Source organism: Cynocephalus volans, chromosome 2 (genome assembly GCF_027409185.1).
Source record: "Cynocephalus volans isolate mCynVol1 chromosome 2, mCynVol1.pri, whole genome shotgun sequence".
Taxonomy (NCBI): domain Eukaryota; kingdom Metazoa; phylum Chordata; class Mammalia; order Dermoptera; family Cynocephalidae; genus Cynocephalus; species Cynocephalus volans.
The window spans coordinates 87420695-87564873 of record NC_084461.1 but is presented as its reverse complement, the minus strand read 5'-3'; the positions used below and the strand labels follow the sequence as shown (position 1 = coordinate 87564873).

Below are 144179 nucleotides of genomic sequence, written 5' to 3'. Positions count from 1 at the left end.
AAAATATGTGCATAGGTAATGAGTTTCTTGACAAAAAGTTGCTTCTTACAAACTAACAGAGGACTTCCGCTTCTAGGTAGGTTTTACTTCTCTTCTAGACAAAACATATTTTCAGACAACAGTTAACACAGGACTGTGAGATAAGAAAAATAAAACTGGTATCTGTCTGAAAGGGACATTTTAGCCAAAGTACAGCCATTCTTTTGGAGTAGGTAGGACCAGGTGGAAAATTCCTACTAGACATTAAGTGAGAACAATGCTTACACAAGATGAATCGTAGCTTGCTAAACTCAAAATTCCCCTCTTTTGAGTTGCAGACATTCCAGGGACTTTCCGAGAAGTTGATAATAATCAGCTTCTTGAAGTCAGTGACAGAATTACAAGACTGACCACAAGACTGAAATTGCTTGGACATGAAACTGTGCCACTAGAGGGATCCCTTCTTAGTTTTCTTTTCCATCTTATACTCATTTATTTAGATTCTACATGCTTAAGTATTAAGAGATAAAACTAAGCCTCTGTCCTGTTTCTCCTGATCAGCTTTTGTGAATAGAGACATTCTGAAGAAAGGCCAAGCTGATTACTAACCTATACTCTTGCTTAAGGAAGATTGCATTAGGCATGCACATTAGTCAAGGGTCCAAGTCAGGAATTTTAGTTTTGCAGTGATGCTTGGCTAAGTTTTCCCCCAGCAAATAATGACTCTGGCCTTGAGGAGACATTAAGAGCTTGAAGCTAACCAACTGGTTACAGACTCCATGACACCAAGAATCCTGCCCATTATAAGACTCTGACATCAGACTCAGACCATCTGCTAATTCCATGACTAACTGTCCTGTTCTGCAAGCCTGCAAGCCCTTTGTTCACAATCCTGCTTCTTTTTAAATCCCAGTCCAGGTATCTGAAGGCAAGGTGACTTTAACCTGGTCATCTCCCAGATGCCAGTTATCTGAATAAAGCTTCCAGTCCTTGCACTATACTTCCTTGATTCTATCCCCCCACCCTCAAAGCTAAGTACTTTATTTAGTGATTAGTAATATTTTGGTTCAGCTGTGCAGTCATACTAAGTGAAACAAGTGAAATAAAGAAGCAGAATCTTGTGCTTTTTGTGTTAAACACAGTACATAACCAGCACTCTCCAGGTAGTCAAAGGTACTTGAGTTGTGTCCATTTGCACAAGCTTCTAAAACACTCCTTTGAAAAATATCACCCATTATGTTTCTTTAAATTATGAAAAATACTAAAATGTCTCCTAATTCATCTGTAATTTTATATCTTAATTATTTTTGAATAACCTATAAAATATTCTTAAAGCCCTCATATCACATTTCGTATTTTCATTTGAAAACAATACAAAGACCTTATGTGAACATTACAGAGAGTAGATGATGCTAGAATAATACCAACTAGGCCTATTTTCATTAATCATACATTCAAATGTGTGCTTTCACACTTTGTATATGAATGTATCTCATAGCAATATGAAAACATTCAGGTAAGTGCTACTGAACATTATGTGCAATCATGTGATCATTCATGAACATTTACATGAATTTTTCATTGCCCATCCAAATAAATGCCACATTGAGCATTCAATATGTTTGAATGTGGAGTCTCTCATACACAAAAAAATACTCTTTCTTCAAACCATAATATTATACATTAATGTACTGTGGAGCTTTTAAATATTGTATTAGAGTGTAATTCTGCACATATCGTCTTTGGGAATTTGTGCTATGAGCCATGTGATATTCTCATACAGTGGTGCCTGAATCAATGGGCCTGAGCTTTATTATCCCACTGGAAAAAAACAGTAGAGCAGAGGTGCTTGCCACTTATATGACTGCCTCTTATTTTCATTGTTTTATTTAGGCAGTAAATCTCAGTGGCATTAAAGGTGATCTGAAAGTTAAATATTTTAAAAGATTTACAAAATTAACAATGGGCTGCTTCAAACAGCAAGGTGAACAAAATCCATCTAAAACTGTAAGCAGCAGTTTATTTTCTTTACTTCTTTTTATTTTCCTTTAGGCATCCAAGAATTAATAAAATAGCCCTATTTTTCTGAAGTCTACAGATACATTAGATTAGCTGAACTTAGCATTTGGAAGAGGTATCAGGAATGAGCTGTCTTTTTGCTATAAAATTCTTCAAAGCAATTTATTGTAATTCTCATAGAAATGTGAAATAACAAAACTCTAGCATGTATCACTTAAAATAGCCATCACATATGCCAACATTAATGACAGGAGAGAATAAACATAAGGAAATCTGAAGCAACATTCTTGCTAGTCCCAGAAGTTACAGTAGAAACGAGGAAAAAAGACTCTAACATCCTTACAAATGTAAAATCAAGAGGGAGTGACCAACATAATTTCATTTGCAATAACTTTCTGTAACAAATAATATGATATGCCACCCAGACTCTCCCTGCAGGACTGAGAAACTTATTCACCTTTTGGGAACGTCAACAGCTAAGTCTCTCTCTAGAAATGGCTCTTAGCTAAAGAGAATATCTGTGCTCAGGTCATAACCCTTCCCACAGTGGAAACCTACCCATTGCCAATATGAGAGTGTAAAGTCATGGCTCCCTGATCTCAAGGCAAGACAACTATGAAGGGCCATCCCAGCTCCAGTGCTTCCTATGAAACTACATGAGGCCATCCTTGTAACTGCACTGAAGTTCAACTTCTTCCTCTGCCCAAATCTAGTGCCTTTACTTCTAAAAGATGTTAATATTGGGGACACCGCCCAACACACTTTCCACATGCAAATCTGCATTTCAGACTCTGTTTTCCAGGGATCCTGACTTAAGAAAATTGTCATGGGGCTTTAGTTTGGGATCTTTATGTTGATTCTCCTGCCAGCTGCCTGGCAAGGAGGACACCATCATTGGCAGCAGGTGGAGCACCGCAGTTATAGCAGTGCAATTGTTAGAACTCACACCTCTAGTGAACTGGGATGGTATTCTCATACAAATGAATGCACTCACAGGTTCAGTAGTTCAGGTTTTTGAATTAGTTAGGAGGACATTGAACTAGATTTTCTTACTGAGTGATACTGATGCATCAGAAAAGACCAATAAAAGGTTGTGGGTGACTAATCACAATAGAGGTAAAGTGTAAAATTTGGAGGACCCCTTGGCCACTTATAAATAGACTTGTATCTTCTAAAGATGGAGGACAAGAAAAAAGCTGAGAATCAGGCCCAGAAAACAATTATAATTATCATATTGTAATTATAATAGTAGCAGGAAACTTTCTAGAGAAGGTTGAATTCTCAGTCTTTCCAACAAAAACTATATCAATGCTAATTATAGGTTCCCGGTTGGAAAAGATTGGGACTCTGAGTCATAAATTGGGGACATTTGGATTGATGAACTAAAAACATTAACCCCAGATCCCCTGAATACACTGGACTTGAAGAAGATGCCCATTCCTCTTTCATAAAGACTAGCATGCTCCCATTGCTTAAAAATGATCCTGTAATTTCTGCCTCACAAGACATTACAGACACTCTTCAGCATCTGAACCCAGCTCCCCTTTTGGCCTCCAGGCTGGGGAAGTGCTAGGCAAGCTAAGGAAATAAAAGACTATGCCCCAATGGCATCTGAGGACACCTCACAATAAACTTCTAGTGAGTTCTTCAGGACCTAGTCAATGTACACTGGAAGGAGCTGAGAGAATATAATAGGTCTAGATCCTGAGGGTCCTGTATCAAAGAAGGTAAAACATAAATACCAATAAACTGAGTAGTCCTTATTAAATCTCATGTTCTTCTTCTTTAATAAAGGATTTGACACCCTGACAAAGACCTCAGTAAACAGCGTTAATACAGTGATTGAGCTCTTTTTGGAAGCTTGGAGGAAGTGATAGCCAATAGTAAGCAAAGTAAAAATGCCAAAACTACCATGGCAGACAAGGTAAAAAGAAATTTAAAATTTACAAAAGTGGCCAAGTTACTGGACATAGTATGTAAGGCCAGAAAACCTACCATTTAACCATGTTTTGAGGGACAGCCTGGAAGACACCTCATTTACCAAAGCAGTAAGTGATGCACAGGTGAGAAAAATAGCATCGTCCTTGAGAAACTCAATGGTACCTTCCCTCTATTGGTAGGACTTACGGAAAAAGATTTTGTTACAGAACTGGGTCCCCTGACGGCAAGATGGATGATAGAATCTTGAAAATATAGAGGCCAAAGTAGCATCTAGCCCTCTGAGGCAAGAAGGGTGCAACTGCCATAGCAAATGATGAAGTGGGAGTGGCTGCCATGAGCCCTGACTCTCAGAGAGTTATAGAGGTGGATGTCTTAGTTGTGGAGGAGGTGCCTTAGTCTTGGAGGAGTTGCCTTAGCTGTGGAGGTGGATGCCTTAGTTGTGGAGGAGGTGCCTTAGGATGGGCAGCTGGCAAAGGTATTTCTCTATAAGCATCATCAAAAAAAAATTAAGGGTAGATAGTCAGTAGGCTGACAGCAGCTTCTTTGATAAAATATTATGATTTTTGGACCAGTTTCTGAACTTGAGGCAGTTTTTTCCATTCCTGAAGCCTATTGAGAGAAAGAAAGGAAGAGACAGGAGGGGATGGAGGGAGGGAAAAAGGGAGATAACATCTCCCACACATAGGAATATTACCGTGAATCATTTACAGACTGACATGCATGGCTGCTATGTTTGAGTAGAGCCAGACCAGGAAAGTGTTCTTCGGTAGATAGAAGGTAGAAAAAGTAGAAACCACACAAACCTGGCCAACCCTATTTTGTCAGATTTCTTGTATTTGATAGTAGTGCTAGGTGTCTATAATTAACAATAACTTATTGTATATTTTCAAATGGCTAGAAGAGAGGAGTACAAATGTTCTCATAACAAAGAAATGATAAATATTTGTGGTAATGGATGTGCTAATTAACATCATTTGATCATCACACAGTGTACATGTTGCTTTGCATTGCTTCGCCCCCCATGGATTTGTCACCCCACTTCCGCTGGGTGACAGAGATACAAAGGATTACTCAAAGCCCATCTCTACTGAGCAGTGAGAGGCCCTGAAGTGGTTAATCTCCTGGAACCCTCAAGAGAGAGGCATTCCTTCCTTGGGAAATTAATGCCAAATTGGGGTTCTCTTCCTGCATTTATTTTCCAGACCAGGAAGTTACAGGAAGAGAACAAAGGTGGGGTTATAGTTTAACAATATAGGCTGGTAACTTTCAGTGAAACAAGCCAGATGACATTCCAGTAAGGCAATTAAGTGGTCCTATCAACAACAGTTTGATTTTAGCAAACATTCCTTCTTTACAGCACTTTCTCAGTATCTTTACACAACAATCAGTAACAAGTCTGTCTTTGAGCCAACCTGCTATGTCACAATTCTTATCTTGCAACAGAGACTTATACCCTGAGGGAAATTTCCTGTCCTTGCAAGGTCAATATTTGAAACTGCAAGGCTTTGGAAAACCAGACCCTGTGGAGTACATATGCTTTATAGTATATTCCACATGTATATATGTATCTAAATATTACTCTGTACCCCATAAATATGTACAATTATTATGTATCAATTACAAAATAAAATAAAATAAAATAACCACACACACAAAAACTGTATACTCCAACTTTAAGCCACGATGGAGTACGTGGTACCAGAATCACCTTCCCAAAGTAAATAAGAATGAAATTAGTCAAAATATATAAAGCAATTATATTTAGGCACTGCAAGCAGGTAGAAAAGAGTTGTTGTGGTAACCATGAGAATGATCTTCTCAGATCTCCTGCTGTAGGGAATTTAATTGACTGACAGTCCCAGCTGCTGCACTAAGAGTCCACTACCATGTCCACACTGAGGTCCACAAGCTCACAAGCTCCTCCCAGCAAATGACTCCATCTCCACTGCAAGAAAAAAGATTTACCAGGCAACACTGGCTCAAGCACTACTCATTATCCTGATCAAAATTTTGTTAGAACTGTGCTTCAGCCTGAGACTTCCTATGAAATTCTCCATCTTTCCTTTTCTCCCTCATTGGGTTTCCCTTATTTCCCATGTCTTTTCTTCTTTTTCCTTCATGAGATTTTTTTCCCCCAATAAGTATCTTGTTTACCTAATCTTATCTTGATGTCTGCCTTCAGACAATATGAAATAATGCAAATAATACCAAGGTTAGTCTGAAAATACAGGTGGTAAAATCAAGATATGGAACGGTCTCACTCACTACCCAGAAGACAAAAAAGATGCAATCCTGAGTGGAAGGTGGGACCCTGGTTTAAGTTGTGGCCCACCTCCTAAATATTTCCCTAGTTGTAACCCAGAAAAATTTCCCAGTGGAAGAGAATATCTTTGCTGGTGCGATGATACTCATATTAGAAAGATATAGGAGGCAGAGAGGAATACATTCAGATTCATGTGACCCACTTGGACACCTGCTATTTTCCTCTAATATAATTGTGAATAGACACATGCAACACCTAAGAAGATTATGATTACCAAAGAGTCAGAACTCTCATGAATAAGGCTTGGGTCACCCCACTAGGTAAGCTACCAAGCCCTGCAGAGGTGACAGCTGAGGATAAGAGGAGGAGGGAGAGGATGACTACAGGGCATGGCCCCATGATAAACAGCAGTGACGGGGGCTATGTTTGTCCAATCAACCACCCTCTTCTAAGTTTCTCCTCAGAAAGAAAGGCACTTGGGAATAATGGAAGAGCTGCTTCTTGAACACATGTGTTAAAGGACATCTGGCAGGTGCAGGGGGAAGAGGGCTCAGAGGGTGGAAATGCCATGGCAAAGCCATGAAAAAGTACAACTCAGATGTCCTGCTGCAGAAAGCATAAACGATAGAGGCCCCATGTGCTACACTTTGAATCTACTGCTCCATTCCTACCAATGCCACACTTTTTATGGGCTATTACCAACTAATGACTTGTTATGGCAGAAGTACTAATGTCCTCTGACGGGCAACTTTATCTTGAAGATTCCCCATATGCTTGAATAAAACTCTCATAGAATTGTACTAACAACTCAGATTGCATTTTCTACAGAACCCCTCTTTCTTCCCTCCACGTTCACGGGGTAAGATTTGCTTAACAGTCTGATGGTTTTCCCCATTTCCTCTGGCTGCCTTGTTTTTCATAGTCACTTTCTACAATACATCTTTTGCGTGCTTAATCCTGTCTTGGTTTCTGCTTTTCAGAGGAAATGAATGAACACATAAATGTACCTTAAGAGGAAAGAAATGCTTGAGGTGAACTTCTAAATTCTAAAATTTAGTGTTCACACTAAATTCTAAATGCAATACACCTTCTGGATTGAAATACAGAAAGTTAGAGGCCAAACAGAATACAGTTTTCTGAACTGCAGAGCAGATATTGAAGTTTTGGTGCCGTGAATAGGCTGGATTTGCAGAACAAGTAACAGAAAATATAGTAATATACAGGGCAGTACCTTCAGAATTCTGTGTCTGGGTCCCCACACATCATTGATTAAGAGCAAAGCTGCACATGTTCAGGGAGCCTTAACGAGAACTAACAGACAGCAATAGCTGCAAGGTGAGAGCTAGTGGAGACCCTGGAGGTCATGTGAGGATATTTGATTTTGAAGTTAATACATAGCCAAGACTTTCTGTAATGTATTATTTTTATTTATCTGCAATGGCCAACATACAATTTTTAAAAAAGGCATAAGAACCTGTGTTCCACAACCAAAAGAAGAAGAAAAAAATAAAAGAAGAAAAGAGTACATGAATATGATAAAGGTATCACACAGAAAGTTGTGCATGATGAAAATGAGCAGATGGATACTCTCAGTAGTGATTAAAAAAAAAAAAACTATAAAAGTGAACCAAATGGAAATTAAAACTGCAAAGTACAATATCTGAAATGAACATTTTACTGTGAAAGCTTAATGGAAAGCTACACACAGCATGAAGAAGTGTTAGTGAACTTGAACACAGTCCAGTGTAAATTATCAAATGTAAAACACAGAGAAAAAAATGTTGGGGGGTGAGGAAAAGGTTCAATAACCAATGTTAAAATGCCAGCTGGTATACTACATATTATTGGAGTTTCGTAGAAAAGGAAGGAAAAAATGGGTTAGAAAAAGAGTTTAAAAATGAAGGCCCAAAACTTTCCCAAACTTTTTGAAAAATATTGTCTTACTGATCCAGGAAGATCATCGAGCAACTCCTAGACACACGATAACCAGACTTTTGAAAAATAAAAATAAGAAAATAAATATTGAGGAAAGCTTATCCAAAGGAATAAATTTATGAATCATAGCTGCCTTCACATAAAAAAATGAAAAATAAAAAAGGAGACATAAATACAATGAAACGAAATCTTTAAAGTGCTAGAACAAGAAAACTAATACTATCTACTCAGTGTATTATATCAAGAAAAAATATTTTTCAAAAAGTAGGGTATAATGAAGAACATGTTGCCAACAGATCTACATTGCTAAAGGAAGTATTTCAGGTAGCAGAAAAATGATGCCACATGGAAGTTTAGAGCTGCACAAGTAATAAAGAACCCCCCCCAAATGGTGAAGATAAAGGTAAATGTAAACAAATAATTTTATTTTGTATCATTTTAAATTGTTAAAAAGTGAACGAACTGTTTGAAACAAAAGCAATAACATTATATGGTGGAGTTTATAATATGTACAAAGAGAAAATATATAACAGCAAAGCACAGAGGTAATAAGTGAAATGATATGCTTGCAATTTACATATATTTACATGAAGTTTCATAATAATTGTTTTAAGTTAAGAATGAGTATTCAAACACACACAGATATCAGTCTATAAAAATAATAAATAAAAACATATCTAAATATATACAGGAAATTAAATAAAATGAAAAATAATTATTGGACTAATCCAAAATAGAGTAGGACAAGCAGGAAAGAAAGAAAAAAAAACAACAAAAAAAAGTCAACTAGAAAAGTAGTATTAAATTAGTATACCTAAACCAAAATGTATTAATAATTACATAAATATGAAAATTAATTAAATAATTGAAATTAAACAGACTAAAAATGTTAAATAAACCAAAATTTCAATTAAAATAAAAAAATTTATAAGATCTGATTTTTAAAAATCAAGCTCAATTAAATGCTGTCAAAAAATTCTCCTTAAATAGAAAGGCAAAGGTAAGTGAAAAATAAAAGAAGAAAAAAGGAATACTATGTAATCATAAGAAGAATGCCAGTATCATACAGATCAAACTCCAAGAAAAGGAATATTACCAGAGATTAAAAGAAACCTTTCATAGTAAGAAAGAAACAATTCAGTAGGAAGACATAATGATACTACATATTTATGTACCTAATTATTGACCTATAAAAACATATGAAACAAAACCTGGCAGATATATTTTTATCCACAGCACATACATGTGGGTTTGTGTCCTGAGTATTAGTTTTTCAATGATTTACCTATCTTTCTATATTGTATAGGGATCAGTGTCACCTTTCAGTGGTAGATCTTATTTTTGCTGCTAATTTTGTTCTGTCTTCTCTTCCTAGTAAGGCGTTTATCTTGACTCATTTATTGACATGTGGCATGCAGGGTCCTTCTGAAGGCAGTACTCCATTGCTGTCCCATTCGCTTGGGGCATGGCCACATTATAAGTTTTAGCTGATGGAATTTGAGAAAGCATAACATACAGAAACATCTGAGAAGGAAAATACTTTGGGTGCATTAAAACGTTCTGCAAGTTCTCTTGCTGATGTCCCAGATGAGGACTGCTCCTGGAGACTGAGAAGACAAGCAGAGCAGAACCACAGAAGTTGATCCACAGCCACTGATATCTATGATGAACAGGAAATCAATGTGTGTTATTGTAACCCACTGTGATTTGGGGGCTTGTTATTAATATAACCAACTAATAAAATTCGTATACTAGATTAGGAAATAATCAAAATGAAACATTTTAGTAACAAATTTGAATTTCAAACTTTTCAAACTTGAGTCTGTTTTAGATGATGTGCCAAGACTGGAAAATACAGTGTTTAAACAAATACAAGGAATCATTAGAAATACAGAAATGCAAGGATCATTAGAGACAACTATAAACAACTATATGCCAACAAAATTTGAAAATCTGGAGGAAATGGATAAACTTCTGGATGCATACAAACTACCAAAACTGAGCCAAGAAGATACAGAATATCTGAACAGACTAATAACAATAAAAGAGATTGAAGCTGTTATCAGAAGGCTCCCAACAAAGAGAAGCCCAGGACTGGACAGGTTCACTGCAGAGTTCTCCCAAACCTTCAGAGAGAAACTGATACTGATTCTCTACAAACTGTTCCAAAAGATTGAAACAGAGGCCATTCTCCCAAACTCATTCAATGAGGCAAACATCACCCTGATACCAAAACCAGACAAAGATGCATCAAAAATAGAAAACTACAGGCCAATATCCTTGATGAATATAGATGCAAAAATCCTTAATAAAATACTAGCTAACAGAATACAGCAACACATATACAAAATTATATACCATGATCAAGCGAGATTCATCCCAGGGATGCAAGGTTGGTTCAACATATGCAAATCAATAAATGTGATACACCACATCAACAAAACCAAACACAAGGACCATATGATCATCCCTATAGATGCTGAAAAAGCATTTGATAAAATTCAACTCTTGGTCATGATAAAGACTCTATACAAGTTAGGTATTAGACAAACAGGAATCAGACAAGGGGCCCACTCTCACCACTCCTATTCCACACCATGTTGGAAGTACTAGCCAGGGCAATCAGAGAAGAGAAGCAAAGAAAGGGCATCCAGATTGGAAAGGATGAAGTCAAGCTGTCCCTTTTTGTGGATGATATGATCCTAGATATTGAACAGCCTAAAGCCTCTATAAAAATAAACTCCTAGAGTTGATAAATGATTTCAGCAAAGTTGCAGGAAACAAAATCAATGCACAAAAATCAGTAGCATGTCTATACTCCACCAGTGAACATGCAGAAAAAGAAATCAGGAAAGCTAGCCCATTTACAATAACCACAAAAATAAAATAAAATAAAATAAAATAAAATAAAATAAAATAAAATAAAATAAAATAAAATACTTAAGAATAAAGCTGACCAAGGATGTGGGAAATCTCTATGATGAGAACTACAAACCACTGTTGAGAGAAATTAAAGAGGACACAGAAGATGGAAAGATAACCCATGCTCTTGGATTGGAAGAATTAACATTGTGAAAATGTCCATATTACCCAAAGTGATCTACAGATTCAATGCAATCCTCATCAAAATTCCAATGACTTTTTTTTTTATGATATGGAAAAAGCTATCTGGATATTTATATGGAACAACAAAAGACCACACATAACCAAAGCAATTCTGAGCAAAAAAAATAAATAAAGCTGGAGGCATAACACTACCTGACATTAAACTATATTACAAGGCTATAATGACCAAAACAGCATAGTACTGGCATAAAAATAGACAAATGGATCAGTGGAATAAAATAGAGAACCCAGAAATAAATTCATATGCCTACAGCCATCTGATCTTTGACAAAGGCAGCAAATCTACATACTGGGGAAGAGACTGCCTTTTCAACAAGTGGTGCTGGGAAAACTGGATACTTATATGTAGGAGAATGAAACTAGACCCATACCTTTCACCATATACCAAAATCAACTCAAAATGGATTAAGGAATTAAATATATATCCTGAAACAATAAAACTCCTTAAAGAAAACATAGAGGAAACACTCCAGGAAGTAGGAGTGGGTACAGAATTCATGAATAGGACCCAAAAAGCACAGGCAACTAAAGGTAAAATAAACAAATGGGATTATATCAAACTAAAAAGCTTCTGTACAGCAAAAGAAACAATCAGCAGAGTAAAAAAACAACCAACAGAGTGGGAGAAAATATTTGCAAAATATACATCTGACAAAGGATTAATATCCAGAATATACAAGGAACTCAAACAATTTTACAATTAAAAAATAACAAAAACATATAACCCAATTTAAAAATGGGCAAAGGAGCTGAATAGGCATTTCTCAAAGGAAGATATGTGAATGGCCAACAGACACATGAAAAAATGCTCAACTTCACTCAGCATCTGGGAAATGCAACTCAAGACAACTTTGAGATACCATCTCACTCCAGTTAGGATGGTTAACATCCAAAAGACTGAGAATGATAAGTGCTGGAGAGGTTGCAGAGAAAAAGGTACTCTAATACACCATTGGTGGGGCTGCAAGAAGGTGCAGCCTTTACGGAAAATGGTATGGAGGTTCCTCAAACAATTCCAGATAGATCTACCATATGACCCAGCTATTCCACTATGGGGAATATACCCAGAGGAATGGAAATCATCATGTCGAAGGCATACCTGTACTCCAATGTTTATCGCAGCTCTATGTACAATAGCCAAGAGTTGGAACCAGCCCAAATGTCCATCATCAGATTAGTGTAAAAGGAAACTGTGTTATATCTACACGATGGAATGCTACTTTGCTATAAAAAAGAACAAAATACTACCATTCACAACAACATGGATAGACTTAGAGAAAATTATATTAAGTGAAACAAGTCAGGCACAGAAAGAGAAATAGCATATATTCTCACTTGTTTGTGGGAGCTAAAAATAAATAAATAAACTCACAAACAAATAAAGGGTGTGTGGGGGAAGAAGACAGAATAACCACAAAAATTCCTTGCCTTGAATTATTTAAGACAAGTGAACAGATATGATGTGTGGGGGAGGGGGAGTGGAGAGGAATGGTTAAAGGGGCATGAAAATCAACTACAATGTATATTGAGAAGCAAAAATAAAATAAAATAAAGTTGTTTAAAATTCACTTTAATAAAAAGTAAGAAAACAATACTCTGCAATCCAAAATTACTAAAATGCATGATTTCTTTGCCTTTTGGTTGCAATAATTAAGATTAAGTAACTAGTCTTCTCATCACTTAATAATCATTCCTGAACATTTGAGCAGAGTTCTCTCCATCTCCAGCAAACCCTGACAAGAGAAGGCTGTTTTTCTTTGACATGTCTTCTAAGTTATGGCCAGGAATAGAAAAGATATTCTTTTTGATTCCACACTGCATATGCTAAATATCTATCCATCTCCTTTGGAGATTATGCCATCCGTGGTATTTCTCTCTACCATCTCTCATGCTTTCATCTGCAGGTCACCTAATCACACTCAGAAATTAAATTCATGTGTAATCCATATTTACTCCTATCATCATTCATACTTAGCTAAAATAATCGTATAAATGAGCCATCCAAAGCCCTAGTTTATCTCTGCCTCTTACTTCCTTACCTCTAGCAACATTTTGTTTCACCTCGATTTAGTATTGCATTTCCATTGAAATATTCTTGCACCATCAGTAGTTTATTTTCCTCAGACATCCAAGGTGCAAGAATCTCATTCACTGAGTATTGTCTCTCATCTTTTCAGCTTAATTTCCCTGGTAGCCCCTTAAAATTGACATTTCATTCCATGGAGCTGTAGACTTTCCTACTGCTGTATCAATCCCTATTTTTTCTCTCCTTTTTACCATCTTAGATTTGGTGATTCAACTTTATCATCATGAGTTTTTAAGTACTTTCAACCCTGGTTTTCTCTCCATTTGTTATACTTGTGTGGCAAAAATCTTAACATTGATTAAGCTCAAATATATAAATTCTCTGTGTTTAAAACTTGTATAACTGAATTCAACTGGAAATAGTCATATAACCATACTGACATGTCTCTCATTAAATTCATGGGATCTAGCCTCAAATAGACAAGCAGTGCTGCCTAAAAATAATGGTACACATCCTAAATAAGTTTGCTTTTTTGGAATTTGATGTAAATATTTCAGAAATTTGATTTCAACAAATTCCTTCTGATATGCTCTTCTATCTTTCTTAATTTATTATGTTGAATAAAATGGCTTCCATTGTATTCTTTGTTTTCTGTCCTTTCTGTCCTTTCTGATCTAGTGGATCAAAATGTTCCACTTCTTGATCTTTGGGCTTGCTGTTCTTTCAGAATGCAATTCTCTTGGAAGTTTCTGTCCATGGATGGCTTCCTCTTATTCTGCAGGTCTCAATTCAAATGTCACTTCTTCAGAAAGCTCTTGCCTGACAATTCTATTCAAAGAACTCCTTTATTTCTCTTGATTGTCCTGTTGATTCCTTCACAGCACTAATCACAATATGTGATTACCTTCATTTTTTTTTTTTCTTTTATCAAATTTTTCTACATCTAGAAATTAAGGTTCTCATGAAGAGGACATTTGTTGGTATTATATTCTTCTATATCCTCAGTGCCTAGTATAATATCTGGTAAACAGTATGCACTGAGAAATACTTTTTGATTAAGGAATAAAGGAATACCATATACAAATCACTTGGTAAAACTTTTGTTGTTTTTTATCTGTAATGTGAGAGGGTGAAAATACATGATTTCCAAAATCTCCATTGCAATTCTACTCCCCTCTGTAACTCCTTGACTACAGGTTGTGAATAAATGTACTATGGGAACAGGTGGGTAACTAAATCAACTGGTAGTTTGAAGTGTCTGCCTGGGCTTGTTCTGTCATTTGTCATGAGAGAATTGCTTACACGATGCTAGTTGTGATGCTTTCTGTAGGTGACTGCATCTTCAAAGTGATCTCAGCATCTATGACCAAGAATCAGCAGCTGCCCAAATACCTGTGTTCCCCATGGTAGAAATATGAAGGGTGTCTGTAATACTGAGAAAACATATTCAAAATCTTTATGGGTTCCAGATTAGTCTCCACCAGAGTTTTACACATAAGAAATGTTATGATAATCCATTCATTCCTAAGAACTCACTGTAAAATTTATTCCTCTATCAAAACATGATAAGTGGACAAATCCATTCTACTTTTTTCTTCATATCCCCATTTAAGACATGTGGTCAAAAGTAAGCAGTTCGACCTTTAGGTTGTATAATAGTTATGAAAAAAAAAAATACCAATATTTTGAATCTTCCTGGTAGAATTGTAAAATGTATTCTTTTGCGTTTATCTAATGACAGGTTTACAATCACAACTAATATAGGCTGTCATAATTTGAATATACTGTGATATTTGTGAGCAAGATGTGTTTAGCCTATGGATAGCATAGGTATTGACATAAAGTTTTCTGGTGAAATGTAGGGAATTATAATTATAATAATGCAGAAGACAGATCAATTATTAATATTATATTGGGTAGGCACAGGTCAGATGTGAATTAGATTCATTATTTTTCTATTATTCCCATAGGCTCCTGTCAATGAGTATATCTATATCATTCCCCCAGAGCAAATTTTTTCTGTTGATGAGTTAGGAATCTCTAGACTTGGCATCCAAACTTTTAGCTAGTAAGAAGTTTATTTAGTTATTTGCTCAACTATTCACTTTAGAAAAGACCAAATTACTAAAATTTTAACCTATTAAACAAGTGAGTCATAAAGTTTTTATCCCCTAATAGAATTATTTACATTAAGAAGTGCAAACATAAATTCATGCAGGGACCAAGTAGATAAAATCAATGAATGAAAATTCTGGAATAAACAGAAATTATGGAGAACATAAGATGACACACCTGCTATCCAACTCTACCTATTTATTATTCTTAACATAGATGAATCTGGTATTAATATATCTTATGATATATTTGAAAAGAAATTTGAAGTACTAGCAACTAATCTCTCTCTCTCTCTCTCTCTCTCTCTCTCTCTCTCTCTGTGTGTGTGTGTGTGTGTGTGTGTGTGTGTGTGTGTGTAATTTCAATCCACTTTTCAGAAAAGCAAAAGTCTTCTGCAGGCTATATCCATCATTAGTCTAACACTGATAATGACCTTAGTATTATTTTTTTAAGTCTTCAAATAATAAGCATTAAAAGATGATTTAAGAGGCCATCTCCTTCACAAAATTCAATTTACATAGAACCGCTCCATGTAATAATATGTACATTAAAGCAATATTTTCCAGAGATACTTATTGTTTACTATTAGAACTATAAATGCAGTTACATAGATGTGTATATCTCAAAAGAGATAGATTTATCCAAATAACTTTTTAGCCTTGAACAATTTATACTATTATTTCTTCTTTTGCTTTTAATACAATGGTTTGAAAATAGTATAAAAAGAGAGAGGGTTACACTAAAGAAGAAATTCAGTGGGTAATTGGATTGGGCAATGTCAGAAAAAGAAAGATCCTAAGAGAGATGAAAAAAGTTGGCTAAACCAGATACAAGAGATAATTTTGGAAAGTTCACAAAGACTGAAGAAATTGCAACCCCAAACAATAAACTCTCTAAAGATGGTGACACAGAAAATTGCCTAGTAAATGAACACTATTCTATAAGAGAGAAGCAGGTTGGAGGAATATTTAGCCTGATGTTTAATTTCTTCCTACCAGACAGTTCCCCTTATCACATCTGATCTGAGAAACACAGCAAAGAGAGAACACAAAAAAGAAAAGCTATGGCTAATAAGTAGTAAGGTAAGACATCTGGGACTTCCCACAACATGTGCAAGATAGTATTTCTGTTTATTTTTAACATTTCAGGGATCTGGGCAGTTAGAAATAGAACAGTAAGAATTAGGACTAGAGAACTAAAGGAGATAAGGGTTTAAAAGTAAATAAAATGTGGACTGTGAGCAGTTGAAGTGCCTATTAAAAATTGTGTAATATTTGGGGGGCCGGCCTGTGGCTCACTCGGGAGAGTGTGGTGCTGATAACACCAAGGCCACGGGTTCGGATCCCATATAGGGATGGCCGGTTTGCTCACTGGGTGAGCTTGGTGCTGACAACACCAAGTCAAGGGTTAAGATCCCCTTACCGGTCATCTTTTAAAAAAAAAAAAAAAAAAAAAAAAAAAAAAAAAAATTGTGTAATATTTGACCAGCAGTATTTAAAAGGTTTCTCTCAAAGGACATTCCAAAGGGTTATTACAAAATGAAGAATATTTGACTAATGGTACTTAAGAATTGTTTCTTTTAAGACATTCATGTTTAAGTAGAGATCAGAGTACTAAATGCAAAGGATAATGCTGTCACATGGGTCAAACAATAAGAAAAAACTGAAAATGGCAATGACCATGTTGTCATTCTGGCAACAACCTTGTTGTTCCAGAAACTGTACTAGATTCATAATTATATCTTCCACCTTCAGTCAAGGTCACCCTTCTGTTGTAAGCTTATTATATTTGATTGTTATGGATAAAAAAAATAAGAAGGACAATGAATACACATACAGAAAGAAAAATCTATGAACTTTTTATTAGTATTCATGTGGGTAAAAAACAAATTAATTTAGAAAAATAATTTAAAAACTAAATATTTTCTCCAGAAGAAAATGAAAAGGATAAGTTGCCTAGTGATGAATAACAGAATTTTTCTATTAATATGCTTCTTGCTTTTTCTAATCATTGATTCACAGGTAAAGGCCAAGCACAAATTATCTGTATTGTAAGATCACCAATGAGAACGTCAACCTGCCCATCTATGATGGTTAATTTTATGTGTCAACTTGGCTATGCCATGGTACCCAGACTTGTGGTCAAATACCAGTCTGGATGTTGCTGTTAAAATCTTTTTAAAAATAAAATTAACTTTTAAATCAGTGAACTATAAATAAATCATATTACCTTCCACAATCTGGGTGGACCCCGTCCAATCATTTGATGGCCTTAATTAAAAACAGACTGAAGTTTTTCAAGGAAGAAGGAAATCTGCCTTCAGATTTGAACTGCAACATCAACTTTTCCCGGAGTCCCCAGCCTGCCAGCCTATCCTGCGAATTTGAGATTGCCAGCCTACAAAATCTTGTGGGTTCATTTCTTAAAATAAATCTCCTTTTCTTAAAATAAATATCCTATTGGTTCATTTCTTAAAATAAATATCCTATTGGTTCCTTTTCTTTGGAGAACTCTGAATTATACATCATCTAACATTCCCATTATTAAAAATATCAGGGGTACCAACAACGAACATTTGGAATTTGAAATGAATAACAATATCATTTATCTTAGCACCCAAAACTATAAATTACTTAGGTATAAATCTAACTAAGAGGTACAAAATCTATATAAGTCAAAGTGCAAAGCTCTGATGAAAGAAATCAAGAAGAACTAAATTAACGGAGAGATAGCCCATTTTTATGGATAGAAAGATTCAGTTCTTCTCAACTTAATCTATAGATTCAGTGCAAGCCCAATCAAAATCCCAGCAAGTTATTTTGTGGATATCAACAAACTGATTCCAAGTTTATATGGAGAAGCAAAAGATTCTGAATAGCCAACACAATACTGAAGGAGAAGAACAGAGTAGGAAGACAGATGCTACCCTACTTTAAGATTTATTGTAAAGTTACAGTAATCAAGACAGTGCTATATTGGTGAAAGAATAGACAAATAGGCCAGTGGAACAAAATAGAGAGCCCAGATATATACCCATACAAATATATTCAACTGATCTTTTACAAAGGAGCAAAGGCAATATAATAGAGAAAAAATTCTTTTCAACAAATGGCTCTGGACCATCTGGAAAACCACATGCAAAATAAAAAAGAAATCCAGAAAAAGACTGCAACCTTCTCAAAAAATTAACTGGAAATGGATTATACACCTAACTGTAAAACACGAAAATGATCAAATGCCTAGAAAATAATATATAAAAATATCTAGAACACCTTGGGTTTGGATTTTCAACACAACATCAAAGGCACAATCAATGAAAGAAATAATTGATAAGCTGGACTTCACTAAAATTAAAAACTTTTACTTTGTGAAAGAAACTGTCAAGAAAATAAGAATAAGCTACAGACTAGAAGAAAATATCTTCAAAAGACATAGGCAGTAATGGACTGTTACCCAAAATGTACAAAAAAAATTAAAATTCAGCAGTAAGAAAATGAACAATCTGATTAAAAATCTGAGCAAAAGATCTGAAGAGACACCTTGCCAAAGAAGATAAGCATATGAAAGATTCTGAACATCGTATGTTATTAAGGGATCATAAATTAAAACAACAATGAGATGCCATTGCACACATATTAAGATGGCCAAAATTCTAAACACTGACAACCCCAAATGCTGACATGGACATGGAACAATAGAAACTCTCATTCACAGCTATTGAAAATGTAAAATGGTACAGCCACTTTGGAAGACACTTTCATAGTTTCTTACTCATCTAAACATATTCTCAGTACAATCCAAAAATCTTGTTTCTTGCTATTTACTCAAATAAATGGAAAGGTTTATGTCCACACAAAAGCCTGCATACAGCTTATATTATTGCCAAAACTTGGAAGTAACAAAGATGTCCTTCAGTAAGTAAAGAGGTAAACTGTGAATTGTCTGTACAGTGGAATATTATTAAGACTAAAAAAAAAAAAACACCTTTCAAGAATCTTTTTTTCAAGCCATGAAAAAAACATGGAACATATTATTAAGTCAAAGAAAGCAATCTGAAAAAGCTGTATACTGTATGATTTGAAATATGTTACATTTTGGAAAAGGCAAAATTATGGAGACAGTAAAAAGATTAGTGGTGGCCAGGGACTGGGGTGAGGGAGAGGGGGAAGGAGGCATGAACAGCCAGAGCAAAGAGGGTCTGTAGGTCAATGAAACTATTTTGTACAATACTATTATGGTGGATATATGTCATTTGTCAAAACCCATAGAATGTACAACACCAAGAGTAAAAACCTAATGTAAACTATGGACTGTGCTGATAGTGATATGTTGATGTATGTTCATTGATTGTAAAAAATATAATGCTCTGATGAGGAATATCGATAGTGAGAAAGGCTTTGAGTGTGTGGAGAAGGCAAGGGTATATGGGAACTCCCTGTACTTTCTGCTCTATTTTGCTGTAAACTTAAAACTGCTTTGAAAAACAGTCTATTAAAAAATGTCAGGGGCCATTAAAAACCCAACTAAATATATAAAAACCCATTGCAAGTGTCTGTCCATTTCTTGCCAGCTAAATTTGAAGGCATAGCCAACAATTAAAACATGAATTTACATTAAGTTAAAGGATAAGGTAGCATTTTAAAACCAGCTGCCATTACTTACATTACTTATTTATAGGGTACTATGCGATTGCAGAATTGTGCTGAATAAAGACAGATGCATTCTCTTAATTGAAGAACTTACAGTCCAAAGATAAAATGTAAATTTAGGAACAACTTTATTTGCTCAAGATCATTAAAATGGTCATTCTTTTGGAAGGGGTGATTCCAAAAGATTCATTGTATGGACTAGACTTCTTACCCAATATTTATAGTTCTAGCACTTAATTACCTATTGAGAAGAACCACACTGTCCTCACTTTGTCTTAAGTGGATTTTTTAATTGGTGAATTGTGATGAATGCTTATTTCACGAATCTAACAATATTAAACTAATGACATTAAATTACACTACAAACACTAAATTATTTTGGTATTGGAGAAACCCTTGAGTCTCACCAAACCATTATCAACTATTCAGAATTGTTCACCTTAATAAAAAAGTTTCTATACTTAAATTCACAAGCAGCAGCATTATACAATAGGAGAATACACTTTTTCTCTTCTGAACATTTAAATTTATCTTATGCATTACCATAAGTAGTTCTTAATGTGCTTCAGCTTTGCTGTTGGGTTTGTTTTTATTTTGTTTAGACCAGGTAAATAGTCTCTCTTAATGTAATTTAAAGCTTAATACATAAATTAAACCCACTCTCCTCTTGAAGATTTTCTTTGGAGTTTCTCATTAGAGAAGACAGTTGCACACTATGGAGCAATAGAATATGATGATCACACTGAAAACTATGACCCACCACTGTCCTCACTTTCTGTTCTAACAGTACTGGACTGCTTCAAAGTTCCCTGAAAGCACACACATATTATTTTTCTCTGAAACTGCACATACTCTTTCTATTGCTTGAAAAGCTCTACCCTCCCTCTACCTGGCTTACTCCTTAGTCAGCTTTGAAAACCCCAATCTAGGTGTCCTCTCTACTAGGAAGTTTACCTTTTCCACTCGGAAAGACTTAAACACCCCATCTGCTTCTACCCAGGAGCTTACCCAGAAACCATGTATATATTTCAAACGATGCTTCTAGTTCATAGTGCCATATTTCAAATTATTTACTTTAAAAGTTGTCCCCCTCTGAGTGAGTGAGCTTTGGGTCTGGTCATGCTGTGTTTTATTCACCTCTGTGTTCCATGCTCTAACACATTGCCTGGCCCATGGTAATCCCTCAAGAAATATTTGATGGATTTAACTAAGTGATGTATATTACTCCACTCCCGACAGAGAATGGTGTTTGATTTAACATCCAAAATATGATTGTTTACTGTTTAAAAATCAAATTTTAATCTACAGAATTTAGCATCCTAACCATGCATCCCTGCCCCCCGCTCCCCAGTTCGCTTTTAACTTACATGAGAAACTTTAATTCTTGCAGTTTCTGAGAGTTGAGAAGTCAGTGTAACAGAAATGCATTAATGCAAGAGGGATTTGCTTAGACATCAATAAACTCGAAAGGCTCCCAGAGGGCCACTTGCAGTGTCAATAAAGGCTTATAATTACTTGCTCCTTGGAGCATTTTAAATTTAACCCCTTAGTTAGCTCTACTGCGAAAAACGAAGCTCGAGAACTAGAGATTCCTACTTCCTAAGCCCTAGGCAAGCACTGGCGGGGACCTCAGGCTTTTAAGCAAAGGTGCCAGCTGTTGTCATTATTTTAAACTGTCAGGGGACAAGTAACTCAGAATTCTTCTTCTTGCCCCTAGGGGGTGGACGTGGTGGGGTTCACCATTTTTGGGCGAGCAGACTCATAAACTCCAGCGGCCAAGAGTGGATGACCGCTGGAGCCACAGTGCTCAACCTGAAAGAACAAGGAATTCAATTCGAGAGAGACGCGCGGGTTGGGGGTTGGGGGTTGCCAGAAAGCTTGGGACCGGCGCGAATAGATGGGGGAAATCCTGGCCTCCAGGCACTGTCTCACGCTAGGGGTGCTTCCCGACCTACCGGCCCCATTGTTAAGAGAAATGGCACGACTACGACTGGGGCAGCCAGCATCTCTCCGCTGACGTCAGGGACCAAAGTGGAGAGGTACTCACACTGAAGACTCAAGCACAACTCGAAAAGTGCCCCTGCCACACAGTAAAATAGTAAGGAAAATGCTAGGAGGAAGAAGAGCGTGAAAATCAGACTCTAAATACATATCAGTGAGATCTATGAAAAGGAGACTTGCCCTTTCTCTCGTCTTTCTTTCTTCCTCCCTTCCCTGTTTCGCGAGAGTGTGAGCGTATGTGGATGTACTTGCGTTTAAAAGAGAGGTCCATTGTAGCTGTTTCTCCGCAATGAAGATTGGAGTTTTCTTGACTTCTGCGTGAGGAGATTCCAAATGACCATGACACATGGTCACATAAATATCCATAAAGTTCCTATTGACACCTCTTTCATCACTTGATCCCTGCAGCATCCTGAACCGGAGGCCACCCATTCTGAGTGGGCGCTAGACTGAGCTGTGCAGGGAAAGATAAACGGCCCCCTCCTTCCCCCTTCCTCCCCCGTTTCACTCCACTTCGGAGGACGTGCGTTGGCGGGCGCGCGCGCGTGTGTATGTTTAGCAAAGACGGTTGTAAGAAGCTACCCTTGTTGCACAAACCCACCCCCAGCCTTATCAGAAGCATTCCTCGAGCGGGAGATTCTCTAAGCTGTTTCTCTAATCTGGGCCCTCTTCACTGTGATGCTTGGTTTTCCCAGGTCCAGAGAGCTGACGCTTTGATATTCCAGGAGAGAGAGAGAGAGAGAGTGTGCGTGTGTGTCTGTGTGTCAGTGTGCGCGCGTGTGTGTGTGCGTGTGCGTGTGTGTGTGCGTGTGTGTGTGCGCGCGCGCGCGCGCGCGCTGCGACTATGAGCTTCCTTTCCCAACACGGTGCAGGCAGAGCAGGCGACGTTACTCTTCAAGCAGCGGCCAGCAACGCGAGGCAACAGCAGCCTCCGCCCCCTCAGCTTGGTGATTGGCTGATTTAGCTCATCATTTCCCTGCTAGCAAGAGGGAAGGGCCAGTGACGCCCCCGAACCCAGCTGCAGAAGCGGCCAGCACTTGCAATGCACAAGGTGTCTCAGCTGAAAAGAAACCTGAGCCCTAAGGAGGTGGCGCGGAGCTACAGGGCAAAAAAGGCTGGCGCGAACAGCGCGTAAGGGCGCTGGGCAGCGCTAGAGGACCAGGGGGAGCTCGGCCGCAGAGGACCCTACCTAGCGACCTAATCCTGGGATCCCCGCTCCAATCTCTCCTCGCATTTTACGTATTTCCCCCCCGCGACTATCTCACCAAAACGGAGCCTTTACATCAAGAGAAGGTGCGGGAGCTCGGGCAACCAGGACTTTGCCGGGCACTCAGGATGCGGTCCATCAGGAAGAGGTGGGCGATCTGCACGATAAGTCTGCTCCTGATCTTTTATAAGACAAAAGAAATAGCAAAAACTGAGGAGCACCAGGAGACGCAACTCACTGGGTAAACGCAAAGCTTCATTTCAGGATATAACAAAAAGTCAAGCTATACATGAAATGTGAATATAGATGGTTGGGATAGTATGTGTGTTCGTCTAAGCTTGCGTGTGGTTAGTCTCATGAATTAAATAGCAAAGGCTGTTGTTGAGGTGTGTGTGCTTCTCTGCGCTGTTCCCCCTGAGTTCAACTTGCCCTGTGCGGTGGTGGTGACAGTTGTGTTGGCGCTGGGTGCTCGCACGCCAAAGGAGAAGTCACTGCAGAAGTGTCAACAAAGAACGTGTGCCCTTGTCCTTTTAATCCGTGGGCAGAATTCGAGCGAGACGTCTTTATTTACCAAACGGTTGCCCTTCCTTCTTTCTCTGCCCCTATCACTCTAGGGAGACACGAGAGAAAGCTGGTTTCTTGAATGGTTGAAGTTAAAGTCCCCAAAGCAGGAAATGCATCTATCTCCTCTGTTTCTCTATTTTTTTTTTGGCTTTGGGTACATCTGCTTATGATAATTTGAATTAGAAACTCCGATACCACCAAAGATACTTCCTTATTTGCTTTTCCATGGGCAAAATGCATGGGCGTCATGACTACAGTTTTAGAAAGAAACTGGGTACTGGCTTCACATAAACTATATTTGTGCTATTTCTTTACTTTGTGTAGATGAGCTCAGAATCTCCCCCGCCCTGTTAAGTTCTCTAAATATCATACTTCCTTCCTCCCTCCCTCTGGCCTCAGTGCCTTTGAAGTTTACCCAGGAGGTGGTGCAACTTTGTGTTGCTGACATAGCTTGGATGTTTTCTGAGGATGTGAATCTGGTTGTCAACTCTGTTCAAAGTCCTATTTCGGAAATCCTCTCCCGTCTGGAGGCGTCCGCTGTTGGAAACTCCACACTGGCAGAGCTGCCCGCCTGGATTTTATTTTCTCTGACATTTATTCAAACGGAGAGAAAGCCCTTGCCATTGTGTGTGTGGCATTAGACTGCTAAAACACATACACACTCTTCAACTTCATGCACTCCATTTCTTAATATTTCTGTTCCTCCCTAACTAATGAGCATTTAAGTGAGCAAGACGCAGCTTTATCCTTACAGAAGCTATTGCTATTCTGTAGTAGTACAGTCAAACGGGACTGAAAGGGAATGAAAAGGATAATAAGAAATGGGTCGGATGGTTGTTGTGCGTCGACAAATCAATACACGATCTATTCGGGGGTGAGGTCGTTGACACAGGAGTGGGTGTTTTGAAAATCCAGTCTAGCTCAATTGTCAGAAAAGAAGGACTTTGGGCGGGGTGGTGGGCATCCCCGTCAGACCTGTACTTGCTAGGCAGACAAAGGGGTCCTTAGGAAGATGATGAACGGGCGCGTGGGGGCTTGGATGAGAGGCGGAGGCTGAGGCGTGAGGGTCGAGGTTCTTTGTTCCCTTCCGGGCTGGTGGGTTCTGAAGATAAACCTGAGACCAGACAAAGCGATCAAACCTCGCCCAAACTCTGAAGGTTCAGGCCCTTATCTCGGGACCCTGGAGAGCAGAAGTGGGCGGGGCGAAGGGGAGGGGGGGCGTAAGGTGCTAGTGGGGCGCCAGAGGCTGCCTGCGCGTCCTCTCCGAGCCTTCCTAACCCGCAGGCAGGAAAGAGGAACGCACCCAGAGTACCTCCGGGAGAAAACAGACCCGGGACACTCCACATTTCACGGGCAACATCTCTCGTGAGGCCCTTTCTGAACGCCACCGGCCGATGGCCGCAGTCCAGGGCAGGAAGGAAGAGAAGGCGGGCACCCGCAGGGCGGCTGGGCTAGCCGGGCCGGGCTTTCGCCGCACCCCTTTCAAGCGGAGCTGCTCATTTTGCAGACGTGGGGCAGGCGCTTGAGTCAACCAAACGGGAAGAGAGGTGCGCACCAGGTCTAAACCTCTCCCCGGGCTGCCGGCAGCAAGGGTGCGAGGATGAGTGAGGAGACAGGCGGAAGCCCTCCTGCAGGAATCAGGCCCCCTTCGTTTAAAAAACAGCAAAAACTTTCACTGATCAGTCGGCAACCCGCTCCTCCTTGATTAAAACCCGCACTTGCAGTCCTGTGCGGTGAGGCAGAGAGCAAGCTGCGGGCGCCGCACTTGCACCAGTGCCCCGCAGCGTCCTGCCTGCTGCGGCCGCCCGGCCCTTCCCGAGACCGTGGAGTTGGCGCTGCCAGGAGATGCGAGCACAGCTAAGAGCACAGCTAGTCTCCTGAGCGCTCTTTCCCTTTTCCCCAGGATGAGACGTTCAGTGGAAAAGCTTATGATCCAAGTTGGGGGTTTTGTTTCAATTCCCAAATAGTGCTTCTGGTGGAGGAGTTGACTTTTCAAACTCTTTAATCATCTCATTGACTCTCTTACTACCCAAGCCACTAGAGAGGCCAATTTTTAAATCAGTAAATTCAAGTGGAGGTCTGGCCCGGGAGCCCAGGCCAGTATTCAAAGACGAGGTAACAGAGGCAGTTTCTGGCCTTTGGGGGGCACTGCGTGCCTTGCCGGTGGGCAGTGGTTTCAATGAGGGGCTTTCCCGTAGTGCTTGAATCTTACACCTAAATTCAGATTTAACTTTCCTGCTATCATTTTTACGATAGGCAGGCTGTTCCTTTATCTATTCGACCTTGCCCTCCCCCCTTGACCGGAAGCCCCAACTAGAGTAGACACAGCATAACTCTTCTTGTATACAACAGTGAGCAGGCCTTCCAAGCAGATGAGAAAACTTTCCCACCAACTCTCCGCATTCTCATCCCCAGAGGAATATTAACTGCATCTATTTTTTTTATAAAGAATTATTCCAGAATAAGTTTAGTCATAATTATTGGACACCTAAAATTGATATTTCTTTCCTAGAAAACTTATTAATTGCCTGTTATGATGACTTAGTTATGAAGCTTAACTCAAAATGCATTGAGAGTATTAAGTGGACTATTCTTGACTAACGTTTTTTCGTGATGTTCCTCACAATTGGCCTATGATTTAAACTGGCTGTATGTGCTGTTTGGGGTATGAGTGGAAATGTGTTAAATTAAGGCTACAGTAGATAAAATATGTGGATATGCTCATTTAATGAGATAATGTATTTGAAAGTGTAACATAAACTTTAATGCCTTACAAATACTTGTTTTGATTGTTATTCCTTGAAACTTGCTACACACTATTTTCTTGGTTGATCACATATGGGATTTTAACTTACTTTTCTTGTCATCTAAAGATCTTTTTAAACGGACTATGAACTTTAGGTTTTCTTACTAAATGAGCAACAGTATCAGTTCTGAAACCTATGATAAAATTGACAGTGGAGATAAGCATTCACATTTAGAGTATTATCATTGCAAAGTTACTTCCTGGTTGTTCTAGGGTACAACACACCATTGTAAATCAGGTAATCCAGAATTTGAATTTTATTTCACATATGTCATTAGAAGTTCTAATAAAACCCATGAGCAATAAGTTAAGGTAAAACACCTCATCTTTATTTTTAGTTGTTTAACACTTAGGTAGTAAAAACAGGAAATTACCTGCTGCTTGTATTTGGGCTTAGTTTAATGCACGTTCTTCTCTTTTAAATGACTTTTTAAATTGTATGTTAAGGAGGAAGTGTAACCAAGTCCAAAGGGAACACATTCATTCCAAAGCCAAGTCATGAAGAGTTTCAGTGGGCTTGAATCCAGGGCTTTTGGGACCTAACTTCATGAAGTGAAATTAATCATATTTGTTATGTATTGCAGAACTAATAGAAAAAAATTGTGGTGAAGCCCGGAAACACATTTCACAGAAAAGAAATATTTGTAGATACTAAGTAACATAACAAATTATTATTTCCTGACGCTGGTATCTCATAGATGACCAATTTACTGAATTCTTAGTTCTGTATAAGCAGTAATACTTTGTAATATATTGCTTTATGCTGAGTGATTTCTTTGATGTGTTTATTTGCCCTTTAAAAATACATATTGAATCATCTTGGAGATAGTTCTATGCAAGAAATATTTTCAGTGCGGCTATTCAAAACTTATGTCCAATCTAGAATGAGAAATAGGTGGTGGATGGCAACATCCTTCATGCTTTGCATTCACATAAAGGAAAAGTTTTTTCCAAGACAGAATGCTACCAAGGTCACAATGAAAAATCCCTAGGGACCTATTTAACTTTATTCAAAGAAATTTGCTCAAGATTCTCAGATCACAGTATATGGGCCTTCTCACACATAAATTCCACTGATTATAAGTGTTGTAACTAGTTGCAGCTACTTTCATTCCAAGTTTTTTCCAGTTATAAGAATCTGAAATTTGGCCTATCACCAGTTCAATGAAAACAATTCAAACAGCAGAGTACCATGGTAGCATTTTTTTCATTCAAAACTGATTTAAATTGTTTAAGTCACTTTACAAAAAAAAATCTTGGAGGTTCTGAAAAAGTTCCATACAACTAAGCAATCATAGAAATCATTCTGCCATGTAAAAATGTATCTGTGTCCACATGTTGGTGAAGCAGTCTTCCATAGATTTTAAAAAATGCAAAACCATGCATATTTTTACTTCACTTATGAAAGTTTATTGGTGGTTGAAATAATTATTATGATCATAGCAATCTGTGATTAGAGAAAGAAGATATGGCCCATTATTAATAGGATAAAGATTGGAAAGATCCCATCCCTCCATAGAAATAGAGATAGTTTGTACTGTACTCTTAAAGGCATATCTTCAAATGTGTGAAGATTAACTTCTGTGTATATCCGTATTTTCATTCATCTATGGTTATCATCTTTAGATGTGTAGCATGAAAATTGACGTCTGGGCCACTGAGTAGTAAAGTGCACGCTATGTTTCTTTGCATCCTAAACAACATCTGTTAAATGATTATTATTAGACACGCATAGGCATGCAAATGTATTGTTTTCATTAGTAGGATAATATAAAATATTAATTTTTATAGAGTTTTAAATTTAATGGGGAGTAGCTGCACATGATGCTTTGAGCTGCTTCAAATTTAAACTACATGCTTAAAAAAGAATGCAAACCGAAATACCAAACTATAAGCATCCATTTACAGAATTTATCCAACAGCTGTTACACAGGCAGTGCTTCCATTGATAGTGAGAGGACTGCCTACATAATAAACACAGATTTAGACTTTGTGATTGAATAAACAGTCATGTTACTTTTTAACTGTTTTTGAGATTTTAGAAATTAAAAGGTGGCATGTAAAGAAATAAATGCACATATTGAGAGGGCTGTGGTCTTTGTTGGTATGCCATAACAAGTGGCTTTTTGATTCTCTCAGTTGGGTTTATGTCCATAAAGTACCAAGAAAATAGTCTATTGAACAATGGGTTGGTTCAGTTATAAATGACCTAATGGCATAAATGATAACATGGGTATCTGTCACCATCATCACTACCACCAGCACCCCTGCTTACTAACATGCCACATGATATACTAGACTGATGATATTAGTTGGAGGAGGGTAGCTTATTTTTTTTTGATGTAGTAGAAAATACTAGTAATAATGGCTGCTGAATGAGTTCTGTCCATACTACAGTCTCTGTCTTTCCACCAACAACTCTCAAGAAATTGTTTTATTGCTGAGATGTTTTCAGATCAATGCAATTTTTAAAATTAGTACTTTAATAGTGCTTAATAAATTACTTTCACATACAGAGTACCACTTAATCCTCACAATGTCATTGCATATTAAATAATGTTATGGTAATTTTCGAAGTAAGGTAAGGACACTGTGGCCTACAAAGAGAATATTGCTGGAGAACATAAGGCTAGTAGTCCATAGAATCACAAGCATGCCCAGATCACCTGACATTCCAAACTTTTCTTACTCCAAAACAAAAGCTCTTTCCATTATGTACATATGGCTTTTGTGAAAATAAAATTACTATCTTGGGAGTCACAGTTATACAGATGCAGGAGAATTGATCAAATATCCTGTTTCTGTTGTCTAAATAGCATCAGTGAGGGACTTTTCGAGAACAGAAGTTTTTACTTTTAAAGTTTTATTTTATTTTTAATTGAAAAATAATAATTGTGTATATATATAGAGAGAGTACAATGTGATGTTCTGATATACATATATGTACACACACACACACACACACACACACACACATTGTGGAATGATGAAATCAGGCTAATTAGCATATCCATCACCTAAAATATTAATCAGTTCTTTGTAGCATTTAAAATCCTCTTTTAGCTATTTTGAAATATACACTATATTAGTAATTATAGTCATCATGCTATGCATTAGAACATCAGAACTTATTCCTTCTGCCTAACTGAAACTTTGTACCTGTCGATCAACCTCTTCCTTTCCGCATCCACTTCCTCCCTGCCAGCCTCTGGTAACCACCATTTTACTCTCTACTTCTATGTGTTTATTTTTCTTAAGTTCCACATATAGGTGAAATTACACAATATTGGTCTCTTTGTGCCTGGCTTATTTCATTTAACACATTGTCCTCTAGGTTCATCCATGTCACGAATGACAGAATTTTCTGGTTTTTTAAAGGCCGAATAGTACTCTACTGTGTTCATATACCACACTGTTTTAATCCATTCATTTGCTGATGGACACTTAGATTGTTTCTATATCTTGGCTATTGTGAATAGTGTTGCAATGAACAGGGAGTGCAGACATCTCTTCAGCATACTTTGGGTATATACCCAGAAGTGGGACTGCTGGATTACATGGTAATGATATTTTTAGATTTGATGAGAATTTTTATAAGTACCACAGAGATATTATCTTTATATGAAAATAGTTTCATTTCAAAAATAAGTGTAGATATTTATCCTGTTAAAGTCATATTCACTTAAACATTATCACACTTTTCATCATGCTTACACCTTTCTTTCTAACATGTTAAAAAATTTATATCTGTAACTTTTTCCAAAAAATATAAATCAGATTATGTATTATGCTAAACAAAATGCTTCTTACTTTCACAAAACTGGCATTTATTTTTTATTTTATATTTCAGAGATGGTGAATTGTATTTGAGTCGATCACTTGTCAATACTTCTGATAAAATCACTCGAAAGGCTGGCACCTCAATCTTCCAGCACAATGTAGAAGGTTGGAAAATCAATTCCTCTTTGGTCCTGGAGATAAGGTTAGTTTCCTTAGTATGGCATGATAAATATCACATCATGTTCTTAAATTTGTTGGGCTTCTCAAACTTATATCGAACACTTGATTTATACTTTAACTGTGAATACTTTAATAAAAGAATGAACTGGCTCTGTTTAATGTTGCTCACTGAAGAATGTGAAACAGTAAAACTGAAATTATTATACAGTCAGAAATTTAAGGATGAATACGTGAGTTTTGAATATAATGTTTATATACTAATGGAATAATATATTCGAGAGTACTAATATTTAACATACTTTACCCGATTACTCAGGATGGACATATGTTTTGAGAATTATCTTTAACTTCTTTACTATTGAGTCTTCATTCTGATCTTGAGTTTTTCAACTAGATGAAAATGAAGTCTATCCAACTCCTATTTTGCTAAAACAATATAAATAAATTTGACTTGTGAATATCTATGTGAGTTCATGTTGAAAAAAATGGGATAAAATCAGAAAATAACCTTTTAGAGTATTGGCTTACTGTTTGTAAGACTAGATATTTTAGCTGAAAAAAACCCTTAAAATCAAACTCAATGCCTGCATATCACTATTTCATTTTCTTCTATTATAGTCCTATTACTAGTAAGAAACATAGTCTTTTCTCCTAATTATGGAAAAGCAAGCAGAAAATCTTTTCTATAATTACGTTGTATTGTTGATATATTTGAATTAGAACATTTCAGTAAATCAGAATACTTTAAAAATTCTAGAGAACATGTCCTTTACATAATCAAATCATTGCATTTTTCTATTATTGGTAAAATAGTAATCATTCAATGACTGTATATTAACACACAGATTTTGTAAGAGTAACTTAATGATTGATAGATACTTGCCTGGGTTTCTACCTGCTCACTTCTTGGATTATACATACACATAATGTAGATTATAAGCAACTTCAAGAAAGAGTTTATTGCACTTATCTTTAGAGTATATAAAGCAATTCATAGAATGCATTACAGCAAGGCACTCACTGCGTTTTGAGATTTGCTTGAAAGGATATATGGAAATTTTAAAAAAGATGGGTGTCAGAGAAATGCAGGAATGGTTAGGTTACTTTGTTTTAAAGGTTTGGAAGTGACTGGAAAGGAAAACAGCAATCAATCCATGGCAATGTCAAGTGATGTATGTTTGGTTGCTTTTAGTTTAGGAAGAGTTTTCTATATTTATGGGCCTAGTACAAGAATGAGGAGATGAGTGGAATCTGATGGCAGAGTTCATAAATTGGTATCGTCTGGGTAAAAAGATGGCCAGGAAGCATGATTTATTTCAACTGTATAAGAAAACAAAAACAAAAAACAAAAAAACTTAAAGCCAATTTTAAAAATCAGGATATTTTTAATAAAAGTACAGATTTTCATAAACTCGTTAGAAATTAAAAGATTTGACAACTCTGGGACCTGTATTCTTCCTGAGAACTAGTTTGTTGAAGCTGATGTTAGCCATGATCACTCTAATTTGACATTTTTACACCTGGGGCTCCCTTCTCTCATGGTACCTATCAAGTATCTTCCTCTGTGTCTCATATCCCCATCGCTACATTTGAATTTAGGAACGCTATGAGAGATGAAATAATTATGAAAAAAGAGCTATAGGATGTGTGATGATACGGGGTCATAAAGACACATGTAGTATGGTATAGAATAGAGTAAGGGTTCATTTCTTGGAAGTAGATTGGAAAGAGAGAAATATGGGTGATTAAAAGAAAAGATTTGATTTATAAACAAACAGAAAGAGAACTTTAAAACTGGATGATTTGGCAAGAAGGGAGAGAATTAGGTATTGCTATATAGATCAGGTAAAGTAATAGAAGTAAATTAAGAAATTGTAATAGTTTAATTCATTTACCTAGGCATGAAAAATAATATTCAGATAAGGAAAATCTAATAAGTAAATTACGTACATAAGTATTTTACACTAGTTTAGTTAATATATCTGGTCATGCCTTCCTAATATCTATACAAAATTGAATACTGTGGGTGTGCATGAGGCTACAGATTTACATTTTGCTATTAGTAAGGTGTTCAGTCTAAGGGTGTTAAACATAAATTGACCCAAGAAATTCATTATTGCAACTTTACAAGTTAATGAGTTAATTCACATTTTGGGGAGTAATCTATTTTCAATTATAATAGCTGATTATATGAATTAAATGGTAGTACTATTTTTATATGGTTCTCCTTATCTTTATTCTCCGATAAAGAATTAAACAATAAAACAGTGAGCAAATATTAAATAATATATACAAAGTTGCCACTTCCTTGCAAGAAAGAATAATTTGTAAAATCATTATAGTACAATATGCAGTTCATAAAAAATAATAATTGCCTATAGCATCAATGACTATAAAGTGTTAATCAGCTTGACACCTGCAATAAAAAATTTAGAATATGAAAATGTCTGATTGTTGACTTGGCTTTTTGCAAGTATGTTTTTTCAAAGTCAAATTGGAAACTAATCATGGGGTATTTTAGATAATTATTTTCTTGTTTCTTCCTCACTTCTCTAGCATTTAAGAAGAACCATATTACTTTGTTTCTGTAGGTGGGTATGGGTATATTTTACAAGTGTTTTCAAAATTCTATTTTGAAGTTTTTGATTAAGACATTACAACTAATCGTTTCTTTTTGTTTGTTTGTTTGTTTTTTAAGATGACCGGTAAGGGAATCTTAATCTCTGAGTTGGTGTTGTTAGCACCACGCACTCCCAAGTTAACTATCCGGCAATCCCTATATAGGGATCCAAAACTGTGGCCTTGGTGTTATCAGCACCACACTCTCCCAAGTGAGCCACAGGCTGGCCCAAACTAATCAGTTTTGATCTTACATGATTGAATTATGCTTACGAATACTTCTCATTTAAAAAATCTCATTAAACTTATAATGCTCTTTTGATTTCCTAATAAGTTATTTATGTATTTACATTAAAATGTGAAACAGTTGCTGAAGATACATTTTTTGTTGTTTGCTTACATTTGTAGACATGATTTTCTTTCTTATTACTCATTCCTTCAGCATAATATGACCTCTGCTGCCTTCAGAGAACACCAAAAATTGGTTCATATAGGAGGGTCCTTCAAAAAATTTGTGGAAAAATAGACTTAAAAAACTATGTGAAACATCCCATGAACTTTTTGAAGACCCATCATGTATTCATCAAACAGCTGTATATCTGGGGAGTTGTCTAAGAGAGATGGTTTTATGTATTAGTTCATTGTACTTTGAAAATTCATCAAAATATAAGGAGTTTATGCACTCTACATCTAACTTCACAATTAAAATAATTAGCTTGGTTTAAAATCTTGACTTTATTGGTAATAGTTTGTTCTTTATTATTGTGAGCTAAGAAATGACACATTTAAGACGTATTAGATGTTGTGAATAAATCTGTGAATATTGTACTGAGAGATTATTTGGTCATGTCCAACATTTGTGATTTGACATTTTTTTCCATATTTGGGTTTTCTTTTCTTTATTTCTTTTTTTTTTTTTCTCTCTGTTTTATATGTTGACTAGAAACCCAAAGAAGAGCCCATTCCACATAGATCTATAGAAGTTTAGGAGCTCAGGTACTCCTTAGGTGAACTTAATCACATCATAATTGGTTGGAAACAAATTTTTCTACTCTTAGTATCATGATATATCAAAGTTCTTAAACAGATAAGATGTGGGTTAACTAAAAATAATTGCAAATTTATGTATGCTTACCTGTCAAAAAGAATTTGCTATTGCATGCATAAATGTACTTTAAAAGGTCCACATACGGGCCGAGCCCATGGCGCACTCGGGAGAGTGCGGCGCTGGGAGCACGGCGACGCTCCCGCCGCGGGTTCGGATCCTATATAGGAATGGCCAGTGCACTCACTGGCTGAGTGCCGGTCACGAAAAAAAAACGACAAAAAAAATAAAAAAATAAAAATAAAAATAAAAATAAAAGGTCCACATACTATTCTTAAACTGTCTTCTTAACTTCGATCAGTACAATCAAGTGACCAGTAGAGCTCATCTTGGGTCACAAAGCTTGTTAGTCAAGATTTAAGCCAAGGCTTAACTATAGAACCAAAGTCTTACTATGAAACAAATTTCTTGGTAGAGTATATTTTAATACTAAAAATGCATGCAATCAAAATGCATCTTTGTGATATGATATTTTTCTTTGCTTTAAAATAACAAAATATCATTCATGCAATTTTACCAAATTCTGGACCAAGTGTGTTCTGTCTGATTTTTGTAGGCATGATGAAACATTTGGCATTTCTTAAAGTTTTGATTGTTTGTTTCCTTGCTTTTTGTGAACTGTAGCAACTGAATTGATATAGTGAGTTTTTACTGGAGTCACTGCCTAAAGTTTGCAAAAACTGATTCCTAATGTATGCATCATAACCTAATTTCCTTCTCAAATTGTGGTGAATACCAATTCTAAGATTTTTCACACAATACCTTCTGATATAGTTAGCAATGCCATTTAGGTTAAATTCTAGTTGCTGCAGGACAGTGTGCTTGTTGTTCATAAGAAACTGACAGAGAAGAAAGCATGGCACCTGGTGATAGGTTAGCTATATTTAACGTTTCACGAGTGAAAACAATGTTTAGTAAATGAATTCTCTGGGACTCTGCTGTTGCTATTTCAAGTGATGGGTGAGTTGAAAGGGAAGCTTTAGTTAAAAATTCAGTTGAAAAGTTTCTGTATAGAATCTATTCCTGTCAGTTTAACGGTCTAAACCAATCTTTCACTTTAAGCCAACATTGCCTAACAAAAAATAGTTTTTACGACCAAGAGTTTGAGCTCACTGAAAGTGAAATATATTTTCAGATTCTTTCAGTTATCTTTTACATGAAAACAGTTGCTGAATTTAGGTGTCTGCTTATCTAAGGAGGTTTCAAAAGTTGCATTATGATCACAAAATGACAGTTAAAGGACCTATGAGGGATCTTTTGGTTTTTGTCCTTTTAAGTCACACATGGAAAACACAACCCCCTTCTTTGAATTTCTGGTAATAACTTAGCCACATATTGAAAAAACTTGTACTGGGATAGCCTGAATGTTAAACATTAGCTTTTGCTGATTCATGTTTCCTTAGAGCTCAGATCTTAAATTGGGATTTCTCTCTCTCTCTCTCTAATTTCTGAAGTAATTTTGTTTAGCCTGTTCTAAAAATTAAATTCAGATCAATTATCTTCTGAGCAAAAGCATGTATGTTCTCCTTTGTAATACTTAAAATATTGTTTTAGTTCAATGTACGTACAAGAGTGTTTCATGCTTTCAATGACATTTAGCTAATTGCATTTAAGTATTATTTTTGTGGGGGGTTTTTTTGCACATTTATTGTCTGAACAGTGACTAGACTTAGCAAATCCACAGAGCTTTTTTCATTACATTTGTAATCTAAAAAATGCCTTCAGTCTGCTAGAGGGAAAACAACCTAACATTTCTTTACTGTTTCCAAAAAGTATTAAATACTTAAGTCACAATATTATTCACTTATAGTAATTATTTTCAGTCTTTCTTACATCCTACACCAGTAATATTATCTCAGATAATTTTTCATGCATAGATTTAAGCCCTAAAATAGGAACTATAAGTTTGGTTCAACATAAGGAAAAGAACATACTGAAGTCATTCAAGGTTTCCTCTTTGTCCTTTTTCAATTTAGAAAAGCAAATTCTACACTAACAATTATTCTGAGTTTTGCCCAAAAAACTTTTTTGACATTTTTATATTTTGATTAGTCTATGTGAGTTGGTACTTTTTACTGTTTTGAAAATCACTTTTATTATTTTTACTGCTTCTGTTTAAAAAGAATAAACTACTGTTGAGCCTATAACACAGCATTGGAAGAATATATACTATTTTATCATCTGCACTTAATAAATATTTATCTCATTAAACACTATTTCCATCCAAAAATTAGATATTATGATTACTTTTGAAATTTTGCTCAAGTCTCATAGTCCCCCTTTTTATAGCATTTTTCCTGAAGAGTGAATAAACCAAAGATGTTTAGTTATACTTAGGAATTTAGAAGGCATGTTTTAAAATATTGTTGCTGCTAACTTTCCAAAACCCAGCAAAGGTGTTGTTTTTGAAAAGCTATTAGTTGACAAGCATGTAAGTTTTAACTTTTTTTGACTGAGTAAAAAGTATTTTCCCTTTTGGATTTCTAAGCTAGAGTTTTCTTTCAAATCTGGACCTCTAATCTACTCATTTCAAGCCTGCAAACATACCACTACTTGAGAGCATACATCTTCAAATACATCTGCAGCAACCTATTTAAGTTATATTCAAAGGAAAATAATGACACCGTCTAATTTGATGGTTTAACCACATCCGTGCAATCTTTATTTTAGAGCCAGCTTTGTAGTTTTCACAGGAAATGAGACATTTTTTGTAGAAATACAGGTGTCAGGTATTACTTGATTTTTGCCCAAATAAATGGTAATTAATAAGTTTGTACAAAAGATTCTGTGTATTGTCACTTTTGGTGCTAGTTGTTAACTTTTGTGAAGAATCGTTATGTGTTTGACATAATAAAAGACTTCTCCACTTCACTTTCTGAAATTCATAAGCCCTATTTTTGTAATCCTTGTTAAATTAAACTGTAACTCTTCTTATATGATCTGTACTTTATGATAAACTATTAAGGTGTCTGATAGTATGTCTATCAATTTTTGTGATTTAATTTGCAGGGCATTTGCCCAGGTTTTCCTGTACAAATTCCACTCCTTATGAAACTGATATTCAGAATATTTTGACAAAAATTTCAGAAGACATATTCTTTTTCAGAGAGCTGAGGGACCTTGTATATAAAATCTGTCCAAACACAGTCTTCAACCACTTGGTTTTCTAATTAGATCACACATTAAACTGAAACCTATTTAGAACAAACCAAAATAAAGAAAACAAAAAGAAAGATATGAGTTAGTTACTTTCTGTACCTCCTTGTTAACCATGCTTCTGGCTTGTAAGTGAGGGTTGGAGTATTACTCTTTTGAGGAAGTCATGGGAGGAGATCATATTCTGTGCTCAATAATAAAATTTACCTATTGTGATGGAGCTTAAACAATAACACTTGAGGAAAAACATTTCTGTCATATCTTATTATAATAATGAGATTTTTTCTATTGCTTTGAAAATCCAAGTTTGTAATAAAAGCACTTTAGTAAATAATATCCAATTTCCAACCTAGGCACAGAGCTTTCTCAGATTGCTTCTTCTGGTAAGTGTTTGGTAGGCTGAGTATCTGACAATGCCAGACTTTTGTAGGCCAGGTTTATAAGTTCTTTGGCAATATAATTCTCACAAAAACTTGCTAGGCTCCTGGGCTACTTCCAGGTATAAATAAACCCATCCAAAGATTTCTTCTGAACACAGTTCTTAAGCCTTCTGACTCTCCCCTAATTATTCTGATCTATCCCTCCCTGTCCTCAATTTAATAGCAGTTATCCTTACATCATTTGAATCTATAGACTATCGTGGGAAGGCAATATCCCTCTTACTGCTGGGATGGCTCCAATTCTTAGTAGTGTTTCTTGTTAATTGGGGTACATAAACATTTAGGGGGGGTCGCAATTACTAGACTTTCACACAGTTTAGATTACAGGCCATTGCCAGAGATGTATTCCCTTCCATCTCAGCTTGCAATTTGGCTACTCCGTGCCTGCCTTAACCTCTTTTAGTGCCTTGATAAATGGAGGAACCAAAATAAACGAACATACGAACACTTTTTAACCAATTCTCCAAGAGCAACAGATTCATTAGGTATGAGGCATGACTTTCAGCTTTCCAGCTAGCTATACCTATTTTCTCATTTTCCATTATCCAGCTATGTACCATATGCATATATTTTATGTTCACGTAGCATCTCACATCTGTTATAAACTTACATGTTAGTTATGGGATAGGCTAAGCTTCCACATGCAAAAAAGAGACCATAAAATACAATGGCCAAACATGTTGGAAGTTTATTTCTTTCTTATAGAGAGATGCACATGATCCATACATACCCAATTTAAGGAAACTACCTTGCATGACCAATCTCAGCTGTACTTGGGCTTGGAAACTTGGAAATGCTCTAGCTGAGCATCCACGTACCCAAGTAAAATTTAGAAGTTTCAAATACAAAAAGCAAGGACGGAAGAAATAATAGTAAGGAACAATTAGTTATCTCTGCCATATACAGTCCAATGTTCTATCTTTTCCTTTAATGCATCCATCTTATTTCCTGGACTCTTGAGCTTGGAATAAAACTTTCCTATACATTTAGTGCTATAGTTTTCATTCCTCTTCAAATAATCATACACATAATTTGTATAAATGTCTATAAATTTCTTTGGAAGTTTAATTATTTTAGTATAGTCAACTATGGTATAATTGAAAACAATTTCAAGTTATTTCTATTAACCTTAACTAGATCACATTAAACAAAATAAATAACTATGGAGAACTGATTGAAGCTAGCAAAATATCTAGTGATGTGAAGTCATGTAATGGTGACTGTATTTTATTTAATAAATGAATTTTCTATATATTTTGATAAATGAAGTACTTTTTTTTTTACCCCACAAATAGGTGTATATACCATACCTATTCACAAAATCATTGAGCAGCTCTGTGCAAATAGTTTCCAGGAAACATTCTATTTCCTGTAGAATCTATTTAATTGTTTGGTTTATTTACCACCTGACAACTTAAGATTAATAATTTATCAATTTATATTTCATTATGTTACTTTGTAAATGACATTACCAGTTCTTGGATATGCTGTCATTAATATAAAACTTTTCTTGTATTTCACATATAGGAAGAACATTCTTCGTTTCTTAGATGCAGAACGAGACGTCTCAGTGGTCAAGAGCAGTTTTAAGCCTGGTGATGTCATACACTATGTCCTCGACAGGCGCCGGACACTAAATATTTCTCATGATCTCCATAGCCTCCTACCTGAAGTTTCACCAATGAAAAATCGCAGGTTTAAGACCTGTGCAGTTGTTGGAAACTCTGGTATTCTGCTAGATAGTGAATGTGGAAAAGAGATTGACAGTCACAACTTTGTAATAAGGTGAGCTTTCTTCTGTTTCTAGAGATTATAATTTCTTCAAAAACATTTTACTTAGGCATAGAAAACTGGCAAAAATGTTTAAACTTAATATTAAGTATTAGTGGAAGCTTAAACAAATATTTATTTATGATATCATCTTGAGTGTAGTATCCAAATTTACATTTACCCCGGAATAGGAAATTAAAATTATTGTATCATTGAAAGAAAAGGTGATCTCCTTGCAGCAATAAGATATACAGCAGATTTTTAAGGGCAGGAGGGAGCAAATGGAAATTTTATTAGATTTAATATTCCCACAGGATAAATATTTTTCTTCATATATTTTCTTTATATTCATTAGCTTTGTGTGAATTCATTTGTTGTAGAAAGATTATGAATAGTACAAAGCAGTGATGGAATAGATGTAAGTTAATTTCACATTTTGTTGACAATTATTTAGCAGATTCTAAGAACATAGTTTAGCAACTTTATATTTAATATGCTGGGCCAAATTGCCTTTATTACTCTTTATACACATTATTTATATACATTAGTAAATTTTAGTTTTTTAATTTTCTCACATAATTAAACATACTTGTTTGGTTTTCCTTGATAGTCAACATATATTTAATGAATTATATGTTTGACTAATTTTTTATTAAACAAAAAAACAACAGTAGAAATGGGATTGTGATCACATCGTAGATATTAGCAGTTTTTAATTCCCAATTCTTATATCTATATAATTTCTTTGGCATATTTTCATTCTTTAGAAAAATTTTCTGAATAAGTGGAACATGTATATTGAAACGTAAAATAGTACAGTATAAAGAAGGATAGGAAAGAATGCTGAATTGACATGTTGACAAAGACCTGAAGTCCCTTAAAGACAAGATGGAATACAGCCTGTGAAACCATAGATCTTGAAAAAATCTTTTTGAAATAAAGTCTTAAAAAATAAAGATAATTATGTATATGTTATTGTAAATAGTCAAGCACTTTTTCATAAATCAGTAATAGCCATGAAAAATCACACTAGAGCATTACCAGATGAATATAGTTGATAATCATGAATATAACTGCAAACATTTTAACTTATTATTTTGCCTTTTCACACTTGGGTTCAGGATCATAGATTTGAACCTTTAAAAATCTGAACTCAAAATAATTGGACTGAGAGGAAAACCCTGTCAACATTAGATATACAAAGAAAATTGTAGACAAAGAGGAGGTGACAATATTTGATAAGGGAATGACAAAAGAATTAGAAGTAATGAGCTTCAAGCATTGAGTTCTGTGTGAAGTATGGTTGTGAAGAAAATGTAAGGCTTCTAGAATTTCTGAAGTAACTAAAATCACAGGGCAGGTAAAGTAAAGATTTTAAGACATAATGGAAATTGTTGTAATGTGAAGAAGGGAATTTTAAAAGGTGATTCATACCGGAGGAAAACAGGGTCCAAATGTGACTTCTTGTTCCTGCATGCCTCTAAGCTGTGGCACTGGGGCCTGTCCAACGGTTAGATTCAGTCACATCCCTGACTCTAAAATGAAGGCTCCCTTTACAGGTGGGTAATGAGAGAGGCCTGACTGCAGTAGTTCCCCAGTTTTATATCAGTTTATTGATAGTGCTTCCCGCTCTGGCTTTGTTAGCCCTGTTTCTTTTGACTGGATTCTTAGCATTATTCCAAATCTTATATTACTGAATTTTTACTTAACATGCCACTGTGTCTCCGACAAGTGGATGTTTTTGTATGCAATTTCTACATCTGAAGAGCCACTGGTGGCCGACTTTGCTTTATATAACAGCCGCCAATTTCCATTTTTCCTGCCTTCACTTCCTAGAAACTATATATCTTGCCCTATGTCTCACTGCACTGTAATTGGCTTTGGCCAGCCTACTGGTTTCCAAGGTCCTGGACTTTAGTTCACTCGTGAGTAAAATTCTGATTCCACGAAATCCTACTACCCTCCTCTTTCATTCTAAAATTAAAGACTATTTTCTCTTTCACTGGCCAAGCAGCAACAGTAGGTCACCAGGTAGCAACATCCTCACAGTTTTACTATGAATTATTGGAAGTTTAGATCACTCCTAAGCTTCTCCGCTGCTCCTCCAGGAAAATATCTGGGACCTAGGGACTTGGCTAATGTATATACGCTTTCTCTTCTTTTTATGTCTTAGGCACCTCATTTCATGCCTACTGTCTAGACTTACAACCTTAGAGTCTGCCTTAGATGAATAAACTTGTGCTCCAACCTTGGAATACTCTTTGATTTTTCCTACAGCAACCCAACTCCAGTGATGTCCAGTAAACTGATTTATCTATTTGTATTCCGTACTCTGTCTTCTGGAGTCATTATCTACCTTCCTGCTAACTGTCAGATGGATTTGAGTTTCTATAATTGGTTCCTAGGCCACTCTTGTCAATCAGCTCAGGTCTAATGTTTTAGTAGTACAGTGGGAGGAATATTTTCACCACTTCCTAGGTGGAAACCTCATTGAGTCCACAGTTTCATTTTGCCTCACAATTTCTATGTGCATTGAGTGCTTTACCTTCTTTCAGACTTCATGAGTGTACTATCTACACATCCAAGCTTTAAAAGTAATTTTATTTTTTTTTTTGGCCTGGATAACTAGCAATATTTAGTAGTGTAGAAAAAATGTTTTGAAAATTTTGAGAAAAATGTTGAAAGATTTGATCAACTAGTTATCTTCTCTTACTGGTGGTTTCCAGGAGATTTCTCTTCTCAAGGAAAGAAGCCTTAAATGGACTAAAATAAGAGTTCTAACAGTCTCATTTCAGAGTAGACTTGTTTGTACAGTTTGTAATACAAGAGTTCTTTTACAATTTAACCAGAGCTTATAAACTTAGAAAATGAGTTAGGTTCGCTGGCGTTTTAATATATATTTATTGTTTTACAATATCACTGTGCAGTTTTCATATGCATTCTTGTAAATCTACAATTTACTAGAGCCTACCTCCCAATGTTGATGAGCTTCCTACATGAATCTTACGTGCACATGAAACCAGGAATTTTAGATTGATGTAAGAAGCTGTATCTAAAAAAGCATGTTTGGGGAGCTGACACTTAATTGATTGTAATATAGAAATTCAGTGAACCCAGATATATATAACTATGTTTTATAGGTTCAGAGTCACATGCACATCTGCAGGCACATACAAATATCTTATTTAAATTCTTTTTCATGCTAAATATGTATGAGAAAAATTACAATTGCCATAAAGGTAGCCTTGACTCCTTTCTCTCTTTAGTATCATACCACTAATTCATCAGCAAATTCTATAGATGTTATCTTCAGAATATATCCTGAATCTAATGATTTCTTATGACCTCTATTGCTGCCACCCTGGTCTTAGCCAACATCATCTCTTGCTTAGAACTCTGCAGTAGTTCCTTATCTAATCCCCTTAGTTGCACACTTGCTTCCTTATTCCAAAGCTATAGTCTCTCCTCATCATTTAGCAGCTTCTCACCACACTGTGCATAAAATACTAATATCTTGCCAGTGTCCATAAATCAAGTAGTCTGAGACTTCAGCGACAGTGTACCTGACAGAATTTTCTTTGAAACCCTCTATTTACACTCCTTCATGTGGTTTTATCATTTGGGGCAAGGGTAGGTCTCTCCTTGTACACAACAGCACATCCTCTGCAAGGTCTTTCCTGACTGCACTATCTGAAACACCCTTTACCACCATCACCATCTGTCACTATCCCCTTGCCCTTTGTTTCTTGCATCACATGTTTCTTTCTTTACTGTGCGTCTTCCCAACTAGAATGCAAGAGAGAAACTTTGTCTGCATTTCACCATTTTTAGTTTCAGTCCTTAGGAAAGTGTCTGGCAAATTTATCTATCAATATTTGCTAGAGGTAGGTAGGCAGAGAGTAAGGAAGAAAAGAACAAAGGAGGGAGGGAAGAAAGGAAGAAAAAATGGAAAGAAGGGAGGCCTGGAGGGGAATAAGGAATAAAAGAAGAATGGATAGAAAGAGGAAGGAAAGTGCTCTATCATAATTTTCTGTCATCTGTCATTTTGAATGAATAAAAACCCTTTACACACGCCTCAATCTTACCCTCAAAATGTTCTTGGTTATCTGAGATGAGAGGGTCATCTCTTTTAACACTATAGCCTATCCAGTCATCATCTCCTCTAAAACCTTCGGTGACCAAGTCTCAGAGCAGGGTGTAAATCCTTCTTACGGTAAATATAAAAGCCATCTCACTCTGTCTTTTATGGAGTAAGGGACTGTAGATTTGGTGTTCCTGGTCTGCATTTTAGCCCACCATCTTACCAAGAAACACATAAGGATCTCTGCTTTGTCTGCTTCGTTTGCTCATATTAATTCCTTTTTTAACTTGCAGTATGATAGCATGTAATTCAAAATTTGTAGAAGGTGTCTTATGGGACAATTTGTGTAAAGTTGAATTTACATAAATGAAGTGTTTTGTAATCTAGGGAGATGATGTGGGTAGAAGCTACTACACATGTGCACATTTGGAGTCTTTTTGTAACTAGTTTTTTTTTTTTCCTAAGCTAACACCACCTCTATTATATTATTTCTTTAAAGGCACACTTTTTGAGATGGTCATAAAATTGAGAAACAATCTATTGGGCTCTATAAAGTCAAATTTTTATAAACTTAAACCTTTCAAGAAAAGTTTTTAAACTTTTCTCTACAAACTTGCAATGTTCAAATGAGGTCATTAGACACAGAATTCACTGGTTGGTGTTCAAACATTTGAAAATGGTGGAGTATTCGTAGGACTAGAACTACAGGGGACTCTTTATACTTTTTGAAGCTGTGATTATTTTTAAGACTTATTTAATAAGAACTAGAGAGTTACCAATCCTACAAATTTATATTTGTATTATGGACTTGCCAAGGATAAAAAGTAAGGGTAATCATCTTTATGAAGATATAAAAATTATCACCATAATCATTTTTGGACTTTTCTTCACATTTTTACTACTTTTCAGAAACAGAAGTTGGAATGTTCTAGATTAAAGTATGCACTAGAGAGGTGTAGCCCAGGATTTTCTAATTATCCAAGAAAATAATCTGATTTTTCCAAAAATCGTTTTAGAAATTATCCACTTTTTAGATACAATATCCTCAGAAAAACTACCTTTGTTATTTCATAGCCAGTTGGAAAACACATTCTTTTGAGTTTCACTTTATTACTTTTATTATAGATTTGTATGATGATCACTTACTATATTCTATAACACTCAATAGTGGACATATATGGAAGCTTTCTTATAGACTGAAAAATCTATTCCTTTACTGGAGGAAGCAATAAACAAGACACTGACACTTGGTTATTATTGAATAGTTGGTTGTTATGGCAAAGTTCAATTAGCACTTAAGAGCCATCATTCCAAATGGGGGAAAAATTAAGCAAAAGTAATGCATATGAATACAAATTTTGTCACTTCTAAATAAAGACTGCCACTTCTTGCCAAGGGGCATGTGACTTCATTTCCCTCATTTTTATTAATTAGAACAGTTCTAAGAACATAACATCCTTCAAACCAGTGAGCCAGAGAATTTGCTGTTGTGTCTGGTAATGTTAATGATAAACCAGATTCTCCCAGTGCCCAAACTGTAAGTTAGATCCTTTTGAAAAGTTCATTAAAAATATGTGAATCTCTGAAATCAAGAAATTATGTCAGACATAGTAGAGAGAGAAGAATAAAACAGAATCCACTACCACCCATTTCTCCTTGAAGACAAAAGTAAGTTGACTTAATCTCGAAGATACCAACTTGAAATTGATAGGTGGAAGCTATAACCATAAGTCACTTAAATATAAAGCACATGAAACAAAGATTGAAGATGGAGTTAGTAACAATTTTAATAATAAAAGATGGTTCTCTAGACTTGTGTATGTTTGACCCAAAGACTTTTAAATTGTTTTTTTCTGGTATTACTTTTTTCCCTTAGTATAATATTTATTTTCCATTTTGGAGTTATATAGCACTACCTCTTAACAGTCTTAGGCTTGTAAGAGCTCTTGAAGAATTTTTCTAATCTGACTTATGAGCATCAACAAATGAATCACTTGATTGTGGGCATAGGATCGTCCATGACACATTGTCATACTAGGTTTTCATCCTTCCTAACAGCTCTCGATCTTCTCTTTGAGTTCTGGCTCATCATTTATGTGCCAAATACCTCTTCCTTCTCCAAGTATGTGTGGCCTTTTGTTATTGCACATATGTGTCCTCCATCCTAAAATGTTCATAGGGACTTCTACTTTAAAATCCAATCAAAACCTCATTCTTTCTTGAAACAGTTTTCTACCTACATTGAATTGGTTAAAATTATCACAATATTTTAGTAATAATTTTTAGAATATTTCAAATTTCTCATTTTCATGGAGATGTACTGTAGCTACAGGTACGATTAGTTGGTTGGATGGTCACCTGCATTTCCAGCTTGTTTATTTGTTTCCCACTGTCTTAGTTTGTTTTATGCTGCTATAACAGAATAGCACAGACACAGTAATTTATAGCGAACAGAAATGTATTTGGCTCAGTTCTGAAAGCTGGGAAGTCCAAGATTGAAGGGCTGCATCTGGTGAAGGCATTCTTGCTGAGTCATAACATGATGGAAGGCATCACATGGGCAAGAGAGAAAGAAGGAGGCCAAACCTATTCTTTTATCGGGAACCCACTCCAGCAATAATGGCACTAAGCCATGCGTGAAGGCAGAGCCCCCATGACCTAATTACCTCTTAAAGGTTCTACCTCTCAGCACTGTTGCATTGGGAATTACATTTCCAACTCATGAACTTCAGGGAACACATTCAAACAATAGCACCCACTTTTCCTATTAGATAGAAAGTTTGTTGAGGGAGAGATAAATTATGCCTGGTCTTTTTTCAGTGTACAATAATTAGTGGAATAACAGTTCAAGGATCAGATTCACCCAGGTATTATGATCAAGTTGACCTATAACTTTATAAACCAAAGCATTATTTTCAGATAAAATCTTCATTCAACAATTAATTAGATCTTTTTTTTTTTGCAAAAGGTTTTAAAGAAATTAAATTCTGTCTTTAACAATGTAACAGAATGCATTGTTATACACGAATGGGAATCTCTTGCTCCAAACAGTTAGTTGTCCCTCAAGGGGAGAGAGCAAGGGGCATTTGGATGGCATTACTGACCTTTGGAGTGCAGTTTTGGAGAATGTTATTTTTCGTATCTCACACAAAATATTTTAAAATAAGCCTGCGAAAAATGGCCATGTTGTATATTTGCACATATATAGACACATACATTGTCATGCATTATTTTTCCTGTGAGATACTCTCCCAGTGTCTGTTAATATCATTAATTAATCAGTTTTAATAAATGCTTGTAGCAGTAGGATATCACACAAAAGGAAGCCCTGATCAATATCATTACATGAGGCTTAAAGTAAAAAAAACCACATAAAGATAGGAAAATCAATTAAAGCCTAACTTTGATTCTGTAATGAGTGACTAAATATTGAATTGATTTCTAAAATCTAGTTTTCATGTACATATGTACCTACATAAAAGAAAAATAAACATCGAGAAATATTTTTTATTTCTTAATGAAAATGTCTAAAACCATAATTCAAATAACAGTGTTAGTGGGTTATGATCAATGTTTTTTATACATGCAATCCTCAAGATACCTATGTATCTATGCATGTTTCCTCTGTTAACAAATGCCATGTTGGAAGGAAAGAAGTTTGGCTGAGATGGAATAGGAAAGTTAATCACTGACTCAGGTTGGAAATATCTAACTTTTTTGCCTCCAATCATCTCTGATAGTGAGAGTTTGTAAAGGATGACAAAGTTATTGTGATGGTAAAGATTTTGTCATTTGGCTCCAGAAGAATAAAATTTTAACTAATTTATTCTGGTATTGATGTGTCACTCATATCCCATCTCCTACCAGCTTGAGAAGAAAATCAAATGGGAGCATAAGAGAAAACATTACTTTAGCATTATTCATTGGACCTATTTCTTCAAAGAGTGATAGGAATTTTGAATACTCTGGATGCACAATCTTGAAACTATGGGAAACTGTGATTTCCCTTTATGATATTCCGCATCAGTAGAGTAGGCACAGAATGTGATCTGTACCAAAGATCATTTTAAAGTGTTAGTTAAGTGCCATAAACTGACTTATAGCCTTCCATACACCAACTAGAACACAGCAAACACCTACATATATTTTATAGAATTAACTAAACCATTAACTTTACAAGGTACTGAACAATATTCAAATAGGTCCAAAAGGCATGTCTGGATCCACTTTTAGACTTTACACACAGTTTAAGGGATGTTCTAAATCACATCACACCATTTCTGAGCTAAATTTAACTTGAACAGTCTTTTTTAATGTCACATTCAGAAGAATAATCACAACACTAGAAGCTTCGTTAAGTTAAAGAAAACCTGGTAAGCATTAGAGAAATTGTCCAATTGTATTATTTTCTAAATTTTATATTTGGATTGTCTGATGTGCTAAATATTACAGAGACAAATAGATTAGATAGATAAGCTAAGATAGACAAATAGATACTAGATAGACAGATAGGTAGATAGATAGAAATGACAGAGAAAGAGAGAGGAGATAGGGAGAGAAGAGAGAATATCAATGCTGTGTTGCACTGTAAGACCATCACTCAATACAGAGTCCAAGAGTACAATCAACATTTATTGCAGATAATATTGGATGAAGTTTTTAACCTTTCAACATTTTTGTTTTCTAATTTAGAAACTGAGATTGTTATACACACTCTTTTTCTCTAGCTAGATTATTGCAATTTACCTATTCACAGAGGCCACAGAGTGATAGAATTGCTTCTACAAAACCCTGCCCAAAATTATCTAAAAGTGTGCTGTAAAATTTCAAGAATTTAGAATTTGAAAGACATCATATGTTATTTATATATCACCATAGGTAAAGGATAACAGGTTCAGAAAGCTACCTTTGTGCAGTTTGTTTAAAGTATCTTTTGAATCCTTTCTTGGGTTGTTTTTTCACTTTCTATAGTTGTAAAATTATTCAGTATATCTTGCATTATAAATGTAATTATTTAGTGGTGAAAATTGTTTTGGATTTTGCAAAACAGTCTTTAATGTGCTTTCAATTTTTCCTGTAGTTATCTTTCAAGTGTTTTGGATAATTTTCTCCCCTGTGTGTACAAAAATAGTATATTCTAATATTTGTACTGTCTGTACTCAAGAATTTCACAAACTTCACAATACTGGTTTTCCAATGAGAACAAAAAAAAAATCAGATATTTCTCAATATTAATGCTGAGAGATGGCAGAAAACAGATCCTCATTCTGTCTACCCAGTTCTCCTGTTCACCTTTGCTGGAAAAGTGATAGTGCATTCCTTCTAATCTCTAGGCTAGCTGGAGATTGTAGGAACTGTCAGGCAGCACTTTCATGTTAGTTTCCCACAGAAGAGAAACCTTGTCAAGGTTTGTTGTCCAGCACTAATAAGTTAACCTGCTCCTGTGCTGTCTTTTGTCATTAAATGGTGTATTCTGAGGGAGGTGACAATTAACAACTATAATTGGCAACTGATTTTCTTTGACCATCAAATACCACTCCTCACCTTACTTTAACAGAGATACTGGCAATCGTGAGTCTGTTTCAAGTGATTTCAGAAATTGTTAACTAAGAACTATGAAGCTCTTTGTTTTGTCAGTTCTGGCTAATTAGTTGGGATTTCTAATTTAATTTTGTTTATTTACTCTTTTCCTTTTCTCCATGCTATCTTCTCCTCAACCTCCCTCTAGTGTGAATCACATTCTACTATTTACCCCTTCTTCATTTCTTGACCCACATCCTCAATCCATTCCCTGCAGCTTTTCCTGTCCTTTACTACTTTCCTCCTAATTTCCTCTTGGTGCATATTTTTTTCTCTTAAAAAACAAGAACAGCAATGAGGGGCCAATTAAGAGAGCCATTTAAATATAAACCTATTTATACAAGTAAATCCTTGCCATTCAAAGTGTGGTCCTGGACTACCAGCATTGGAATCACCTAGAAGCATGTTAGAAATACAGAATCAGAACTTGCACTAGGCCTGCTGAGTCAGAATGTGCCTTTGATCACAGTACCCAGTGACTCTTATGTGCATTAAGGATTGAGGTGTACTGTCCTAGACAATATGTTCTAGGCAAGCTGTAGCTCTTCACCATGTCTGGTTTGTTTAGCCTGAATTTTAGGACCTAGTACCAAGATTGGTACATTGAGGTATATAGTATTCATTTACTGACTAAACAAATGAATGAAAGAATTAATGTAGGATTTGAGAAAAATGTGGTATTAGTCATATATTTGTTGTCTTAGAGTTTACACAAAACTGAATTCCAAAATTAATATATAAGAGGTGTCATATATAAGGCAAGATAATTTAAATTCTTAGGAGAAAATACAGAAGAAGACTGGTATAGTGAAATGTCCTAAAGATTGAGGATAAGAAAATCTGGGTTCCTAATAATTATTAGAAATGTAACATCGGACAAACATCATCATTTCCACTGTCCACTGAGGTTAACAATAACAGAACTATCAATAACAGTGTTTTTTTTCCTAAGTTATCAGATGGGAATATAGAGTAAAGAAATGCATAAACTGTAAAGCTAAACTAATAATGAGTCATACTAAAGCACATGCTGTTTGAGTTCATTATTGTAGGTGAAAATTAAACTGGCACTGTGTTTCCTGACAGCGATGGCTGAAAGGAGATCCCGTTGACTAGAAATGCAAATTCTCATTCTTTTATATAGACAAGAAAACAAACATTTCCCAAGTTTATTAAATTTATCCAATAAGTATAAAGTTGACACTGAATAACTGAGTAAAATAGACACTGAGTAACATATTACACAACATGATATTCAAAGACAAAGAAACACTGCCCAGATAGGAGTGTCTACAAAGTGAGTACAGAGAATTAGATATAAATGGAGTGAAGATATATATGTCTTCAAGAAACTGAAGTAATATGATAAAAATGTGTTACTTTAGTATGATCTATCTTCCTAAGAAAAGGGATGATATGTTTCCCAAAAGAAAAAGATGGAGAAATTGACTTCCCTTGACTGGTACAATGCATTTTTATAACTCAATCAATTTTTGAATCTCCACTGGTGGATAATTTATGGCAAACTTAAATCACCCTCTTGACCTTCTATGCATGCTAAGTCTTTTATAACAGAACAGACTCTTTTCTGGGAGAGAAAAAAATCACTTTTTTTCTGTGTATTCACAAAGAAATGGCTTTAATTCTTTCTCCTGCCACTCTCCCAGAGAATATGTTTTTCCTTAACACAAACAACAAATAGCAATCATATAAATTTATGGTAGATGAGCCAGGTCCAGGGCATTAGAACAATTTTTTGTTTAATGATTATTAATTTAAATAACCACTTTATATTTTAGGGGTGATATCATTGCTTATTTGATATTTGCTACAAATACGAGAGTACTTCAAAAGTTAATGGAAAGATTTGTATTATCTTTTAATTTTATTTTTCCAAGAACTTTTTGAAGTACCCTCATATTTTCTACCTTATTTTTGATTAATATTTTATTCATATTTTTGATATATGAAATTTAATAATTTTTATACAACTAACTATATTTGTGATTCATGTCGATTTTAATCACAAAATTTATGCTCTATGTAGAAATCAGAATTTAGATTTTATTCTAATTATTTACAATTTTTAAAATTTAACTTAAAGCTACATATGAAATGTACTCTAGATTGTGATATGAGATACAGCTTTTTTTGCCTAATTATGTCATTCCTCATGCAAAAAAATATTTTATCTATAAGAGATAATTTTTAAAAATGGAAAAGACAATGACTAATAAACTATTTTAAACTTTTAAAAATTGTTTTAAATGTTCACCCATTTGGAATAACAAAGATTACAAACAGATATGATTTTTCATCTACCAGTATAGCAAAGATTTAAAAAATGTTTGTTATCAGTGCAAAATTGTATTAATATTGGCACTCCTGAAAAATGCATCTGAAAGTTCAATTTAATACAAGCTTTTCAAAAATCAAATTGACGATGTTAAAAATAGTTGTATTTTTTTACTTACTACTTCCAGTTCTAGGACTCCATCCAAATGTGAACAACTGTAAACAAGTACAAAGCAATTGTTAAAATGAATGATAAGAAAGGAAAAGTTAGGTAAATGGTTATACATCTGACCGATTAGTCACTCAACATGTGAGGGAGAGGAATCTGAGTAAGCACAAAGATAAATGCCTCCCTTGGTCTTAGGGTAAGACATAGTTGGGACCACTCTACTACTAGGTTCATAATGAAGAATAACATAGAAGGGGAAGTGGCAAGGCATGCTGAATTTACATGATGAAAGAGCATTACAGCATGTTAAGGATTTACACGGTATCCTGTAGTCAAGAGGAGCCCTTATACTTTGTTGATGTGTTGGTTTATTTGATTGTTCTTGTTTGGGTTTTGTTGTTGTTGTTGTTGTTACAAACAAAAGAGGTACATATTGAAAGGTATAGAAATGTCAGCATATTCACACATGAAAGGATAACAATAATAAATAAAAGATATGAAGGAGAAAGAGCACTCAGTGAGGAAGATATTAGAGGAGGTGAAAAGGGCTGGCTGGTTAGCTCAGCTGGTTAGAGCGCAGCCTTATAACACCAAGGTCGTGGGTTCAGATCCCCATACCAGCCAGCCACCAAAACAAAACAAAACAAAAAAGTAGAGGAGGCAAAAAATGATGAGATCCAGGTCATAGCAGAGTGTAAGATGATGAAAAGTAGCTTAGATGTTATGATTCACATTAATGTGAAATGTTTCAGAGATCATCCCTGTCTGACATGAAATTAGCAAATGGCCAGTTAATCAGTTCTTCCATAGATTTTCAAAATATGGCTTCATATTTTGGTTTAAAGTACCTGTCAGTTTTCTAGTTATCAAACTCATCTGTAAATGAACATAGGTATAAAAAATGTACTCCAAAACCAAACACAGATAAACTTTTCAATACCTATTGTTTCAAGTTATACACATCATAACTTTGATCTTTCTTATAATTTTTCTTCATTTCATTCACTGATTTACCAGGAAGTGGAATTACAGATATAGAGAGCAAATTGCTACTTTTGAGGTGATCACAGGCTAGTGAAGGATAAAAATAATGAACTAACAATGTGCAAATTGCTTTATCAGAGGTACTCACAAAACTAGTCACTGGTGGTGAGGCAGAGAGGACACAGGCTGAAGAGTCAAGGAAGATGTCTTGAGAGAAGCAGCACTTGAGTCATGAAGACTGAGGAGGTAAATATAGAAAGGAAAGAAAAAAGAGTGAGGCATAGTCCAAGCTGGAGTTGTGATGTGCAAAGGGACCTGGTCATGGAGATAAGTGGGTCTCCTATGTCACTGGATGTGATTGAATAGTTTCAGCATGCTGGAATAGAAGGGTGCATGGGTCAGTGGAAGCAAGCAAGGCTGTAGAGGGAGGCCAAGAGATAAGTAATACAGGATCCATTGTGCCTGGCTAAGGTTGAACTTAATTTTGCAAGTAGTATGGAGAGCCATGTGATAGAGGAATGGCAGGAAAATTTTGAGGTTACAGGTAAATTGGAGGGGGATAAAGGTGAAAACACTCTGAAAGTGCTGATAATGAGGTATGAACTAAGGTAGTGACATCAGGCATAGACAGTGGAAGGCAAATAAAGAAAAGCAAGGAGCTAAAAAGGATATGAATTGGAAAGTGCAAATGGCAAGTACATGAATATGCCACTTTTTAAAATTTAACACTTTTTGGATGACAGAAAATAAACAAAATGAATCTTGAAGAACCCAAATTGTTTTACATTGGTTGCTCTGAGGTAGTATGCTTAGGATGGTTATACTTTTCCATAGAACAGAAAGTTTGAGTAACTGTCTTGAGTACACCCAGTAAATGGGCAAAGGAAGCAATAACAGAGCTTTCTTCTCTCCAACTCAAAGTCCAATACCTTTTATTTTTAAGTAAAGATTAAAAACACTTATGGTTTTCAGTTGGACATAACAGTTAGTGTTGTACTATATTGAGAGGTTTTTACTTATGTGTTTATGCCAAAACATGAAGAAGACCAGTGAGAAATCTTCTTAATGAGTGAATATTTCCAATTTTGATGACATTAAAAGATAGAAGAGGCAGAGGGAATGCCATTTTTATGTCTAATATTTCAAGAAGGTATCATTCTTTAGAGTGTATGCTAAAAAAAAAAAAATGAAAAAAATCAAGAAATACAAAATCAAAAAGCACCAAGCTGAATTTTATAATGTTGAACAGTCTCTCCAGCTATGATCTATGGATCATAATGTGAGATTTCTATCAGTTACTTTAAAAACATGTCAAAATATTCTGAAGGCAGGAAACTCAAAACCTTTTCTCTTAAGGGAGCTAACACCTTAATCAAGTGATATAAAAATTTAAATCACGTGCTCAAAATCTAGCTCTTTCATTTAATAATACTCAGTCTTAAGTGATTTAATAACTTCTCTGAGCCCTAGTGTCTCTTCATGTAACATGAGGAAAATAATCCTTATCCTCTGTTTTTTGTTTGTGTAGAAATATAATGAGATAATACTCGTAGTCTTGCAATAAATGCAAATCTTCCTTCTGATGGTTTGGATTAACTTATGTGTAGTATATCCTTGGTGTCAAAATTATATCTGTGACCTATGTGCACAGAAGATGTAAATATTTACAGTTAACTGGCCATTGTTGGCAAACAGGACATGCTGTTGCATGAAATGTCGTTGAAATAATAGTCATTTGAGCATTAGGAAACCCGGATCCTCCTTGCTAGCACTGTAGCTAAATATAGTGTAACTGAACCAATAATGTAAACCACTTCAGGTTTCAGTTTCTCGATCCAACCTGCCAAATGAGGCAGTTGAACTAGATGGCCTCATACATTCCTTTCTGGCTCTGAAACTCTGACTCTACTTTCTTATGGTTCAATAGACACCTTTGGAACAGGTCCTGTCGGCTCCCACTGGTGTTTGAATATTTTCCTACTAGATGCCATGTTTTATGAATAAATTTCCACCTCATCAATGAACTTGTGGAAATAACATTTCCTACATAGTGCTTGGTATACTAATCTGGCTTTTTGTTTCCTTTGGTCCAGGAGTATTGCCCCTGCTCCTGATCAATGCAAGCAAGGTTTAAGACTTAAAATAAGGAGAGGAGCATAACTGCTTAGCCAAAGAAAAACAAACCTAATTTTTAATGATTCATGTGGATGACTGTAAATGTGGTAAGATCAGGGCCTTAGGAAGTCAAAGAATGTACAAATGACATAAAAAGAACCAATAAATACAAGTATTATCAAAAGAAAAAGAAGTTGTTTTACATCAACACCTCTTAGTATAGTTCTGAGAAAAAGACTCTAACATTTTTCTGGGAGATAAGACCTTCTACTTCTCATATCTACTTTGCTGGCAACCACCCAAATTCCTGGAACTACAGAATACAATCTTTAAGTTTTATTTAACTTATGCCATTACTGGAAACATTTTTTAAAATATTAGTAGTCAAATGGAACCAAATGTCAACCATGATTATCTTATCTTTTAAAGGGGGACATATCAGTGCTTTATGTTTGAAAATTCTTACCTTCTTTTCTTCATAGAGTACTCTTCAAAGTTTATGTGTGAGTGTGTAATGAGTGTGTGTATGTGTAGCATAAGACAAAGGGGTCCTTTTTTGTCCTTAGCTGAAATCTTGGAATAACTTGATAATTTTAGGTCTTATTTTAATCCACTGGAGATGTTTGTATTTTATATTACATTTAAATTTGTTAAAGATACTATTAGCCTTCTAGTACTGCCTTAATATTTTGAGATAATGCTTTCCAGATCTTCATTATTTTAAGAAAGATCTGAGTTTCCAAGGCTAAAGAGGATTTGTCCTTTCAGTAGTAACACTTGTTCAGGTATAGTGTTTCATAATGGTTATACTTTTTATAAGATATAAATCTCCAGAAGAGAAAGAAGAGAAAAACCAACACATTTCAATGTGTTTACTTCAAAATTAAGCTCAACAGGAAGACTTTACTCCTTATTCTCACCTAAGACAACTTCCCTACTTTAGAGAAGAGAATGCAGTCCACTAATTTTATTGTAAAGTGACTTGATTTGAATTCATGTGTTCTAAATTTTAGTCCTGTACTTTTAAATGGCACCTCAGAAGTAGACCATTCTTCCTTTTCCTTCCTTCCTTCCTACCTCTCCCCTCTCTAGCTCTCTTCCTTCCTCCCTCCCATTCATTCTTCCTTCATTATCTATCTACTTTTAACTCTCTCACTTTTCTTCCATACCCCAGTAGTAGGAAATCTCAGATTCAACCTTTTTTTTTTTCTTCACATTCCTTCCCATTTCTGTTTGCATTGCTGGTTTTTCAGAGGAGCACATCATCTGTATATGCTTGCCTAGGAGTGATCCGCCACATGCTGGAAGTATTATCCTCTCTTGTCCAAGATCCCAACTTTGGGATGTGAGGAAAGATGAAACCTCCACCTCAGCCAACCAGACTTTCAGGCCAGACATGAGAATTAATAAGATGACAGAAGTCACAGCCAGATCACCTGCACATGCAACCAAACTTGTGGCCAAGTTTTCTGTTTATTTTTTGCTCTGCTGCTTCCTTTCCATTTCCAGGAATTAAGTGGTGCACAATGTTTAAGAGCATGGGCTTAAAATCTGCCTCTACTACTGACAAGCTATGTAATCTTGGAGAATTTCTAGGGGGCAAGAACTAAAGTCCAGCCAAAAAGCCTTACTAAATGTGTTATAAAGTTTGGGTTTTCTCACACTGTTGTTCAAAAAGATCTTCCTATTGGAGATGCTCTTTAATTTGCCTACAGGCATTTCAAAAGATTTACAATCACAATAGATTGTAAAAGGAAAAAAGCATGTAAAAGGAATTAGCATAATCTAATGTGAATTATCAACCAGGTCAAGAAATTTTGAGAGGAAACTAAAATATTTTGTTTAACTTAATTTTCCCCATAGCATTCCAATCAGTGTTAGCCTTGTTTATAGGAAAACTTGACTCTCAGAAATATTTTTATTTGTCAATGATACCTCAATAAAGCCAAAAGAAAAACAAAATTAAAGTCTTAGAGATGTTAAGTGACTTGGCTGAGGTCACACAGACTGAGATTTGAACTTCAGTGCCTACATGGCTACTGCCAAAGAGGTGGCTGAGGACAGAAATGAAGCTGAATACCTTTTATTACTTAAACTTTATGCCAAAGTTAGATAAATATTAAGTGTACATTTAACATTTTTATTTGATTTAAACACAATATATCTATGCCTTGGCATCCTTCCCCTCCTTTAAACTCCTCCTCAACTATTAAGTTATTCCATAATATCTGTGCAATTATAGCAAATTTGACCAATGACTTCATTTTTGTTTTGACTAAAGTGTGGGAATGACATAGTCTAACATATTTCTTGGTATTCAGATCTCTGTTTTTTAGAATGAGTTTGATTTTTGTTTTTACATTCTGTGGATTTCTCTAGAAATTATGTGACACTGTTTTTCCCACCCTTACCAGTAATGTAAACAAATCTGGGTTTGTGAAAAAAATTCCTCTTCTGTTTGTCATGTTGCTATTTTCATGGTATGTGACATTTGTATTTCCATCAAGTTAAAAATTTTATCAATTTTTATCTTACGAGCAAGCATAAAATGTGGTGCATGTATATATGTGTGTGTATTTTCTGTGTTCCTTTGCCATACTAAAAATGCAAATCTTCAACATGATATTTCTTTATTTCTGTACTTTATTTACTATATAATGGTATACCATATGTAAATCATCTTCTAATTCTATGCTTCATATTTCAAAATTCTTATCAATTAGTTATTTATACTTTTACTAACATTTGAAAATACTTATCCTCAAGAGAGCTGAAGTATAGACATTATGTTTATGTTTTAGATATTTAAAACCTTTTGTTTAATAACTAACTGCTCAAGATTTGAGGACTGTCAGAGCTGAGTGGCCTTGTATAATATGCTTAAGTCCTGGGAGTCTGAGATTAATGCCTAGGGCTAAATTATAAAGCACTCATTCTACAGGAAGGTTGGTATGAAAAATGAACATACACACATTTCCCCTAATTCTGAAAGAATTCATATGTATAAATAGTGTCTGTTAAAACTCCTGTCCTGGAGAAAGTCTGAATTAGATTGTGTTTTTTGTTTTGTTTTGTTTTGTTTTGTTTTGTTTAAAAAAAAAAAAAGCATACCCTCGGACATGTTTCTTAACCACTTTGACTTTAGTTCCTCATCTAAAAGTGGTGATAATACTACTCTTTACCTCAAACAAAAGTGATTGGTTTCAGGTCTATTCGGAGCCTACGACGTTCACCTCAGCAAATAAGAGACTGACAGGTTGCATGTTCCAGTTTCCCCTAGCAATTTTGAGAATGTAACCACAAACCCTAAAAAAGAACAGGTAACAGAGAGATTCTTTGTTCTCTTGGCTCTTCGAGCTGAGAAGCAAGATGGGAGCAGACAATATCCACGAGCCTCCTCTAGGGGCAGAAAAGAGAAGAGGATCTCTCCCGTTTCATAGTGGATTGACAAGTGTACTATTTCACAGTGCATTGATAACGATGGTTTTAGCTGAGGGATTTCAGTGTCAGTACAGGGAAAGACACAGTGGGATGGACCAAAGGAGAAAAAGGATGACAATTACGTGTCTGGAATTCATGTGAATATTAACCAGAGGTAGGTGAAAGAGTTTAGTCTAATCCACCCAGGATTGTTTTCTTCTCATTTAATCTTATATAAGTGTAAGGATGTCACAACCTCCAATTATCACGGTTCGCTGTGTTTTACCTCAGTATCTTGGATGACTAGTTCTGTACCTAGCACAAATGTGTAAAACACACCATAAAATAAACGGACAGCTAAATGAATTAGCATTATTTTGTTCATAATATCTATCAAGATATTATGATAATATAAAAATAATATCTATCAAGATTATATTTTGGACAAATTCTATTATCGTAAATAGCACAAATAGTAAAATAGCTAGGAAAAAAGTCCTGAGTCCCTAGTACCTGCAGAATGAACTCTCAATAGATGCCTGTTGAGTAAATGAAAAAGGGACCTCCTAGTTGCTTAGGTTGTTGAATTATAATTTAAAGAACATAAAGAGGATATTGGCAAATCCAAGAGATATTTCTTGCTAGAGAAGTCTGTGATCTTGAGGTATTTAAACGTGAAATAAGCATTACCTTTCTTATAAATTTTGAAATAAGTATTTTGTATAGCCTTGAAATAAATGAAAGTACCTTAATTTCTGCATATAAAGAATGTTGAGAGGGCTTCAGATATAGCATGGAAACACAGAAAAACATTCAAACTTCTTGAGTATAAGTGGAGTAGGTTCATTCTTGCAGGTGTGTAATGAATAATGAAGAATAAACACAAACCGAGAAGTTTAGAGTAAATAGGGAATTTGGCTAGCACGTCTAATTCTGTGTGTACATTTTCATGTTTTTGATATGTCAAAAACAGTTGAACAATATGAAAAGAAATTCAGTTTGGCTAAAGACAATAGGATTTGAGTTTATCAAATGTTCATATGCACTCAGCAGTTTTGACTTACAAAAATCCGTCACTTAAGAATTGGTCACTCTTTTATGAGATTTAGAATAACATGGTAATCGTGTATTCATAAATGCTTGAGACACATTCTGGCTACTTTTAAATATTATAACCTCTAAGAAGCCTTTTAAGAAAGATGAAACTTTTATGATTACGAATGCATTCATAATCTTGCTCAATCAGCACTATTGCAGCTAGTAACATTGAAGTTCACAAGTCTACTAAATTGCTGGAGGGCAACACAGCTGTTTGGTTATTTTGGTTTGCTTAAGTCTTTCTCATGAATATGTGCCATTCAGCTAATTATATGAGTAAATATCTGACTCACAGAGTAGTTCATTTACTGGCCACATGTGGACATGGTATTACTCTTTCTTTCCAGTGAAAATGTGTACATACTCTCCCTGGGAAAGAGAACAAGCTGGACATCTAGATTCAGCATAGGTTATACTTTATGATGTGTCCTTCTGTCTTGCTATTTTTGGTACCTCTATTACCATCCCTCACAGAACCTGGTTGGTTTATGTTCAAATATTAATTGCATCAAACATGTTGGGCTGTCTCCTACATTAAAATCATTCTTGATAAATATTTTTATTCTAACATCTTTTTGCTTCCAAAGTGAAAGTATCTCTCTTTGAACACTCGGCTTTAACTGAAGAGCATCTTACCTCTCAAGAGACAATCATGTTTCAGAAGCATGTCTAGTCAATCCTAAGAGAGTGAGTGTTGGTTAAAATGGGATAAAGGGTGTGACTTTTAAATATGTGTTAAGAAAAAAAGTAACTAAAAGTATAGAGTAATTAAGTGATGTTTTTTCTAAAAAAGATAATTTGGCAGAATATAATGTTTGCTGTCTTTCACGGGGTTGGTTCTGATTATTTTTTATAGTTACAGAGAAAATGAAGCATAGATATTGTTTTTCTACAATGGGAATCTTCTGAAAGCAATTGCTGAGGAATCATTATAGCAGAAAGATAGGTCTGAAGCCATCTTCCCAGACAGAAACGTGTTAACTGTAATGTTAATGAATGTTCTCTATATTATACCTGAAGGAGAAATGTCTTTTATAATGATGCTCAGAATCACTTTTCCCCATAGTATTCAAACTCATGTTATAATCAGATTGATTCAAATTTTAGATGTACAGAGCACATTTTAGGACTTTAAAAATTGCCAAGTCCTCAATCTTCCATGAGTTTCACAATAAGATGTTCACTTTGACATCTTATTTGCCATCTTATTTGACAAAAGAATTGATAGCAATTCTTTTTCAGGGCAGTCCTATTTAATACCCTTACCGTGACGGGAATGAATAATATCAAATCTCAATTAGTAGCATGAATCATGGGTAGAAACAAATAGTCTATCACATAATATAGTGGATGTGATTAAAGATATATGTCGAAAAGTAATTATCTTTAATTTATAATTTCTAAATAATATCATGTGTTAATTTTTTTTTCTCAGCTCACCCTAGATTATATAGAATTTGCTTAACTTTGTGAGGTGAAAGTTGTTTGTTGTTGTAGCTAAATATTGTCAGAGATCTAGGAAGTAATAAGATATATTAATTAAAAGAGATAAGGAAGGATACACAAGCTGTATTTTTAATAGCAGAACACACTTTACTTTTTAATTAAAATTTAACTTGTTTGAGAATTTAGTTAATGTGGCACAATACATAAGGAAGAGAAATGTGAGGAAGTTTCAAAATGTTACCAAACCTGAAAAAAAAAATGCAGAAACAGAGAATCTGTTTATTTCCCCTTACCTTGAAAGACTGTTGAAAGGAAAAAAAAAATAAGAGACTCTGTGTGTGTGTGTGTCTGTGTGTGTGTGTGTGTTTATGAAGGCACAGATTTAATAGACTCTAATAGCTTTTCTCCAATATAGTAAACCCTTGTTTGTTAAAAATCTAATTTTTCATTTTATCAGTGAATTAAAACCCAACTTTTTTAGCAAGTTGTAAATAGTTGTGTTTTTTTTAAAGCTGTTTTTTAAGTCAAGTACTCAAAGATCTACGGGACAGAATCAAAGAAGTATCACAAATTGGTTAAAGACAAATGCAAGGTGTTTTCCAAAGCATTCTTATAAGTATGGAATCAAGTTACATGAATAAAATCAGATCCAGATTCGTTTCAAGGCCCTATGGCTCCAGTGGAGAGAGCAGGACAACATACTCCGCCCCCTTCCCTTTATATGCGTTCTCTAGGGATGCATGTGGCCTAACAGGGAAAACAGGTGTTTTAAGGATGTCCTCACAAGAAACAGAAAGGGTGGTATTTGATCTTATAGTAACGGCTTTTCTGCATTACTAAAAATCTCAGAAAGGCATATTAAATATGACATCTTTATTTTTCTTACTTTTCTTCCCTACTTAGGCCTATAGAAGGCAATTGTAAATATGTTAGTAGAAAATGCTATAAAGAATTGTACTTTTCACCTAACCTCAGAGTACAGAATAGTCAACCTCATTTACTTATGTTTATAAAGTTGTTGAAAACTTAAGTTGACCAGTGCTACAGATTGGAATATCACATTCAATGTATTTTCCTTACTTATAGAATAGCATATGGTTTAAATTGCCCACTATATGGCAGCAGAGCTCTTGTGCATTTACCATTATAAATTCACTTATTATGAACTCATGTCACGTGATTTTATGAAGATAACAGCAAAGTCTTCTTAGACAACAGGTTGAATTAATATAAATGACAATTTCAACCCTATACTAGGAGTGCACATCCTTATTGAAAGTAATATTTCTGCATGTGTGTTGCTTTACTGAAAATGTAATTTTACCAGGCAGATTAGCTTTTATTTATTTTTTTACAGCTGGTGAAAAAAAAACTGCTCATTCCCCATTCTTATTTTCATGCAGGCCATTTTATGAGTGAACGTTTCATACTTATTTTTCATTTGTTCATTAATTTTTCTTCTTCAGGTGTAATCTAGCTCCTGTGGTGGAGTTTGCTGCAGATGTGGGAACTAAATCAGATTTTATTACCATGAATCCATCAGTTGTACAAAGAGCATTTGGAGGCTTTCGGAATGAGAGTGACAAAGAAAAATTTGTGCATAGACTTTCCATGCTGAATGACAGTGTCCTTTGGATTCCTGCTTTCATGGTCAAAGGAGGAGAGAAGCACGTGGAGTGGGTTAATGCGTTAATCCTTAAGAATAAACTGAAAGTGCGAACTGCCTATCCATCATTGAGACTTATTCATGCTGTCAGAGGGTAAGTGACTGGAAAGGACCAGTCTGTCCTTGGCACGATGGAACGTAACTAAACATTTTCCCTAGACAGGAAGGAGCTGCAGTTAAATCTCTAAATGGATATATGTGTTCATTATTTTATAATGGTTACTCTATTCACAAACTTGAATGTTGTTTACATATCATATTATTTTAACTCATCCACTTTCTTGAAAAAGTAAATTGTTGAACTTGTCACTTATTTATGTCTGCTCATGAACAAACTACTGACTTTTATATTTTTCTGTGTTAAAGAGTAATAAGAATTCATAGTAAAATTGATGAGTTTTGGGTAAGAAAACTACAGCAGAAATGCTAAATGACTAGTGGGCAATATTGTGGAAGCATAAATGTTAGATGTATTTAAGGAGCAATTAAGTTCCATCTGTAGCCAAGAAGCCTACTAGTGAGAGAGAAGGCTGGCTGAGATAATAAGCCTTAATGCTTCCCCCGCGAAATCACACATGCCGTTTTTATGAATTAAGTCAACATTTTCCTTTTAACACAAGCTCAGAAGAAAAAACATAACAAATAAACTCTTGCTTAAAAGTGGCAAATAACCAAAAGGCGAAATTCAGTCATATATACACATATAAGTGTATAAAATAAGACACAGATAAACAATTATGTATATTTATCAAATGTGTACGAAGTGTCAGATACTATAGATACAAAAATGAATAAGAGCTGATGACTGCCTTTAAGGAATGCATAGGCTTTACAGTGGAAACAGAGGCATATGACTTACTGGTAACAAGGGAGGACATTGTCAGGAGTGCATAATTTGTCCCTCGGGTTCACAAAGAATGCTGCAAAGCAGACCTAACATTTGAACTGGACTTTTAAAACGAAATAGAGATAGGGGAAAAAAAGAGAGAAAAAGAAAACCAAACAGAAGGAAATATTGCATGATTAGAAGGAACTGAGACAAGGAAATGATTAAGTACACAGTAAATGTATGGGGTAATGGAGTCCACAATAGAGCACTGGAATACGAAGTTAGAAAAGTAACTAGGGATCTGGTTGGAAAAGGAAGCAGTTTCATCCTATATAAAGCACAGTTAAATGTATGTACTGGGTAGAGCTCATCTTGTAACTACAGACACTTTTCTGACAAGAAAACTGCTGGAGGTACAAAGACCAATTAGGCTTTTTGATTAATTTACTCAGGAGATGATAAAGACGTAGGACAGAAGCAGTGGACGTGCAAAGGAAGGGCAGCTTCAGGGAACTGATTAAAAACTGTGGATAGAAGTCCTGAAATATAAAGGTTTCCAAGCCCAGGGTAAAAAATAGTTTGCTTCATATGCTATAACAGGAACTGGGCTGAGGTGTTTATCTTTTGTTTTGGTTTCTTTCTTTTGTTATTGAGATATTTTGACTTACTATTTCCTTTTTAAATTTCTAAATAGCTTCTTGTATTGTGTTATTCTGTACACAATTAACTTGCATTCTTATAATTAGATCATGGTCATTCACCATGCATTCTGTTGGTGTTTAACAGGAAGTTACAAAAAAGTGAGATAAAATATATGTACTTTGAGGATAAGTAACTATTTTTTTAAGTTATAAACGTTCCTCGTAATTATAATTCAACTCTGAAAACAATGATAACGTTCTTTTACAGTGCATAGTGTTAAGAACGTATCTTTTTATTTTGATATATCAGTGTTGAGTATTATCTGATTCTGAGAAAAAAAGATAATTTTCCTTTTTAAACACACGTATACACACACACACAATCTCCAGCGCTAGCTGATTAAGATTTAAAAACAAATACTCTGAAGTAAGTAACTTTGAAAAACTAATGAGAAAACTTAAGATTGGTCTGAATTAGTACTTTTGGGTTAAAGTCTGTGGTTTATGTATATCAATTCAATACCAGAAGCAAAACAAGAAACAAGAGGTGTGGTTGAAAAAGTGCATTTTCAATAAATTAGAATCCAGGTAGAATTATATATGATTAACAACAGTGAATTCTCACAGGCTTTTACAGACATTTTAAACACAAAAAATGAAGATCCTTTTAGAAACTTATCGATACTTTTCTTTTATGTTTTGTCCTATTCACTTTTCTTTCATAACCGTTACGAATATAAACTACTTCACTAATTCCTAAGCATTTTATTTCAAAGAACAAGGGCAAAATTCAGACCACTTGTGAAAGGAAGGGTATACTTTCCTTTGGTTACTGTGCTTCAGGTGTTTTTGAGCAGACTGGTTTTGAGTTTTTCAGAAGTAACTTATTATTCCTGCTCAAATATCTACATATTCCACATATTCCTTCTTAATGTGTCAAGGGATTGATGTCTAACCTGTGCCCAAAGATATAAAAAGTAGCTCTAGAGTGGCTTGTCACCTTTCAACGGGGATGCAAATTTGTACATCTGGTGTGTGTAAAAGGCAATTTTATTTATGATGTTATTGAAACTAGTACATTAACACATGCAATATAGCATTTTAACATAATGTGTATACGGTACAAAGCTACTAGAACTTGAAAGAAAATAAGGAAGTGGGAACACCAATGAGACAAAGATCTGTGTGATATTAAAGCAAGGACCAACTCCCCAGAAACCTATTCTTTAAGTATCTGTTTTACATCTCCTTTGAGGTACCTCTCTGAAACTCTGTGGTTAATAAAATGTAGTAAAATAGTTTAGAGAGTTTCATATCCTCTGTTGATTACTGGAGTTTGCTGACTCTTCTAAAAGGTTAAAGCATCAGGGCCACTCATTTTAGGATGGGCATCATCACACAATGTCAAAATGTGAAGGCCCTTCCAAGTACTGTAATTACAAATAGAAAGTTTAAATGATCTGGAAAACAAGATTCATGAAGACAACAAGGATCATTTAGGTAGTTACCACATGGTCAGGCTTCATTATTTAAACTCTTTCCTCTCTGAAAACAATGATGCCTTACTAACTTTAAACACCAATTTAATTTTAGGGTTTTTTTTAAAGGTCTAGAAATGAAACCATTAGTCACAGAACTTGAAGACATCTTTATATTTTGTTTTAGTGTATGGTCATTTCTCCAAGGCCATATTAAATGAGGAGGAAAAAATACAAGGGTACTTCAAAAAGTTCATGGAAAGATTCATACGTCGCTACATTTATAATTTAAAAAGAATCTTGCAAGATAAAGGATAATCTAAGGGAGACAAGTAAAATATACAATTGCAAGTTTAAGAGAATGCATGAATGTATTAAACTGGTGTGAGATTGCAACATTTTTATTGGAATTTTTTCATCAGCCCCATGTTGTCTTCATTTTTTTATCATCATTTTTTAATTTTTCTTGTAAAGAATGGAATAATTTTCATAAGATTTTAAGAGTGAAGAGAGCATTTTGAAACTTTAAAATTACTTAAAAATGTGATTATGAATTAGGAAATAAAGGTTTGTTTTTATACATTAATAATAAAATTATCAATGTGCAACTTAAAATCTCCTGAAAAAAGACTGTTTAACCTAATGATATAGTTTTACATAATATTTTAAATTATTATTCAAGACATATCTCAAAATATATTTTTATAAAATACTAAGTGCTGGATTTCTTTTTTTTTTTTTTTTTTAGTGAGGTAGTTATACTCTAATTTTATTTTTAACATGGTAAAAAAAAAAAAATACAAATATTACAGAAAGTGGGTTCTCAGTTTTACTACCAAACTACCCTGGATAATTTCTTAAGAATTCTTCCAGGAAATAGATAGAAAGATAAACATATTTTTAAATTATGTTTTATTCATGTAAACATAAATGCATAATTAAGCTAGTAGCTCCACAGCTAGAATATTATGTACTCTTCTGCACTGTGTTTTTATAAATTAATACATCTTAGTTTCTCACAAAGACTTATAGATACAGCTCATTCTTTTTTGTTGGGAAAGTACAAGGGTACTTCAAAAAGTTTGTAGAAAAATGTAATTAAAAGGTTATATGAATCTTTCCATGAACTTTTTAATGTACCCTTGCATATCCCATTGTATGTTTTTCAATGGGATGAGTTCATGGGATAATTCATTTAACCAGTCGTGTTTGATTAAATTTGTTATTTTCCATTTTATTGTTTTATTTTATTTTATCTTGTTGTTAAGAATATTGTAAATGATAGAAAAAAGGAGAGGTAGGGAAAAGAAGGTAAATATACAAAGCTGGTTTTATTAGATTTATTTTATATAGTAATATTATATTTTCAAATATATATGCTCACTATAATAATTCTAAACAAATAAAGACATATAAAGAAAATAATTTTATGTTCCCCTTTCAATTACAATATCCTGATGTAAGGATAGTTCATATTTGCACTGTATTCTATTCTTTTGGTCAGTGCTTATATATATAAATATATATATACACACACACATATGTAACTAAACCTACATGCATATATTTAGAGCATTTTTTTCTTTTTTACAGAAAAAGGAAAATTTTAATAAACAGAGGTATAGAGAAATTTAAACCTATTGAATATAATATTTTTCTTTCTGAAAATGTTCTGTATTCAGATATTTAAATTTAAGAGATTAATTGGCTTAAACTTTTGATTTGTTTATTATCAGTTCTAGAAAAAGTGTTGAATAATTTACATTTGAATCCTTTGGAACCTATAATCTGTTATTAAAATATTTAAACCAAAAGTTAAAAATATTTAACTTTTAATTATTTTATAAATTTTTATGATCTTTTAGTTTTATTATTTTAATTCTGCTATAACAAAAATAGTGTATTTGTCCTATTTTGTCACCACATTGTAAGTATTAATTTGTTTTAATATAATAGGGGTTATGCCATCATTAAATTGATAAGCTGCTACTTTGCATTAATCAGGATAAACACTTGGATTGCAGACTCACAGTTGATTGTTGACATGGATAAAAATACATATTGTTCTGTAATGTCACCACTATAGTAAATAATTCTAAAGTTATTCAACATTTTAGTGAACAAACTTGTTCATCAAAATATTTTTTAAGGGAAAGACATTCCAGTTCAGAGAAATTTTTAAAATTTTTTATATGAGTACTACTTTTGACTTTTGTTCTTTATCTTTCAATGAAGAATTACATAAGCTACCCTTATATTTGAAAAATCTTGCAATCTTTTAAAGTTGAATTTAATGACTACAAAAGAAAAATGAAATTGTAAGGTAAGATAAATAACTGCCTTAAATTTGCATGGAATTAGGAATTTACATTTGAAATGCTTGATAAACACCTCGTGACCTACAATGGTGTTACTTAGATTGAAGTTCACACATGAATTTTGGAGGTTCTGAGACAATTTTCTCATTGTTTTTAGAAAGTGTTTGTACAAGGACCCAAACTAAGAACACAGACTTAGAGATTTTTTAAGCATTATTCAGGAAACTGATTTCTAAGGAAGGTCAGAACAAACCTCTCCCTTCTGACCTTGGACAAGATGATTTAAATCCTTGAGTCTCAATTTATAACCATTAAATGTGGATATTGAAGTAAATAATTATTTAGATTCCTTTGGTTTCCAAGTTTCGTTGGTTCTGTACTTTAATTGTCCTTAGTATGGGAATGTTCAAACTGCCACAAAAACACTTTCCTATTTAATATACTTAAACATCCTCAGAAATGTCTTCTCAACCTCCTAAAGAAGCTCATTTAACTTTTGATCATCATGATAAGAGAGATAGCTTACTAAAATGTTCCTTCTTTAAAGACATTTGCTCTTTGAATTTAAATATTCTTTATACGTTTCAGGAGGATAATTAAGTTAACTCACCCTCATCTAAATGTTTCCTCTTCACAGAAAAAAAAATATATATTTTTATATATATATACACATACACATACACACATGCACAAATGTATATATGTATACATACATAGGTAACTATATAAATAGATAGACATAGATATGTTTGTTACTGAATTTGTTCTTTCTTTGAATTTCTACAATTTTGAAGCTTTTAATAAAAATTAATAGCTTTTTTGACACATGTAAATTGTGGAAACCTATTTTTGGAGTAGTGTTTATTTGTTGCACATACAAAAGATAAAAATATTGTACATGTATAGATATTGTATACTTCTATGCATATGATATACATTTATATTCTATATATTTGTATATACTATCTGTATGTAGATGTATGCTCTATATATATATACACAGAAGTGTATACTGATATATATGTAATAATCTATATATACTCTCCATTTATATATACATATACACACTCTATACATACATAGACATATATATTCTAAATATTGTATCTATTAATATATTAGATACAACAAATTATTTAACATAATATACATATATATCTATATATTGTATACTATTAATATAATATGTAATATGATATACAAACAGTATATATGTTTATGCCATGCAAGTTGCTTTGTTGGATATTTTGTTTGTCAAACATGGTGCCAAAAATATATTAGCATTCCTTATAATGATGATACATTTCTGACTTGTATTCAATCTGTAGTCACTTGGGATTTTCAGAAATTAGTTCTGTCATGCTTAATATATAGCAAAAATCCCTCATTTCATTTTTATGTTGGTGGTATTTGATATGCTATCTTGAGTTATTTCTAGTAATTTTATCTTGTGTTGGGAGGATAGATATTATTTTACATAATTGCTTTAAGTGACTGTATTAGTCTGTTTTTTGTCAGTCATAGCAGGATACCTATAACTGGGTAATTTATAAAGAAACTAAATTTATTTCTTACAATTTCAGAGGCTAGAAAGTCCATGGGCCAGGGGGCGCATCTGGTGAGGGCCTTCTTCTGGGTGGGAACTCTCTACGGGGTCATGTGGTGATGGACACAATCATATGGCGAGAATGACAGGAGCTCACTAATGTGCTCACTTGCTCTCCTTATAAAGCCATTGGTGCCCCTCCTATAACAACCCTCTAAAGCATTAACCCATTACTCCATGAATGGATTAATCCATTCACAAGGGCACAGACCTCACAATCCAATCACCTCTTAAAGGCCCTACCTTTCAAATACTATAATAGGATTTTCTGCTCTTTTAACACTGTTACAATGGGGATCAAGTTTCCAACACATGAACGTCTGGAAGACATTCAGTCCACAGCAGTGACTAAACAACTTTTGAATTTTTTACTCTCATTCAGAAGATAAGATAATATTCTAATTGATCTGAATATTTCATGGGCAGGATTCTTATTTCTTCATTTTTTCTTATTAAATGGAATTATGTGGAACAATAGGATATTCTTAATATATCATCCTAAGATCCCCAAGGTTTTACTCGATTATTGTTATTTTATTTTCTTGAAAGTACCAGTGTGCTGACTTTGTAGCACAATGATCAAGACCTTAATTTCTAGCTAAAAGTAGGAGGGAAAACTAAGTCTTACAGAAATTAAATCATGTGACCTCTCACCTGCATAGCTGTCACTCTGCTGAAAAATATTTAATTGATCAGGCAAATTTTGCTATTAAAAGGAATCACACATTAGTTGCTTTGTTAGAATGTATAATGTTATATGATTCCTAACAAATAAACAAATTGTATTTTCACACATTTTCGAGCATCAACTTCCTTTCAGCTTTAAGACTAACATACAAATACCATTTCTCAGAGTTTAGTTACTGCACTCATCTTCCAGATGTGAAAATCTGTCTACTGTAAATGTGTGTAAAGATAGAAGACTATGTAAAATTAAAGTGATCCTTTGCAGACTAACTTCTTGTGAATGCCATGGGCTTGCAGAGAATCCCAGTAGAGTCCCAGTAAAAGTACAGGCTGAAATACATCATCAATAGAACTCAGAAAATTGAGTTCATCACAGTCATTTAAATGGATTGTTTTAGAGTACTGGATCAACTCAAAGTCACATAAGGAAAAGCAATTTTATAAAACAACTTTGAATATGGAAATGTTCACTCCAAGTGCTTTCTGAAAATGGCTTACTTATTTTAACTTTATAGTCTTATGCTAAAAACATTTCCATATGGTTTCTATTTTGACCTATGAGCAACGCAGCTGTAATATTTCTTTGTAAAATATGTGTCCTATTTTAATGTTTTTGAGTAGCTAAACTCTGCATAGAAGGTATTCTAAACCAAAGGAGATTTCCATGATAGGATAGCTCTTCCCTTCCTGGGGGACTGTGATATGCACACTTCTGGCACTGCAGTGTTTTCTGATGTCTTAATCTCAGTAACTCAGTCACAATATTATTTCCTAGCAGCTCTTATCATTCATATTGTACTCTGAAGCGTGAAAGTGTAAATGACTTACATCTAAGAAGACATTCACAAGTGTATGGCTCAATCCAGAATCAGTGGAAAACAGCTTTCTGACTGCCCTTGACGAACACACTTTCCGACTTTTGGTTCTCTTACTGAGACAAAAAAGTGCCAAAGTGTCTAGAATCTCTATGGAGGAGTTGTAAAGCCTTCGTGGCACCTTTGTGACATTGGCATACCCTGGTTCTTCTCCTTGGTATACATTTTCTCTCTTCTTCACATCATCATTTCTATATCTTCAAGTTAGTTTATCATTAAATTCCAGCTGGGCACAATTCCTCATTCTTGTCCCTTTCTCTGAAATTGATGTGTTCTATTTTCTGCATTGTCTTCACAAGGCATGCATGTCTCCATTAGAACTGACATCAAAATCTGTGACCATTGTTCATTTTCTTCTCCATGGGTTTAGATTATACATTTTATGAGAGCAAAGACTGATTTATTCACCTCTTTATATACCTGATAAGAAGCATGAATTCCTTGAATGTTTATGGTGGAGGCTGGGGCACATGGGCAAAACGGTGAGGAAGGGGGTCATGAAAACGGGCAAAGTTGTGTTTAAAGTTAAGACTTTTTTATTGAATAATAGCTCATTATACATATTTCTGGGGTACAGAGTTGAATATCACTCCTTGTGTACAATATGAGATGATCGCATCAGGATAACTAGTATATTCATCTTTACAAAACACAATCTTTGTGACCTTTAACCAATTTCTCGCTAACACCCCTCCCCCCACCTCTAATAACCACAGTTCTGTTCTCTCCTTTTGAAAGTTCAATGTATTATTGTGATTGTTGTTTCTTTCTTTTTTTTTTTTCTTGTTTTCTTTCTTATTTATTTATTTAACCTCTCACTGATGAGTGAGGACGTGTGGTATTTCTCTTTCTATGCCTGGCTTATTAAAGTCAGATTTTGAAGTTTGACTCCAAGTTAGTTCTTTAGAGCAATCGCTGAAGAAAGGAAGAAAACAGAATTGAGGAAAAGATTTCTTCGTCAGCCTGCGTAGCACTAGAAGTGGTATTCACCATGCAGTATTAGAGTGAAGAGGAGGGAAACCATGCCAGGAAAGAAGGCTTGAACCCCAAATAATCAGGATAGAACTTGAATAGCTTTTCTTTCAGCCATTTATTAATTAAACTGCTGTGTATCAACTTATGCCCTGTATCTACTAAGTCATGAAATTAATGCTTAATAAATTTTACCTCCCTATGGTATTATTAGGATTAAAACATAAGAGCAAGTTCTGATAAAAAAGTATATGGATCGTAACAATGAGGTGTGGCACTTGGTAGCATCCAGACTCACCATCTATCTATACATTCATTCTGGTTCTGGCCACCTGAGAAAGTTGCCTTAGTTCCATAATTTAGTAACTTAGTTTTCTCTTGAGTGTTACCTTTCATAATCTGTATGTATGTGTGTGTGTGTGTATATATATATAGAGAGAGAGAGATTATATATATAAAGATATCAATCTATTAATTTTTTTTAAAAGTAATATTATTATGGTGCATTTTAGAGGAAAAATGGTTACTTCAAACGCTTTAGCCAGGGAAAGAAATTGATTTGCATCATTTTTTAAATTCCAAGACTGAAATTTAATAATCAGAACAAAAGTTTAATCTGCTATAGTCAATAGCTGCAGGGAAGACTTGTGAATTTATTTAATAGGTTATATTCATTACATGCTTTTGGTTGTTCTATTGCATTTCTACTTTCAAGATCCAATCTTTTAATGAGTAGTAGAAAGTACACTAACAACCTTAAAAATTCCCTTGTTTCTCTGACCTTTTAGTAAAAAAGAGGAACACTGATCAATATGCAAAGCATATATTGAATTAATCTGCATAAAGCTATTCTAATTTAAGTCAGATTACTGGACAATTACTGCATTCAGAGATTTTTTTATGTACATTAAAATAATTAATTGTTAATTTAAAGCAAAAAACAAATAAAATGAATTTTAAGACATTGAGCACGACTACATATGAGTTTGCTCAGAAAGGTTATTGAATCAAGTAGCCCATAAATCTTTAAAAATCTACAGGTTCTTATCTCCTTGAAATGATTTAGATGTAGTTTGGCCTGACAGTAAGAGTTTAGATTAGGTGTATACATGTGGTTAGTCATAGTCAGTCAGCTAACTCTATCTCCTAATGTGGTTGATAATATGGTCACAGCCTCAAGCCACAACTTCCAAATTATGGCTATAGATGTTTGTAATGCCAGCTCAATATACCAGTAATAAATAAAAGAATAAGGCAAAATGCTTGGTCTTGACCACTAGAATTGCCATGTGGGAAACCAGTCATTGATAGATTCTGTTGCCTATCTCAAAAACCACTATGCCAGACCACCCCGTTCCTGTTGGCAAGTGATCAAGGAAAGAGCCATCTCTTCTCTTTCTCTCTTCTTTAAAAGCTTACCCCCAACTCATTTAAAAATATGGGTATGTAAGTAAGCATGTTGTAGCAAAATAAGTTTAAAGACTTCAGCTAAAAAAATATTTCTAATGTCCCTTTAACAATTTGCTTTAGTTCTGTGATTATTTAAAACCAAGAATCGGAAAGCACATTGGTCAGAAGCAGGCTGGAAGCTCTGTCTATTACAGTTTGCAGTTTGAGCCATACACCTGTGATTGACATCTCAGAAATAAGTTTCCCATCCCATGGATGAAGTAAGTCAAGAAGAATATCCAGAGAGACATGAGAAGAATAACAATGATAGAGCCCTAGTCAAGGTCAATAAACCAATGGCAGGAAGTGAAACCACACTGCAGTGTCTGAATCTGACCCCCTTGGACAGCTTTCCCTCATCATTGTACATCTCAAATATCCAGGGGTATTCTCTGTTCTCCATTAATATAATGAAGGATGTTCTTTGTTTATATATTAGTTGGTTTATGTATTAGTTTATATATTAGTCCCTTCAACATAGGGTATTTGTGGCTCAATATGGTTTTCTGTAGACTGTATTTACACATAATTTATGGTTGTTGATATACATGGGAAATATTCAACAATTTCTTTTGAGATCTAGCAAATCACATTATATAATATGCAAATTTTTGCCCTTTTTTTTTTTCAAAAAAGTGCTCAATGTCACAGCATTTCCTCCAGATGGTCTTGTGCTGGAGCTGTCACTTGAGGAGCATAAGTGAAAGTAAAATTCTAAAGTATTTCTTCAGTTCTTAAGAAAGCATACTATCCAGCATATCTTTGGAATACTGGCTTTCTAGTATACCATTGTTACTATTTGTAGGTAAATTAGGGATCCACTTATATGGTAGAATTTTTGTAAGTCCAATGAAAGATTCTCCATCCCTGAAAAGACCTTTTATATAACTTGAGAGGCTCTGGTCTCAATGAGAAATAACCACCTCAAGTTCAAATGTCTGAGAGGTAATAAAATACTTAAATACACAGTAAGGTATGAATAACTGATAGCTAATTCTTATTTAAGGGCAAATAAGTTGTTGGGATTCTATGAAAGAATTCATAAAGGCCCTATTATTAGACTTTGGGGATTTGGGGAGCAAAAAGGGAAAAATATATGGGAACAGCAGTACAAAGATTCATACACAGTGAATCTTTAACCAGCTGGATCATGGTTAAGCATCACAGTTAAGCACAGATCTAGAAACACGTAGGTGACAAATCATTGCTCTGTATTGGGTAAATACCTGCTGCTGCTTTTTTAATTTTCACATGAGTTTTCAACACAAGACCTCATTATCTCAGCGATGATATTGTTCAGCTATGTTCCCTTAATAAGTTTTCCTGATGAGAATATCTGTAGAATGCTAGCATCCTAAGAACTCAATTACAAACACTCAATTCTACCCTGCTTCCACTTTTATCCTCCAAATCATCATCCAGTGACCATACCAATGGTCAAAAGGGGTATGCTGCAGTGAGAGACCGAGCTGGCAGTTGCTACCTCGTCAGTCATTTCTTACCAAGACTAAACTAGTTTTGTTTCAGATAGTATAAATTTTCATTGTCAGCACCAAATTTTTTTATAATGAAAGTATGGTTTATATGGTTTGTCCTATTCACTAATTATTCATTTAAAGCACACTCCTGGAGAAAATATTGTCCTTTAATATCACTCTAGAGATGGCATTTTCTCCTTCTGTAAAAAATAAAGTCATAAAGTGATAGTGTAATAAAAAAATTAGGAATTTTTAGGTACACAGCTTGTCTAGATTCCCTGCAGTAAATTATATGTGTTTCCTTGGCCTTTATAACGATTTCAGCAAAATTTGCTAAAATTAATTAATACATTGCACCAAGAAACAGAGTTCAGATTTGGAGCTTACTTGTTTCAGACAGCCAACAATATTTGCACCAGTTACAAAGTTGGATACAATTAAATAGCTAAAATAATCTTAAATAATCTAAAGTACCAGGGATTCTGTATTACACTACTAATATTTTTGATAATTTGGTCTAATAGAAACTACCTTTTCTATTTTCCTTTTCTCCCATGGAGTTCACTTAAAGTAAAATTATTACTTGCAACTAAAGTTCTGATTTCGCATTTTATTCCACTGATGGTCTTATTCCTCTCAGTAGAATTCAGTAAGGTTTATGTGGAACATTATTTTATAGCCACATATAAAATCTTTACAATATGACAAGTTGATGTTACACCAAATTATCTGTTTCTCAGAAGTGCTTGAGAAAATCGTACAGTCATTATAAATGTTTGATAGCACCTATTTTAAAATAATAAAAATTAGAAAACCAGTGTTGGGGTGGGATGTGGGCATTTTACCAAAACTCTTTTCTTTGTTTTTGCTTCTTAATCATCAGCATTTTTCTTTTAAATAAAGAAGGAACTTGATCCTTTGTGGAATCTATTTGTGCTGTTGTCAAATAATCCATCAGCAGCTCTCCATTAATAAAAGTCACCACTAGGACAAATCAGTGTTGCAAACATTTTGTGGTTTGTTCAGCTAACAAATATTTTCTCTTTCTTTTTTCTCTGGAACAGATGCCTACAACAGAATTGCTGTCAGTTTCAAAATTAGTGAGCTAATTATTTTATGGGAAATAATTAACACAGAATATGTTCATACAAATATTTTAGTAATGCACAAAACATGGCATTCTTATCAGACTGGATAAAAATGAAATATAAATTTTTCATTAAAAAAAGTTTTTGTTGAAGTAGTAAAATATTTAAAATCACATAATTCCATATTTGGTAAATATGAATGAATGTGTTGCTGCACATTCATAGCACATTCACTCCTTCAATGAACATTTATAGAGTGCTGTCTTGTGCCAGGAACTGGGTTAGGCCTGAAACTACGAAGAATATAAAATCCTGGGCTTCCTCTAGTGACAGAACCCCCAGCTTGATAGCCCAGAGTTTTACATAAAGAAGGGAGAAGGTAATTTGGGAATTGGCAAGTACTTGGAATACCTCCAGTACGATACATGAGCTGTGACTGATTAGAGATTCACAGAAGAGTTTCAAGCAGGATTAAAGGTCAGCCACAAGTAGAGACCAAGAATTTAAAATAATGCCTATCCACAAGTTGTGTCATAACTATGTATTGCTTAATAGTCTTCTTTTGAAAGAACTAAACATAATGACTCCAATACCTTATGGCTTTAATAAGAAAAAAAAAAAAAGGGTATTAACAGTATTGAGACTTTGGTTCCAATTTACAAAAAGCTTCAAGATCCAAACCATAATTCTAAATTCTAAAATTTATTCTGGAAAGGAATGGAAAGCAATAAGAGAAAACCGTTATGTGACTCCTGAAATGAGTAACCTGTTTAGAAATAATTCAAGGTGTCAACAAAAATATGTTCAAAATAGATTTATGAATCTCTCTTCTCTCACTACCATGATATATGGTAGGTTTGGCTTTTCCCTTATTCCAGTGTGCACAGGAAATAAGTCGTGGATTTCTCACTGTGACACTGAGTGTGATAATTCGAAGGCATACTGTGACTGCAAATAGATTAGGTGGAGGCCGGGGAAGGGGGTACTAATGGAGAGTTGAACAGACAGAAACACTTTTTAGAAAAGACAAGATGAACTATCTTCATTTGTTTTATTCTATAGAGTCTGTGTAATAAGAAAATTTTGGGGATTTTTTTGTTGTTGTTGTTGTAGTTTTTAATCCTGAAGTGACCGGGGATAGGAATGGTACAAGAGTAAACATAGACCAAGTGGGAAAGAGACTCTATCGCAGACAAAAGGCTATTAAAAGGTATTGCTGGCCAGGCTGGCCAGGAGGTGACAGAGGCATCTAGCTTCCTCTCCAGAAATCTGTGTGTTAGGAAATGACTTAACATTGTTCAAGCATTGTGACTCACAATGAAGTGAACTACTTGGGGGAATTTTGTATTCCCCTCAATGTTAGGACCTTTTAATACTTAGGCTCAATTGGGGATTTTCTAAACAAGCTGATGGTTGATGATATTAGGGAACATTTTAGTAGTTTGCTCTTTATTCATTTAGCAACACATTGTAAACTAGTTTCATAGTATCTTTGAAAATCCCCCATCTCTTACCTAAAAGGAAACCCTAAAATTGTCAATTGTCAAGTATTTATATATATATATATATATATATATATATATATATATATATAAAACATATACATATTTCATCAAATAATTGTATACTCTGCTTTGGATTTGTTTAAAATAATATCATAATTCTCCCCCAAAAAAGTAGAAAATATTTTAAAATGTTGAAAAAAGTGAGAAAAGATTTATAAAGGCTTGAAGAAACCGAAACACATTTAAAAAGCATTGAAGATTCTCATTTCAGGCATTAGACAATTTTCTGTGTCTCATGATAAGCACAAATATGATGTATAATATGATATAAAAGGTTGGGATCAGAAATAAATAGTTTAAAAAAGATTTTAGGTATATTAAAAACATTAAAATTATACATTAATTTATAAATATATTGTGCATAGCTAATAAATATGTTTGGGAGAGAGTTTAGCAGTCATTTGACATAATCTAGTTAAATTCCTCACTTTATACAGGAGACTGAGTGTCAGAGTCTTGTTAAGACTAGACACTCAGTTAATAGCACAGCCAGAGCTGCTGATACTAGGAGCAGCTCTCTTTCTATCAATCTCTCTATAGAACAGTGTAGCTTTATCTTAGTATGACAATATTTGTGCCATTTTATCACTCCTTTTTGATGTATGATTTTTTCAATATAATAAAACCTATGGACTTATATAGTTCTATACTCTTTGCCAAAATAATATTCAGAAGGTGAATCCGTTCCTATTTATTTAAGTTATCACAGATCTCGAGCTGTTTCTGGCTTGTGTTTCCTGGCCAGAGATAGAAAGATTATTTTTCACAGACAAGAAAAGGAAACAACTTAATAAACTGCCTATCTAGCTAAGAATTTATAGCCCAAACTTCAGACCCAGGTTTTAAAAAAAAAATTTTAAACAGAATTCCATTTTTTTCAACTTTAAAAGAGCACAAATTCTATAGCTGGATTCTAAAGCATTTTGTTAAATTGAAGTTCATTTATTTACTCAGAATTTAGCTGACATCTGCAGAGCAAAATCAAGTTCTCTTCTGGAAAATATATTGATAGTGTGCCATATTATTTACAAAGTTCAAACTATCTACATTTGAAATATTTTAAATGAAATTTGAAACAAAATAAGAAACCTAAAATATGTATTTGGCCAGGCAAAAAGTGAAATTCCTATCATCACTAAATATCAATTCTTATCCATCCTAAATTGGTAAAAGGTTGTAGGAATAAAAAAAAATCTTCTGTTTTTAGAGCCAGCTTTGTCAACATGGTTTAAACAATTTTGCTAGGAAGTTTAATGTGAATGTCATAGTGTTAGAAACAGAATGTCAGCATTTTATGATTTGATGAAATTGTCTAGTGGTAATTTTGTTTTCTATTGTACATATTTATTATTCTATTCAAAGCAAATATTCATGAAGACAATCCTAAAGAAACTGCCAGAGAATATATTCTAAGTATCTACAATGTTGATGACTTACAGTTGAGTCTCTGGAATTCCAAAAAAAGACTTCACTTTAAATTCAGATTAAACTAATTGCATTCTTATAAGCAAAGAAGCAAACACGTGTAGTATTGTGACTTTTAATTTGCTGTTTAACAAGTTTTTTTCTATATTGTTCCAAATATAATTAGTTACTAATGTTTGGGCTGGAATGACAAAAACATAATTTAGATATTACTTCTGGTCAAGATAGATTTTTTCACATGTTATTACTCAGTGTCCATTCGTCACTTGTACATTCGTTAGCAGTTCAAGTAATATGATGTTGATCTTCATTAAAATCCCTGATTTCTTTCATTTCTCTTATAGAAACACCTACTGCCATTTCTGTTCCTCTTTCTGTTTATAGAATAAGGGGTAGGAAACTGATGACTACAAAGTTGATTCCAACCTACTGACCTGTTTAAAAACACAGGTATTTAAAATGAAATCAGTTGTCAACCTCTAAGAATCATGAGATTTCAAACAGAAATTTCAGTTTCTGGTGATTCTTTTAAACATCAGAAGATCCGGCAGTATTAGGCCTTTGTTTTTTATCATAACAACAAGGCAGAGCTAAACTGTGCTGTCTTCTATAGTCTGGGCATTGTCATCTAGTCCTTCACAGTCCCATGTAGCCCTTTGTCTCTTCCCTCCTGACAGTCAAGCTGATTCACTTATTCTGGTCTCCAGCTTTGTATAACTCTTTATCTATTCTGCTTTGTGGGAGTGAAATGAGGTATAAACATATATGGCAATTGATTCAGACAGTCTTAAAGTGGAGAAAATATTGCATGTCATATAATCAAGGTCTCATTTAAAATTAATGACATTAAGACATTCTTTCACAGGTTGAGTGAATTACTAAAACTGCATATACAGCAGCTCGGTCTCAAGCATATATCTTTTGACACCATTTTAAGAAACTGAGGGTGAAATAGGAACAGAAAATTAGGCAGCATTTCACCAATAGAGGTTCCTTTTATTTAGTGTGTGCTAGTAAATGTTTAACAACTTGCCCTCTGGAAAAGCAACCCAACGTGGATTTATAGTATTTGCAGACTTTCATTCAATATTCCCACCTTGTCTAATTTGAAGCTAACGATGAGATGTCAACCGTCTTACAAAATTCCAGAAAATTTAACAGTGTCTCTTTGTATCAATAAGGGCTAGCTCCAGCACATCAAAATAGATGCATGGTTCAAGAAGCTTCTTATGCATATTAGGTGAAGAAAAATTGAAGCCATTAACATACAGCCTTATTAAATGAAATCCTTTCTACCACATTGACAACTCTATCAGAAATGTCTATCTCATTTATTAAAGTATTTTTTCTTTATTATATCTGTCATCATAGTTTAGATTGGCTAATGCAAATGCACTGGCAACAGTGATATCTATTAAGGCAAAATCAATAGCTTTTATATAATTCATCTCTTCTGGCTTATTATACTAATAAAATATAAACATGCATAGTGGATATTTTATATAATAATCCTTAAAGTGGAGTCTCTAAACATCACTGACTAAAAGAAAATGCTTAAATTATTTACCCTGCTATTGAGTTTGCCCTAACTAAATGCTTTTGAATAGCATGCAAATCTTATGGTCTTTGTTAGAAATGGATATTTACTCTAAACCTGTTATTATTTACCTAGATTATCATCTTTTTTTCTAAAATGTAAAAACTCCTAATCTTATTAAGAATAGTTATGATAGTTATGACATGGTGCAATTCATATGTTCTAATTTCTCTATTATAAGTGCTTGAGAGCATTTTGACAGGATTTAAATTTTTCCATTATATTCTGGAAGCTTAGTAACTATGAATCGATTCTCATAAGTAAGAAATATGTTTACTTACAGAATTGGAACAATTTGATTTCTTAACTACTTAGCCTGAAAACAAAATGACGTTAGTAAAAATGACTATAGCTTATCTGAGAAATTAAAATTATATTGTCATTTTCTTTAGTCATAACTAAATATATAGGAAGAAAAAAAACTTGTGATCAAAAAAGCTTTACATAAAAGTGTTTTAATTATTGATAATACGTGATTAAAATATAAATATTACACATACATGTATATATACACTTTTGTATATGCATGCTTATATATGTGTGTGTATGTGTGTGTGTATGTGTATTTGGAGAATCACTTAGAACAGTTGTTGAACTCTATCCTTGGTTGTTTATAGTTCCTCACCCATAACACAGAGGAAGTCATCATTTTGTGCATTGGTTTGGAAAGGATTAGAACTTTAAGTTTGAGTGATAATTCATGAAAAAAGATAAGGACATAATAGAAAAGTAAAATCATCTGTGCTCTAGTATTCTAGAATTATACTTATGACAGATTTTGAATGAAAATTACTGTGTGAGACTAACATATAAATTGGATTATTATTCTGTTATATGCTTTTTCCACAAATTTAAAGAGTGTGTGGTATGGACAATAAAGCTGCAGGAATTAATCTATCTTCCATCATTTATCACCTATCTATCTATCTCTCTTTTCTTCCTTCCTTCCTTCTTCTTTCCTTCATTCTTTCCTTCCTTTCTTTGTAAATCAAGTTAACTCTGACACCGTAAAGCACCTCTGAGGCTTATTGATGACTCAGATCTTACAAGTGGAAAATAGAGCTGATAATCAGAATGGTCTCTTATTTCCCTCAGGTATTATGAAGTGTATGTGTGAGTGTGAGTGTGTGTGCGTGTGTGTGTGAGAGAGAGAGAGAGAGAGAGAGTGTGTGTGTGTGTGTGTGTGTGTTAGAACTAAGGAAATTCTCTAGACTTTCTTTGAACCTCATATAGGTGAAGTCAATAACGATAATAAGTTGCATGGGAAAATTTTTACCTGTAAATTAAGAAGTAAGTTTTAATGTCAGCACAGAACACTAGCAATTTTCTCTGATGGATTTTATTCTTTTCCAAGTATCAGTGTTTTCTGCTAAATCTAAGTAAAAGTAGAATCTGGAAATGATAAAATCAATGACTTTTCCAGAATTTTTTTTCTAATTATGCATAGTTCAAGTTTATTGTTCATTATTTTTTATTTATTTGTAAGAATTGTTTGTCATCCTCAGATATATGGAATAATAATTTTGATTTGACAATTTGGAGAAGTCAATATGGGATTCAACATTTGCTATAGAAAAGTGAAAGATTTAATTCCAGGTTATGCTTATTAAGGAGTTTGTTTAACTGAGAAGGCTTGTTAACTTTATTTTCTACATTAGATTTTAGAAGGGTTTCTACTTCTATTTTTATAATTTAGTGTAGCACATCTAATAATTAATTTTGGAATAATACCAAAAAAAAGTTATAAAATGTGTTAGTGGACCTTTAATCACATCTTATATTTTAGTATATTAATTTTTAGATTTGAAATTAATGTAATCCACCTAAAAATAAAAAGATATCACAGAGATACAGCTCAACATGGTGTTTAGTGGCACAGACTCTGAAGCCTGTTGCTTTTTAATTCCCAGCTGCACAGTTTACTAGCTCTATGACTTTCGGCCTGTTACTTATTCTCTTCATACTTCAGTCTCCTCATCTGTAAGGTAGGGTTAAGAGTCTCTACAACATAAGGTTGCTGAGAGGATAAATTGAGTTATATGTAAAGCACTTAGAACAGCATCTAGCACATAGTAAATGTTAAACCAGGCTTAGCTCTAATTAATGCATCACTGAAAAACAGACTCAGTAAATTCACCTTTGGGTAATTTAGAAAAGCTCATTTCTGTTTCAAGGTATTATCCTTTCTCCAGAATACCTTCCCACTACACACACACACACACACACACACACACACACACACACACACACACAATCTGATGGTTTATTTAAGTTAATTGTAGTTTCTAATTAAGTAAATAGGAGGAACAGTGATCACATCTTTACCTTACCTTGGTTTCAGAAAGTATCTACTCCAGAGGTCTGAGTTTATCTTTCCTTTCCACTTCTATATCTCTCTCAGTTTGGATTGGAGTCCACTGATGCTTATCTTTTCCTTCTGATGAATATCAATAATGGATGAATATATCTAATGCACCCCACAAAGGGGAAATATGTCCCTTACAAACTTGGCATATGAAATGGTTCTATGTTAGTTGTTGGTAAATCTCTATTGTCTTTTACTGTGTTATCTCTGAAATGCTCATTGGCAACCACAACATCCATAATGACTTTTTGCTATTTTAAAACTTTATCTTAAGCTTTTCACATGAGTGACAAGTACATCGTCTGATGAGAAATTTCTCATGAATGATATGAATTAGTAGAGAAGCTTATTTCAACTATCAGTAATATCAATACTGCATGAAGTTAGCTGTCCAATGTTTATGTATTATAGCGTTGTACATTTTTGAATTTCAAGCGGCCGCATTTATCTTGCCTGTAAAAAAGGGATTAAAAAATGATTTTTCTTATGTATTTTGCTACTCATTTACCCATGTTATCTGAGTATAACGTAACTTGGTCATATATGAAAAAAATGACAACTTATTTCAAAATAAGGAGAGAACCATGCTTGGCTGTCAGAATATCTCACACTTCCATGAACAATTAGCTAACTCTCCAAATGGTAATCCAAGCGAGAAATGTCACTTTGTATAGTTAATGAAATACCATTTGCTAACAGATCTGAACCAATGGGTATCTTTAGAATTTGTGATTGAGAACTTCATATACAAACAGAAAAGACCAAATTAATGTTATGTCTGGGATATAAAAATGTTGTAGCTGTAAAAGCAAGAATATAAATTGGAGGAAGTTTCAGCCCTAATTCCTTATTTTTGCCTATTTCATCATTTTTTATGGCTTAAAAAAAAAAAAAAAACTTATCCAAGAAGGGTGGGTCAGTTTGACCAGGACTGAAAACTTGAGAAAGAGAAAAAACAAGAAAAGAAAAAATATTAAAGCATTCAGAAACTTAAAACCATCAAACTAATATAAGTCTCATAATAATATCTTCTAGAAATTATGTTGTTTTAATGTCTCCATTAGATACCATCATTATCACAAATAAGGACACTTTTTTTGTATGTGAAATAGATAACCATGAGGTCACTGTATTAAACATTCAAATGGAGTTTTAATAAATGGTAATTCCTAGGCATTCTACTCTCTTTCCATGCCCCACAAACTAATCATTTCTCTTTTTGTTACTAAAGAATGTCATATTTTATTTTTTCATTTTTCTATCTTTCTTATGCTATTAGAAATAGACTTCAGTATGATATACACAAGTACATTATAGATATGTGTTTATATATTTAGACTGATTTTTATAGTAGTCTCTGATTATTACTATATTAATACTAACTACAATAAGATTTCCTAATCTCTTCAATATTCTTTATTTCCTTTGTCTACTCATTCAACAAATATTTATTGAACATATGCTGTGTGCCAGGCACTTTACTAAATCAGGGATACCAATCTGGATTAAATAGATATAGTTCTTAACCTCACTTGTATGATCATATCAGAACCAGGAAATTATAGAACAGTATGATAAGTACTATTATGGCGGAGAAAAGGATGTTCAGGGAAGATTGCTTCTAGCAGAACTGAGTTAGGGAATTGATTAAAAGAAAAAGACTTGCTGGAGAAATTAATGTTTTAGTTAATGTCAGGAATAGGGAGGTGTTTCAGGCAGAGAAAATGCCATGTGTAAAAACAGATGCTGTTTTGCAATCATTTTGTTGTGTAATACCAACTAACACCGGTGTAACCTTACTAGGTGCCAATCATTATTACAAGTGATTTTCACACTGTGTAAACAACCCTGTGAGCTAGTTCTGTTATTGCTCCCATTTCTAACGTGAGGAAACTGAGGAATGGATTAAGTAATTTGTTCAAGTAAAAGGCAAAACCAGGATCGAAGCCAAGCATCTTGGTCCCATCATCTGTACTCTTCCTCTCAATCCCATACTGCCTTCTGCAGTGGAAATGCACTAAGTAAAAATTTAATTTATTGTACAGTACTAGGTGTCCATTTTAGAGCCCAATGAAATCAGTGAAATTATTTTAGACAGCAGCTTACAATAACTGAAATAATATAAATCACCAGGAAGTCCACGTGTCATTTATCATGCATCACAAGTCAGCAACAAGACTAGGAATCACTTCACTTCAACAAAGACTTATTGTCCTTCTCTATATGCAAGGTTCTGTACTAGGTACCAAGGATATAAAGATCAGTTAGCTTAATCTCTGCTCTCAAGTTCACAATTTTATCTGCAATGTGGTATTTAACCAATATGAATGTATAAAACATATGACAAATACAACCAAGCAGAATACCGCATGTCATATGAGGACAGAGAGTTTGCCTGATTCACCTTTGAATTCACAGCACCCAATTAAAAATGGAATGAATGAATGAATACAACAATGTGCTATATAGGGAAGCATTACTTTCATCAGGGTAAATCATGAGATACTTCACTAAAAGAAAGTATTTGGAGTTCTGGATAGTGGATTGGATATCCATAAAAGAAAATGAGTAGGGTAGATAAAACTTGACACCTAGGGGAGAGGATGAGCAAAATCATTAGAGTAGAATAGTCAGAGAATTGGGTGAGAACAGTGAGAGAATTTACCAAAGAATTGGATTGGTGTAAGATTCTAGAAAGCCTCAAATGATGTAATAAGGACCTTTATTCTTTTGAAAGTGGAGAATTGGTAGAGGTTTTTGAACAAGAGCTGTACTTTCATAAAATTAATGTTTTATTTGGTAGCTGAGCCTATGAGAACATTTTAGAGTCTAATTTTTAAACTGTCAGCAAAATAATGATAATCTAAAGCAGAACAATAAAAGCAATAAGAGAATGAAAGAGGAAGATATGAAAGTTAGCTAGGGATGTATTAAGTTTTCAGAATGCATCTATACATTTTAGTGCACTAACCTACATTAACTGAAAAACGGAGAGCACACTTTGAAAACAAGAAAAATTTTCTTCATTTCATTGCAAATCTTTCTTCTTATTATTGCATTTTCTGTGGTCCAAAGCATGTTTGAAAATGAAACATCTGTGATACTGAAATATCTTCAATAATGAAACATCTGTGATACTAAAATATCTTCAATATTTTTTAGGATTGGGAAGGCTTCCCTCAGGCATATGTCCCAGATATAGAGTATCACATTTTAGTTATAATTGCAAAAATTGTGGTGCTTCAACAGAGCCCCAAAAGAGAACCCAGTCCATGTGGATTAACTAAAAGAAAAAAAAAAAAAGAGCGAGAAAAAAGATAAAATCTTAAGTGTGAGCTGATTTATAGCAAAGCCACTGCTCTAAATATAATTGAACACAACACACTTAACCTATTCAAATATTGTCTCTGTTATCGATAATCAATATGTATTTAGACAAAGATAAAAAAATGTGTTTAAACTAAACTAGATTCTTTTTAAAATTCTTAGATAAATTATAAGTATTTTCTAGAACCAGTGTTTTAAATTAAGTTATGGTTCTAGGTTTTGGATGTGTATTCAAATATTTTTCACTTACATATACAGATTCCCATCATATCTCAACTCCTATGTCACTTGTGCAGTCAAACAAATAAAAACAAACACAAAACCAAACACCCTGTGGAAAAGTTAGACCAAGAGTTAGATGAGGAAAAGTTTTAAAATGAAATGTTTTGGAAACCCCCTTCCCATCCCCAAGATGATCAGGCCTGACCCATCTAGGGGCACTTTATCTAAGAACTAGACTCCAACTCCAATGGAATGTTAAATAGTGGAGCAGAGATAGTGAAGAACGAAGGCAGAATAAATATGGTGAAGCAGAATGGAGATGGGAAGATATGCTGGAGAAGAGTTGTGTGTCTCTGCATGGAAAGAAGGACAATAGCAATAATAGTAATTCTATTTATTGAACATTTATTTTACCATGTAATCATCATAAAAAGTAGGTTTTATGACTTCTTTTTAATAAATGAAGAATTGAGCTCAGAATGATGAAGAAACTTGTTCAGGAATCCAGGTGGAAAGTTGTAGAATTGAAAAGTGTTTTATTTCTCAAGATATAATCCTAATGTTTTTCCAGTTACATTTTAAAGCTTTTCTTGATCTGGAACCTTCATGGTATTCCATACAGTCCCTTCTTTGGTTTGTACGCAGTTCATTGGGCCCTCAATCTTGAGGTGCAGGTAGCCAGTTACCATGGGGTAGGGATTATGTCTGTCCTGATCTGGGCTTGTTCACCAGCACAGTACCTGAAGAATAGCAGACTCTCAAAACTCAGTATTTGTTGGAGGGCTGAAGCAATAATGAAAAAAGAAATACATCCAAAACTAATTTATGTAGATAAGTAAAATTATATAATGTAACTAATGATCCACTGGTAATCCAGCAATTTCAATTTCAGTTAATACTATTAGAAAGTTGTCAGCGCACACTTAATACAAGTTCTGTATGTATGCATAATGGGATTTATTTTGAGAAACTATGGACCTAAATTTTAAGAACTAATGCATTGGTCATATTATATTTCAGCAATTTGTTACTAAAATGCTGTTCATAGTTACAACCAAAGTAATCATAATATTTACATTTGAAGTCATATGCGAGTATGTTTATATAAGTATATATGATTATTTAATCCTCTGTAGAAATTATTTGCTTGTATCTTTTTGAAATTAATTTTAATTGCACTTGCACGCATATTTCTTGCATGCCTGCATACCTACACACACATGTGCATGCACACATAGACAAATATAATACAGCCATTTGGAAGGACATATTTGTTTAAATAACTAAATAATGAGTTGCCATGTCACTCTTGATGATGTGTACTTGACTGCTTGCCTGAATTCACAAGCTTATTACAGCATGTTACCACAATGAGATACTACAAGACATAAAATAGGTCTTCTGAGGGCTTCAAGAGGTATCCTAAATTCAGAAGAATAAAATATTTGTTTTATGTAGATAGATATTTGCTGCATATCCACAATTTCCAACTTAAAAATTAAAAACTATTGGCAGTTTTATTTGACAATAAATACTATTGCGCTAACTATGCACCAGGCATTGTTTGATGCACTTTTCAAAATTTAACTTATTTAGTCTCCATGACAATCCTATGAGGTAAATATTATCCCCACCATATTGATGATGGAATGAAGCACAATGAAATTAAATATCTTATGCAAGATCACATAATAAGTGGTGGCACTGGGCTTTGAACCCCATTAACCTCGCTCTACAGATTGGACCTATAATTACTGCACAATAATCCGTCTTGCTAAGCTCTACTGCCTTTCATTTATTAGCACCTTGGAACAGGTCTTCTTATATAACAATTTTACGAATCGAAGCTAACGAAATCTAAGACTGGGCCACATAATTCCTTTCTCTTAAGTCTTGCACATTTGTGGTCAAAGACTCCAAATATAGCATGACTGCATATAAATAATAGAATGTAAATAATAAATAGATAAGGACTATATCTCATTATCTTGTTTAATTGTGCTTTAGAAAAATCAGTTTTCCTTAGAAGAGAAAATACCAGATAGAAATGTCGAGTTAATTCTAACAATATTACAGGTATGTTTGAACATTTTAGAGATTAAGTACAAAAGTGATTTATTATGTCAATTTTCTGTTTAACTTATGACTTTCCTATCCTTTAGTATAGATACATCACTGTCAATAAATCTTGTTTTTCATCATTTTCTTTATTACTCTAAAATAGAATAAAGTCAAGAAAAAAGTTCAAGTAAATGAACAGATTTATCGAAGCATTTAGACAGTAGTTGGGAGCAGCCAAAATAAGTGAATCAAAGGGAATATATGTGATTGTATTTGAAAAAGGATTGAGTTTACATTTCTAATCTATAAGAAGAAGAAAGACAAAGGATCTTTAGGGATAGAACCCAAAGATAATTGTTGTGAAGCGGGAGAGTGACAGTGCTGGGGAAGACTGCTTGGCTTACACAGTCCCACAGTGGCTCACCAGCTTCTGCTGTTTGCTGGGGTTGTTTTGGCAATTAGCCCAAGAGGGCAGACCTTGGCTGTGGGGTGACAGCATGCATACACACTGATGTTCCTATGTGCAGAATATCCACAGCTCATAGGTAAGGATGTGTAATGTGGGGATATTCCTATACATACAGATGCCTATTATCACACCCTTTTTAAAGATTACTGGACTATGTTTAGGCTCAAATATTGTCTACAACAAAATTCATAGGTATTTCATACTGGGTCACTTGACAGGGCTCTGTTTTTTTCCTGATTATAATTAAACTAATGAAAATCTTAGTCAGTCTCAAACCTGCTAAGAAAATTTCACAAAAATCTGGGTCTTTGAAAAAACTGAACTCTTTCCTTGATCAATTAGGGAGAAGTACATATTTTACCTCTTTTAACCTGAACAAATACCTGTGACTAAGGATCCCCCACACCCCATACAAACTGCTGATCCTCCTCCAGAATTCTGGAGGCTTTCGACCTAGGTTTTCAAGAGGCAAAGTGCAGGTTTAATCAGGGGAAGTGGCCCTAGATGTCTATGGAGTCACACAAGTGCAGACATCTAGAGCTTTTGGCCTGACAGGAGCCTTTTTGCAAAGATGTGCTCAGAAATCTTAAACTCTGTCTGTGTTTCCATCTAGCACAAAAACCTCTGATTTCATTATGAGCCACTTTCATAGAGGTTTTCAAAGAGATATTGGTTTTTGAAGTCTCAGTGTGTGGAAAGTGGAACTTCGCGCTTGCTAATGTAAGGATGGAAGGAATGGCTGAGAACTACTATCTCAGGGACTCTGGGTGAACATCTTCAAAAGTTCTTTGCCCAAGGACCTCTAAAAGGCTGAGGAAAATACTCCTCGTGTCAGCACGTATCCATTTATTACTCATCAGCTCATTAGGGTTTTGCCCAGTAGTTGGTTTATGCAGGCCCCAGTTGGTAACGAATTCCAGAAGTGAAAATTCAACCCCGGGAAATACGGGCTCTCCTAGAACAGGTAATTTACTGTCAAGTGAATGGAGCTGACTCATGTTTTGTAGGTGCGATCACAGATTTGCTCTGATTGCTGAGATGTCCTGGAACTATGAAGTGTTTTATTTTTGATTTGGTGTGTACATCTGAATGTACATAGATAAATGGATATAGATACAGATTTCAGTTTGAAACTTGAATCACTTAACCAGTGTTTATCAACTGTGTACATGGTGCTGATGCTGCACATGGTATCAGGGCAAAGTGCTATAATAAAACACAGGGTATCTGTGATCTTGAAAGGCACTTCGTGCTGTTCTTGTAGAGCTGCAGAGATTGCTGCCATGAATGTCACTGCTATTTAGGGAAGAACTGGAGTGACAAAGGTACATCCTGGACTTCTTAGAGTTGCCTGTGGCCACACGTGCAGCTTGTCTCTGAAGCCAGGGAGGGCTTGATTGAATACAGGGCCCACCCACTGTGAGAAAATTCTCTGGCATCCCAGCTGCCATTCAGAATGTGAAATCCAGGATATGACCTGTCAAGATGAGCCACTTCAGCATATTGTGGCAACACAGCTGTCACTGAGATACATAAGTCTCCAGAGAAAAGCATTCAAACTGTTTTCATGGTGGAATGAATACAAATGCACAGCTCCAGTCATATTTGAATGTGATTTGTTTCAACAGGATGGTCTATACTAAATATGCAGATGAGTGGAAGTGACCTCAGAACCTCTTCTCATCTTTGCTGAGCATTTTTTGGAGGCAAATTTTTGTTAGTCTAAGTTTAAGAGGGTCAGGAAACATTTGGAAGCCCAAAGGTTTAAGTTTTGCAGTTGTTTTTTTTCTCAATGAAAATAAAATTGTTATAAATCCCCCAAGGTGTTTCAATAAAACATCTGAAAAAGAGAGGTTTTCACAACCTAGATTTAAAAGAGTCATTTTATATTTATTACTTGATATTGAATTTATTCTGTTTAACACTGTTATCAATTTATAGTGCTAGCACAAAATTTGTGATAGAATTTGAACATTTCTAACTTGTACCATTAATGGCAACAGAAGCCCAGTGAATAAGATTAATGATTATATAAGCATTTTCCTAATGAGAAATTAACATACATGGTTCCACGAGTGCACCCAAATAAGTGGTAATGAAGCAATTTGGGAGCAAACTTCAGAAACTTTTAATAAAATTAAAGAAAAGAAAAGTAGTATGTAGAGTCAGGTAATAAACTCATTACTGATAAAACTGGCTCTAATAAGTCTCATAATACAAATGCCTCATATTAGGCAGAGTTTTATCTGGAATTTTGCAGACCTTCATTGTCAAGCATCAGATTTCTCTGCAGTTACAAAAAGAAAATGAAAGAAACATTTGGTTCAACTAACACTACAATTAAAAAATTATGTAATTTTAAAATACACATTTATTTACATACGTGATTCTATTATGTATTGTCCATAAGTGCATATGTAAATATAATATACAATATATAAGTATGTATATTATATAGTCATAGTATAATTATGATATATAGAGAATCACTTTGTTAATTAGAATGAAATGTCCTATTACCTAATGATAATCTATAACAATTTGTTTCACTTGTTTATCTCAGAAATTTTTGACAGCAATAATTCATTAGTTTTAACATGTATGTTCATGCTTGTTGTGTAAAATTGTTCAGTATATAAGTGATTCCACTGTGTGTATATAAATTTAGAACTTGTATATCCCCAAATACCTGAAAGCCATCACTGTACTATGAAGTAACCTTGACACTTTCACACATGTCATTTCTTCATTGCACTGTGACAGATTTTATTTCCCCCAAACACCTATCATATTTCCCAGATGGCTTAGCCATCATCACTGGCAGATTATGAATAATGTTTTAGGTTGAACAGATGTAAGCAATTTGTAATTTTTCCCCTTTCTGAACCAGCTTTGTTTTGATGAATCAACTGGAAATTGAAACTTATGTAGAACTTCTGTTTGAAAAAGAGCAATGTTTTCCCACATTGGAACGTGTAGTCAGCTCTTAAATATAGGCAAGAGACAGGGAACAGGGAAACTGGCCAGAATGTGGCACAATAAAAACTGGAGGATTATCATTTAGTATTGCAACGTAGTGCCAATTTCTCTAGTGTGTAGAACCACATATAGACAATAGGTTTAAGTCATTCCAAACCAACCAAACTTCCATCAGACTGCCTGTATTTCTATCTGCAGATAATACTCTTCAGAAGATCTAGAGTTCTGGAAATACAGGAGATGCTGGTGAAATGTTAGGAGAGAAATAATGAACTATTCATCTGGCAAGGATGTGCTTATTCTGCTGAATTATGTTTTATATAATTATACAAGTTATAATTTTATTTTTAGCCCAAATATAGTCAACTCAAACTGAGCCTTACTTGTAAGTCAGTGTTAAGGAAAGCTCTCTATGAGCTACAAATTAGTTAAATGGTCTTTTGTTTTTAAAAACATAGCAAAAATATCTACCTAAATCGATTATAATTCTATAGCCAGAAAATGCACTTATTTATATATTGATATCCCATTTGTAAACAGTATATTTTCCTTACAGTAACCAGTTGCCAGGCCTAAAAGGCCACTTAATGTCTAGAGGTCAGTCACTGTCCTGTACTTCCAGAGCCTGTTTTTGACCTGATAATTCTCAGGTGGGAAGAGAAGTCATTGTGAGTATTATTAGCTTTCTTTAAATTAAGGTCTATGAGTCCAGTCTGATTGGCAATTGGTCTAGAATAGATAATTCTGAACTTCTGAACACTCGAGAATTTGGGAATTTCATATGTTACAGACAAAATTTAATAACTGAACTGAGAACTCTCAAAGACAGCTATTAATACACTTCTTATTTCAGTGCTCATTGTTTCAACATCACTGATTTAGAGAATTTAATGTTAATACTATAAAATGTTATTAGGTAGATTTCATAGGCCATCCTCAAAGTTTTTTCTTATCCCTTGCCCTCTTTTGAAAACCATAACATTTCGTGCCCTTCTTTAAGGATATTTGGAATTTTGAAATAAATTAAATAGTATCACTTGAACCCAGTCAAAACAACTATATCTATTATGCTTCTTCTACATCCATTCCCTTCTAAAAATTCCATATATTGCTTCTTCTTCAGTGAATAACCACTGGTTCTGGTAAGCTGATTAAGAAACTTATTTACCAAGTCTCTCATGTAGGCAGCCATTGTGAGAAATTTATTGGGTGTGTTTTCTTACTTAAGTAAGGAACTGAATGTGATGGCTTACTTTGGCTCCTTTTTTTCCTCTTAGATTTTATAATTTAATATTCCTTAAACATTAAAACATGATATATAACTCAGTCCCTGAATTTCTGAGTTCATTTTGATACACAATTGTTAGGCAAAAAATGAAAAGGATTTTTTCACGTCTGTACAAAATGAAAGACTCCGGGACAGCTCTCACAGAGTTCTCATAAATTTTAAGGATTTGCAGCCTTCTTCAGTGTTGAATTTCATTTATCCTCTTTATTTGAAAAGATGAATATTAAGATAGCAACTGAGACATTTTAGAGGTGTTCCTTATTTAAGTAACACCATTAGAGATTTAATGTGAGATTTCTCAATATATTAAACTCAATTTCTCTTTTTCTAATATTTAAATGCAGTTTATTTTCCAGTAGTCTATACTCTTTTCCTGAACTTCTATATTCCCCAGTTTCATCCCTTGCCTTCTGCACTCTATGTGTGTTTCATGCATTATGGAACTTTATGCATGAAATTTGAGACCACGTACAAAACAATATTATGTGAATGTAATAACAGAGAGAAACAGATGGTCAAGAATACCGTACTTGCTTTATAAGCCAACTCCCACAGATTGCCTGTCTTCAATTTTATTTATTTATTTTTTTCACAAGTACAACCCAATCATCAAACAGGTGATTTGAGATGCTTTATTATGGAAATATTCTTCTTGAACAATAACACAAACAAAAAGCCATTTCAGTTACATTTTCATTTTAAAGAAAGTTATGTTTCATACTCTTTAAGGTTATTGTTATGAAGTCTGAGCTAATTATCTTCATCAACTTATATTCTTGTTCAAAGTGTCTGGGAAAAAAGTTGTGTTTCTCATTCCTGAATTTCTATTATATCAGAACAGCTAAAAGAAAACAAGTTTTATGAAATAAATGGTTGTTTTAGGCAGTGCCTCTAACTTTATGTGAATTCCATGATTGCTATGTTAGCTTGAATTGTATAGTTCATATTCTAGGTGGATACTTCATGATTATTTCCTCCTTCCTTTTAAAATTTGTCAGGTCCTAAAGAAGTTGCTGTTGGGTTTTTTGTTTCTTCATTTGCCTTGTTTTGTTTTTCCAGATGATTTCCAAGCCCTGGTTGTATAATACAAGCAATAATTCATCAAATTCTTTAAACAAAAACAAGAGTTAAATTAAACTGAACTCAACTGCACCAGTTGAGTGTTATATAGTTATTTGCATAAGGAATATGTGTATTAGTCCTTTTCTGTTGCTTATAACAAAATAACTGAAACTGGGTAAATACACGGAAATAAAATTTATTTCTTACAGTTCAGAGGCTGGGAAGTCCAGAGTCCAGGGAACACATCTGGTGAGGGCCTTGAGGATGGCGGCTTTACAGTGACACACGGCACTTTGTGGCAAAATGATTGAGCAAGATATAGCTAAGCTTTCACTCCCTCTCCTCATAAAGCCATTATAACCAACCCCATGACCACCATCAAGGAGTTAATCCATTCACAAGGGCTTGATCCTCACAATCTAATCACCTCTTCAAGGCCCCATCTTTCAATTGCCATAATAAGATTTCCCATCCTGTTCACATTTTCACAGTGGAGACTAAGTTTCTAATACATGGACCTTTGGGGGACACATTCAACCCATATCATTCCACCTCTGGCCCCCAAAGTTCATGTTCTTCTCACATGTAAATACATTCATTTCATCCCCATAGCTCCAAAATCTTAACTTGTCCCAGCACCAACTCGATAAGTCTAAAGTCTCATCTGGGAAATCAAAAAAGTTATCTACTGCCAAGATACAATGGTGGAACAAACATAGGGTACATATTTCCATTCCAAAGGGGCAATATAGGCCAAAAGAAACCGGTAACAGGTCCCAAATAAGTCTGAAACCCAGCAGGACAGGCATCAAATCTTAAAGCTGGTGCAGGCTGATGTTGCATGCTGGTAGCTCTACCATTCTGGGTGCACCATGGCAGTCCCACTCCCATGACTCCACTAGGCATGGCCCTGGTGACAGTTCTCTGCTACAACTCTGATCCCACATTTCCACTCAGCATTAATCTAGGGAAAACTCTCTGTGGTGACTCCATCCCTGTGATAAATCTCCTCCTGGGTCCCCAGGTTTTTCAATACATCATTTGAAATCGGGTTGAAGGCTCCCAAGTGAGCCTGCACGCTTAACACTACATGGACGCCACCAAAGCTTCTAGCTTGTATCTTCCAAAGCTGCAGATTCAGCAGCACCTGGGGCCAATTTAGCTATGGCTGGAGCAGCCAGAGCAGCCAGGGTGTGGGGAGCAGCATACTGAGGTGGCCCTGGGCAGACAGCTCACAGAGGGTGACTTGGGTCTGTTCACTGAAATCATTTTGTCCCTCTAGGCCTCTGGGCCTATGATAGGAAGGGCAGCCTCTAAGCTCTGTGAAATACCTATAAAGTCTTTTTCCCATTCTCTTAATATTTCCTTTTTCCTCTCCTGTTCTCCTTAGCAAAGGGTCACTGGGCTACTCCCTTCATTTCCTCTCTTGAACAGACTTTCTCACTCTTTAAGTGGCCAGGGTGAGAGTTTTCAAATTTTCTACCATCTGCTTCCTTTTTAATTTTAAATTCTGCCTCTACTTTATGCCTTTTCTGCCATAATTCAGTGTGGGCTGTTGCAAGTATTCATAAAGCTTCCTGGATACTTTGCTGCTTAGAAATTTCTTCTGCCAAGTACTCTCGTTCATCACTTTGAAGTTCCACATTCCATAAAACTTTTGGGCATGAACAGAATGCATCCAAGTTCCATGCAACTCTACTACAAGGGTGACTCTTACTTCAGTTTCTGATAAGCTCTTCCTCATTTCTGTCTGAGACCTCCTGAGCCTAGCCGTTACTGTCCATATTTCTGTCAGCATTCTGGTCACCACCACTTAACCAGCTCTAAGAAGTTCCATACATTCCCTGGTCTTTTTGTCTCTTAAGCTCTCATCAGCATCTAGGCTTTTTCTAACCTGCTCCTCCAAATTCATCCAATCTCTGACCAACATCCAGTTCCAAAGCCACTTCCACATTTTCAACTGTTTGGTAGAAGCAGCACCCCACTTCCAGTTAACAATTTTCTGTATTAGTTCATTTCTGTTGCTTATAACAGAACATCTGAAACTGGGTAATTTATATGGAAATAAAATTTATTTCTTACAGTTCAGAAGCAGGGAAGTGCAAAGTCCAGGGAACACATGTGGTGAAGGCCTTGGTGGTGGTGGCTCTACAACAACACAAGGTATCACACGGCAAAATGGCTGAGCAAGATATAGCTAAGCTTCTCACTCCCTCTCCTTATAAAGCCATCATAAGCACACCCATGACCACCATTAAACCATCAAGGAATTAATCCATGCACTAGGGCATGGTCCTCACAATCTAATCTACCTCTTCAAGGCCCCATCTTTCAATTACCATAATAGGATTTCCCACCCTCTTCACACTGTCACATGGGGATTAAGTTTCTAATGCGCAGAACTTTGGGGGACACATTTACCCATAACAATGTGACTGAACTTTCTTAATGTGGTTGGATCGACATAATATATTAAATTTCACTTGTATACAGATTAACAATTCACAAAGAGCTGTTATTTGTATGGTATCATTCACTTCCTTCAGCACTGCAGAAGGTAAGATGATTTCGCCCAAATTTATAGATCAGAAATCTGAAACACAGACATGAGAAAGACCAGCCAATTCTCATGAAGCTAATGCCAGGCAGAGCTCATACTCTGACAGCTGACTCCATTCTAAGTGCTAGGATTTTTCATTGTACCAAAGCTGCTCAGTTGTATAACACAATAGGGCCAATTTCATTCTTACTTCTGAATTTTTTTTTCTATTTCTCATTTTGAGGAATGCTATAATATTAAAGAAATTAGTCATATAACTGATGCATATAATATATATGTATACATAGATGATCCCAATTTTAAAATTGTTTAGTTTCTTTAAGATTATGATTCCTTATTCTGTGATTCTTGAGTGTTGCAAACTACTTAATAATACTTACCATAATGTTTTCAAGGTTTATCCATGTTGTAGCATGGATCAGCACTTCATTTAAATTGTTATATGATATTTCATTTTGTGCATATACCACACTTTATCCATCAGTTTTCCCTTTGGGGCTATTAATAATAATGTTGCTATAAATATGTGTGTACAAGTTTTTGTGTAGACATTTTTTTTCAATTTTCTTGAGTGTCATCAAAGAGAAACAGATCCAGACACTTGTTAAAAGCAGTAACTACATAGGGGAAAAAGATCTCAGTACAGAATCCAACCAACTTCTGAATACAGCAAGGACAAGTGGAGATTCATAGCCAAGGAGCAGAGTGAGGGATGAAAAATTACTAAGAGGAGATGTTAAGAGTAGAAGGGGGTTCTTGCTAAACATCCCTAACAGGATTCCTGCCAAAGATAGGTAAAGGACTTAGACATCAGAGGTGGGGGATGAGGAACTTGATGGCACAGCAGAGTGGTCAGATATCAAGGGTGGGGAATTCTAGCTAAACCAGTTTAGCAGGATTCTTGCTAAAACTGGCCTCAGCAAGTATAAACATAGAAGGCCAATGTTGAGGCCTAGTTGAGAAGAGGGCTTATGGGAGCCTAAGTAAATTTTGGTCAAGGAAAAACTTTTTTCAGTATATACCCAGGAGTAGAATTGCTACATCATATCAAAACTCTGTTTAACCTTTTGAAGAATTTCCAGACTGTCTTCCAAAGGGGCTGCACCATCTTACTTTCCCACCCACAATGTATGAGGGTTCTAATTCCATCACGTCCTCATCAACACAAGAATTCAAGTGCAAAATGTGAATTTTTTATTATTGCCATTTTTGTTGGTGTGGCATGTGCCTCACTATGGTTTTGAGTTGTGTTTCACTGGTGGCTACTGATATTGAGCATCTTTTTATGTGCAGATTCACCATTAGTTGTATATCTTTTTTTTGGAAAAACCTCTATTCAGATCTTTTGCTCACTTTTATTTTTTTTTTTTATTTATTCTTTTGGGGGAGCTGCTGGCCAGTATGGGAATCTAAACCCCGTGTCCTTTGTGTTAGAAGGCTGTACTCTAATTGACTGAGCTAACCGGCCAGCCCCATTGCTCATTTTTTAAATTGCATTATTTGTCTTTTTATTGTTCTGTTGTAGATATTATTTATGTACTTTAGATGCAGGTCCCTTACCAGACATGTGATTTAGGAATTTTTTTTTCCCATTCTGTGGATTCCTTGTTCACTTTTGTGATGGCATGTTTTGAACCACAACAGTTTTTAATTACAGTGAATTCCAATTTATCTACTTTTTCTTTTGTTTCTTTGTCTTTTGCTGTCTTATCTAAGAAGGTTTTGCCTAATGTCATGATGCTTTACTCCTGCATTTTTTTCTTAAGTGTTTTAGATTTTTAGCTCTTAAATTTAGGTTTGTGATCCATCTTAATTTTTTTCATATGGTGTGATGAACGGATTCATCTTTATTCTTTCAACAAACATTTTAACTGAATATTCTGAGAAGCATCATAATAAAGGAAAGTCTCAGGCAAGTATAGATTGTTGCATAGTAACCTGATTTTGTAGTAGTATTTTCATTTTTGTAGTTTTTCATTGCAAGAATAGCATTTTCCATAACGTAATTGTCTTTTCAGCTGCATTTCTGATATTTTTATTGCTTCAGAGGAACAAGAACATTACTTTAAAAAATTTCTCTGTAATAATGTTCTTCAGTTCAACAGGTATTTTATAAATGATTTATAAATTAAGTGATTCTAACTAAAAATTTGTTGAAGGTATCAATATTGAGTCTAAAAAAGAGAAGAAGGAGGAAAATTAGAATTGATTTCATTAGACTGGCATTTTACCAAATAGAGATTGATGTGTGGAGTGGGGGGGGGAAATCACTGAAATTTATTAATATTTAACTTAATGAAAAATATTACATATCACCTTCTAGCCCTTCAAATTTTCAGAGGTAAAAATTTTAAGTTATCCCCAAATTAATCTTGTGGAGCAGAATTTACAGCAGTAGCATTTCCAGTGACAGGTAGCTTTGAAATGTAACTCAGATCCCCACACCTGAAGACTGGCTTTGCTTCAGCATTGTTCCTGCATGGGGGTTTCTCTCAGCTGGAAAGTTCCCTTTCTCAACTTAAATGCTCGTGGAAAACCTTTTACTGAGTGATAATTTTAAGCCAAGGACAAGGCAATTGTCTAAATGGGCAGTTCCTTCAGCGTCTAATCCTTTATGGCAGGAATAAAAATAGAGAATAATGATCTAAATTTGACTAATCTCCCCAAATGCTATTGGTTTGAAATTGGCTAGGAAAGCTTTAAAAAAACCACTTAGAATTTGCTAATGGCTATTTTAATTATATTCCTTTGCTGGTCTTTGAGGAGAATTCTGATCTTTGAGTTCAGTTTGTATCCTCTACTAGTAAGAATTTTACACTTTGAATGGAACACAGATCATATTTCTTGTCCCTTACTACTCTTGAAGTAGACTTGAACACAGCTCCTATCTGGGAAGTTAATGTAACCTAACGTATTGGTGTAAACTGGGCATATCCATTTGTAAATAGTCCAAATCAAGCTAAAAATGAGATCATCAGACAATTAGAAGAGTTGTTTATGTTTTGTTGTCATAGTAAAATGGACTTTTATTGGGAAACTCTCCTTGTGTTGGTAGGAAAATATGGAGGGATAGTCTCTAAATGCTTCCTTGGACTAAATGTTAATGGAAAGGAAAAATTGCATGAATAAACACCTATATCATTTTTATCTTCCACTACTGAGCCCATTTTATGAAGCTTTAGGATTGTTTACAACGGTCCCCCATTCTTGCTTTTCAATTTCTGTTTTCCTTGTAAGACTTCATGTCTTAAGATAAATGATTGTACTTCTTCCTTATAATCTTAGTAGGAAAAATGTAAGGTTTCCATAATTTTTGATGTTCAGAAAGTGACCTGATCTCAAAAGAAGGGTCAAACACAAGGCACTGTAGCGTTAGCCTCATTTGACTCCTTTATCAGGCTCCAAAGGCAATCCTCCTTCTTTGTTTCCAGTATTTCACTTTTTGTACATCACTTCTTCCTCAATCTGAAAGTTCAGGTTCTGAGTTTCAGTTTTCTCTCAGAATTCAGTTGAGTTAAAAGAGAGGGTCATTAAAACCTGTGGTATGACATCTATTTCATTTTTTGCTATAGCTTCCATTTACTAGTTCAAGTTTTCAAGAATTATCTTTGAGAACTCCCAAAAGATATTTTCTTAGATACAGTTAGAATCCATCTATACATGATGAATTATTTTCTCAATTCTCCTTCACCAAAATCTAGCCAACATATAATAATTTGAGTCATTCATGTAATTTTGGAGAGATGCATTTTAATTTCGTTCAGAATTCTTACATGGTAAATAAAGTCTAGAGGTTTTCTTCTGGTTATTTTTGCTTAATTTCTCTCACTTCTCAGCATCATCATTCTCTTTCATTGACTTTATCTTTGAAATCGTAATGGATCATTTTATAATTTCTAGATAATCAAAAATCAACTTATTAAGAATTTGTAAGTTGTGAAGATTTTATGATCTCTGGTTACAAGGGTTAACAGGAAACTGGAAACAATATGTAAGTTTTTCAGTAGAAATGATTTTATCAAACAGCTCTATAACGTGATTGAAGAGAAATGCTGCATGTTATGTCAGATAAAGTAAGAGCAGTTAGTAATAACAAGCAAAATGTAAAGATTAGACTACTGCTAGTTCATATGAACTCTCCTGTTCTTCAGTTTGATTCAGACTACTTGTGACCATTTAAAAATGAAAGTTCTAGATGTAGTGAAACCATATTAAGAGGCTCATTGTGTTGGTGAGTAAACAGACTGAATATGTTTAAATGGTTTGCCCAAGATCACATAGTTAGCTGATGGAAAATTAAGGCCAGACTCCAGCATTTCCAGTACTGTTTAATATTATCATTCAGACATCGCCAAGTCATGAGTATGCCCCATTTTAGTAACACTACAAATCTCTAAAATACCAGCAAGAATGAATTAAAGAAGCATGCATTAAGTATCTACTGTGTATCCAACATTGTGCTAAAAATCATGAAAGATAAAAATAGAAGCGTCATTCATCTCTTCTCTTTCTATTTTTATTAGAGGATAATGTCAAACTTTTCTATTAATTGTAGTGAAGCCATCTTTACAAAGATGAAAGTTATACCCACCACCCCATTTTTCTCTCTTCACAAACGGGATAAACAACTAATAATTGGAAATTTTGCTACAGAAAGTTTCTTTAATAGTGAATTTTCTTATCTAAAACTTATGGGGCTACACAGGTCAGGAGGAATGTGTACCGGAGCTGGCTTATCCTGGCTTCCAACAGCTGATTGTGCCATCTCTTCCCAACTCACTGTTCACTGATGTCAGATTGGCAGCTTGAAATCAGCCATGATGGTAATATTTAACCACAAAAACTGAAAAATGCTAAAAATCAGTAGTGCTTTCTCCCCTGACTCAGTGTCTCCTGTTAAATATCTACCAGTATACAAATGTACAACTCATTGGTTAAGCAAAATTGGTCAAGTTATTTTACTTCTTGAGCTTCAACTGCACCCTCTATCAAGAGGGGATGATAATATATACTATAGCATATGTCACAAGACTTCATGAGGATCATGTGTAAGTACTTTGAAAGTGTGAGTATGAGGTAGAATTATTAATATAACAATAATGAGAGTAAATGTGTTCACTATAAAATACGGGACAATTGGCAAACTAATATAATATAGGTAAATCTAGAATTTAACACTGTATCTACACTCAACTTGAATGTGTAAAGTAAGGGTGAATTTCAGAGCTAAGGGAAAATCCTGGTTCCTATGGCAGGCATCAAATAACATAAATACATACCAAACAGAATACAGAGATTATTGAGTCCAAAGTAGCATCCTCACTCCTTTCTCCACGCTGTGAGTCCGCTATGCCTCTGGTGAATTAAGTTTGCAAAGTTTGATAAAACATTGTGTGTATGTGTACTGTGAAAGGCTTGTGCAGAAAATATTTTCTATTTTTTTATACCTACTTAATACAGAACTCTGCATACAAAGGGCACATAGAAAAACAATTTTGACAATTGACCTCTTGATGTTATAAATTTCTGCTTTCATTTTAATAACACATCAAAGCCCTTTAAGAAGCTTTATTCAAATATTCATGGAAATTCTTCACCTTTGATACAATGTCACTGCCTTTGGCATTTGCAGTGTGGTTAAGTAAGTTGTATATTGAAACTATGAAATCTTCTTCTGACTTCAAACACTTTTGAAAGTATACAGGAGAAAAGTGGGTCCTATATGCTGGTCAGCTCTCATTTGCCTTTTAAAAAAGGAAAGCCTAAAAAGCTTCCTACATAAAATATATCACTATCGACCCTGGACTGTTCATCACCATAACACCGTACAGATCGTTCTCACCCCAATGAATTCTATGTTGACTGTGATTCCAAGGACTTGCTATTACAAGCTGAATGTTCTCAAGAAGCTAAAGAATTCAATTTCTTGTTAATTTAAATTAAAATCCTTAGAGCCAGTTAGATGCAAGCTTAAATCCTGGTCCGTCACCTACTACCCCTATGTCCTTAGAGTGATTACGTATAACCCCCAACCCCTCAAGCCTCATCTGTGGAATAACATCTACTCACAGGATTGTGGTGAGGATTAACTGAAAAAAAAAACAAAGTATGTAGAGCTCTTAATACTGTCTCTGGCCCATTATAAATACTCAATAAATTATTATTGTTATCACCATCTCTTAATAAATTGCTTATCTTTTTACTCTTGGGTTGATTCTTGGCTTGCCAAATCACAGTAAATCTGTCTCTTTGTCCTTTTGTTTCCTCACATGAGAAGTAGTTTTAAGATCTTTCCATTCTTATCTCTCTGACATAATATAAGGATTAATTCATGGTGGATTAAATGATTCTCCGGGAGTACAGTGCTAGAAGTGGAACTTGTTTTGTGGAACTTCTTTTTGTGCCCATCTCATAATCTTCAAATATCATGTACTTTATCAAGGTAGTTTCAAAACAAAATTAAGTTTTATGCACTTCAGAAAATAAATTGATGTTATGGAGTTACTTCAGACTAGAAACACAATGAAAGGACAATTTTAACCTTTGGGAAGGAAACAGCAGAGATAGATAGTCTTTAATATGTCCAGGGATGACTCCTTTAAGTTTCATATTATATGGCTGATACACATATACTCCTCATAGGAATAAACCAACATATTGACAGATATGCATGATGGAATCTCCAAAAAGTAATATTGATTTAGTTCTCTGTGCTTTGATTTTTGATGGGAAGGATAACATCAAGAATAGTCTCTGTTAGCTTTTGCGGGGTGGAGTATAGAATTAGGGAAATGCAGCATCTCCTGTAATGACAAACTGTAGAAAGTTCATTCTTTTATAATATCCCAGATTACTGTAGATGTGTTAGAACAGAAGCCGTATTCTTTACCCTTGACAGAATTTTCCTGTGGAACCAAGCACAAAGCTCAGTTGTAGGAAGATAAATATGAGAAGATATATAGAGGAGACCCCTTTGAACTAAGAGTACAAGGTTCATTACGTTATGTACTTCATCTCACATTCCAGATAGAAGAATTTCTGAGCTCATGAATGGAAACTTTGCTACTAACGTAGTATTAAATTCCAACTGTTGGCACAGTGAGAGTTCATCCTTCATATGTGAATTCTTCTAGAAATTGACATTAGATTTTTGGAAGAATAGTAATATTTTAAGAGAAAAAAGTACTATTATATTGGTTTTACACTTTTAAACTTTTTTATTTAAATATAAATACAAATTAATATTCCTTGCTTGCCAATGTATTGAATGTGAACTCTCATCAATGTTGATATAGCACTTTTTGCTTTTCTTTTTAAAACTGTGGCTGTTTTAAATAATCAGACATTTTGACTCATTGGGTAATTATTATCTGATTTTATTATGGATTAAAATCTAAAAGATTGCTGGCTTTAAAATCAAGAAGCATTTATTAAGTACCTTCTTTGCTTTGCAATATATTACAACCTCAGAAAAGGTAAAGGGAACAGAACTAACAAATCATGTCCTTTGAGGTTAAGTGACGTGACCACAATTGTCTATTCAATATGTAGTTACAGAAGGTTCTAAGAAAGAAGTGGGATTTGTGAGTGAGATTAAGGAATGGGTCATTTGAGTGTATGCTGAGAGTCAACTAACATGAATAGCTGTGTGTCAAGCTTTATGCTATGTTCTTTCACATTTACTATCTCTTTTACATTATCACAACAACCTTGTATGTTAAATACTAACTAAGGTCTAAGGAAGTGAAGCAGCTTTTCCAACTACTAATATGCATTATACCACAAATACAAACCCATGTCTCTGACCATAAATATTGCCTTCTTTTTTTTTTTTTTTTTTTCTTTTCCGTGACCGGCGCTCAGCCAGGGAGTGCACCGGTCATCCGTATATAGGATCCGAACCCGCGGCGGCGGGAGCGTCGCCGCGCTGCTAGCGCAGCACGCTACCGAGTGCGCCACGGGCTCAGCCCAATATTGCCTTCTATAGCACACTGATTTGGTAGGTAGAAAAGCATTCCAAATTTTGAGTTTGTCTGAAGTAAGAAATGGGACTAATATATTGTAGAAGAAGTATATGACACCTTGCTTAGCAAGAGCAAAACTTCCATGCTGGGAGCAGTGAAATATATAGAGACTATCACATGTATAAAAAGTTATAAATTTTCAATTAACACATAAAATCAAGAGCAAATTTGTTTCATTCAACAGGGGAGAGTATCATAATATTAAAGCAAAAAGGAAGGAAGGAAGGAAAGAAGGTAGGAAGGAAGGAAATAATATCAGTAATAAAATTTAGCCTAGCTGATAAAAAATATTCAGTATATGTCTATTACATGACAGTCATATATATTAATATCCAAATCAAGCATAGAAGCAAAAGGATACAACACATTGTAACAGTAATTATCTCTATGTGTTCAGATTATAGATATTTCTGACTCCTACATTTCTTTTTTCTTCAAATTTTCTATAGGGAGCCTGCACTGATTTTATAATTCAACCTATCTGTTATATGTCAATGTCACTTATTAAAGTCTATTTTCATATGTCTTTTTAGCAATCAATAGGATAAATGGACTTTATTTTGTGTTGTTTCTTATTTTTCCTTGAAATTATTCAAATTGTTGCCAGCCAAACATCACAATACTTAATTTCTTCTTTTGTTAGTATTTCTAAAGCTAAATTAACTAATCTGGTATTTTAACTACATTGATTAATTTACTTGGAACAAGACCACAAGTTTTTAAAGCCTCTCTACCAATTATTTTCAAATAGGATGCTTTGTGATCAGACTTTCATTTTCAAAACACTTCACTGACCACTTCACTGATTTTCTGTTGTGGTATCACATAAGATGTCCTGGATCAAAAAAGATTGTGATTGCACATCCCTGACACTATTTTGAAGCAATTGTAACAATAATTTTGCCTTCGGCATTTCTTTCTAACATGGAGGCTACTTACTTGTATTGCATGTAGAAGTTGCTTTGGTATTTATCTGTGACCAACCATAGTTAAGTAGACTTCCAGGAAATCACTCCAAAATTAGGAAATGGAAACCATTTATTGATAATACGATCTTGGAGTCCCACACAAATAATATAGCCCTATTAATATTTGCTGCTCATTATTTTTTCTCTCATTAGAAATAATTCAGCATAAACTTCATTCTGTCAAATTATTCCTAATCATTGACATTCCCTGATTTTTTGACTATGTTTAAATGTGCTTATCCTACTTTAAAAATTTACAAATAAGTGCATTTTTTAACTAACCAATTTCATCACCTGACATTTCTAACTATACACAGATCACACTCACAAAACTTTCCTGTAGTAATCATTTCATGTTAAGAACACCTGCTTTCTTAGAGTCCAGAGAGCTTCAGTCCACATCACAGTCTCTTCAAACTGGAGTTTAATTATGCTTCTTGCACAGAATCATTGTAATGTTTTCATGATGTTAAATATACTATGGGCTATGCATGGTTTTTGCTCATTCAGCTACCTTTGGATCATCAGAATATTCTTAGATGTTTCTCTCTGAAAATTTATTATAAATCTTTACTGAGAACCAGCAATTGTGATAACAATATATTTGTAATGCATTCATTGTAGCTCAAAATATTCAGCCCATGGCCTTCAACAAATTAGATAAAATTTAAAATGTGTAAAGCCAATAAAATTGGGGTATGGGGAGAAAAGATGTATGAAATAGAGAATGATAATGGCTAATTATACTTGCTTTGTTTTGGATGTTTCTAGTGAGGTTTGAAAGTACAATATTTCTTTAAGCAAATGAAGTAAAATATCATTTAAGGTTTTTTGGTTTTTTTTTTTTTTAATATTCAATACTCTAGATGTATTTTATTTCCACTGGGAAGCATCATAAAAGCTTTGCAAAAGAGAGAGAGAGAGAGAGAAAAAAAAGAATGTTTTTAAAAATCTAAGTGTAGTAAATACAGCAATGACCAGAATCTAACCTAATCTTTTCCTTACAATTGGATGGCAAAGTATATATTTCTCCAAATAGTAGACAATAGTTAAAATAAGAATAAAAAACCAATTTATTAAGTTTATTGTATTTATAATTAGACAACTTTGAAAGTAAGAGAAAATTCACACTCTTCCTCTTTTTGCTATTTTCACATAAGAGCATTGTTTTTAAGGAAATGAATATGCCAGGAAGCATTGGAAACCCCCTTCTCTGCAGAGGTGATGATTAATTTGTGATTTTGCATGTTTTTCAAGCCAACAACGTTTGGTGACAATGATGGATCTGAACATTTTGAAGTATTTTATTGCCTTTGCCAATGTATGCTACAAAATACTTCTTAGCATTGAAATACATTTTACCCATTTAACAAAATGTTAAACTGTGTAAGTGGTGAACTATTTATCAATTATTCTACAGCTATATTTTGGTTTTTGTTTGTTTGTTTGTTGTTGTTGTCGTTAGGTAGGTTGAGGCAATATTTTTAATTTGCTTTAGTAAAATGCAACTTGAACAATTTGAGTTGAATGAGTCGGTTGGTGTAATGCAGGTAAAGCATTTATTTGTTTGAATTTTTAATTGAAAGCACAGACATTTTGAAAATTTATAGGCATAACTTCAAATTCTTTTTTTCTAGGAGAAATACCTTATCTCTACACAATTACTATGCCTTTTACAGTCATATTTAACCCTTTCAAATAAGATTCTACTTTGTATATTATATAAATGTTTCCTACTAATTTATTTCGTATGTGAGATTCAGAATAACATTTGTCTACAGTCCAGTTTCCATGCCTTTTCATATGACCTCAAAAATAAGCAAGAAAGTAAAGTCCAAAGAAAAATAAAATAAAAGCATCAAATTTTCTAAATGCTTAAAAATATTATTTCTTCAGTAATCCTTTAAAGTATTATTCATAATGATACCTTTTAAATTTTCTACATAGTATACTTGCTATAGGGTATGTTGCATGTTTCTCTAAATTCTTCTCTCTTTTTTTTTTTTTTCCAGTTATTGGCTGACAAATAAAGTTCCCATCAAAAGACCTAGCACAGGTCTCCTCATGTATACCCTTGCCACAAGATTCTGTGATGAAATTCACCTGTATGGATTCTGGCCATTCCCCAAGGATTTGAATGGAAAAGCCGTTAAATATCATTACTATGACGACTTAAAATATAGGTACTTTTCCAATGCAGGTCCTCACAGAATGCCATTAGAATTCAAAACATTAAATGTGCTACATAATAGAGGAGCTCTAAAACTGACAACAGGAAAGTGTGTAAAGCAATAAAGCACATTTTAAAACATCCAAGCAAACTGAATATGCACTTCTTTTCTGAAGATGCTTCCGAAGATTTGAAAATAGGATCCAGAACAAGGCTGGGTTTCAGCATCCACCAATTAACTGAAAGGTTGATAAAGGACATTCATGAAAAATCCACTACCAGCTGATGAAATACCTGCAAAGTGCTCTAAAAATTAAATATTTTGACTCCAAGGGTCCTAGTAAGTGCCACTTCCACTAAGAATACAGTTGAATGTATAATCAGTAGTGTTTACAAGATTCAACAATGCACTCATCATTAGTTAATGGAGCAAATATGTTCATCACTGTCAGGCTGCCACTGCAATGCCAAGCACATAAGAAGGGGAACCCAGGAACACAACTCAGCCCTTGGGAAATTAAATCATCCTTGTCAGCAGAAATCAAGATGGAAACAGTCTGAGCAGTGAAATCCGTAAGATTAAACAGCTCAAGTAAATGCCTTCAGTCAGGACTCAGTCTGATCATGAAATTTATGTTTCTGTTTGTTTTTGTTTGTCTTCTGGAATCTCTTTTGGTTTGGGTATTGGGGTGCTTAGAAATCTTTTCTGAGATACATATGAATGAGAAAAATAAACTTCAAATAATCATTTCATTTCTAAAGTTCTTATATTTTTAAAGAGCAATCACAAAAAGACTTTTTTTAAAAAAGTTTTATTTTGCACAACTCTAAACGTCCAGATTATTTTCCAATGGTGTAGAAGGTACCAACTAAAGTGTACCACTCAGTAATATTGAGCCATTCTAAAAAAACGATGTTCTATGTCGTCTGAGACTGTAAAATTAGCAGAAAAAAAAATGTGCTTGGGGTACCAAAGATTATGCTCATGTTTCTACACACATGAAAACATTCTTTCATGAAAATAATATATTCATAATATTAACATGAATATATTATTAGGCTATTAATGTGAAAGTTGTCTCTAAATATTTTTAAATTTCCAAACTCAAATTCTATTTTTATTTGAAGAAAGACTTCCACACTTTCACATTTCACAATAATTTTGTGGAAGCATTTTGTCCTTAAGAATAAATGTTTAATTGATATAGCTGAAATGTGATTTCCAGTTCTTTGATTTTCCCCTTGTTATTTAAACAGAATGATTGTCATCCTCTTTGTATTATTGTTAAATTTCTTAGTGCAAAAATAACATGATTAATAGTGTTGTTTCCATAATAGACACGATTAATTTTAAGAGGTATAACAATGAAGCCGTGTGCCAGTATTTTGCACTTAAAATGAATTCAATTGATCAATATTGTTCTGTAGTTAAATTTAGTCACATTATCACACAAATGTGTTTTTAAAGAAACATAAGAAATTATTAATAAAGTGATTTAAAAATTTTAATATATAGTAGAATTGACAGTTTTGTGGTAACTTATACTATTCTGATAGATAATTCTGGTGGTAAATTGTCTCTTGAGAAAGCAGAAGCACTGAGTTCTCACTTCTACTTTTGCCTGAAACAACTAATGACTTCTTGTTTTGGGGGGAAGACAATCTGATGAAAGAAGAAATAGCATGGGGAATATATATGGTTTGTTTCTTAGGGAAGGCAGTCTGAGAAATTAATAAAAAGCATGGAGAATATATATATGTTATCATGGCAAAGGATATTCACAATAGTACAGGTCTGAATATTTTTAATAATATAGTTTTATTTTTTTTAAGTGTGGTAGAAACTTGGGATACAGAAACCATATTTCCTGAGAATCCATGTGTCTCTAAGAAAGCAAAATAGAATACGTATAAGAGATTCATAGCAAAAACTGAGTAGAACATTTATGTACTTTTATTACTAAACCTCTTATCTACTGGAAATTTTAAAAGAATTAGATACATGTTTTGAATGTAAAGTTGAAAAGTCTGATTTACTTAACAAATCAAAAATAGGTGATTCATAGAATTTTAATTTGGACTATTTGCAGATGATAAGCTGTTCCAGTAGCCTTTAATTTGAATTCAGTAGAAATCCAAAATTCATAAGTAAATTTCTTATTGGTAAAATCCATCCTGCACTCATTCAAGTATGTCTTAAAAGGCAATCCAAGTTACCTTGCCATTTTTACTGCATTTTCAACAAAGGTATTTATACAGTTTTAGGGTCACAGCAAACACATCTCAGCCACTCACTGTTGTGAGCATTCACTGTTTGTCTCATAGATACATTGAGTAGTGCCTTTTTAGCTTCTTCACATACCTTTGTTACCCTGCGCTTTGTGTTCTCTAAATACGTTGCCCAGTTCCGAAAAGTTCAGTGTAAAAAAAGGGCTTCAGTATGGACTGAGACTACTTTTGTTCATCTCAGGGAACTTTCAATACTCAAGAATGAATTCAATTAAAGGTATTTAGTGTTCAAAGAAGACAAACTGTACAAGACCATTTCATTCCCTATTGTATACCTTTCCATCTGCCCTTCCCCTTCACTCTCTACTGTGGCCTTCTTATAGGGGTAGAAGGAGGTCATTGAAGGCTAACACCAAAAATAAGAACAAGAGTTGAGATTTAACAGATAAGGGGTCATACGGGATCATAAGAAAATAACATTAAATATACATACTTGAAATATCTGGGTTTTTTTTCTTTTGAAATATCATATATTTACAGTTTTAATTTTTTATTTCTTTTTCATGATTTAACCCTGTACCTGGCAATGCTCAGGCAGCTGATTGTGAAATATTCCTGTCCTCTAGAGAACACGGTTGTTACTGTGCTATTGACACGAATAGGCCATGGAAACATTTTCATCATCATTAACCAGCCTGTTCTATAATTAATATTAAGTTACTAAAATAAAAAGTGAATCAGTAACAGATTTTCTGGGCAAATCTAATGATTCAGCCCATAGGACTGATGAAACTACTGTGGAAGTTTTTCTTTCTGAAAGAAGGTGCTGGGCATTCAAATGTCTTCGTGTATTGTATATCATATGAATTGTATATCAATTGCTAATGGAAATTTCTACATATATGCTTACAGAAGTGATTTATTTAAATAATGCTAGGGGTAGTGTACATACCAACTAGTTATTAAGCTACTGCACAGGAAAAGGGTGAACAAAATAAGTTATTTCTAATTGAGCCAGTTAGTCATAATGCACATACTGTGGTATTTGGTTCATAAGAGTTGTTTTCATGTGGTTACTGTAGGGAGTATTTATAATTGTGGAAGGGGTGTGGGAAGAGTTATGTATAGTTAGTTGTTATCTCCACTAGTTTGAAAGTTTCCCCATCAAACATTATCAATATACCAATGTTTTAAAAATTGAGTTATGGTTATTGTTTGTATTTGGTTAAAGAAAGTCCAAATAAAGCCAACCTAGAAATAGATATTTTATTATATATGTGCTACAGATATATCTATATAGTACAATAGACGTGTGATGCATATATACAATGTTATATATGTGTATCTGTGTATACACACTGAGTCTGTAATATGTACACACTAGATTTATGTTATTCTAATATCTTCAGGGTCTGCACTGTGAATACCTTGGAGATAAATAAGACCACTTTAGAAAAAAGAAGTTCTTTTGAGACTTCAGTTACTGCTTTAAGAGGGATCTACTTTATAACTGAATTCTATATTGCTCATACCTAGAATTACAATAAAGATCTAGTATGTCCAAATCTTAAACGAAGAAAGAAACAGAAAAAAAAAAAAAAAAAAAAGCCTTCAGGCTGGTAATGGATTTGAATTGCAGTTTTCAGGTTGTGGCTCCAGTCCTGTGTTTCTCATATAAGTAGCACCTTTTAATAAGTACCATTTCTTTGTGTAGGCAAAAGCACAAGTGTATCAAATGTATATAGCAGGAAGAAAAAAGAGTTTACAGAGATAGCATTGTTGCACAGGAAAATTGCGATTGAGTATTTCTTACATCATTTGTGGAATTGAAAGATGAGGTATATTCTGTCAGGTTCATTCTGTTCAACACTGTTTCCCTATTGTTCGTGTATAGCAATTGGGTATTATTGTTTTATCATTTGTAAAATTGTAAAATAAATTAAATCTTTTTTTCCAGTTTTTCTCTTATCTCTTATATCTAAGCCTTTGGTTCCACTTTATATGTCAATATTTAGTGATCATTTTTAGTAAGGTTTTGTGAGTGCTTTTGTCATCCTCCTCCTTCATCCCCACTCATCGACAATTAGGCAAACCATTATTTTAAAGTGTATACATGGGAATGTGAAAAATATCAAGAGCCCCATGAACACCAGGAAATCCTTAACAATTTATTTCATGTGGAACATGCTGTTTGTGGTTAAGGGAACAGCGTTACACAAGTGACAGTCATTTTTATCCAATTTGTACTCCCACTGATTAATGTTAGTGGGTCATTTCAGCTTCCTGGCTGAAGAGACCAATGGCTCCTTATACACTACACATTCTATGGCTGCCCTGTGACTTATGATTTCAACTGCTATTTAATCCACTTGCTACTTGCAAGTCTATGTTTTTAGACTCTGCACTGTTTTCTGCAGAAATGTTTAAGTGTAATTTTATAAGATCTCTTTCAGCATTCTGCAATTTTGAAACATTTTCTCAAGACCAACAATAAACCATTAACAATGGTTTTAAATATAGATGTTAATTGTATTTGCATAATTACGTTTCATTTCAAAGATCCATATACAATGGGTCATTCCTATCTATTCTTGGGACGTAATCAGATATCATGCAGAACTCTACTTTTTGGTGGTACGGGAGAGCTTTCAGGATTTTGGTATGAGTTTTGCTGACTTTGAGTAAGTTTTCTAAAAGGAAATGTTAAAAAAATATAACTCATTTCTACTGTTAAATACTGTTTTAAAATGCTTATTCTTTTAAAAATAGATTTGTGTGTTCTTGCCTGAAATTGTGGGAAGATTTGCTATACTCATTCTTTTACCTTATTTTCTTATATTGCAGCCCAGTCCTTTCCAAAGTGTGTTCTGAGAAATATTGTTGAGCAACATACTTTGCAAAGGAATGTATGGCATGTTCCCTCATAATTCCACAGTGCTCTCAAGGATTAAAAAGGCTGTATACTGTATTACAAACACTGAGAAGTCTAGAAATAAAGAAAACAATTAAAATTTGCCTAACCAAGAACGCCCAAATGTATTGGATTGTGGCACATTTGATACATATTTTAATAAATGTCATAACTTAAGAGTACTTCAAAAAGTTCATGGAAGGATTCATATTATCTTTTCCCAGACTTAAAAATTAGACATATCCACTTTTTTTTTTTTTTTTTTTTTTTTTTTTTTAGCTTTCACTTATGGGTGAGAATATACAGTACTTCTCCTTCTGTGCCTGGAAGCTTAACATAATTTTCACTTAACATAATTTTCTCCAGGCTCATCCATGTTGCTGTGAATGGCAGAATTTCATTCATTTTTATGGCTGAATCGTATACCATTATGTATATATACTACATTTTCTTTATCCAATCATCTGTTCATAGACATTTAGTTTGGTTCCATATCTTGGCTTTTGTGAACCGAGCTGTGATAAACAAGAGAGTGCAGGTATCCCTTTGACATGATGATTTCCATTCCTTTGGGTATATAACCAGTAGTGGGATTGCTGTGGACATATACTTTTTATCTGCCTTAGAATATAAATATAGTGTACTATACAATTTATGATATAAATATAAATTGCATAATTCCCACCTTTCCTTATACACTACAATTTAAAATGCAGTTATCAAAATGAAGTACTCATTTTAATTAGAAGGGCCTCTCCAGATAGTTTATTAAAATGTATGTTTTTCTAAATTTTTGAAGTCTTATTAGGCCTGATGACAGAATCAAACTGATCCAATTACAAGGGCTTATGATTTTAGTGTAAAATAGATTGAATATACACTCATAGTAGCCCAAAATGTTGTGAGGCCAATTCAAACCTCACTCTTCTTATATTAACAAAACTTAAATTGCCCTTAATCTGGGACAAAAACAATTCTAAATATTTTATCCACATTATCTGACTTAATCTTAATAACAGGTTTATGAGATGGGTACTGCAAATATCCCAATTTTACAGCTACGATTAAGGGAGAGATTATTTGATGTGCTCAAGGTCACAAAGATCACAGAAGTGAGAGAACCAGGACTTGAACCCATGGACTTTATTGTCCACCTTCTTAACATTTTGATGCTGCCTCTTCTTAACTGGCAGAAGTTCCCTGGGAAACTAAGTTTGCAAACAGATTATTATTTAATCAGCACAGATCAAAAGTATAGGTAAGGATATAGGAAAGATGTATAATTTAGACTTTGGGAACGTCTCATAAGTGAGCCCTGCCCCCAAATAGCACAATCATCTCCAAGACTGAGAATATCTGTGCCTTCCAGGTCAGAGTCTCTCCCCTGGATGGTGCTGGATAAAAACTGCCAATTCTCATTCCTAATTCTTCTTGTTATATTTTTTTATTCAAGCTGGGTTGCCCTTATGTTAGACTCTTACTTTATGAATCACAAAATGTATTACATTACAGCTATTTTAAAGTCCTATCTAAACTTTTTGATTAAATTTGGTGTTTCATTCATTTCCATTAGCAACTGTTCACAGAAATTTCTTAAAGTTGAACTTCTGCAGATGACTAAGCTCACACATTTGATATTGATTTTATTTTATTTTTTACTAGTTTCTCTCTCATCCTGAAAATGGGAGTGACCTAGTCTCCAAATCAAGGTGGCAGCTTAATGATTCCCTTTAAATACTAGCTTTGTTGTGCATGAGCCCATGAGAACAAAAAAGTAATCCTGAATATAAGAATAAAATTCTTTGATCCATTCTTAAAAGATAAAACACTTTAGAAACTTAGTTGCTTATTCCAGAATCCAATAAACAAATAACATGAAAGAATTGAATACCAAAATATATATATATAGCTCTATTTATTTATTTATTTATTTATTCATTCATTCATTCATTCATTCATTCATTCATTCATTTATTGCTTGCTTGCTTGCATATTGCTGATATCTGACTCAATCGCCAAAATAGAATTTCTCAGCAAAAACAAAAGAATACAGTCCAGGATGTGTTCTGCAAAAACATGTTCAGTAAATGACAACTCTATAGATCTCCCTCTTGGAGATTCAGAAAATACACTAACATAGTAAAAGATCTCAGATTTTGCAAGAAAGGAATTTCTATAGTTTAAAAAGCCATAGATAATTTTACAAATAACTTCTGTTAACTATAATATTATTTTCTAGAGTACATTCTTTGGATACACTTCTGCATATAACAAACAACAAAAGAGGAGAGAACAAATAAAAGTTAAACTTGCAAAAGCTAATACTTATTTTATTCAGTATTTTCCCATTGACCAAATATCTTCTGAATAATATTTTCACATGTGAAAAATATTTAATCTGGTACATTCATTTATTTTCTAACTTTTTAAATTTTTTTTATAGAAATAATTGCTCTTTTAAAAATTATTGATCATGCCATGGTCACCTTTCTAAGAGCAGTCTCACAACTAAATGCTATTTTTCTTTCTAGGCAATACACACAAATTAGTTAGCTTTAAGGCATTAGTAGCACAGGAAGAAAAAATATGCTATGAGGTGCTAAAATTTGCATTTTCTGGAACAGCTCAGGATTTTATAGTAAGCTCACTCGCTGCTGTCTGTCCAGCCCAGCTTCCTTAGCTCCAGCCTCCCAATATCACACAGATGGGCCGACTGGAAGCACATCTGCCAGTGCTGCCAAAATGTAAACACACTCAGCTGGCAGCAGATGTTTTCTGGGAAAGATCACTAGCACTGGACTTGTTCGGCTTTCCATTCTATGTTAGTTGATCTCCATGGCTGGGCATAAGACCATTCCATTCAAATAGATCATTTGTCTCTCAGGTATAGAACAATAACAGGGTAGGGGCAAGGCTCAACTGTTTAATATTTATCATCATTAAAGGCTTTCCTGAAAGGTCAAGATATCTTTTTTTTAGAAACAGACCTTTATTTTACCTTAAGACCTTATTTATGAAGATGTTCAAGGGTAAAATATAAGGTTTAACGGAAGAAAACTAAGTATCCTTTCTGCTTTTCTATTGTCATTGGTGAAATTCAAGTTAAAGTTCTTGCATGACATTTTGTCTGTATTCATAGTTGTTTGTACTCGTAGTTCTGTCTGTATTCATAGTTCTCAGTCCTACCTTTTTATCAAAACACTGGGCATTCATTTGTGGGGTAATTTTAATTGTTCTATAGACCCTGATGGCATGTTTTTCTTATGTGTGTTTATAGACTCATTAATATGTATGTATTTGCAAATCTTGATGGCATATGAAATATAAAAATACTTCATCTTATAAAATGGTTAGTTATTCCACATTTATAAAGTTATACAACCTATTATTAGTCACTCTACTCAACATAAGGAATACCTTTCCTCATGGTTATCAAAATTTAGATAGAAGAGACATACAAGAAAATACATATCATTTGGTGACAAGTACTCCACTCATAGTGTACCCAGAGAGTTAGGGCAGCACACAAGAGGCCCATGGATGAGCGGCACCAAACTCAGCCTATGGAAATGGATAGTCGCAAAAGCCTTTTCTGACCAGTGGCTATTGAACTATGTTGAAAGACATCTTTAATTCAATTTTACAAGCATTTATTGACTGTTGATATTATGCACCTAATTTTGACATCTGTTCAGCTTTATTTCAGTTGTTGGAATGACAAGCAACACAAGAACTTTGATAATCTACAAGTACAACAGTTGATTAGACAGAACATGGAGCAACAGAATTTCAGGAAAGAGCTAAGGTTTGTGGAAGAACACCATGCTTTCTGGCTAAACTGCCCTGGTACACCCTCTGCAACCTTGAAATATCCTGAGCAGAGGACATGGGCCAAGTTGGGCATGGTTTGTAGTCAGGTGATAAAATCAAGACAAGCAATATTCCATTAACAAGACAAACAATATTCTATTAACACAGAAGACCCAAATAACAGAAACCAGCTGTGTTTTTACTTTTTGTTAGTAATCTAAACAGTAGAAACACCAATCCCTACTTACGGAAGTGTCAAGCTCTTTTACCTGTCTGTAATCCTGCCGACTGGGCCACTTGTCGAGCTAGGGCTGGGTCTGAAGCTCACAGACGCCTCAAACCCGTTCACAGACTGGATCAGAAACCCTTCACATGCCAGGCTGGGTCTCCAGACCCCTCACATGCCAGGCTGGGTCACCAGATCCCTCACAGGCAGGTCTATGAGCTAGGTAACTGGCAAAAAGGTCCTTGGAAGCCGTAGGTTCGAGAGCATCTCCGCAGGTGAGGCAGACACCTGAGGCAGTCAATGCCAGCCAAGCTGCGGCACTGGCACCGTGCATACACACTAACTCCTCCCACCCATCCTTTACAAAGAATGTGCCACACCACCCTCAACTGGACCTAAGGCAAGGGGACCTGATTAAATTATTCTATTTTCCCAACAATCCACCCCTTCAGGATCCCTCACCTTATAATCTATGCATTTAGAATCTTCTGTGATGTTCCCTTAGTGAAGATAAATGACCCTTACATTTACATATCCTATTGTCCATTCAATATGTCTTAAGGCTTGTAGTTCTGTCCTTTTAACTATTAGCCGCATATGTCCGATTAGTAGCCACCATTGGTGTGATCTTCCATACAAATCCTGCAGTCATACTGATGGGTAGTTCAGTGCATATTCAGTAGATGATTACACCCACCTATGTATGTACCCAGTTGACTCTGGTGCAGTGCCTGCAGCCAAAACACTATGGGCGGAAAGACAGAAGAGTTATTGGTACCAATAGGGGAAGTTCTCACCCCTCTGGTAAGATACACGCCAGTTTGCCATCCTGAGAAAGGATGGCTGCATGAATAGGTATTTCACCTGGCTTATGATACCATACTTTATCTGCTAACACTACTGGATCTGTAGGTTCTACATGTAACAGTATAGGGGAACACATAATTGGCCACAATGATAACACAAATGTGCCCCTCAGAATAGAGTGCTCATCTGTCCCAGGCCATGTTACCTTTACTTGAGGAGGCCAGGTACTTTTCACCCAAGGTGAAACTTGCAAGCCTTCCTCTAATCCTTTTCCCCAAGGCCCAATTAAACCTACCCAATGTATATGGGGGACTTTTATTCTCCAAGGCCATTCCCATTGTACTGTCTGTCCCCGTTGCAAACAGGTTGGGGCCGGTAAGAGAATATTTCCATTCTTGCCATATCCTGATTTCAAAAACTTACCTTTAGTAGTGATTTGCAGCTGTATAGGTGCTGCAGCCCTATGCAACAGAGCTTCCACTAGAGAGGGTCCGCCCTTGCAGGGTCTCTCATTTAGAATCCTGACTGTCGGCCATAATCACCGTGTCCACTCCTTCAGGGATGGAGGTTGGGTAGATAGCCTTAGTCCCTTTTTTAAAAGAACATTGTACCGTTCAATCATTCCTGCTGCCTGGGGATGATATGGCACATGTAACTTCCACTGAAAGGACAACTGCGAGGCCCACCTCTGAACCCCATGTCCAGTAAAGTGGGTTCCATTACCACTCTCTATGACTACAGGCTGGCTATACATAGCCGTAAGGCTATTCAACTCCTTCAGTGTTTACCTGGTCTGGGGCCTTACAAGGCCATACAAACAGAAGACCAATAGCCATATCAAAAGCTGTGAAGATGTATCTGAAATTCTGTGACCTTCACAGTGGTCTAACAAAGTCCACTTGCCATCCAGTCAGGGGCACCCTTCCTTGAGTTATTTGTCCATATGTATGGGGCATCCACCGGGGGTGTGGACTCTCTTGAGCACATACTGGACAAGCATGACAGGCATTTACTACATCTTCTCATTTTATAGGCAGGGCCCATCTTTGAGCCGCCATCCACATGGTTTTACTGCCAGCATGCTGCATTCATCAACGTAACTATTGGTCTACATAAGCAGCTGGGGCTCCCTGCAGCCATCTTACCTTAGCCAAGACATCAGCTTCATCAGTTCCTGGACTGGCTAAGGGGAAGTGTCCTGTGACATGAAAAAGAGTTACTTCTTTCTCATGCCCCAATTCCCATAACTCTTGCCACAAGGCTTGTCCTCACAGGGGTCAGTGGCTACCATCTACCATTGATACTTCCAAGTAGAAATCCAAAGGGTTAAACCTTTGTACACAGCCCAGCTGTCAGTACAGATGGTTAATGGCCCAGGCTCATTTTTTATCACCATCCATACTCCTCTCAATTCAGCCCATTGACTGCTTTGCCCTGTGCCTTTTTCATACCACATGGTATCTGTTAAGGCCTGGACAGCAACAGCTGTCCATGATGCTGAAGGTCCCATGCTAGAGCCATCTGTATACCAAGATTGCTCTGTGATAGGTCCCTGTCCCTCATGGAAAGGTGCAGCCTACACCTCCATGGGTAAGGGTTGTGTCAAAGTTTCCTCCATAACCTCTACTGGGCCTAGCACAGCTTGCAACTCTTTGGATAGAGGACTTGTTGGCACAGTGCTCCTTTGTTCTATATATGCTCCCCTTTTAGACAGAGTGGGAGTCTGAGCTAAATGTGTTTTAGGGCTGGTTGCCCATGTGTGCATCCAAGCTGTTATGAGGGATGTCATCCTTACTAGGACTTTGGCAGTTCCTGTTATAGTTTCAGTGTCTATCAAGGCAGAATACACAGCTGCTAACTGCTTTTCTATTAGTGTATAATGCACTTCAGCACCCTTCCAGAGCTGAGACCAGAATCCTACAGGTGTTTGGAATTGGTCTTGTCTCTGCCACAAACCTCATCCTAACCATTCTTGGATTATATGTACATCTAACTCAAATGGCTTAGTGGGGTTGGCCAATTGTAAAGCCTGTACTTGCTGTATTGCCTTTTTTGTAGCCTGATAAGCCTGTTCTACTTCCTCAGTCCAATCCCAGAGGGCTCCTTTCTTTGTCAATGCATATAGTGGGCATGCCATTTGGGCCATATGGGGTACAAAAGCTCTCCAGTACTCCAAAAGTCCCCAAAATTTCTGTAGCTGAGCTACAGTTGTGGGTTGAGGGTATGCCTATATCTTATCTGTAATAGCTTTGGGATGAGTCTTGTGTTACCTGACCAGACCACTCCCAGGAATTTGACTGACAGCCCAGTTCTTTCCATTTTGGCTGTGTTCATGGCCCACCCACATTGTTCCAGATGATTTAGCAGCATTGGAGCTGACTGGGTTAAATCTAAAAGAGAATCAGAGGTTAGTAACACATCACCAATGTACTGAAACATTGCAACCATGCTGGGCCTAGTTCACTTGGCTAGCTCCCCAGCCACCAAACCAGGACAGATGGTTGGGCTATGCAGATAACCTTGGGGCAATACTTGAAAGGTCCACTGTCTTCCTTCCCACATGAAGGCAAACTGATCTTGGCTATCAGCTGAGATTGGAGTAGAGAAAAAAAGCTTTGCCATGTCCAATACATAATGATACTTCCCCAGCTGAGTCATCAACTGATCCATCAAGTCATGAACTGAAGGCACAGCTGCATGCAAAGGAGTCACTACTTTGTTCAGTTCTCAATAATCTACAGCCATTTTCCAGATGCCATCAGGCTTTTTCACTGGTCATACTGGAGCATTAAATGAGCTATGAGCCAGACGAATAATGCCAACTTTCTCTAATTCCAATACAGTGGCACCTATCTCTACATATCCTCCTGGTACATGATACTGCTTTACATTAACTACATGTCTTGGCTTGGGTAACACCTGTGGGTCATATTTAGCATATCCTTGTAACACAGGCTTCACTGTCCTTATTTTCATCCAACACTCCCCAACTGTTTTTTGCAGGTGCAAACCATAAAGTACCTCCATACCCAAGATGTATTCAGCTATGGGAGATATATATACAGTATATACATAAGGAGGTAATCTTCCTATGCCCAATTTCAATGACACAGCTTTGACCTCAATTGTATTTCCTCCATAGCCATCTATATGAACTGTGGCCCCTGGAAACTTACCTGGATTGCCATATATCAGGCTACATTCTGCGCCTGTATCCACTAATGCCAAAACACACTGCATATTTGTCCTCAACCAATACATAGCCAATTCAACATGAGGCCTCTGGTCCTTGCCTGCCTATAAAAGATGAGCACCTTGGCCTGTTCCCTAATAAGAATGGAACAGTTCATCCACCTCAGGAGCAACCAAAAGTCCTTTAAATCCACTGAGCACACCTTGCTACCTGTTTCTGGGCATTTGGTGAAATGCTGTTCAGGGCACAATTGCAGCCACAAGGCAAACAGGACTACATTTGGCTGTCAGTCAATTTTCTTTTTATCAACCCCTTCTGCAAGCAAGTCAAGTCACATCTGCTTACGGCTAGTCTTCTTTGGTCCCCTCTGGATAAAATTCCAAGTATTTATGGGGGGTTTGGTCTTAGCCACCTTTCGGACCCCTTTTGCGTCTCCTATCCTCTACTTTGCCTAAGCTGGCTATCATGGTCATTATCTAATGCATAGGATGACCAATGTATGGGGCCAGTATAGTCATCAATAACCCAAAGGACGTTGATGGGGCATTTTGCAGCACTATGTCTCTCGTGCTGCCTGTAAAATTTTGATCATCTGGGCCACAAGTGTTCACATTAAACATGGACTGACACCTCCCCAGCTCTTGAATGATTTGGTCCGGCTCAGCATACATTTGCCCTTTACTCACAATCTTGAGAAGTTCTCCAGCATTTGCCCACAGGGTTCAGGCTGCTATATTCACCCAGTCCATCAAGGAGTAATTACCTCACCCTGGTGCATACCTGTGACTATTCTGCAGCCGCTGCCTCAGGATGGGTGTATGGTAATGGAGGCCAACTTCTCCATCTCCTCACCAGAGCATGCCACACTCTTCACCCCAGGTCCCATAACCACAACAGCCAAGCAGCCAGGTTTGTTTCTCACCATGTTTCTGCCTAAACTGTCTCCCCACGTCAACCAATTCAACCTGGGTATATGGGACATAGGTGGTGAACTGGGTCACCTGTGGATCCCCCACCAGTTGTCCATCTGGTCCCATAGGCTGCTCGTGCTTCATTTTCTGAAGCACAACAAGTCATGCCCACACACTTACTGCCAGCTGATCTTTGACAAAGGCACCAAGCCTATTCACTGGCGAAGGGACTGCCTCTTCAGCAAATGGTGCTGGGATAACTGGATATCCATATGCAGGAGAATGAAACTAGATCCATACCTCTCGCCGTATACTAAAATCAATTCAAAATGGATTAAGGATTTAAATATACACCCTGAAACAATAAAACTTCTTAAAGAAAACATAGGAGAAACACTTCAGGAAATAGGACTGGGGAGCTCCAGTGGCGCAATCGGTTAGCGCGCGGTACTTATACAGGAAATAGGACTGGGCACAGACTTCATGAATACTACCCCAAAAGCATGGGCAACCAAAGGAAAAATAAACAAATGGGATTATATCAAACTAAGAAGCTTCTGCACAGCAAAAGAAACAATTAAAAGAGTTAAAAGACAACCAACAGAGTGGGAGAAAATATTTGCAAAATATATATCTGACAAAGGATTAATATCCAGAATATATAAGGAACTCAAACAACTTTACAAGATGAAAACAAGCAACCCAATTAAAAAATGGCCAAAAGAGCTAAATAGGCATTTCTCTAAGGAAGATATCCAAATGGCCAACAGACATTTGAAAAGATGCTCAACATCACTCAGCATCCAGGAAATGCAAATCAAAACCACATTGAGATACCATCTAACCCCAGTTAGGATGGCCAAAATCCAAAAGACTATGAACGATAAATGCTGGCGAGGCTGCGGAGAAAAAGGAACTCTCATACATTGTTGGTGGGACTGCAAAATGGTGCAGCCTCTATGGAAAATGGTATGGAGGTTCCTCAAACAATTGCAGATAGATCTACCATACGACCCAGCTATCCCACTGTTGGGAATATACCCAGAGGAATGGAAATCATCAAGTAGAAGGTATACCTGTTTCCCAATGTTTATCACAGCACTCTTTACAATAGCCAAGAGTTGGAACCAGCCCAAATGCCCATCATCAGATGAGTGGATACAGAAAATGTGGTACATCTACACAATGGAATACTACTCAGCTATAAAAACAAATGAAATACTGCCATTTGCAACAACATGGATGGACCTTGAGAGAATTATATTAAGTGAAACAAGTCAGGCACAGAAAGAGAAATACCACATGTTCTCACTCATTGGTGGGAGCTAAAAATTAATATATAAATTCACACACACACACACACACACACAAACGGGGGGGGGAGAAGATATAACAACCACAATTATTTGAAGTTGATACGACAAGCAAACAGAAAGGACATTGTTGGGGGGGAGGGGGGAGGGGGGAAGGAGAAGGGAGGGAGGTTTTGGTGGTGGGGAGCAATAATCAGCCACAATGTATATCGACAAAACAAAATTTAAAAAAATAAAAATTAAAAAAAAAAAAAAGACAACTGACATTCTGAACCTGAAAAAAAAAAAGAAATGATGACTTCTAATTTAACACAATCTGAAATATAAATACAGGAAACAAAAATGTCCAAAATGGATTATTAAGAGTAATGGGAAGATGAGCCAATGGTACTTTTAATTTTTGGTTATGGGACTAGTATTTTAGATACTGGTGACACAGCACCACTGATTGGCCATTAGTTTAATGCATAAACACATCTTAAAGGCCAGTCTCCCAAAGCTGCATGCTGTCTTGGCCCTAATCTGTCATTTTGCTGGGCAGTTAAGAGGATATTCTACTATATTAGGTGAGAGCTTTGTGGTGATAAAGGTATAAAGTGTGAAAAGTGGATTCTATGGTAATGATAATGCACACATTGCTTTACCTTGTTTACCATGAATTTATCTGTTAGTCTAAGAACATTTTGTGCAGGATTTCATTACAATGAATAAGAGATTTTGTAAGACCCTGGATAGTAAAGTTGGCAGAAGTACTGTGTCTGGAAAAACAAATCCACGTTCAGAGTTACATAAATTCTGATAAGGTTAAATTGCTGCCTCCTCCAGGTTGAAAGGGTCTAATAGAATTTTTGCCTTGTCTCATTTCAACATGCCTTCAAATTGTTCAATTTGAGTTGGCACCATTATGGGGCCCACATTGGTTACTGCTGTTGATAGTTTATCCATTCAGCAGAGTCAATAGCTAATCAGTATTAGTAAGAAGGAACCTATGTCGTTGGGATCATACATAGTCCCATCCCTGCCGCCACAGACAGCCTGTTTACAGGCCTATTGTACAAACACTGTGGTAGCTGAGAAGCAAGCTGACTGACATCAGCAGGATAATCCACCAAGTCCAATTAGTGGATGAGATTCTCCTCTGTGACAGAGGCTCTCTGTCAGACAATGTGAGACCCAGAATAATCCATAAATTTTGTGCCCTCCCATATAGCTATCTGCATAAAATACTCCAGACTTCCTTTTTTGTCAGTCTTTGTCTGTTTAGGTCCCTATTCAAGGAGTAAAAATTACTTACCAAAGTGAATGACCAGTGATGCTGCTCCTACATCTGCTCACTGGGAAGATTTCTCCTTACCACTGTCCTATAGACCACACCTGGGTTGGGCTGAATTACAGCAGTGATACATTTTTAGCTCACATCAATTTATTGAGGTGACCCAACTGAGAACCAGACCTGAATTTTCCTTCTCTAATATGTGGTCCTAAGGGAACTCCCTAGAAGGTCATAGACGGGAGCTGAGGGATAAACGATTGTTCAATAGAAGTAGCTGACATGGGATTCTGGGACACATTGTTGTAACTTATGTGTGCACCCTGGACCAAATTAGGCTCTACTATGTTCTAAGTGTCTGTGTCCCCCCTAAATTTATATGTTAAAATCCTAATCCCTGAGGTAATGGTATTAGGAAATAAGATCTTTCAGAGGTGATTAGGTCATGAGAGCAAATCCCCATGAACGGGATTAGCACCCTTATAAAATAGGCCTGAGGGAGTTTGTTCACCCCATATGAGGACACAGCAAAAAGAGGGCTGTCCATAAACCAGTAAATTGGCCCTCACCAGACACATTTTCAGTCACATTTGCTAATCTTGGGCTTCTCAGCCCCCAAAACTGTAAGAAAAAATTTCTGTTGCTTATAACACACCCAGTTTATAGTATTTTGTTATAGCAGCCCAAATGAAATAAGACAGACACTATATTGATTTTCATCATACTGTAAAGGCACCTGCATGATCTCATGACTCAGAGTATTTGATACTAACTAGCTCATGGTAGGCACTTCTAGGGGCATAATCACTTGAAGCTAAGGAGAGCTATTCAGTCTTTACCAGAGTCCATTAGTATTCCCAGAACTGCTTCTCAAACTCCAAGTAGTTCTCTCCCAAAGAAGGCATGACCCTGACTCCAAAAGACTAGGAATTGTTAGTGTGACATTCCTGTTGTAGAATTCCAGAAAATCAACACAGAAAACTTAGCTACTACTAAAATGTCAAGCATCATCTCATCTGGTCTTAAGGCTAAAGTGGCAGGGCCAGCTACCACTGCACCTTAGACCTATTACAGAATCTCTTGTCTCCTGTCAAATGGGTCAGAGTAATTTTTTCAAGTGCATTAGATGCTACCTCCAAAATCCATGTCCCTCTGAGTACTATGTTTAAGAAGACAATAAATGCTACTAAAAAAGTAGAGAAAGAAAAGGAGAGATTGGGAGTTGGAGGTGTAGTGATAGGTCATAAATTAAGGTTGGGTGGCCAAGGAAGGTGTTGATGAAGAAGTGGCATTTGAGAAACATTAAAGAATCTTTAGAGACGGAGTTAACTACATGGGTAGCTGGAGGTTAGATGATTCTAGGAAGAGTAAACAGACAGTGCTAAGACACTAAGGAAAGCACAGAAAGTTAAAGAACAAAGAGGCCAGTGCAGCTTGAGTAGACTGAACAAGGGCAAAGTAGTGGGAGAGATTAAATTAAGGAAGTGGCAAAGTAGGTCAGAAAGTGGGGAATGATCTGGTATGATCTGGGAAGTCATTAAAAGAATTTGTCTTTTACTGAAAGACTTACTTAAGGTTTTTTTTGTTTTGCTTTTTAAACAAAGGAAGGCTCAATTACTGTACAAAGATCAATTTGGCCACAATATTGAGAATAGACTCAGTAGGGTACTTCAAAAAGTTCATGGAAATATTATCTTTTAATTCTATTTTTCCATGAACTTTTTGAAGAATACTTGTATTTGGCAGTGAAATCAGGAAGAACAGTCAGAGACCATTGCAATAATTCCAGGTTAGAGGGAATGGTGACTTGGACTTTAGTTGTGGCAGTAATGATGGAGAAATGTAGTCAAATTTGAGATGGTATTTTTTGAAAGTTAGAGTCAACAGTATTTGCTGACAAATTCATTGTAAAATGTGAGAGAATGAGATTAGTCAAAGATGACTGTGGAATTTGACCTGAGCATCTAGAGGAATGAAGACATCCAGATGGCATTTGAATATATGAGTTTGGAATTTAGGAGAAAGGCAGGACTGAATAATCAGCTAATTGTGGAGGACACAGGATGTATTGCCCCAGCTATCACCAGACAGACTTCAGTTATCAGTCTTTTAGGGTTTACCTCAGCTGAAGAGAGTCGCCTTATTCAGGGTCACTCCAACATCAAGGCCTCCCATACTCAGTGACTAATTTAGGCAGGGATGAAGGCTCAACCATCTTGGCCCAAGATGAGACAACTATGATGAACACTGTAAGCTCTGGAGCCCCTGCCCTGGCTCCACGGGCTTGGCTGAGGATCTCCATCTGAGTTGGATTTCCCTTTCTTCCCAATCATTCTTCCACCCATTCTAGTTCATAGATGTTTATCTTTAGCAAGTATTCGACTTGTAAAAAAACTCCATCTCAGTGTCTTCTTCAAGATAATTCAACCTGTGACAGTTGGTACTGGAGGTAGCAGAGAAATCAAGCAGTAAGATGCCACCTACTTGGAAATAAGGAGATTATTTGGTAGAATTCATTTGGTAGGAATTCTGTTGGTAGATGGAGCACAGACACCTGCTAACATAAGCTGGTGATCAATTGTTCCAACTCTAACCCAGTGAATTCAGATGGTACACTGGTACTATATAACAGGTAAAGGGGAAATACCAGTTATAAGGGCAATAGGATTATTTGGCTGTTTTTGAGCATAGTGGTTGATACCCTAGAAAAAGGCAATAGAAAGCTATTACCAATTAACAAGCATTTGAAAAGTAATAGGAGATATGAAAGGACTCTCTGAGAGGTCACAGGGACATGTTCTTCTGCAGTGGAAAGGCATAGGAAGCTGGAGATCAGAAGCGAAGTAGTCCAGCTCCAAAGAAGGTAAAACTCTTAACTAAACAGAGCTTGTGATGTCAAATTCAGGGATCTGATTGGGGGAAAAAATGAGTTTGACACATGAATTGAGGTCTTCTAAAATATTGAATTCTCCTATTTTTCCTGAACCACATTTATAGTATTCAGAAACAACATAGGACTAATGACTATTGACTTGGACAGCACAGCTCAAAACATTCCCTCTTTGGTAAATTGTGAGAGAACCTTCACAGTCAATAATTAGGTTATGTTTATACAGGAAAGAACCCAGGGCTACAGAGCAAAAGGCTTGGTCTATTTCTAACAAATAGAACATAGAAAACTTAACATATACATTAACATACACTCATAACAAAATAGAATATAAAACCCTTGACTTTCCATGATAATGTTACCACATGTTTATATTACTAAATGAATATAGTTTATTTTGCATGGTTTTAAGCTCAATAAAAGTGAAATCACAATCTTGTTTTACCACTAATTTTTTCTCTCAGCTTGATGTTTGTGGGCAATATTGATGTTGATACACGTAGCACTATTGATACATTTTCACTTCTATTTAGTATTCTATCGTATGAATGTAAATTTTAAAATTCTTTCTGTTGGAATATTCAAATGAAAGAAAAATTCTAAAACAACATCCTGCCTCCAGCTTTCCATATACAGAGCCAGTCTCCCTGCATTTGTCAAGATGCACTTCGTGTGCACCACCTGTATGTCTCAAACCAAAAAGTTCTGTTAATTACAGGTTGATTCACTAGGTAAACATTTTCCCTCACCACAAATATTTAATTCCATTTGCTTCAAAAGTAAAAAGGTATGTCAAGGAGAAGATGCACTCAGGGTGGCTAGGACCCTGACTGTATTAAATGATAGCTATTATAGATCTAAATGTAGTTCCTCATTATTCTTTGTTCATCAAACCTCCAGGAAATTCTTTTTGTCTCTTTAATGCATTTCTTGATGCTTAAACTTTATGGGCTGTGAGGGAAAAAACATTTCTTTTCCTCACCCATCACAAGGTTCATGGCTGAGACCCCTATAACAAAAGGCAGATTAGCTGAAGGAAAGCATTCACATTTATTTAATATAAGTCTTGCATGACACAGGAGCCTTCAGAAGGAAATTAAGAAGCTGAAAAACCTGTAAATTTTTATGCTTTGGTTTAATGAAGAGTGGACAGTTTGGGAGAAGTAAGATTGGACAATGGGTGTGTAATCTAATAGAAATAAACTGGGGGGAACTTAACAAGGCCTGTTTATTTAAATTCTTCTCTACGTCCATGTGTCTTCAGAGATAACAATATTCCTTTCCTCTGGGTATAGGGAGGGTGCTTTTTGAATGAGAGTCTTAAGACCTGCTTCAGAGAGGAAGTATGAAGGGAGGGGAAGAGAGCCTTCCTTCCTGCTGTTTTCTCAAATGCCAAGGTGCCATATTTGGGGGTAGTATGTCCTAAACCCCGTCAGGGCCAAACATTTTGTTCTAGCGCTAATGCATTTTTTCAGTCTCCTACATCCACCATTCTCTTTCTATTGGGTCTGGAATATTTCTTTCAGTTAGAACATCTCTCCTGGTACCCCATTCCCACTACACGTTATCTGGCTGGCATCTATTTATCATTTGGGTCTCAGCTCAAACATGTCTATATTCCCCTATCACAGCACTGTCTGAATTTTATTATTATTACTTGCTTAGTTGTCTGTCTACTTCGCAACACTGCTCACAGCTTGGGGACAGAGATTTCACTGTATCAGTCTTGACTAGACGCTTCTCAGAGTACCTGGCACGTGGTAGATCCTTGATACTTTTAGTTGGATGAATTATTTGACTACCGTATTTCTATGATTCCAAAGCACACACATTTTAATATTTTAATACCTCTGAAGTCAAAGTGTTGGTTAACATTGGTGATGTTTATAGATTAGCTGGAAGGTTGATTTTGTTTTAATTTCAACTAAAATGATGGAGGGCCTTACAATTGAGGATGCATTTGATTCTATAAAAATATGGTAATTAATGATAATGCTTAAAGTTTGAAATTATATTTTGACATTCAATAAATAGCAAATATAATAATAATACAAAAATAAGTTCATTATTAACCATCAATTAGTGTTGACCAGATCCTTTCTGTCACATCTATATTCATCCACCATTAGCTTGTTCTGAAACCACAAATTGCTGCAACTCAACATTTTATCAGTGAGATCTCAAAATACCTTGTTGATAAGCATTATCTGTAAATACTACCAGATTATCCACAAAGAAAATCTTTGCAGCTTGAGAGAGGAGTATAAATTAGCTCAAGCCAGGAAAGAAGTACATTTTTTAGAGATCCTAATTGTAATTGTTTGTTTCTGTTGCTTATAACAGAATACCTAAAACTGGGTAATATGTGAAGAAATAAAATCTATTTCTTACAGTTTTGGAGGGTGGGAAATCCAAAGTCCAGGCAGTATATCTGGTAAGGGCTTTCTTCAATGGTGCTGACTCTCCACAGAGATGTAGGGTATCACATAGCAAGAATGGCAGGAGGAAGAGAAGGCTAAACTTCTCATGTGCTCTCCTTTTAAAGCCATCAGAACCATGCCCATTGCCACTCATCAAACTATCAGTGGATTAATTCATTCATGAAAGTTCAGTATGCACAATCCAATCACCTCTCCAAGGCCCCACCTTTCAAACACCATATTTAGATTTCCCACCCTCTAAATTCTATTACAGAGAGGATTAAGTTTCAGTGACTTTGGGGGGACATTCAAACCACAGCACTAACTGTAAAATATAGTGTCCTGCCACATATGCTAAAAGGTAGAAACACTACTATATAGTAAAGTAATTGTAAAAAAAATAAAATATCTTTGGCATTTGTTTTTTATTTTTATAATTACCAATTTAAATTAATCTATTATCAAATGTATTTAAAAACAAACCAAAAAAGTGTCCCCATCAGGCTGCTTGCCTTTTTATTGAATAATCTAGCATTGGCCACAACACTCAGCCCTCGCTGTAAGGACAGACAATGTTGTATGTACACTGTGTTTAAATTGAAACTCCTTTATTTGTAATTATGAGTAAAAATATTAGAAACCATCTGTAAATGGTCCAGAATGCATATCATTACATCTGAAGGGGAAGTGTCATGGACTCCTACGGAGACAGAACACTGCTTGACTATATGGACCTTATAGCTGTGCCAGGACACAGAGCCCCTGACAGTGGCTTGTTATAAAATCCAGATCTCCAGGGCTGAGCAGGCAGGAAGTGCCCGTCTCTCCTTGCTCTGAGCTGTCACTGCTGAGCAAGAACTCCCTCCTCTTGGTCTCCAGATTTTTCTGAAGAGTCAGACTTCAGGTGGCCAACCCTGGTTCGGGCCCTGGGACAAAGGCCTGGACACATGGGTATTGGCTCCCACACTCTTCTTTACCTGCTTTTGTCATCAGCCTCCTGCACAGACAAGCCTGTCCTGGGATTTTCAGGATGATTATCAGGATGAGAAACACAGCTAAGTCTTCTGAGTCTAATTTAGAGCTCTCCTACGTTGCTTTCACTGCAGTGCCCTTTACCAAAAGTTCATACTCCAATATGTGTATTGACAATATGGACAGTTATATGACAATGTAACAAAACCCTCCTTCCTGGCTCAGGGAATGGCCTTGTTTTGAACTCATGCTCAAAAAGAGTGACTGTCAAATGAATCTTGATATTAAAATAAAATATTACATATTTCGAAGAGGTGGAAATTGGAGGGTAAAAGTGCCAGCGATTCCGTCTCAATCAAACACGAAGTGAGCCCTAACAGTGGCGCTCATCATCTGCGACACATACCCCCATTCCTACTCTCTCCACACCAACACACTGGTTTCCCTGCTGCTCTGACACATCAGTCATGTTTTGGGCTCAGATCCTTTGGACTGTTGTACCCTCTCCTGAGGGTCCCCTCTACCCCTGGATATCTCCATGGCTCACTTTCTCTTCATCTTCTGTTCTTTTCTCAAATGTCACCTTCTCAGTGGGGCTTTCTTAACTGCATTATATTAAATGTAAACCCATCTCCCTTCCCTGCTTTATTTTATTTTTTTTTCTTAACACTAATCACTATCTGATGGCAATATGTTAGTTACTTCAACACATTGTTTATCTCCCTTTACTAGAATGTTAACTTTGAAAAGACAGAAAGTCTTGCTTTCATTATTCACTGCACTATCCTTGGCATTTAAAACAGTGCCTGGCACATAGTAGGTGCCCCCCAAAAAATAGTTTTTAAAGGGAAAGGAATACTTTAAAAACATTTTAAGACTTGAGGTTACTGTGATATTCAGGTCCATAATTCTAAGAGCTGTTAAAGGGATTAAAGTGGAAAAATATGTCTAATTCAAAAACCCATTATTTATGACTAATACTCATTAATTTTGTACACTGGAATTCAGTGCAACATTGAGTATTCATTTTAAAAAGTATCTAAAGCTTTCAATCAGAAAATTTTGAGCTCACCCTTTATATTTTCATAAATTTCTCACACCATAATCACAATCATAAATTAAATTCAAGGTATCATTAATTATTCATTCACTTCATTCTTTTAATATAGTGTTATAAAATGGCTCCTCTCTGTCAAACATTCTAAACAGGTTCGTGGTACCAATTGGTCAGTTTGGTTTATCATGAGTCACCTTATAAAACAAAACAACAACAAACAGCACTTATAGACTCTGATCTTAGTTACAGAACTTCACCATGCAAGTAAGACAAAATAAAGACTTGTTTTTTTCCTCTCTTTCCTAATGTCAGGTATGTTCCTCTGAGTGTATCTAAGACATAGGAGTCTTCCAACACTTTTACTAGGCCTTTTACTAAAGAGAAAACAGAGATACACTTCTCAGATTGGCAAAGAGTGTGCTGCATTTCACAACTTACACCTGTATAAAAACCAGTACTCACACTGACGGTTTTGACTGGTTTCTCTCCTAACTGTAATTCTATTATTCTAGGTTTTATGTTTTTGCTATGAAAGATCTCCCTATGTTTTCAACTATAGGGATAAAAGTAACCATTTTCCATCAGGTCCAGTTATGAACATAATCTCTGTGGCACAATTGAATTTAAGTTAGAGGTGTCATAGAATAAGACAAAATAAGTAAAAAAAAAAAAAAAAAAAAAAAAAAACGATTTCTTTTTTTCTTGTCTTTTCTTTTTTTTTTTTTTTTTTTTTAAGAAACTTTTCTTTAACAGTCCTCAGTTTTAGGGAGGCTCTAGGAGGTTTTGAGGGAGGGTCTGGCAAAATTTCAGGTGAATGGAGAACAGTTGAAGTTTAATCATGTGTTTTAACCAGCCCTGGCTAGATGATAAGTGGTTCTATAAATCACTAAAAAAAGGACAAGAGTGGTGATAGGGGTAAATTTTACCACAATGGGTAAGTCCCAGATAAGCATATCTATATAGCAGATGTATTTATTTCATCAATTTACAAAAATTCTTAAAATGCTAAGCAGCATACAATTTCGCTGAAACTTTCATTCAAGGGTATGGATGAAAAGTACTTACCCAATTCAATTCTTTGAGCCTGCTTTGTCATCTGTACATGGAATTCACTCATAGTGAGGTCACTGTACAGTGATACACATAAAATGTAAAAACCTTTTATTGCAATAGATGGAATTTTAATTACTACCAGCTAGATTGAGATACTGCTCTAGTTCAGGGAATTAAGAAATCCGTGCAATGCTATTTATGTTCTCCATAACATATGATGCAGTAGTTATGTTTCTCTATTATCCATTGTTCTTGGAAAGTGATTAGTTCCAGGAGCTATGCAGTTTGTGGAAAAAAAATTTAAATGCCCCCACTTATTCCTAATTAAGATTAAGAGAATTCTTTGTCATGTTGAGTCTACTTAGGCATAAAATTCCAATCATTTTGACATTAAATTCTCATTACTGTATATCCCCCAGTGTGATAGTTCTACAGATATTTGTGAAATGCCGACAACAATCATTCCTTAAATGCCATTCCGTGTCTACTTTTTTTTTTTTTTACCTCCACTTTTATTCCCCTCAACACAAACACCCATTCTTTTATCTGTTAATGAACTTTGAAATTCACACATGAAGGAACTAAAAACAAAAAGAAGCATAAGATTATCATTTCCCCACTGGTTTCTGTAAGAAGAAAAGCTAAGATAAGAAGCCGGTGGTGAAATCACTCTCATACTAACTAGGTTGCTGAGATCTAATTTCAGGTGTCCTGAGGCTGCAATGAGAGCAGGGAGAGGCATTTGCCTGGCCCTGTGGCCAGGAGCCCCCTGCAGCTGCTGTGTCATGGCTCTGTGCAGTGCCCAGGGAGCAGCAACACATGAGAGATCTGTGATACAGACTATTGGGAAAATACAGGAAAATAGTCAGGGCCCCTGATCTGTTCAGAATCTTGCCGAGCATCTAACGTAAACACGCATGTGCGCCCAGGTGTTCCTTGTTATTGTCTAATGTGAGTGCGTGTGTGCACCCAGGTGTCCTGGGTTATGGACTTAAGAAAAAGGACTAACAGCTCTAAGAGACGGTGCTTTTCCAGACGCTCCGGAAAGCCACTAGGGTGGCTGCTCCTAGCTCTGAATAAAGCCTATTAATTTTTCACCCACGGCTCCCAGGACCTTTTCCTATTACCTGGCTCGTAGACCTTCGTGCAGAGGGATTGTGACCCAGTCTGTACAACAGGTTCGAGGGGCCTGTGAGCCCTAGCCCTAGCTTTACACAGACTTGCCCAGTCTTCAGCATCAGCGACCACTGAAGCCATCACATAAGTGCTGCCGCTGGCCTCTTGAGCATTTGAGGCCAGCTTCCCGACAATGTCCTGAGAACTTGCTCTTTTCGGCTGCATATGATTCCCCTGAACTTTTCTGCCTTTTGCTCTCCAGAAAAGCTGACATGCACAACCTCTGACAATGGAGCCTTAAAGGAGACATGCTGGCTTCATTGTTTCTTTTAAGTGTCTCTTCTGAAGTCCACAATAATCATCGTAGCTCCCTCTAGGACGGTACTGCAAGGTCAGCTCTGCAAACGAGTCCTGCACTGGCGACATGAGAGAAAGATAAGAATATTCAACTTCAAACCTCCTGGCGATTTTCATTAAAAGATAAATCTACCTCAATCTATTTTTGAGACTGGGTTTTTATAACACGATAATAAAAGGGGCAATGTGAGAAAGACTTTATTTCATCTACGAAATGTTTCCTACTGCTCTGTTCTAGTCTGTAACTGCATTTAGCAAGTCTAAAAGCAATTGGAAAGTATGTAGCATATGGTAGTTTTGTGGCCAGGTGAAATACTGCTCAATCAGGTTAGAAAATAGATCAGACTCTCCCAGAGAGAGCTTCTTTGTTCATTTCTGAGAACACAGGAAAAGTCAATGTACTCTCCATCTGAGTCTCTTCATGTGAAGTGACAACATGATCAAGGGCTACATTGTGTGAAAACACAATGAGCAGCAGAATGTCACCTACCATTTCAAAGCTATACTTCAGTGCACTCAAGAGTCTGAGAGATTCCAAACAGGTGATTTCAGTGAGGAAATCCTACCTTCCACAGGTGATGTGCCTCAGAGCAGACCCATTAGCCATGCTTTAGGGATAGACTATTTCTTGAAGGAGGTCTTCTGCTGCATAGAATCAAGTCAAAAATGATGCAATCACATGGGAATGGTGTGATTATTCCTGATGGCATAAGCAATAGGCCACACATGTCCTAGGATGACATATACAATCTGACATTGTTTAAAAATTAACTCATTTCTAACATTTTGAAAGGCATTAATATATAGGTAATACAAATGGTGATTAAAATTTATATACAATGAAGCTTTGGATTCTAACTAAAGAAAGATTTGTTGTTATAATGACATCAATAACACTAAAAAAATGAATAGCCTCATATGCAATGATTAATATTTTGTTCCAGGCCTAAAATTAATAACATTTTGTTATTTTTGTCTCACATAATTTTATTTTCCTTGATTTTCCATGAATTTTTAATTATTTCTTCTTTCTATATTTCTTCTACCTCCTCTCCAGTATGCCAAAAACAAAAGATTATCTCAGTTAGTCACCCGTGTATTCAGTAAGTTCTCATTAAGGCTTAAATAGTATGTCTGTTATAAGCTTTTTATTTTTAATAGAACATATTTTCTCTGAATGGCCACTCCTATAGTTACCTGTTACCAGGATCTTGTGGCCCAGTCCACAGGGTAAGGGTCTCAGTTCCCTTCCTTTAAAGCCATGGCAGGAAGCCAGGACATTGCCAGCTAACTGCTACCATGGCAGGGACAGACCAAATAAATCAAATCGGAAACTGACACCAAACTTTACAATTTTTAATATGCAAAAGTGTATCTCTGCTCTGAGAAGACCCTTAAAATTAAAGTGCATTATACATTTTTATCAAATTTTAATTTTGGACTTTATGAATATCAACTACATGCAAGGATCACTATACAAGGTACTAAGTATAGGCAAGCTTCCGTCCATCATCTCTTCGCACGCTATGTATTCTCTGTAGATAAACTCTTTCATTTCTGACTCCAGTGGTGGCCTCTTTGTACCAATATCTTTAAAAGCTGATCTTTCAGACCAGACCTGTTTCCTCACTTCAAGACTCAAAACTGCGTATTGGTAAATGTAACATATACAAAGCTAAACATTTTCCCCCACTTCTACCCCTTTCCTTCTTTTAATGTTTCTTATTTTAACAAATGGTATCATTATCAACCCAGTTTCTCAGACCAAAATTGAGAGTCATCTGTTTTCTTCAGTCCCTGTAAATAACCAAATATCATATATTATATTATAGCTCTAAATACCTCTTGAATACATAGATGTCTGTCCAATCCCTTTGCCACTGTAATAGTTCACGACACTATAATCCTTCATCTGGAAAACTATGAGATTCTTTGTGCTGTTCCTACTGTCCCCATTACTTTATTCTCCTACAGAGGCAGACTCAAAGCCAAAGCTAATTATATCTACCTCTTGCTTTTAAAATCATCAAGCTTCTGACAAATTCAAGTCTTCTTAACCTGCTTTGCAAAACCCTATGTTATCTGGCCCCAAATACATTTCCCGTCTCAGTTTGTTCTCTCTCTCACAAATCTATCCCTAAATTTCTAACATTTACATCCTAGAGAGAGCCACATTCACTCTCACCTCTACATACCATTTACTGTCTTTCTGGGCCCCCACCCCATCCCTTTAATTTGACATACTTTTGCTCGTCACTCAAGACCCATCTAAATATCACTTTCCTTGTAATACTTTCCGTCCCCTCCTAGAATACATTATAAATCTCTAGGGTATTTTTGAGCTAGATAATAGATAGGTAGTGAATACAAAACCCCCTTTTTGTGTGAAAATCATACCCAAATCATACTTTCAAATCATCTCTAAACTTTTGTATGATGATAATAAAAAAATCATAATTTATTTTAATTACTTTTAATTTTTTAAAAAATTGAAACATAATTGATTATACATATCTGTGAGATGCAGAATTAAATATTAATACTTGTGTAGCATATGTGATGATCAAATAAGGATAATTAGCATATTCATCATTACAAAACATAATCATTCTTTGTGTCCATTAACCGATTTCTCGCTCACTCCCCTCTCCCCCTTGCCACCTCTAGTAAACACGGTTCTGTTCTCTCCTTCGGAAAGTTCTACATATGATTGTGACTTTTGTATGTTTGTTTCTTTCTCAGCTCCCACTTATGAGTGAGGACATGTGGTATGTCTTTTTTAACTACTGAAATCTGACTCTGAGTCATGTGTAATGCTTCGTGTTTTACATATATGAATTTATTTAGTCCTTACAGCATGTGCTAGTATAATCTCATTTTACTTCTGAGGAATCTGAGGCTACATCAGTGAAGAGTGAAGCAGGAACTCAAAGGCAGGAGTTTTGACTCCTAAGGTTACTCTCCTCATGAGTTAGCTGTGCTCACTTGTGATCCCCACTAGAAAATAGCCCAAGACAGGAAAGGACAGTAGTGGGGATTGCAAAACTTAGGAGTCACTCAGACAGAGGAAGTGTTATAGGAAGTTGAGAGTTGAGAACAAAGATGACAGTAAATAAGAAGCCCTGCTCAGAAGGTCACCAGGTGCCCAGACTGGGTCCAACCTAGGAGGAATGATCCCTGAGGTGGCCCTGGCTTTTCATTCCCATCTTTAGATGTTCTGGGATAGAAGCCAGCTGTGAGGATGCAGATTCCTATTGCCATGGGAATTGAGCAATTTCTCTATGTGACCAGACTGGCCAGGTCTAAGGAATATTGCTTATGGGGCAAGAACCAGATTCCCAATAGACACCAGAGAGTCCACTCATCCTCACCTCCACCTTTATACTCATTTTCCATCAGGAAATGCCTCCTTTGAGCTGACTCTCCCCAACAATGGCAGAATAAAGTGTAAAAGAGATACAAAGGCATAGACAGCACATAGCCAAGCCAGAATTTACTGATGACTCCAGACCAGCATACCTGTTCATTAATAGCCTGTACATATGGCATGGTCAGCTCATACTCACGGCCCAGACAGGCAGATCACTCTAGACAGGCTGACCATTAGTGAAAGACTGCCAGCATAGAGATAGTAACTCCTGTGCATGTCCTGACTACTTTTTATTTATTTTTGATATAATGAAAACTCAGGAAGCATGGATTATTTGGCTAATTGAGGATACACTGAACTTCTCAGACAGATTTAAATTCACAAGTATATAAGCTACTCTGGATTCAGTGCCACCCCATTAGTTGATCCTAATACTTGGATTGACCCCATATGTTCTGTCCTGGCTGCCCATGGGCAATGGGTTAAGGAGGAGAAGCTTAGGTCATTCAGACTATTCAGCAGGCCATATTATATCTTTGTGTTTTTCCTAGTTTTAATAGTAGTAGCTTTTACCAAACATTTGAGTCATTGAACCCACTATCTACCTTCTATTAATCACAAGAAAGCTATGCCTATTATCTCACAAACATTAATATCTATTTATTTATTTCTGAGCTAAATCTGTGAATTTCTATAATGTGCACTGTTAAGCATGTCATTAATTTTGAGTCTTATATAATATATTAAAGAGTATTTAAAAATTGACTGCACCTCTAGATATTTTATAGGGATATTTCTTTGAAATAACTTGTTTATATCTTCCAAACATGAATTATATCACAAGCAACTATAAGTTACTTTTTCAAGATTCTAATAACTGGATTCATGAAGGGCCAAGGAGATGTCAAGTGATTTGGCATATTTGTTCCAGTAAATCAGAGACTAAATGGGCCCATCATTTTGTATGAATAGCATTTGGAATGCCTTCCAATTTGCCTAAAAGAAGATATTCATTTCCTGTGCATTTTTTTTCATAATTTATTTTTAAATAAATTATAGTAAAGAAAAATTGTAATTTGTGGAGTATGTCCAAGTCATTTCAGGTTTCTATAAGAGAATACCGTAGACTGGGTGCTTAAACAACAAACATTTATTTCTCACAGTTCTGGAGACTGGGAAGTCCAAGATCAAGGCACCCTCAGATCTGGTGTCTGGTGAGGACCCTCTTCCCGATTTTCAGATGGCTGTCTTCTCCCTGTATCCTCACATGACGAAGCAAGAGAGCCCTCAGGGTCTTTTTTATAAGGGCACTAATGCCATTGATGAGGGCTCCACCCTTGTGAACTAATAATCTTCCAAAGGCCTCATCTCCTAAGTTCATCACATTTCATGTTAGAATTTAAACATACGAATTTTGAGAAGACAAACAAAACAAACCACAGGCAAATAATTGTTTCCAAACTTATTAAAAACATTTTTCTCTCCCTGAAATCAATGCCAACATTCAAATTCAGTAGAGGACACCAAGTTCTTCTTTTTCTGGTGTTACGTGACTCAACAATACACACTTCTTCATTCAGCATCTACTGTATGAGTCTTAAACTTCACAATCTATGGTTTGTAAAAAAAAAGTGTGTATAATATAGATAATTATAGCAAAGAAAAATTGTGATTTGTATAAATGCAAAAGAAAATATATCATACGAGTTAATACAATTCCCTCAACTTGGTGTTTACTATTGGAATGGATTTTTACCTGACTAAAAAAAAAAAAAAATTAAGTGGACCTCTTTCCACCCTAGGGAAGTTTTGCAATATTTTAGAAGAGCAAGCTTAGTTTAAAAAGAATTCTTTTCAAATTTAGAGAATGTTTAAAACATTCAGGATATGTAGGTAATTATCACACCTTCAGGCTTTGGCACCCTTTAGTCTCTACCCACAATGTCACTCTGCATGTGGCAAGGAACACAGAGGAGTGGTCTACTGAATAAATATCTTGAAGTGAGAGCCTTTTCATTGCTGTGAAAAGCCAACCATTGCTTGATTCCTGGCTCTAGAAATAATATTTCCCTTGTTACCAAGTGTCAATAACATTTAAGATTGATCAATAAAATATAATATTATAAAGCTGGCTGTTTAGTTCAGTTGGTTAGAGTGCAGCCTTATAACATCACAGTCACGGATTCGGATCTGATCCAGTACCAGCCAGCTGCCAAAAAAAGAAAAAAAAAAGTGAAATGTAATATTATGTTTGTTGAAAAAAATGCAGCAATTTTTATACTGTATTTTCTTGGATCACCTTCACCTTACAGCTTCTTAAACTTCCTAGTCATCTTGTTTTTGAAGCTCATTAATTTTTTTTTCCATCTTGGATACTCTTTTTTTTTTAATCTTCTTTGTTTTTTGCAAACAACTGTCATCTTAGCCATTCACCCCCTCCACCACACACATCTTCTAAAATTTGATTTTCTGTGCTCTATATCTCATTCTAGAAAATTTCTCTCATCATGTCTAGTGTGTAAGAGACAAAAAATAGCAGACCATAACATTAAAATTTATAAATATTTTCAGATTTTCCTTTCTGCAGCAAAATGTGTTAATAATCATTCTTAACATTTTCTTGCAAAGATAAAGAAAAAAAAATACTTTTTCTTTCTTTCTTTCTTTTTTTTTTTTTTTGTGGCTGGCTGGTACGGGGAACTAAACCCTTGACTTTGTTGTTACAAGGCCAAGCTGGCCAGTACTCTTTTAGTACCATGGTACAAACTGCTTCTTTTTAACGGCTGAATTCACAGCCACTAGACTACAACTTGAGGAGTCTCTGTCCCCACTCTGCCTCCTTCCCCTCACCTCCACTTTGTTCTCACCCCTACCCTGTCCTCAGAAGACCAAGCTGTTATTGCCTGACCAATAAGCTATGAGAAAAAAAGTGAATGAACCAATATATTTTATGAAGATGCCACTTAAAGAGAATTTCTACCTTGAAGTTACTGTAGTTCAAAGTTGGGCTGATGGTTTTATACTAGTTTCCAATTTTCTCTCCTCCTGTATTTTTCACTCTTTAAAATGAATGAGATGTAACATGTAGGAGAAATAAGAAGAAATTGTATTTCACACCTATGGCAATACATTAAAAGTACCATCATCTCCAAGAGGTGTTTCTAGCATAAATGGATCCTAAAAAGGTCTGGACACCTTGTAAATGATGGAGCCATAAGTGGTAGTGAATTCAGGGTGTGAGTGTTGTGCCATATCTTCAAACTTGGCTTCAGGCAGGCAAGCATGAACTCTGCGGTATTAGCATCAGATCTCTCCTGGCAGCAGCACCCTGAGTGAGACTGCAGATGAAAATAGCCCTTCGTCGACTACCCCTTTTACTACAGTGCCTTGGTTAAAACAGACTTGCCAAATCACTTCAGGAGAGTCATTTAATTCCATCCTGATCAAATTTTACAGGTCTGTGATTCAAATTATTCCACGTTGTCGGCTGCAAGACTTCATCAGGAATGAATTTGTTCTGCTTGGAATCCTTAGTTAGTATTCGAGAAAGACCTCTGTGATTAGCCAAATCAAAACCTTTCAGCGGCAGCGGCAGCCACATTCAGACTGAATCTCTGCAGCTGACTTTTCTAACAAAACATTATCATCTTTTTAATCAAGGACTAAAACACATGATTTTGTTTCTCACTTTCAGTAAATAATTGAACTGTGAGCAAAACGCTGAATCTGGAGGAGCTGAGAAGAGCCACGCCCTATCTCCATTCCCCAGATATCTCTTCAACGCCACTCCACGTAAATCCTCTCAAATCCTCTCAGTCCTCTCGACGCAGCTCCACATTCATGGTGACAGAAGTGAGGACTTTAGGATCCTTCTGCCAAGAGGAGCAGCTGAACCCAGGCAACTCGAATTTGTGTGAAAAATCTCAAAAGGAGCACACCAGGGAAGTCTCTGCCTCACCAAGTAAAGGCACTTCTACCAGCCTTAGCAGCCAGAATCTGCTTTAAGTTAATTGCCCTGCTTATGGCAGGCAGCTCACTTCCCAGGGCCTCCAGCAGCACTATGTGAGTCACTGGGCACATTTCCCTGGGTCTCAATGGAGATTCTAAATAGTCATCTTCTGCTTGCCTCAGACTTTTTTTTTTTTTTTTTTTTAAGCTCATTGACTGGCGTCTCTCCTAGCTTAAACATGCATACAAGTAGAAAATTGTGATTTCTTGTTTCATGCGTGGTTAGCTGTTTACTGTTATCATTTTCTGGTCGGCTAAGCTCTTTGATGACTTTAGAAGGCAGACAAGTACCTCCAGCTTAAGCTGAGTACCTTGGCTGGCATGGAGCTGTGCAGGATGGGAGCTTATTTGGATGACTGGTGTTTGTTTACATTTTGTGATGCTCTTACTTCTGCTTAAAAAAAAAAAAAAAAAAAAAAAAAGGCAATTAATCAAGACATCTGACAAGTCCTCCAGGACTGTTTTAGAGCATCTAGTTGACCAGCATCACCTGCCCCTACAGCCCCTAAGAGAGTAGGGGTTCACTAATATCTCAGGAGATGAATTTTGATGATAATCCTGTGACAACTCTACTCATAACTAAAATTTTACTTCCTAAACCTGCATATTCTCTACCTGACTCTTTCTGTTACAAACAGCCATCAATTGACCAGATGTCAAATGTGAAGTGTGTGACCATCAGAGAAAATAATAATGATAATAGTAAGTGCTATCTATTAATTCTTCTTATTTAATCTCTATAACCATGAGAGATGGGAACAACTATCCTTATTTTATTTTTGAGGAAATAAAGTACAAATAAGTTAAAATACAGCTAGAAAGAGTGCAACATTATTAGCAGAATCTTCCCTTTTGTTATTTCCACCTTAATCTTCTAAATCAAACAGAGTATTCATGGTTGTAGGATGAGATTTCAGAAAAAGAAAGTAGTAGCCAGTCTCTGGCTCTTGTATATCCGCAAACCTAACTTTAGTAATGCAGAGTTTGAAGCAAATATCACATTAACAATTGCAACTTTTAGGGAAAGGAAAAATATCAAAATTAAGAAGGGGGATGCCTTCCCAATTTACCCCCTTATCCTCCCACCCCCAGCTAAAGAAAAATTCTCCCTATTTAGGTATCTGGGTATGTGTGGTGGGGCGAGAAGATGAGGGGAAAAACAAGACGGAAGTGGCGCTGAGTTGAGGATCTTGCTTCCTAGGAAAAATCAGGGAATGTTAATTGGTAACAGGCCTGTGCTATATACATGGAACCATGGATAGCCTAGGAGACATTTTCACAGCAGAGATGACAGGCAAAAATGACTCAAATTCATTTACATTTGAATGAATAGATGGATGATTTTGCATGAATAAGATGTATGCTAGGTGCTCTTAAGTATTCGTGAAATTGATAAAGATTTGGAAGGAAGGTAAATTTTAATTTAGAAATATTGAGTTTGTGGTGACAGTGGGGCATCCAGAATGAGATATCTAGAAAGCAAGTTAGAAATGTGCTATTGGAAATTAGGAGAGAAATTTGGACTAGGGACATAATTTAAGAGTTAATTATAAAGATGTGGTGGTTAAAGCCATGAGATGTGACCATTGCAAAGACATTTAATATAAGCAATGGTCAGGTTCCAGTCATTTTGTACCTAGAATTTCTTACACTATGCCTAGCACCTCGCTGATTGAATTCATTGGGTAAATACGTGAACGGAATGGCCAGAGAGAGAGAAAATGAAGTCAGATACATGAGACTCATAATCCGCCAAGAAATGGAAACCTCTCAAAGGGATCAAAATGTCGTTGAATATCAGCATAGGCTTTAAAGGATACAGATTATGTTAGAGGTTTTAAACCTGTCTGCCTTTTCATTCCATTTGGGGAACATGAAAATGAATGAATGAATGAATGAATGAATGATTACCTGGTCATACCACTTAAATCTGAATCATTGCAGTGGGCTACAGACACCAGTATTTTTAAAATATTGTGTCACAGCTGCTTCTAATGTTCAACCAGTCAAGAATCATTGAATTTGATGAGCTTTATGATCTCTTAAATCACTGACATTCCAACTTTAAACAAAATTTTAAATATTTGCTATATACAAAAATAATTTTGTGTGTGTGTGTGTGTGTGTGTGTGTGTGTGTGTATAAATTACCTTGACGTTCCCAAATCTCCTCAGTCTACATCTTATTTAAACGCTTCATTGTCCTTCCAATAAGCAAGGTCATATTGA

General features: G+C 35.3%; 1 protein-coding gene across 1 annotated transcript; it reads left to right on the top strand.

The window, feature by feature from the left end:
- The first annotated feature begins 23096 nt into the window (after window positions 1-23096).
- ST8SIA4 (ST8 alpha-N-acetyl-neuraminide alpha-2,8-sialyltransferase 4) lies at window positions 23097-108163 on the top strand. The gene is given in 6 exon segments (XM_063087496.1): window positions 23097-23214; window positions 23217-23502; window positions 30482-30613; window positions 39439-39696; window positions 62336-62629; window positions 107881-108163. Coding segments are annotated over 6 exon segments (1371 nt in total).
- The last annotated feature ends 36016 nt before the right edge of the window (window positions 108164-144179 follow it).